The sequence below is a fragment of the Bactrocera tryoni genome, chromosome 5 (genome assembly GCF_016617805.1).
Source record: "Bactrocera tryoni isolate S06 chromosome 5, CSIRO_BtryS06_freeze2, whole genome shotgun sequence".
In the NCBI taxonomy this organism is placed as follows: Eukaryota; Metazoa; Arthropoda; class Insecta; order Diptera; family Tephritidae; genus Bactrocera; species Bactrocera tryoni.
This window is the reverse complement of record NC_052503.1, coordinates 65,353,586-65,497,764: the sequence shown is the minus strand read 5'-3', so window position 1 is coordinate 65,497,764 and position 144,179 is coordinate 65,353,586. Positions and strand designations below refer to the sequence as shown.

The 144,179-nt window shown below is 34.6% G+C and overlaps 15 protein-coding genes across 19 annotated transcripts in view; 5 read left to right on the top strand and 10 right to left on the bottom strand.

The window, feature by feature from the left end:
• LOC120777362 (phosphatase Herzog) overlaps positions 1 to 26,838 on the top strand; it is an 89,815-nt gene extending 62,977 nt beyond the window's left edge. Inside the window, exons 3-7 of the mRNA XM_040108631.1 lie at positions 24,582 to 24,817; positions 24,954 to 25,135; positions 25,210 to 25,363; positions 25,539 to 25,681; positions 26,493 to 26,838. Of these exons, the coding sequence (XP_039964565.1) occupies positions 24,582 to 24,817; positions 24,954 to 25,135; positions 25,210 to 25,363; positions 25,539 to 25,681; positions 26,493 to 26,805 (1,028 nt within the window). The 3' untranslated portion in view covers positions 26,806 to 26,838. The remainder of the gene's footprint in view (positions 1 to 24,581; positions 24,818 to 24,953; positions 25,136 to 25,209; positions 25,364 to 25,538; positions 25,682 to 26,492) is intronic.
• Positions 26,839 to 31,157: 4,319 nt separating this feature from the next.
• Positions 31,158 to 34,848, top strand: LOC120777991 (palmitoyltransferase Hip14). Of its 4 annotated transcripts, none has more exons than XM_040109641.1 (4): positions 31,158 to 31,463; positions 31,596 to 32,200; positions 32,262 to 32,936; positions 33,085 to 34,848. In XM_040109641.1, exons 2-4 carry the CDS (start codon positions 31,637 to 31,639, stop codon positions 33,787 to 33,789), a joined length of 1,944 nt encoding a protein of 647 aa, XP_039965575.1. In that variant the 5' UTR covers positions 31,158 to 31,463; positions 31,596 to 31,636; the 3' UTR covers positions 33,790 to 34,848. The 4 variants fall into 4 exon arrangements, with proteins under 4 accessions (XP_039965575.1, XP_039965573.1, XP_039965574.1 ...); XM_040109639.1 differs by having other exon boundaries at positions 31,590 to 32,200; XM_040109640.1 differs by having other exon boundaries at positions 31,158 to 31,496.
• Positions 34,849 to 38,243: 3,395 nt separating this feature from the next.
• LOC120778517 (ADP-ribosylation factor-like protein 1) lies at positions 38,244 to 39,894 on the top strand. The gene is made up of 4 exons (XM_040110352.1): positions 38,244 to 38,440; positions 38,599 to 38,815; positions 38,874 to 38,985; positions 39,059 to 39,894. Exons 1-4 carry the CDS (start codon positions 38,437 to 38,439, stop codon positions 39,266 to 39,268), a joined length of 543 nt encoding a protein of 180 aa, XP_039966286.1. The 5' UTR covers positions 38,244 to 38,436; the 3' UTR covers positions 39,269 to 39,894.
• A 763-nt stretch (positions 39,895 to 40,657) lies between these two features.
• Positions 40,658 to 44,519, bottom strand: LOC120777074 (DNA polymerase delta catalytic subunit). The gene is made up of 5 exons (XM_040108202.1): positions 44,318 to 44,519; positions 42,313 to 44,230; positions 41,795 to 42,248; positions 41,272 to 41,733; positions 40,658 to 41,207 (listed from the first exon to the last, which is right to left on the bottom strand). Exons 1-5 carry the CDS (start codon positions 44,407 to 44,409, stop codon positions 40,837 to 40,839), a joined length of 3,297 nt encoding a protein of 1,098 aa, XP_039964136.1. The 5' UTR covers positions 44,410 to 44,519; the 3' UTR covers positions 40,658 to 40,836.
• A 558-nt stretch (positions 44,520 to 45,077) lies between these two features.
• LOC120777073 (ATP-dependent helicase brm) lies at positions 45,078 to 65,839 on the top strand. Its single transcript, XM_040108200.1, has 5 exons — positions 45,078 to 46,049; positions 46,112 to 46,194; positions 59,455 to 61,581; positions 61,645 to 63,241; positions 64,386 to 65,839. Exons 1-5 carry the CDS (start codon positions 45,380 to 45,382, stop codon positions 65,264 to 65,266), a joined length of 5,358 nt encoding a protein of 1,785 aa, XP_039964134.1. The 5' UTR covers positions 45,078 to 45,379; the 3' UTR covers positions 65,267 to 65,839.
• On the bottom strand, positions 46,194 to 48,421 carry LOC120777075 (inositol monophosphatase 2-like). The gene is made up of 3 exons (XM_040108203.1): positions 47,575 to 48,421; positions 46,606 to 46,709; positions 46,194 to 46,546 (listed from the first exon to the last, which is right to left on the bottom strand). The coding sequence occupies exons 1-3, from the start codon at positions 48,292 to 48,294 to the stop codon at positions 46,279 to 46,281; spliced, it is 1,092 nt and encodes a 363-aa protein (XP_039964137.1). The 5' UTR covers positions 48,295 to 48,421; the 3' UTR covers positions 46,194 to 46,278.
• Positions 50,506 to 52,299, bottom strand: LOC120777077 (inositol monophosphatase 2). Its single transcript, XM_040108206.1, has 3 exons — positions 51,467 to 52,299; positions 51,114 to 51,217; positions 50,506 to 51,050 (listed from the first exon to the last, which is right to left on the bottom strand). Exons 1-3 carry the CDS (start codon positions 51,944 to 51,946, stop codon positions 50,783 to 50,785), a joined length of 852 nt encoding a protein of 283 aa, XP_039964140.1. The 5' UTR covers positions 51,947 to 52,299; the 3' UTR covers positions 50,506 to 50,782.
• Positions 52,545 to 56,370, bottom strand: LOC120777076 (inositol monophosphatase 1). 2 transcript variants are annotated; one of them, XM_040108205.1, is made up of 4 exons: positions 56,205 to 56,370; positions 55,605 to 56,093; positions 55,423 to 55,526; positions 52,545 to 52,899 (listed from the first exon to the last, which is right to left on the bottom strand). In XM_040108205.1, exons 2-4 carry the CDS (start codon positions 56,088 to 56,090, stop codon positions 52,623 to 52,625), a joined length of 867 nt encoding a protein of 288 aa, XP_039964139.1. In that variant the 5' UTR covers positions 56,091 to 56,093; positions 56,205 to 56,370; the 3' UTR covers positions 52,545 to 52,622. The 2 variants fall into 2 exon arrangements, with proteins under 2 accessions (XP_039964139.1, XP_039964138.1); XM_040108204.1 differs by having other exon boundaries at positions 55,605 to 56,370.
• Positions 65,840 to 67,771: 1,932 nt separating the features above from the next.
• On the bottom strand, positions 67,772 to 77,678 carry LOC120777918 (SPRY domain-containing SOCS box protein 3). The gene is made up of 3 exons (XM_040109502.1): positions 76,763 to 77,678; positions 70,264 to 70,819; positions 67,772 to 68,751 (listed from the first exon to the last, which is right to left on the bottom strand). Exons 1-3 carry the CDS (start codon positions 77,180 to 77,182, stop codon positions 68,624 to 68,626), a joined length of 1,104 nt encoding a protein of 367 aa, XP_039965436.1. The 5' UTR covers positions 77,183 to 77,678; the 3' UTR covers positions 67,772 to 68,623.
• A 1,655-nt stretch (positions 77,679 to 79,333) lies between these two features.
• LOC120778401 lies at positions 79,334 to 80,493 on the bottom strand. The gene is made up of 2 exons (XM_040110185.1): positions 80,488 to 80,493; positions 79,334 to 80,416 (listed from the first exon to the last, which is right to left on the bottom strand). Exons 1-2 carry the CDS (start codon positions 80,491 to 80,493, stop codon positions 79,334 to 79,336), a joined length of 1,089 nt encoding a protein of 362 aa, XP_039966119.1.
• Positions 80,494 to 94,296: 13,803 nt separating this feature from the next.
• On the bottom strand, positions 94,297 to 95,265 carry LOC120778624 (enhancer of split malpha protein). Its single transcript, XM_040110508.1, has one exon. It carries the CDS (start codon positions 95,248 to 95,250, stop codon positions 94,672 to 94,674), a length of 579 nt encoding a protein of 192 aa, XP_039966442.1. The 5' UTR covers positions 95,251 to 95,265; the 3' UTR covers positions 94,297 to 94,671.
• A 7,875-nt stretch (positions 95,266 to 103,140) lies between these two features.
• On the top strand, positions 103,141 to 103,531 carry LOC120779158. Its single transcript, XM_040111380.1, has one exon. It carries the CDS (start codon positions 103,141 to 103,143, stop codon positions 103,519 to 103,521), a length of 381 nt encoding a protein of 126 aa, XP_039967314.1. The 3' UTR covers positions 103,522 to 103,531.
• An 8,095-nt stretch (positions 103,532 to 111,626) lies between these two features.
• LOC120778399 lies at positions 111,627 to 112,001 on the bottom strand. Its single transcript, XM_040110183.1, has one exon. The coding sequence runs from the start codon at positions 111,999 to 112,001 to the stop codon at positions 111,627 to 111,629; it is 375 nt and encodes a 124-aa protein (XP_039966117.1).
• A 4,119-nt stretch (positions 112,002 to 116,120) lies between these two features.
• LOC120778398 lies at positions 116,121 to 116,441 on the bottom strand. Its single transcript, XM_040110182.1, has one exon. It carries the CDS (start codon positions 116,439 to 116,441, stop codon positions 116,121 to 116,123), a length of 321 nt encoding a protein of 106 aa, XP_039966116.1.
• Positions 116,442 to 136,646: 20,205 nt separating this feature from the next.
• LOC120778887 (enhancer of split malpha protein) lies at positions 136,647 to 137,186 on the bottom strand. Its single transcript, XM_040110933.1, has one exon. The coding sequence runs from the start codon at positions 137,121 to 137,123 to the stop codon at positions 136,647 to 136,649; it is 477 nt and encodes a 158-aa protein (XP_039966867.1). The 5' UTR covers positions 137,124 to 137,186.
• Between the last annotated feature and the right edge of the window lie 6,993 nt (positions 137,187 to 144,179).

Here is a 144,179-nt window from a genome sequence, read left to right as displayed (position 1 = left end):
AGTTTCATCATGATATCTCAATTTTTACTCAAGTTACAGCTTGCACGGACAGACGGACAGACAGACATCGGGACTTCAACTCTACTCGTCACCCTGCTCACTTTGGTATATATAACCCTATATCTGACTCTTTTAGTTTTAGGATTTACAAACAACCGTTATGTGAACAAAACTATAATACTCTCCTTAGCAACTTTGTTGCGAGAGTATAAAAATTAGCGAATAAGTCAAGACTACGTCGTTTTTTTTTTTGATTTTTTCTTTGAAAACCTGCCCAATGGTTCTGCTTGCTATTTTTTTAATATTTTTAATGCTTTCCATTTCTAAGTCGACTGACAGCTGAGTATCGTTAAAGTATCAACCGTAAAACTACCACCGCGTGTGGTTTTTGATTGTTCCTTTGTATTTGAGGGTGATAAAATAATACATGTTCAGGGTCTTCTATATACTCTGTACACGTCGGACACTTCGGACTACTGTCGTTGTGGAATCTGTAAAGGTAGCTTCTAAAGCACTCATATCCAATAAGTATTTGAGTCAAATGGAAATCCAGATTCCCATATCGTCTGTCTATACACGAGAGGATTTCCAGCATTAAGCTGTGGGACCAGCGCCTTTTGAATGAGGAATGCCACCGCTGCTGCCACCTTTTGGTGCTCTTGTTCCTCTCCTCTGTCTTTGCCGATATTATTTTTTGTGCTGATAGCAAATAATGGGTTGTCAAAAAAGTCTTGCGGTATTTTTATTGAATTTTTTTTTTTATTGAAATTGAAATGAATTTTTGATAACTCATGCCCAGCTCTTGACCGATGCTACGGCTGCTACTATGCCGTTCTCTTTCGACCAATTCAGCGATTTTATCGCAATTTTCGACGATAGGCCTTCCGGAGCGTGGCGCATCTGCGATCACCTCTACACCAGAACGAAAACGTTGAAACCATCGTTGTGCGGTGGAAATGGAAGCTGTATCGGGTCCATAAACTGCACAAATTTTATTGGCGGCTTGAGATGCATTTTTGCCTTTATCGTAGTAGTATTGTAAAATATGCCGTAATTTCTCTTTATTTTGCTCCATGTTTGCGACGCTATAACTCACGAACGACTTAAAAGAAACAACAATCAATCAAACATGTGTTAGCGCGTGAAATGAGCTTTCCAAAAAGGCATAGCATGACCCGACGAATAAAACTAGAACTACGCTCTTTCAGCGCCAACTAGCGAAAATACCGCAAGACTTTTTTGACAACCTATTATAATCGCTCGAGTTCGTCTCATATACAGTCAGTCGATGTAGCTATGTTCTATTGTTTGGAAAACATTTTATGTGTCAAGATGTCTTCAATTTGGCATATATTACTGTCGAAGGCAAGTCTATATTCCGAACTGTTTTTGTAAAGTGTCCACCAACAAGAATAACATAATCTTAAAATTAAATAAAACACTCAAATTTGGTCCAGATTTTGTTTTTTTGTTATGCAGATCATTTTTCGTAATTTATGATTTCAACATAATGCCAACCAAATGGCCATCACTGCTCCGTTTGCATATCTCCACCCATTAACGGAAATTTTCGATCACGATGCAGCATTTCGGCTTATGTGCGCTGAGTGATGCCTGCGAGCTCCTCGAGCATTGCTGGTTGATTGGCATAAATCTTTGATTTAACATATCGCCAGAGAAAATAATGTACAGACGTTAAATCGCATGAACTTGGTGGCTTTGACTGGGCAATTTCTCGAAATTAACGAGTGGCCAAACTTTGCACATAATGTGTCCATGTTTAGATGTGAAAAATGGGGAGACACTTCGACTTGTTCGAAATTGAGATCGTCCTCGTCGATTTCATCAAATTCCAGTTGCGCCATCACCGAATTTAATGCTCGCTATTTCTGGCCTTTCCTGTTTCATTCCGAAAGAAATAAGGTCCGATGATGCCGCCATGCCATAATTCGCAGCAAATGGTCAACTTTTAGGGATGCAATTGCGTTTCCTGAACTACGTGAGAATTTTGTTTGTTAACGAAGCCATTAAGACAGAAATATGCCTCATCTAAGAAGACCTTGTTTTGCGGGAACGAGAAATTGCATAATAATATTGAATAGTTTCCAGGCGTTGTAAAACATGTCACGATGAAATGACAACCCTGAACACACTGCCACGTAGTTATATATAGTTATGGTTAAATTTTAACCGTAAGATAAAGTGACTGTTAAAATTTTCTACTTTAATTCTTTGAAAAACAAAAACGTATTTAATTCAGTAGCACACGATGGCTTTTACTTAATATATCAATCAACCCTTACTTTTCAAAATCACAAACCAAATATAGCCAAAGTCAAATATATGTAACCACATTTGAGTTCGTAAATAGAAATTGTCCCGCATACTAAATTTTATTCCATAATGTTATGCATAAATTTATATATATTTGTACATTATGACTATATTTATGCTTGTCTAAAAATAGTCAATTCGAAATAAGCCTCAAATTGTCGCTTGATCTTTCAAAATAGTTATACGACCTTGAAACTATTTCCTTCCTTCCTTCCTTCCTTCCTCTTCCAACCACATTTATCATAACACGCCATTTTGTCGACCATCAACAGTAAATCCGTAAACTTTCGACTGAGTCATACGACTGAGTCGAAGCCTTTCTATAGATATTTCTTAAACACTAAACGAAATGCCAAACAAGGCCAAGAGGGTAGCCACGCAACGAACTGAGCGTTTAAATGCCGTTGCTACTGTCTGCTTGCTGTCGGCCACATGTGTACACATATACACACATAGACTTGTTTAAATATGTACATAAGTATGTATGTATGAACGTCGTCTGGCAATGTCAATGTTTCCTTTTTGGCAACGTATAACCTTCATTGTAGCAATTTCATATGAAAAGAACACACCCATTGCCAGTATTATGTGTGGCTTCAATCTTCTATTATATTTTAAACTTTTTTATTTGCTTCCTTTTTATTATTTTCGTACTTTCTTATATTTTTCTACACTTTCTTATTCATACTGTATGCTATGGTGTCTTTTACCCATTTTTATTTCTTAGCCTTTACTTTCTTTTTTGTTTGTTTCAATTCCCCTTTAGTTGATATTTTACATGCAAAGTCCCTTAACGTATTATTACTTATCTTATCTCTTTAAGTAAATGTTTCATGGTGGATTCGTTGCAATATGACAGAATGGTACAACAACAACTTAAAGTGGTAAAATTAACAAAAAAAAACCGAAAGCCCACAATGTCAATTACTACAACAATAACAGTGCTTTGTTTACATTGATATTTGTTATCTTTATTACTTAATAATATAAACATAAATGCATGTGTGGAAGCACATACCTTTTTTGTTGCTACAAAATGTCCATTAGTTAATTAGCTTAACTGTTTTTGTTTGCCTAATTTTGAAGTGTTTACCATGAGATTTTTTTAACATTAATTTTCGGCTCCAGCTAAAATACTTAAAATTCATAAATTAGTACTTAAAACTTTATTAATTAATTTCGTAGGCTCGAACTTTGAATATATTTGATAATGTGTATGAAAATCCAAGTTTTTTAGTTCCTGAAAATGCAGTTGTGGCGATGGTACCTCTCCGGTCAGAACAGTTTTCACTTTCTTCTGGCCAGTTTCGGCGAAATCCTTTCTTTCGATTGTTTCTTCGCCGTCGGTGGCACTTACATATATACAATGTCTGTCGCAAAAGAAACAGAACTTTTTAAATATAACTGTTTCTGGTGGCGCCACCTATTGGTGAGTATATGAAATAAAAAATTTGATCTCTTGTTGACATTTCGTAAAAATTTTAAGACAATTGGATAACTACAATCAATGTTATCGATCAAAAAGTGACAGCAGCTTTTAGTCATCGGTCGTAAAATGCATTTTGAACAAAGAGCAAATATTAAATTTTGTTTTAAACTTGGGAAAACGTTTACTGAAAAGTAGTACCTGTTGGGATCCTGCGTTGGATTTCCAACATGATGAAAAATACTGGTTTAAATAGTGATCAGTGGCTATCCCGTAGTAATGTGTATGAGTGGTTTAAGCGATTCCAAGAAGGTCGTGAGGACCTCAGTGATGATCAGAAGTCGGTCGTCTTCAGAAGTCAAAAATAAAGACAATGCTGATTTGTTTTTACGATTCCGAGGGTATTGTACACCGAGAGTTCATCCCACCTGGCCAAACGATTAATGCTGTGTTTTACCTTGGTGTTATGAAGCGTCTTTTGTCACGCATTCGTCGTGCTCGACCACAATACCGTGAGGCAGGGTCCTGGCGCCTGTTGCACGATAGTGCGCCGTGTCATCGGTCGACGCTTGTCACTGATTTTTTGACAAAAAACTCCATATTAACCATTAATCACTCACCCTACTCACCTGATCTGGCACCCTGTGATTTTTACCTATTTGGAAAACTTCATTTGCCCATGAAAGGACACTGGTTTCAGGACATTTCAGCTATCCAAAAGGCGACGACCGATATTCTCAAGAGCATTCCGAAAAATGACCTTAAACACTCATTTGAAATGCTAATTGACCGGGCTAAACGCTGTATCGAAGCACAAGGAAACTACTTTGAATAAAAAAATATAACTTTTGAAAAATATTAATTTTTTGTTGTTTTTTTAACAGTCCTGTTTCTTTTGCGTCAGACCTTTTATATATATATTCCTTCAAATTGCGCTTAAACAACGTCAACGTCGTCTCAAAGTTATACTTATTGGCTGAAGTGTATAAACGTGACAGCCATCGCGACAAAAGCTTTCTCAAGTCCAAAATGTCATATGGATTTTAACGTGATTTTACCTATTTGGAAAACTTCATTTGCCCATGAAAGGACACTGGTTTCAGGACATTTCAGCTATCCAAAAGGCGACGACCGATATTCTCAAGAGCATTCCGAAAAATGACCTTAAACACTCATTTGAAATGCTAATTGACCGGGCTAAACGCTGTATCGAAGCACAAGGAAACTACTTTGAATAAAAAAATATAACTTTTGAAAAATATTAATTTTTTGTTGTTTTTTTAACAGTCCTGTTTCTTTTGCGTCAGACCTTTTATATATATATTCCTTCCAATTGCGCTTAAACAACGTCAACGTCGTCTCAAAGTTTTACTTATTGGCTGAAGTGTATATACGTGACAGCCATCGCGACAAAAGCTTTCTCAAGTCCAATATGTTATATGTATTTTAACGTACGCAGTATTTTGCGATACCTAATGTGTCAGCCATCTTGTGCATCTTCAATCGCCAGATCAGTCAATAAGAGATCGTGGACCCTCTGGTAGCTGTTTAAGTGATGCTTGTTGAAAGCAACGTTATACGATTGCCATCGAAGGAATATAGTTACCTTGTACAACATCCAAGTGACTTTTTATATCACAACACGACTTGCCTTCTAAGTATAAGAAACGGATTACCAATCAACATTACTATTTTTCATCCTCTAAAATCCGCTCTCTTGCTTCCACACTCGGTCAAAATGAGACTAGGAACCCGATTTCTCTGAATTTGTTGCAGTAACTCTCTACGAGAATAGTATTGTAAATTGCTGTGATGTTAGGGCTATGTACTTTTTAGGTCAGACTTCTCTGCGACTAATTGAACTATTAATTTTTGATTCACTCATCAAAACCGAATCCCAATAAAGTGATGGTTTCAGGAGCCGTGTGGCTTCTTCCACATTTCTGATTGATATCACCTTAGGAAGTAAATACTCGCGAATCATTTGCCAAGAGTACGTACCAATGCATGTAACGTTTGGAATCATTTTCAGGCTAGCAAGTGAAAGTGCAAACGTCTGTTTGTTTCTATCATTTAGTTAAGGTCTTTCCGGTGAAAATATTCTTTCGATACGCAAAATTCGTCAAGGATGCCAATCGGAATGCAATTATTATCAGAGAAAAGCGTTCCTACTGAAAAATATTTTAAGAAATCCGCAGCAGCCGCTTTCTGTCAACTAGTTGCCCCAAGCTGCGACATTGTTAATATTTGCTTTAAATGGTCTTCTATTTGCTGCATAAGAGAATGTAAATTTATCTAAAACTCTTGAACGTGATGCTACCAAAAAAAAAAAACAAAAAACAACAACAAAAATACCAGATCAGTCTAACAAAATATATATTTATATTCAAAAAGTCGAAAAATTTGTTTATAGAGTTGCCAGATAGTCAAAAAAGTACAAATTTATGAAACGTGTTCACAAAACTGCAAGCGCACTGCAATAACAACAATTCACATATTATAAAACCGTGAAAGCCAAGACCTATTTTTCAGGTTTTGCAGCGTGACGCTAGTGACCCGCTTACATCCAATCTTTGGGGTCGTCGCTAGTTTTTGTTGTTTGCACTAGTTGTCATATTTCATGGCCTTATTGTTATGCACATATCAGCATAGGCTTTGTGTTTGCTTTGTTTTGTTTGCAAATATGAGGATGCTGTTTGTCGCATACTCACACACACATACACATGAATGATAGCAACAACAATTGCAGACGTTATGGCGACTGAACTCCCAACACAACTCAAAGTAGTGACTACTGGTGGGTCACCTACACACAACCAACTAAAATACACACACTCACTCGTACGTAAATACAGACATACTTATGCGCAATACATTCGTAAAGCACACCGCTTGCGGCTATAACCGAGCGTACACATAAGGCACGTATACTCAACGCGCTTTTGTGTGTGTGTGTGTATGTGGAGTGGTTGCCGCTATATTTTAGGCTCGTCACAATGTCTACTTGTTGCTTCATGCAAAAGCAAAAAGCAAAAACGAAAAGCGTAAGGAAAAAAATCAAAAAATGTAGCATACAAATAGGCGTCGAAACGTGTGGGCTTTTATTTACACAACTCAATGCTGTGCTAACTGCATGTAAATGTACAAATAAAGAAAAGTTAGATCCATTTGTGGTTTTTGCGTCGTCCTTTCTGCTTATACGTAAATGCTTTGTGGTTACGCTATGCTTTTGCGTGGGAATTTATAATTTTCTGTGTAATTACTTATAACCAAAACTAATTAACGGACAACACTCACTCGATAGGACATTGTGGTAGGTTAGCTGCTACGCTGGTTCATTGGTCAGAAGTTCATGGGATTTTGGCAAATTAAAACTTTTTGGAAAGGCACACACATTCGTTGAAGTTGTCCTTGCCTCATATTTGTTAGTGTAATTAGTATTTATTACAAGTCTTAATGAGCCACGTTCATTTGTCACAAGTTATGCACATACGAAATTACTGTTTATGCAAGGATGTCTCGACGCAATGATTTAATCCTCAAAATTTTATGTTATAAAATACGGATTCTGAAAATACGAGCAGACAATTTTTAAGTCCGTATTTTTTTGGTTTATATATTTCGTCAAAATGATTTTCTAAAAATTCTTTGAATCAAATATTAAAATTGCAGGATTTTCTGTTTTTCTGTAAATCCCAAAAAAAAACAAGAAAAAAACGTTAACTTCGGCTACACCGAAGCTAATATACCCTTCACAGGTGCATTTCTTTTAGTAACTATGTGTTCAGTTTGTATGGAAGCTATATGCTATAGTAATCCGATCTGAACAATTTCTTCGGAGATTACATTGTTGCCTTAGAAAATAATCTATACCAAATTTGGTGAAGATACATTGTCAAATGTGAAAGTTTTCCATACAAGAACTTGATTCCGATCGTTCAGTTTGTATGGAAGCTATATGCTATAGTAATCCGATCTGAACAATTTCTTCGGAGATTACATTGTTGCCTTAGAAAATAATCTATACCAAATTTGGTGAAGATACATTGTCAAATGTGAAAGTTTTCCATACAAGAACTTGATTCCGATCGTTCAGTTTATATGGCAGCTATATGTTATAGTGGTCCGATATCGGCCGTTCCGTCAAATGAGCAGCTTCTTGAAGCGAAAATGACTTTACTTTGCAAAATTTCAAAAGGATATCTTAAAAACTGAGGGACTAGTTCGTATATATACGGACGGACGGACAGACAGACGGACATGGTTAAATCGACTCAGCTCAACATACTGATCATTTATATATATACTTTATAGGGTCTCTGACGCTTCTTTCTGGGTGTTACAAACATCGTGACAAACTTAATATACCCTGTTCAAGGTGTAAAAATAATGGTGTTCCTCAAAGTCTTTCAAAATAAGCTAGTTTTTCAGTGTTGATCTATTCATTCAATGTAAATGTCAACGCCTATTACATATATTCAATTTAAAGCTCAACTCAAATTATATTCTTCAATTTTTGAAATTAGTTGGCTCTTTATATGCTGATGCTGGTACTAAGTTTTACTACAATTTTCCCTCCAAAAGTTTCTTAAACTATAAAAGATTCGTGCTCATCTCAAAATAATGTTTCCAATTAAATTTCTGGCATTTCCAAGTGAATCAAAAGGAATGATACCGATTATACAACAACTCAAACATGACCTCTCAACTTTTTTGTACTAAATTTTTCCCAAGCAGTTCAATGTTTTAAGCGATCCGTGGCTTATGATTTGTTTGGTCTGCCCGTATAATATATACATACATATGTCCCATGGCGATAAACTTCCAATTTAATTTAGATTAATACTAAACATAATGAGTACTTTAATTATTTGTTTGAACTATATACGATTTCGAACAAATTTTCCACCTAAGTAAGTAAGTAAGTTTTTGTTTCTTTTTCTCTTACGAATTAAATTGGCCCAGGAAATATATATTAAAATATTTTAAAAATATCTCTCATGTTACAGATTTCATTCTTATATTTCGTAGAAGATCGAGTATTTTCATATTAGTTTGAAATTTATATGCAGATCTTCCTGGGTCTGTAGCACTCAATAATATTTTGTATTGAATCTAACTAATTTCACAGTTTTCATGAGAACGAAATAAACACCTGCTCAGGAAAAGTACTCTTGTATCATATATACGAACTTAATTTTCTCTACATACATACATACATCACAAAAGTGATGTCATTACATAAGCCCACAACTATACAAATTCAAAATGAAGCCAGGCTCATGTTTCAAAGATCCTATAAATATTATATGCTCAAGTTTAAAAGTCGACACCGATATCCGATCTTTTATACCCTAAAAAGGTTATATTAAGTTTGCTACAATGTTTTTAATATCCAGAATGGGACATCGAGGACGCTAGAAGATAGATAAGGAAAATAATTGTGGTTTTGGACTGCAACCTGAGGTCCTCTCCTATATCACATATAGTCACAAAGGTCCAATACCCTGAAAATGCCAGGAGCTTGCTGGGCCGTGCGGAGCAACTCCTTTATGGTATGGGGCTCCACCGCAACGCATAGTTCTGGCTCCATCATCCTGTAATCCGGCGCAGAATAGGCTAGTTCATCGGCCAGCTCATTAGCAGCTACCCCTTCATTCCCCGACACCCTTATCAGGTGTACGCGGTTATAAACTGACAGGCTGTTCAGCATTCCTATACACTCCACTAAATCGAGGACCCTATATATAATATACATACATATATATACATTATTAATGTGATGAGCTCAGTTGATTTAGTCATGTCTGTCCGTCCGTCCCTTTATTGGTATATACGCGAAATAGTTTCTCAGTTTGATATAGATATCTGAAATTTCGAATCCGCCCTTTTCATACCAAGAAGTTGCTGTCATATTTTGGAACCGCCTATATATACATATATATCTTCACGAGATTTGAAGTATACTGTGTTATGTCCGGAAGGTAATAGGACTGAGTCAATTTAACAAAATTTATAGCACCAATCGTTAGAATTCTTTAAAAACTTTCTAAATATGCTGTCGATACAGCGCTGCCCGCGAGATTTCCAAGCATTGAAAGCGTCAGGGTAGGCATTCTTCGGAATAGCCTTGAGAGCCGAGGTGCATGCTGCTTGGATCCTCTTTTATCGGCCTTTTCAGGCAAGGAAACAAAAAAGTCATTTGCTCATTCTTCCCATTTTTGAGCGAGGGCCATTCAAAAAGGCCTGGTGCCACCGAAACACACCACTTCTTGCCAAAGCAACATCTGGGTAAGCCAGCTGGATCATATCAAACGTCTCTGTCACAGATTTACCGATTTTCACACAGAATTTAATCGCATACCTCTGCTCGAACGAGAGCTGCATTTTCGGCTTGCACCACTCACAGAATAACGTCGCGCGAAAATGTTTGTCCTGACTCTCCAGGTGCTCGGGGGAGACAACTGACCAGCCGCTCGTACGTTAGCTAGGAACGCCTGCTACCGAAATCCAGTTGGTAGGTGCACGCTCCGAAGAGCAATCGGGACGGAAGAAAATCAGTCCTATTACTTTCTGGACAAACCCTGTATGACCGACCAAGAACATACATATTTTTCGGATCGAATTGCTATAGCATATAGCTGCCATACCAACTAACAGATCAAAATCAAAATAAAGATCTTGCTATACAATTTTATGATATAAGAAATGGCCTGTGAAGGGTATTATAGCTTCGGTTCAACCAAAGTTAACATTTGTCAATTACGCAATCATGTACAAGTCTACTTAGTTATTGCTAATTGACTAAATTAAGAGCTGATGCTGCTATGCAGTACTGCTTAATTGAATAATTTGGTGTAATTTTTTTTAAGCAAGCAGTGAGTAAATTGCATTCGTACTTAAAGAGTTGCCTCACTTAGAATTACCTCGGTCCGTATACCCTTACTGTCATAAAATGTTAATGCGATTTCCTTTGTTAATTTACTCTTACACTTTCTTTTTGAACCGCGCGAGTATTTACTTTCACATTTCGCATAGCCCTAAGCTTTAATATTTTGTAATTTTCATCGCATATTAAATGTTTATGTTTTCTCTAACAACCCAAGCAATTAGCCACAAACACGCTTGCTCTGTGTATTCTCTACGCAGCTTCTCATTATTTCGCCTCAGCCTCCGTGTCGCCCTTGCCACTTTTTATGTCACTCTAGCAATTTTCCAGCCACACTTTTATTCACGGCAGCTATGTAGTACCGTAAATATTCCGAAAAAACATGAAAAAATAAAGTAAACTGCACGAAAACCACGCTGTCGTCAGTAAAGCGCCGCTTTGCGTCAAACGCATTAAACCCAAAAGACGTTCACAACCACACATACTCTCGCACAGTTATTTACACCGCTTCCTTTTTTCATTTCTCCAGCAAATTTTATCGCAAACACTTGCCGCTAATGTTGTCGACAGTCGCCATATAGTAAACTGTTCACTGTTTTCATAAGTAAGTGCGTCTTCGCTTTGAAGAAAAAAATTTGATATGTAAATGCAGCCAAAAATTTTTAAATCATAAAATTGCGCAGAAAATTGTTGACTGTCGTTAGACGCTTAATTAATGTTTGTTGCTGCCTGCTGCGCTGTCAATTTGTTTTGTTGTATTTTTGCTCGCTTCCTTTTGCTTGAACGCTCGTTATTGTCTTTGCGCATTAATACTTCTTCGCATCCATATTCGCCCACAAATTTTTCGCCTTTTATCCGCAGCCGTCAATCTAGTCTTTTCAGTTGCAAAGCAATTATTTTTAAATTTGCTATGAAAATAGTACAGAAAATTGCATTTTTGTTATTTTTTTTTTTGCATAAGACATACATACAAACATATTTGTATTGAATTTATATGTACTGCGGATGTTTTTCAGAGCTTCTATTGATTTTTGATTAGAGATGGGAACAATAGAATATTATCTTTGATAGAGATCGGCCCATTTATTTAGTAAAGAGACAAAAGAAACAAATTGCCAACTCCCATAAAATTATACGCGATTTGAAATTTGGCGCGCTGTCAATACTTATACTTATACAAATTTGTTGTGATGTCAATTTAATAATTATGACTTCGGAGACCAAATTCGACCCGATGCCAGTATTAAATTGGAAACAAAATTTGACTCGATTGTTAATACGAGGGCTGTCTGATAAATAACCGACCTAACCATGATGCACGCGACTTTTTCAAAAATTTTTTTTTTTTCCACATAGTCTCCTTGTAACTCCACACACTTCTCCCAGCGATGCTCCCATCTCTGCAACCCTTCCAAATAGAGCGCTGGAAATGTTCATGCGCGCACGTTTGTGGTCTAGTGTAAGCAAAGGCGGCACCCAACGCGCGGACAGCTTTCTCATGCCCAAATCTTGGTTTAATATGTATGTGACAAACACGTTCTTTTGACATCTTCACAATCTCAGCTATTTCCCTAACTTTAATCCGGCGGTCGTCTAGTACCAATTGATGAACTTTAGCGATGTCATCGTTAGTGATTACAGTTTTTGGACGCCCAGGACGTTCATCATCTTCCAAGCTCCTGCGACCACGTTTAAATTCAGTTACCCAAAATTTTACGGTGGTAAACGATGGTGCAGAGTCACCATACACAGAGTCCAACTCATCTTTGATTTGTGAAGGCGTATTGCCTTTCAAAAATAAAAATTTAATTACAGCTCGATATTCAATTTTTTCCATTTTGGGGAAATCACCGAAACAAAACACGACTGTCAACAGATAATTGCGCAAGATAAATTTCTGAAATTTTGGCGAGTTGCTATTATAATATGCACAATTTGAAGTAGAAACTTTTTTTTTCAGATGTGCCGCTAGCTTCACGTTGAGGTCGGTTATTTATCAGACGGCCCTCGTATAGTCATTATAACTTCAGACACTAAAGAAGAATATGGTAATTATGACTTCAGAGACCAAAATTTGGTTCTATATTGCTTATCTGTTGTAAATAGATAGTTTTCCTAATTTTAAAAGTGTCTGGAACCAGATTAAATCGGATGACTGAGTTAGACTAATGTAGATCTTATCTCATTTTCTCATTCTGAAATGAATTTTTCGTATGATTATTCTCCTGATTCTATGAAATAGTTATTTAGATTCTCAAATTGCTGTCCTCAAGAAGTTACACACTTTAACGTCTTTAAGGATAAACCAAGTCGAATATTTTAAAAATTTGTATATGTACTTTTACGAAAAAGAGCTGTACAGGCCTCACTAAAGAAATGATTATCATGTACAATAGTATCTTTTTTAGGATTATTGTCTTAGGCTTAAACTTTATGGATCCTCATGGGATATATAAAGTCTTCGAAACAAACTTAAGTCTGCGATTATTCCTGGACTTATTATAAATATATATGTATTTATATTGTTTTAGTACTTATTTATGCTTAAAATCAAAACAGTTAAATTTTTTCTTATCTACTGAAATTTTACAAAAACCTAGCACAATACTCCAGAAGATAGTTTCTTCTGAACAATAACAAAAAACATTTATGTCGAATGAAAATCAGCCTATTATAAATGTTTAATTATATAAGTTTAAGTTATTATCTCGTAAATCAATCCCAAAACGGGTTTTAAACTCACCAATGATTTATGAAGAATTCATCTATTTAGATAAATTTTCTTGTTCGCAATATTTTGAATAATTCTGTGTGGTTAAAAAGTTTAAAGCTCAATAAATTTCCATTTCTAATAAGTGAACAGTAATTCTAAGCGCTATTCTTAAGTCGTATCGAAAACGTATAGTATGTATACCCATCTCTAACTGCTACAATATTGCCATATATTATAATATGTATGTCTATACTTTTATTGGCCCCCAGTTTTGCCTTTGACGATGCAGTGCATACATACGATATACATTTATTGCTGTATTTCATAGACATCTTTGAATTTTGCAAATTTTTGTGTTTTTTGTTTTTGTTTCTTTGGCACAAGTTCAAGTTCAAAATTATGTTTTATTATTTTCTAAATTGCCTTAAAGTTCAATAAAGACATTTAAAATTATCTGCCAATATAAAATAGATAAAATATACAAAAGGACAACACATAAAAGCTAAAGCATAAAGCTTCAATGCCGTTAGTCTTTTAATTATAGTTTATTGCTGTCCGTTTTTAATGTGATGTCAATAAATACATCATACATTATACATTGCAAATTCAGTATGCAATGAATTTCTGTACATTCGCATGCGTTTGTCGCCAGCGACCTTAGTCGAGTGGGTGTTTGTAAACCCGCATGTTATTCGTGTTATGCGTCGTGGGCTGAAGTATGTTACATAGTGAAAATGATTATCTTAATAGCCAATGTCGAACCTCTAAATTTAAAAAAAACATCTATTAGTTCATACTTATTCTATCATAGCTCCTAAGATTCTACATTTCTAAAATAATATTAAAACAATAATCTTTAAAAGAACAATCGACAAATCCTTCTTAATTGATTCAATTAAGTGGCTGTCTAAGTCTCCTATTGGGAGAGACACATTTGCTTTTATAGTAGCTTTTTAAAATAAAATTATAATTGAGAAAACAGTTTTTGCCTTTCGCACAAGTGGCTACTCGATTTATGATCAACTGTTAACTTGCTTATGTTCTTCATTTTGTATTTTTTCTAATGATTAACATTCATCAGCTGATTTATTTTATTTATCAATGCATACAACCAAATTTTCAGCCGGTGCAACAACCCGCCGAATTAAACACAGCCACATTTACAGTGTGGACAAGAACCCGCAGAGTTGCATTGCAGTTTTAACTCGAATAAAAATTTATGTAGTAAAATAAGATTTTTATATTGTATCGTAAAGCGATATAAATTAGTTTTTAATCCCCAACGCTTGAGAACGACGTGTGAGACACTGATTTGGGTCTTCCTCATGCGCCAGCGGCAGCAATATTCTCTACACTACGGACACTTCTTTGTCTCATTGCCACGGAAACATTTTGTACTGTGCCTGTGGATACAAATTTTTCCACTAGACGCTCAATTGTTGATCTGACAGGACGATTATGACGAGCATAAATTGGACGTAGCGCTCTTAAAGTTGAGACCACTGACTCCGAATTTCGGTAGTAAATTTTAATAATTTCGACTCGTTGTTGGATCGTATATTTTTCCATGATGAAATGGTTTACTGAAGAGAAATGTCAAAAGAGTGGGAGAAAATATGGCGTCCTTTGCTGTCCCTATGGGTCTACTTTTGTAACGTGCCTATTGAAAAACTCGTTATAAATAGAATATTTTATTGTTATACCATGTTTTTTAAGACTAAACAGATTTCAATTATTTTTTGTGTATTCTGACTTAAAGATAATTTTTCTGGTAAAAAAACGGAAACATATCAACTAATTTTACTCTGAAATGATTAGATCTGGACAGATATTCCCTTAGAGGATTCGATAGCTATGACATAAATAATGGGTTGTCAAAAAATCTTGCGGTATTTTTATTGAATTTTTTTTTTTTTATTGATATTGAAAGGAATTTTTGTTGACTCATGCTCAGCTCTTGACCGATTCTACGGCTGCTACTATGCCGGTCTCTTTCGACCAATTCAGCGATTTTATCGCAATTTTCGACGACAGGCCTTCCGGAGCGTGGCGCATCTGCGACCACCTCTACACCAGAACGAAAACGTTGAAACCATCGTTGTGCGGTGGAAATGGAAACTGTATCGGGTCCATTAACTGCACAAATTTTATTGGCGGCTTGAGATGCATTTTTGCCTTTATCATAGTAGTACTGTAAAATATGCCGTATTTTCTCTTTATTTTGCTCCATGTTTACGACGTTATAACTCACGAACGACTTAAAAGAAACGACAATCAATCAAACACGTGTTAGCGCGTGAAGCTTTCCAAAAAGGTATAGCATGACCCGATGCGACGAATAAAACTACGTGCTTTCAGCGCCAACTAGCGAAAATACCGCAAGACTTTTTTGACAACCTAATATTTATTTGTTGTTGAGAAGGCGCAACTAGAGGTCAGCCATAGTCATGTGCATCAGAACTTCACAAAAATTCACGCCAAATTAGCCTTACTAAAGAATTTCAGTGTGAAGTTGCGCGCTATTCGTAGAAGCAATACTTAATGTGTATCCTAAGGAATTGTTACATATTGTTGAGTTGTTTAGTCGAAGAGACCGAAACCCATGTCGTCGTCTTCCTCGGACTCCGACTCCTCCTTTTTGGCTTCTTCCTTCTTTTCGGCAGCAGCGCCAGCACCAGCAGCTGGAGCAGAGGCAGCAGCAGCAGCAACAAACTTGCTGGGGTCCTTGATGAACTCCTTGATGGATCAATTTTCGAGCGAAAATAAAAAAATCATAGAAACTCGTCATTTTGTCTTAGTTTTCATACTAATTGTACATGTCTGAGTTACATTTTTGAAATAAAATAATAAAAAACAGTAAATTGTTATTGATTAAAAAAACCATAGCTTTTGCATTAAAAAAAATATTTTTTTTTTTACCTACACATAGTTATTTTCCTTAATTAAGCATAAGCTCCTTATAATTATCCTTGATTTCGTTCGCCTACATTTGTTTCAATTTCTGCACGCCTCTCTGTTAATTATTGCAAATGCCATTTGCTAAATGTGACTTTACGCTAACAAGAGTGTTAACAGCGTTGACATCGCTTTCGACATCAATTAAACGCGTAAAACTTTCAATTTCATAATTTTAATGCGTACGTGTGTGTGCGTGCGTGCGAGAAATGTACTTAATTCATCGTTCATTGTATATATACATGGAGCCTATATTGCAGTTATATGCGCATAAGCCCTTGCTATGTATGCATATTGAGTATTTCACATATTACATGCACTTGCTAGTGCAGCAACAACAACCAACCAGACAAATTGCAAATTTCATTTTGCAACACAGACACATGAACATTATGCACCCAACTTTATGCATACATTATATGTATGTGTGTGTATGTGAAAGTGCACTTACTCGCGCATATGTATTATGTGAATGTGTGTGCGCATAGAAAAAAATATATACATATGTATGTGTTTGTAAGTGCGCGACGTATGTATGCATGAATGCATTTATTGGGGCATATGTACTTATTAATAATATTAAATGCATTTGCATGTCGAATTCGACTGCCTTACCCAGCAGAGCAAAAACATTTATATATTACACATATACATATGAAAAATATGTTTTTTTTCATCACATATTTGTCTGTCCATATGTGTCTGGTGTGCATTTTTGCCTTTCTATTTTATAGTTCCTCTGTTGCAATCTCAAATCTCAACCGCAGCCACTGGTGTACACGGCGTATGAGTGATGCAAAGTGCATGCATATGATTGTGTGTAAGTGCATGTGCGGTTCATATGTATTAATTAATAAACGCGTATCCGCAATGTAGGTCGCATTGGTGCGCACAATGTATGTACAAAAGTTACTCCGTTTTTTAGCAATAGATGTGTGTGTGTGTGTTTGTGTGCTGTGCACTCGTGTAGAAGAATACATATGTACATAGATACAGACATTTATATGTTATATAATACTGTATATACATAAGTATATATGTATTTATATTTTTATATTTATTTCTTTATGTTGCACCTGATATTTATGTCGATATATTTGTATATACAGTGTGTCAAATTTCATGTGGACAAAATTCTATTCCAGCACAAATTTTCATTCAATACATGATTTGATTAAAAATTTTACAAAAAAAAAAATAAAAATTTCTAAAAATTAAATTTTTGAAAATATGTAGATCAAAATATAATTGTTATCTTTAATATTAATATTTATTAAAAAATCAATAACAAAAGTAGTAAGTTCAGCGTTAAAACTGATGTTATTTCTAAACCTAACCTCAAATGAATTGTGTTTCAATTTCAAATTATCAGGTTATAATAAAAAGATAATAAAAATATGAATTAAGAAAGAAACAACTTGCGTCACTTTAAACCCTTTTTATATAAATCTAAAACAAAAAACATAACCGCAAATTTTTGGATAATTTCGAAAACAAGCATTTTCATCGTGCAATAGTATTTTGTTGTCGCATTAATGCTATTTATAAACTTCTTCTTCTTAATTGGCGTAGGCACCGCTTACGCGATTATAGCCGAGTTAACAACAACGCACCAGTCGTTTCTTCTTTTTGCTACGTGGCGCCAATTGTGGGAGTGGAGGGTTCCTCTTACTCTGCTTCCCCCGGCGGGTACGGCGTTGAATACTTTCAGAGCTGGAGTGTTTTCGTCCATTCGGACAACAACAAGTCCTTCTCCACTTGGTCCTTCCAACGGAGTGGAGGTCTTCCTCTTACTCTGCTTCCCCCGGCGGGTACGGCGTTGAATACTTTCAGAGCTGGAGTGTTTTCGTCCATTCGGACAACATGACCTAGCCAGCGTAGCCGCTGTCTTTTAATTCGCTGAACTATGTCAATGTCGTCATACATATATCTCGTACAGCTCATCGTTCCATCGAATGCGATATTCGCCGTGGCCAACGCACAAAGGACCGTAAATCTTTTGCAGAATTTTTCTCTCGAAAACTCGCAACGTCAACTCATCAGTTGTTGTCATCGTCCAAGCCTTTGTACCATATAGCAGAACGGGAATTATGAGTGACTTATAGAGTTTGGTTTTTTGTTCGTCGAGAGAGAGGACTTTACTTCTCAATTGCCTACTCAGTTCGAAGTAGCACCTGTTGGCAAGAGTTATCCTGCGTTGGATTTCCAGGCTGACGTTGTTGCTGGTGTTTACATTGGTTCCCAAATATACGAAACTATCTACAACTTCAAAGTTATGACTGTCAACAGTGACGTGAGCGCCAAGTCGCGAGTGCGATGACTGTTTGTTTGATGACAGGAGATATTTCGTCTTGCTCTCGTTCACTGCCAGACCCAATTGCTTTGCTTCCTTGTCCAGTCTGGAGAAAGCAGAACTAACGGCGCGGGTGTTGAGGCCGATGATATCAATATCATCATAAACTTATATAACCCAAAAAAAAAACGGACTATAAAAATTATTATTATAGGCCCTTACTGCTGTATGGAATATAAAAAAAGTATATAGAAAAAATTTGTTAGTTATCCGATCCTACAAATCACTGTAAAAAAATCAAAAAATGCTGTTACGAGTAAATCACGTTTAAAGATGAACTCACTAAACCGTTTAAACCGAGCGGTTACATTTTGGAAGTTGTATCTCAATAACTATTCGAGAAAGGGATATAAAATTTTAGTATATAATTTTAGTTTTAATATCGTTTTTTTTTAATTTCACGCCAGAAATGGTTTTTTTCTTAGTTTTAATAGTATTTTTTCTCGATTTTTGACTTTTGAATGCCATACACAATTAAAAATTTGAAAATACAATATTATGTTACGTCATATCATCACCCTGTATAATGGCAACTGTTGCTCTTGCAACACAATTCGACTTATTTATAACGTATGTATGTCCCTCAATACTCTTATTTACTTACGCATATGTACATCGATTCACATAAAATGCATATATATACAATTGCAACAACTGTTTTTGTTGTTATATGCATTTGTTTGAATTACTCGGGTCACAGACGAATTTGGGTCAACCAGTCGACTTGCTTGTATTCTTGCTAATTTTACGAGTTCGCTATTCTGCATACTTTTTTATTACTTAACAATATTTTCGTGCGAGTCGAGTCACCTATACATGTTTGTGTGTATGTATATACGTACATGGCTAGCTATTGCTCTTTCAGGTCGTTTATCCAACAGGAAATTAATTTTGCCTGAGCGCTTAAAGGGTATTAATATATATAAGCGTTTATATAAATACATTAATACAAATGTGTATAAATACATACCTTTTATACATACATACATAATAACTATAAATAAATAATATGTTGATAGCAATGTTTGCATAGCTTGCCAAAAAATATATGTACATATGTATGTCAAATGAGGATATGTTCTATATTGAATAGTTGTCAAAGTTTTGCTAGGTAACGGTATCTATTTGTTTCTCATTTGGTTAGTAGCCAGCTAAACTTTTGCTTTCCAAGAAAAAGTGTGGTAAACGTTGGTATTTTGGTGGGTTGAGTTTACTAACCTCTGGTCAATTGAACGATTTGACCTAAATTTTTTGTGCGTCGTGACGAAAGCACTTTGTTTCGACAGCAACAAGTGTTTGTTTGTCTACGAGCTTTGTAAAAACCACAGTTACTAGTGCTGGTTAGGTTCATATACTTAGTTAGCAGAAAATTACAGTTATATTGGGTTCGCTTTTAAACTTTAAAAGAATAAATTGCTATTTTTTCAAATATTAATGATTTTTTTTTTTTTGAACAAATATTCCCTGAAACTAGTATCGGGTGATTTTTTAAGAGCTTGATAACTTTTTAAAAAAAAAAAAACGCATAAAATTTGCAAAATCTCATCGGTTCTTTATTTGAAACGTTAGATTGGTTCATGACATTTACTTTTTGAAGATAATTTCATTTTAAATGTTGACCGCAGCTGCGTCTTAGGTGGTCCATTCGGAAAGTCAATTTTGGGCAACTTTTTCGAGCATTTCGGCCGGAATAGCCCGAATTTCTTCGGAAATGTTGTCTTCAAAGCTGGAATAGTTGCTGGCTTATTTCTGTAGACTTTAGACTTGACGTAGCCCCACAAAAAATAGTCTAAAGGCGTTAAATCGCATGATCTTGGTGGCCAACTGCCCATGCATCCCGAAAAATGCACTGTTTGGTGTGGTTTGTACGCTGGTGGAATCATTGGACCGTATTTTTCAAAGATGCTGTTGGACGCAACGTTACGGTGAATGGCGATCGCTATCGTTCGATGCTAACAAACTTTTTGTTGCCAAAAATGGAAGAACTGAACTTGGTTGACATGTGGTTTCAACAAGATGGCGCTACATGCCACACAGCTCGCGATTCTATGGCCATTTTGAGGGAAAACTTCGGAGAACAATTCATCTCAAGAAATGGACCCGTAAGTTGGCCATCAAGATCAAGATCATGCGATTTAACGCCTTTAGACTATTTTTTGTGGGGCTACGTCAAGTCTAAAGTCTACAGAAATAAGCCAGCAACTATTCCAGCTTTGGAAGACAACATTTCCGAAGAAATTCGGGCTATTCCGGCCGAAATGCTCGAAAAAGTTGCCCAAAATTGGACTTTCCGAATGGACCACCTAAGACTGCAGCCGCGGTCAACATTTAAATGAAATTATCTTCAAAAAAAGTAAATGTCATGAACCAATCTAACGTTTCAAATAAAGAACCGATGAGATTTTGCAAATTTTATGCGTTTTTTTTTTAAAAAAAAGTTATCAAGCTCTTAAAAAATCACCCGATATATACAAATATCCATGCAGTTCAATGAGGGTTGCCAGACAAAATTTCTTCTTGAAAATAGTTCTGAAAACCGTTATGGGTAGTTTTAGTCTTGAGAAACTCATAGTTCTACCTTAATAATCGGAGATTAATTCTTACAAATTTTGGGTTCCTTTGAAGACTATTTTAACCATTAAAAGCATTCCAAGTACTTCCATGGATACTCCATCAATTTCTTAATATACAAGGTCTGTCGCAAAAGAAACAGGACTGTTAAAAAAAACAACAAAAAATTAATATTTTTCAAAAGTTATATTTTTTTTGATTCAAAGTAGTTTCCTTGTGCCCCGATACAGCGTTTAGCCCGGTCAATTAGCATTTCAAATGAGTGTTTAAGGTCATTTTTCGGAATGCTCTTGAGAATATCGGTCGTCGCCTTTTGGATAGCTGAAATGTCCAGTGTCCTTTCATGGGCAAATGAAGTTTTCCAAATAGGTAAAAATCACAGGGTGCCAGATCAGATGAGTAGGGTGAGTGATTAATGGTTAATATGGACTTTTTGTCAAAAAAACAGTGACAAGCGTCGACCGATGACACGGCGCATTATCGTGCAGCAGGCGCCAGGACCCTGTCTCACGGTATTTTGGTCGAGCACGACGAATGCGTGACAAAAGACGCTTCATAACACCAAAGTAAAATACAGCATTAATCGTTTGGCCAGGTGGGATGAACTCTCGGTGTACAATACCCTCGGAATCGTAAAAACAAATCAGCATTGTCTTTATTTTTGACTTCTAAAGACGACCGACTTCTGATCGTCACAGAGGTCCTCACGGCCTTCTTGGAATCGCTTAAACCACTCATGCACATTACTACGGAATAGGCACTGATCACCACAAACTTTTCTCATCATTTGAAATGTTTCAGTAAACGTTTTCCCAAGTTTAAAACAAAATTTAATATTTGCTCTTTGCATTTTACGACCGATGACCAAAAGCTGCTGTCACTTTTTGATCGATAACACCGATTGTAGTTATCCAATTGTCTTAAAATTTTTACGAAATGTCAACAAGAGATCAAACTTTTTATTTCATATACCCACCAATAGGTGGCGCCACCAGAAACAGTTATATTTAAAAAGTTCCGTTTCTTTTGCGACAGACCTTGTATATAGTTTTTTAAACGATATGACCGCAGTAAATGCATAAAAAACTTTCTATTACCGTTACAGACGAAATATTTTATTTTTGCAAAATGAAAATACTCATTTTAAAATTAATTATGTTGCAAAGCTATGAAAAATTAGTTTTTTTTAATTATGTACATATGTATATTCTATGTACAATTATTGTTTTCAAAAAATATTGCTCTATAAAATTAATGGATAAATATTAGTACTAATAAAATAATGTACATGGTACCTAAAATATGTAAATAAAAATAGAATACAGAATATATGGAATTTTTTTACAATTTTTTTGTAAAATATTTTAAATAATTTATTATAAATTCTGCAACAAATTCTTAAGATACTAATATTTTTATTCATTTCTAATACTTATTTGCCTCCATTTTTAACGTAATCTACTAGTTCTGCACTATTCCGCAAACATATTTCCAGCAAGACGGAATTATTCACCTCACCGTGTCATTGCCACCCGTACGCATCGACCAACTTGTGAATATATTCTTACATACATACGTACATACATACATATGTATATACCTAAAGACAAAACATTTTAGCATACGACAAACAGTTATTTTTTCGCTCTTTCAACTACATAATAATGCAAATTCAGCGAAAGCGAAAGTTTACATTGAAGAATGGGTGCGGCGACTTGTGCCCTCACCGTCCGCCGACAGGTCATTGACAATTAAAGCAATTAAGACTGTTCGCTCGGTTTGTTTTTCGCAGCGGCGAAGCGAGACGCGGACAGGAAGTGCAAATTCTTGCAACTAGCATAAAAAACGAATCGAAAACAGCAAAAAAGATGTAAAGTTATGCAGAGAATTTTACGCGAAAGTCAAGCTCAAGTGGCTGCCAATGCTGAAGAGTATGATTCGTGCTAAAAACTATGTTAAAATGGTCGCTTTTTAAGATTATGAAGTTATTGTTTGAGAGTACAACTTGCAACTAGTTTAAGAGTATGTATAGGTTATGGTTAGGTCGTCGTTGTAACGAGGGGTCGTGTGCTAAACAATTTTGTTGGAGATTTCAAATAATGTTTTTGACATGTTTTGAAGTTTATTTTTTGAATTTCTTGTGATTTTAACATTTTTTAAATGAAGGTAGTATCTAGCTGTCAAGATTATTAATTACATTCATTACACAAAATGAAATTATTTCATTTGCAGATTTTATTACTGAAAATAATAATAAAAGTATTAAATTTTTTTAATCTTTAATTGTTAAAAATAAGAAGAAAATTAGCTTTTAACTCGAAATTTATGAAAACTTTACAAAAAGAATAATGTTTTATAAACAAAAGTGAGGTTATATTCCTCTAAAAGCTTTGATTATATGATAAGATTTTGAAATTTGAGCAATATATGATATGAGGTCGCTTTCAGATTTTTTCAATTAGAAATATAATAAAATAAGTGAGGTTATGCTTTTCTGAAACCAAATATTACTATATGTGATCAAATATTATTTTGAATCGAAGAAATTTTCCAAAAAAATATTTTATACTCAAAAGTGAGCTTATGTTCCCCTGAAAAGTTGGTTATGTGATAGGCTTATGATTAGAAAAATAAGTCAATTTATATTTTTCTGTAACCAAAAATTCGGTTATGTGATGAAATATTATTTTGAATTTGAGAAATTTTTCATAAAAAAAAATTTTGTACACAAAAGTGAGATTATATTCATCTGAAAAATTTGGTTATGTGATAGGCTTATGATTTAAAAAATGTCAATCTTATTTGGCTTTGAAGCTGGATCACACAATTCTTTTTTAGGAAAATTAAACAAGGTTATATTTGAGAAAATTTTCTAAAAATATATTTTATACACAAAAGGGAGCTAATATTCATCTGGAAAATTTGGTTATATGATAGCTATGGGATTTTAGAAATGTCAGCAAATAATATTTCAGAAATTTTTCGAAAAAAATGTTTTTTACACAAAAGTGAGGTTATGTTCCTCTGAAAAATTTGGTTATGTTATAGGCTTATGATTTAAAAATATCAATAATATTTAATTTTGAAATCGGTTCACACAATTCTTTTTTAGGAAAATTAAGTAAAGTTATTAATTTGAATCCAAATAGATTGAAATGCAATGAATATCATTCAGGGGGTTAATTTCATTATTTTATATTTATATGTTATGGTTACTTTTGTGAAAACAGTAATAATTAATTAAATATAAGTTACAAAAATTAATTTATTTTCGTATATTCTTAAATATACATTAAACATAACATGCGTAACTAATACCGCGTCTTCTTAAATATTTTAGATGATGTCGAGCGTTTGAAACCACCAAAACGCGGCTTCTTTCAATCGTTTCTATGCTGCTGGCGACGTAATCGTACGAAAACTAATCAAAATGGCACATCAATCGATGGTTCCACAACACCGCCACCATTACCGGACCAACAAAGGTACCTACTACCTCAGGTTAGGCACTCGGATATGCATAAAAAATGCATGGTCATCGATTTGGATGAGACATTAGTGCACAGTAGTTTTAAGGTAAGGGTAAATACAAGCATATTATTCAATGCTGCATACTTAAAAGTATAAAATTATATTTTACGACCTACAAATTACCGTTTTTGTTATTATTATAATTAATTTTCACTATTTAATTGCACACTTTCAATTACAGCCGATTCCAAATGCTGATTTTATTGTACCAGTGGAAATTGATGGCACCATACATCAAGTTTATGTACTCAAACGGCCCTATGTCGATGAGTTCCTGCGAAAAATGGGCGAATTGTACGAGTGTGTTTTATTTACAGCATCACTAGCCAAATACGCGGATCCCGTTGCCGATCTGTTAGACAAGTATGTGTGATTTAATAGACTTTTTCTACCCTCATACAATTGAATTAAATAATTAATTGCATTTTTATCTTTAGATGGGATGTGTTTCGCGCAAGACTGTTTAGGGAATCGTGCGTTTATTACAGGGGAAATTATATTAAGGATTTAAATCGTCTTGGGCGTGATTTACAAAAAATTGTCATTGTTGATAATTCACCAGCGAGTTATATATTTCATCCAGATAATGCGGTAAGTAGGCAATATTTGCAACATATTGAAGAAAATGGCATAAAGCTGTTAAACAAATAATATTTAGTGCTTTTTATTACTTTTTGTATACAAAAACTTAATTTTGCATTGTGAATACAAATACAAACATATGTTTTATCTGTTTAATTTCATTAATATTTCATTACCATTGCAGGTTCCTGTAAAGTCATGGTTTGATGACACGAACGATTCGGAGTTGCTTGAGCTCATACCGTTGTTTGAAAAACTCAGCAAAGTTGATTCTGTATATAGCGTTCTGTGCAATTCCAATAATCCGCTGAATAATGTTGCGAAAATGTAAGTGAAAACGCGATTATTTTTTATATTTTAAATTATTTACTCGAGGAAGTTCTTATTTTAAACGGAAAAAGAATAATGCTTTTGAATAGCAGGGTAATAATCGAAGGACTAGTTCAATTTTTATTTTTTTTTTATCAAAGTAAAAATCTGGTGAGGAAGCGTTCGGCTTCATCAATAGGGAGAAGATCGCTCAAGATGATATTTATTGCCTATCAATAATTTTTAAGTAACCCGGAGTTAGTTTAGCTCTCATTCAATTCTCAAAACTATATAGTATACTATCGAGCGTATAGTATAGGTAGATTGAGCATTCGCTTTTCAAATATTACTTCAAATTTTATTAAGTAACAAATCGTCCAAAATGTGATTAAAAATTGAATTTGTAATAAGAAATGAGATTTGAAAACTTAAAATTTAGTTTTTAATCCCAAAATCAGAATTAAGGAAGAGCTAAATCCATGTATATTTCATACTCTTGCAACTTGCAAGGATTAAAGCCAGGCAAGTACCTTAGGTACATAAGGTCTGCTAATTATGTGGGGTCTAGGAAAATTTTTGTCCGATTTTATTCATTCTAAGCTCAAATATGCACCGTTATAAGAAAAATACGTTATTTCAATTTTATTGAAATAACTCACATGTTGCCATCGAAATGCAACAAATAGTATAATTAACAGAATATAAAATAAAATATAAAAATAAAAACCACAAACTGCTCTGAAAATAACTATTTGAAATAAAATTCTTATAAAGTTCGTTCGTTGTATTTATAGACACTAATTTTGCGCTTCTCTTTCCCTCGAAATAGCAACAACACGAATCAACAGCAAATGTCCATGCCGCAGTCGCAGTTGCATCAAACTATGCAACAACAACAACAATTGCAAATACAAACGACACATCCACAGAATCAGCAGCAGGGAGGAGTGCAGCAAACGATTACCGCAACAACGGTAATTACGCAAGCGACAACAATATCAGTACCGACATTGCTAACGACACAGCATCCACATCAGTTGCAACAGCAGCAACAACAACAGCATCAACTGCAAACAAACCAGCAGCAGCAGCAGCTGGAAGGTAGTCCGCCAAATCCGCCCGATTTAAGTAATAAAACGTAACATCAGTGGGAATTGATGTTTATTAATATATAATTTGCGTTTTTTGCTTTTAAATAAACTAGCGTACACACATACATACATATATACAAGAAATATGTATATAATATTAATATTATATATGTAGATATATACATACATACATATATATTTATATGTAAACAAGAAATTATACAATACACAAACAAACAAATTAACGCGCTACCTATCCCCCCGCGAAATACTTTCCTATAACAATTGCTGCAATTTTTTTATTAAGAAAAATAGAAAAAAAAATGAAATTGAATTAATACTACTTATATATATACATATATGCACATGCAAATGTGTTGAAACAAATCGAAGATTAAATATGTTGTAACAAACATGTATTTATAAATAATACACACACACACACATCTAGGCTAAGGATGTAGCAAAGAATTGCAATACACACACATAAAAGTAGTATATACAACCTACTTATATACAACAAATTAACAGAAGATGCTGAACAAGTTTATAATTATTATTAAGCGCAGCTGTAAAGCATTACATACAACATAACTACATACATACATACAGTTAATAAGTCAGGCAAATGCATACAAATGTAACCCACAACCACCAAACAAAAGTAGTAGCAGAAGCAGCAAATAGTAAAAGTAATAGATAGTATTGCAAAGTAGAATGAGCAGCGTGTAATGTAATGATTATCTGTAGGTGTGAAATGTGTGAAACGAACTCTTTGAAAAGTGCAAACGTGTGCGTGTAAATGAAAAAATCGAAACGAAAGACGAATGCAAACAAAAAAATTAAAATAAAAAGTAATAAAAAGCTAAAAAAAAGATAATCAGCGACATTGTATGAGCAATGATTGGCAAACGAAGTGTTAAGCATATGTATACAGACGAACAAAAACACAAAATATGCACACATACATACATATGTATTTATGCGTCAATGCCTGTAAATTCGAGCGCATCTATATTTTTTATTAAAATATAACTAGCATACACCGACATCTGCGTAATTTAAAAAAAAAAACACAGAAGATATGCGAAAATCTACGAAAATATGCAAAAATAAAGCAACACTAAAAACAAGAGCGAACAAAAAAAAAACAGTAATGTTAAATAAGGGTACACTTTAACTACATAATATAGTAGCGCTCTCCTGCCGCACATAACATACAAACATAGACCAACAACAAGCAAATAGTAATGAACTTGCATACATAGCAATGCGTATTCATCATGTTTGTATGCAACACAGCTTTTTACATACATTTTTTTGCTATGCTCGCGCTCACCGTGTCTTACACACCGTACAACCAATCAGTTTATCCTTACTCACATTTATATTCTATATTAGCTAATAGTTGAAAGTAAAGAAAAGTGTATTTTAACTGTTGTTATTGTTTAATTTTAACTTTTCTTTTTCTTTCACAAGTTTTGTTTGTTTTAATTTTATAATATATTTACTTATATATAAAGTACATTAAAGTACCGATTTTTACATAATTAATTTTAAGTTTATTTTGACACCATATCCCTGCAAACTCTTAACTCTACACACTACAAAAAAAAAACAAATTGTAACAATAATTTTTACGTAAACCAATTTAATTTAATTTTAAATAATTTATATTGTATTTTACAACAAACCAGCGAAAAAAAGTAATTGTTTTTAATTTATGCAATAAAAAATTAACTTAAATAAACAAAAAACACTCTTGGTTTTTATTTTGTATTCATTATATTTAATTAAAAGAAATTAAATAACAAGTTGTACACAAATAATTTTTAATTACATACACTTTGAACATTTAATAATACTTTGTATATTCTTTTCGATTTGTACTGTTGTTCATGTTTTATTTTTCGAACAGTTACAATTGCAATATGACAGAAAAACGCAAAATTTATACTCAACAATTAATTCGGGAAGTTATAAATATTATATGTACATACATATATGCTGTTATTATACTATATAATAAATACGGACGAAATCTTAAGATGCATAAGAATATTTTGCGTTGGCACTACAATCACAGGTAAACGATTAAATTCATATGTATTTCTCTTATTTTAGTTTTAATTTTAACATTTTTATGTTTTTACAGTCAACATATTTTCGTCACTACCAGGATTTAAATAACACACTTTCTGCGGCAGATTGCCTAAACACAATTTGGATTTTTATTCAAGAAGCATTCCACGCACTAATAAGCTGTATATTTCTCTCATATCTTAAGTAAGATTAGCGAAAGCGGCTTACACACTTTCCATCACATATCAACACCACAAACCTTTTATAAACTAATTAATAATTTGCTGCATACATCGCAATATAATATTGCTTCTTATTAGCCCATTTTAGTCTGCTTTTTTCTAGTGAAACTATGAAAATACTCGGTAATTATTCCTGTAATTAATTCTCCTACTGATGTGTTTCCGTTTCCGTTAATTATCTATGACAGCATTCAGCGAACTATCGATCAAAGTCGATTAACAAGAGTGTGTTGGCAGTTGAAAATTATGAAAATTTAATAAAATTGTTTATTAAGAATATTATTTACGGCAATTGAGCGCAGCTTGTCAGTTTCGGGAACCAACCAGCATTGTAATAAAATAAGTATAAGTACATATATCTGTAACTGCTAAAATTTTTGAGCTTTATAAATGTTAGAAATATATTAAAAACACACACACACATACAAATTTGCAAATAGTATATCAATGTGTAAAATAGAAATATTGCCACTATCAAATAAAAGAATATTGCGTAATATCACAACACTGCTCTGACAGAAGTTACATGGTCAACACAGTATATATACATACATAATAGTAAGAAACTGCAAATGCTGAATAAATTTAAGCGCAAGCAAATATGCATCGGCCCACCTAAACTCGTAAAAATAATATTTAATACTAAATACAAACATATATTCATCAAAGCTCTTAGCTGCGCTCACTACCTCCATCTCCCTATATCCTTGTACAATAAACATACCAATGATTTTTACTCTTGAATAATATATTAGATGTATTTCAAAAAACTAAAAACTGCATATTTGTAACTAAACTACTATATTTTCTGCATTGCTATTTACATTTTTATTTAACAAAAATACACAATTTAACGCACTTGCAAACCGTTAATTTTACACTAACAAATCTTTTGCATGTACACATTTCCTGCGCCAACATTTTTGATCGGTTAACATGGCGACAAATTAAGGAATTTAACATAAAAGTAAAACTCAAAAGTCTAAATGTAAAACAAAAACACAACAAATCAATAAAAACACTTATCCAGCCCAAAACAGTAGAAAGAAATATATACAAAAACTAGAAAAGAAACCCTAAAGCAAATATTAAAAAATAAACTTGCATAATTATAAGTGAAAAACGCATTTTTGTAAAATATAGAAACTAATAAAAAAAAAGCGTATAAACGTTGTAAACGTTATTTTTTATATTATACATTATATATCCCAAGGCATAATACTAATAAATAAATATATATCATAGGCTTAAAAAACTAAGCAACATCATTGATCATTAATGATCTGCAAAAATAAAATAAACTTTAATAAAAAAATATTGACAGTCACACATTTTATATGAAAAGTGACAGAAACAAAATATGTGTGCAATACTGTAAGAGAATAGTGGGAGCATTTAATTGAAAAAGACCTTTATGTAGCGAAAAAATGTGTGATAGTAAAAAGTTATAGTTTTTAGAAACTATTTCAGATAAATTTCCAATCCAATTAATTACAAATAATAATCGGTAAACTTTGTTTTACGCTGTATGATTAGTTTAGCGCCCACTGTTCCTTTGCAGTGTTGTAACAGGCAAAGCAACACATACACATACATATATGTATGTATGTATTTCTTAAAACATAAGAAAAAACTATAATGTATATTTTTTAATTTTATCATCATAGCATAATTAAGTGTAAAACTATTTAACTTTATGATATGGTCAAATAAAATGAATAAAACACGAAGAAGTCAGCAAAATAAAATATGATGAGGGGAAATATTCGTTTTATTTCATACATTATTAACAAATGGTAGGTTTTCTTAATAGTTCAAATTATTTCAGAATGTTTCTGCCGCTACGATAGCAACAACAGTTTGGAGCAGATGTCATGACGTCATAGTTGAATTCCACTGCTTTAATACATATAATTCGCTGTGTCTAAAGGGTATAACATTTTATTTGTTTGCGATGGCATCATCGCTAATTGGTTCGTTTCTTTTGTCGCCACTTTCGTACCATTGCACATGACAATATACACACAAACACATATCTTTAGGAAAAATGTCACCCCCACTGACAACAGCAGCGAATTGTCACTTGAAATGTCAAAAGTGGTCAAATTTTTGAGTGTAATCTACTTTTTCCGAGTTGCGTGATAAAATTTGGCTTTTTCTTTTAACTAGCGTGAAAAAAAGTATTTATCTATTGAAAAAGTCAAATTGCGTAGTTAAATGGCGCGTTCATAAAACGCAGTGTATATTTACCAAGTGTTTTTGTATAAGCTGCTTAAAATTGCCCCTAATGCTGGATTGAGTGCTCCAACACTCATACCAACGCATAAGTGCGTTTTATGATAGCAGCAACGGCTGCAGGCTGATTCATTTTTAAGGACCCCACTGGTTAGTGTTAAGAAAAAAGTTGCAATTGAATAGGTAAGCGACAAAGTATATTTATACATCGCTGCTTTGACTTGTAAATATAGATTTAGAAATAAAAAAAAGTAATTAAATACTTACTTATTATAGTTGAAGCAAGTCTATTCCTATCACGGTTACATCAATATCCCAGTACCATGTATCAGACCGCTTGCAATGTCGCTACGACTGGCTCATGTGTGCCTGGTACGGAAAATGATCGCGATGCTGAACGTCAAGCTGCACTTATGGCACAGCAGCCACCCACCGCACCGGTGGAACCAGATTACAGCGGATTCGATATAGTCAAAGCGACACAGTATGGCGCTATAGCACGTGTACGTGAACTTATTGAATCAGGTTGGGATGTTAATCAACCGGATAGTGAGACTGTAACTTTGCTACATTGGGCAGCCATTAATAATAGGCGTGATATAATACGTTATTTCCTGGAGAAAGGCGCCATTGTAGATGCCGTAGGTGGTGAATTGAATGCTACACCCTTACATTGGGCAACAAGGCAAGGGCATCTCGGTTCTGTTGTGCTGCTGATGAATGCTAGTGCTGATCCGCGCATACGTGATGCCGAGGGTTGTTCCTGCATACACATTGCAGCACAGTTTGCGCACACAGCTTTGGTTGCCTATTTCATAGCAAAAGGTGTTGATCCAGATTTGCAAGATCGTGGCGGGATGACTGCGCTCATGTGGGCCGCTTGGAAGGTAAATTTTAAAATTATAAATTTGCATGTGGTCATTAAAATATACAATAACTTGTTGTTAGGTCTGTGCACTGGATCCCGTACGTTTATTGCTCACGCTTGGCGCAAATCCAGCTATGGTCGATTACACGCACGGCAACACTGCATTACATTGGGCCATACTGGCACGCAACGCTACTGCGATTTCTACATTGGTTCTAAAATCACGCGCCTCCCTCGACGTTCCTAATTTGCGTGGCGAAACGCCTTTAACAATGCTGGAATCACAGGCAGGCGCAATTTGGATTGGTTCCAAAGTATTAGATCGCGTACGTGAGGCTTCACAAAAAACCCAAACACAACGGTCATTAATATCACGCTTGCGTCATGACAAACGTCTACGTTGGTGGGCAATGGTTGCCTGTCCATTCACGGCGTTTTATTTAGCTGGCGTCGTATTTACACTAAATACACTGTATATAATTAAATTCTTCCTTCTTGGATGCTTGTATGGCATCTTCCATACGCTTGGTAAGGCATTATTCGATGAGCATTTGCTGGCATTATTACCGTTAAGCGTGTATCTGGCGACGAAAGCGTGGTTCTACGTCACGTGGATTGTATATATTGTGGATGCGGTTTCGTTTGCGGAAACCATAGTGTTTTTGGCTTGCTCTGCAGCACTTTGGGTATGTTTTATGAAATCATGGAAAGGTGATCCAGGTATTATACGACCGACGCAGGAGCAACGTTTTAAAGTAAGAATTCCTTTGATAGATTGCGTGCTAAGACAGTTTTTTATGAACTAAATGTGCACATATGCCTCTTATAAACTTTATTTTAGTTCTTCCGCTACACATATCTTATTATTTGATTAATTCACAATACAAAAATTTTATATTACAGACGATTGTCGAATTGTCAGAACGCGGAGGTATTGGGTTTGAACCCTCTTCTTTCTGCTCCGGCTGTCTGGTACGGCGTCCGATACGTTCAAAGCATTGCAGCGTTTGCGATCGTTGCGTTGCGCGTTTCGATCATCACTGCCCCTGGGTGGGCAATTGTATTGGTCTCAAGAACCACGCTTACTTTATGGGTTTCCTCTGGATGTTACTCATCATGTGCGGTTGGATGTTATATGGTGGCGCCTGTTATTATATCTATCAATGTAATGTCTACTTTACGCTCGTACCGCTGGCGGATTTCCAAAAAGCAATTATGGACATAGCCAATTGTAATGCCTGGGTGGGTTGGGTGATGGCGAATGCATTGTTACATCTCTCCTGGGTTGTGCTGCTAACAATTTGCCAGACATATCAAGTCGTCTGCTTGGGTATGACTACCAATGAGCGCATGAATCGTGGACGCTACCGCCACTTTCAGGCGAAAGGTGGACATAGTCCTTTCACACGTGGACCATTCAACAACTTGGTCGATTTTTTGGAATGCAAATGTTTTGGCTTAGTGCAACCGCGTCACGTCGATTGGATGAATTACTACGATATGGATATGCAGGTGGGCCGTACAACGGTGGAACAAGAACCGCTATTGCGTGGCAACGCCGATGGTGAAGGTGGTGGCACTGAGTTGGCGCACTATCAGTACGTGTAGGATAAGTCGAATCGGGATGCGGAGACGCGCAATGCACCCATAGCAAATGTTTAGGCAAATACGCAGGCATGTCACGATCGTAAAGGTAAACAAACAATGGCATTTTTTCAAGTGCTTTAAGTAACGGGGTGTGTAGAGGTGGTTCAAAAATGAAATGGTTTGTGTTAGCAATGCAACGTTGTTGTAGCAGTGCTTATGAAAATTGCACATCTTTTAATATATTTACAAATTTATTAAAATAATTTTGCGTTATTTTTATACAATGTTACAAGTTCTTATTTATATAAAAATTTGCCACTGCTACAACCACTTTGTATGTATGTAATGTGAATAGTCAAGCCGTAGGGAGCATTTGCTAAGCGTATTAAACTGTATTATATGTAAACCTAATTATTATAGTTTATAATATTTATTATGCTTGGGTGAAATATGCGTGAACAAAGCATAAGTAAGTTTTATTTCGTTGATGCGCCTATTTAATTATATACTTAATACAAATGTAATTATTAATACTAAGTAATTTTTTTTTTTTGTAGTTCGATACTTCTTAAAAGTTTTAGATAGCAGTTTATAAGCAAAATAGCTTTGCCAGTTTAGGTTAGGAATTTTTATTATTTCAGACTAATCACTCGCTGTGCAAACTTAGTTAAATAATTTTTAGTAAATACTTACTAGCAAGTATTAGCAAGAACAAAAGGTTATATGTGTAGGACATTGTAGTGCATTTGCAGTTTGGGCAGCCGTATGTGTGTGGTCAACGTAAACCGATTCAAAATAGTATGAAAAATATTGTGCATAATAAGTAAAATGCAAACGAAATGACATTAGGTATATGGAGAACAATTTGTTACATATAAGAAAAATGTATTGCTTACTTCAAATTCTTGATGTAAAACAAGCTATAAAGATAAGCAAAGTGGTATCTGGCGTTGGAAAGTTTTAAAGTCATTTCTAGCTTGAGATTTATATTTTCGACTTAGCCGAAAAGGCATTGTTTATTAAGTTAAATTATATAATATATTTCAAAATATATAAAGAAACATATTTAAAAATATAATTCAATTCAAAATTATAAAATTTACATTGTCCGTATTAAAAGAATATGCTTTTTTTGTTTCTGTTAAAAATTTTAAATAATTTTTTTTTTTTTAATTTCGATTTCGTTTCCATTTTGATAATATATGTACGTTTTCAATTTCAATATTTTTACCGATTAATCAATACTTTAAATAATTTCAAAATAAAATCTTTGTTAAACAAGTTTTTTTTTACTAAACTATTTCGATTTCACTTCGAAGTAATACATTTTTATTTTGATTTCATAATCCTATTTTTATTTTTTAATGCTATTTTATTATTTATTTATTTTTTTCTAATTATATTATTACTTTTTAATTATATTTTTAAATCAATACCAACAAAAACACTACTTTGAATCGACAAGAAAAGACAAAATCATATAATACTAATATCTTTGTGCATGAATTAATAATATTTATTCTAAAAATCCCAAAAAAAGCTTAAAACAATGTAAAACTGAAGAACAATTTGACCTGCTTAATAGACATAAATTAATACATTTAAGGAAGAAGCAAAAACCATTTTACATATTGCTTAATTTATACAAATAAATCAAATTTTTCTTTTTAGAAAATATTTTTTTAGAGGCCTTAATATTAAACGTTAGCCAACTACTCTTTCGCAATTCGAAATTTGGCTAGCAAGTATGTATGTGTATTTACTTTATATTAACGTAATTGATTTTGCGTCATAAAACAAACGTTCAATGCACGTGACATTTGCTTTTTACAAAATCTATACTTGGCATTTATACTTAATAATAAAATATAAAGCGCAGTTATTAATAATTACAACAAAGAAAATTTTAATACGCACATTTATTTTGTTACTTCTAAGTAATACAACAAACTTGCAATACAAGGTGTAGTTACAGGAGGAAACGTCAGTTTTATACCGAAAAAATCATCAAATTGAAAACCGACTTACTTAAAACGTAACTATGCGCCTACATATACACATATACATATGACCCACCAAAAACACACACAATTAAGATCTAAAAATTAAGCATGCAGAAATCATAAAATAAGCTTGAAGGTAGTTGTAAAGTATCACAAATGGCCATACAAAATTCTAAAAAATGCACAATTTTTAGAACATTTTATGCAGCATTTAGCACTTGCCCCTCTTAATTTTTTCTGCGCTAAAATATCTGATAGTTGCTCCCACCAGAACAAATGTAAATAAGTAGATACAGTTACGAACATAAATACAAAGTCAGTGAGCAAAACAATATAGAGAACATTTGTTTAGTGTTTTAAAATTATTATTAACAAATAAAACTAAATCTGAAGATGAAATAATTTTGCGTATATTGTTAGCCGCAAATTATTTATTTTGCTTATTTGAAAGCGTCAAAAATTAAATTGTTTACATATGTATAAACGAACAAGCAAATTTACGATTGAAAGTTAAGCTATATATAATAAACAAACGAGAACAAAACACCAAATATTTTTGTTAATACGAAAAATAATATTAAAAATATAAATTGATGTCTTTTTTTAATTTGTTAATGTAAAATAAAAGTAGCTACATAAACAAAACAAAAAGCTAGTTAACCTAAACATGTAATGGAAATCGATAACATTCGTGAAAACGTTTCAATCATCGATAACTATAAATTTGAGCGTTAAGATAAAAAATAATATTAAATTCAACAAAAAATAATAATATAATTGCAAAATATATGTATATGTCAACAAAATTACGCAAGTATACGTATTGCGCGTATAAGAACTGTACATTTCAAACCATTCTATCTTATACCATCAAATAAAAATATTTAATAAAAAATATAAAAAAGTTTAACTAAAAAGCTAACAATTTGCACCAAACATTCTAGTCAGCCAAACATGCTAAAAATACGTTCACATTACCATTTAACTTACACATAGATAAAATATTTTTAACAGCTCTTTAATAAATTGAAATATACACTAAATAAAGCTACGAGTATGTATAATTAATAAAATTGTATGGAATGACATTTTAATTTTTAAAACATAGAAAGTGAAGGAAAATTATTAATTAGCTTATTATTTCAATACCTATATACATATATGAGTAAAAGTGGCAATCACGTGGATATGTATATATATATTTCATAGAAAGTCTCACCTAAAATTGATTATATTTATTTGTTACTACAATTTAGTTAATTTAAAAAGTTTATGTTTTTACAGCAGTTAGTTTTTACAAGCGTTTTTTTTTCTTTTGATTTATTGATATGAAACTTTCTCAATAACAAATAACAAACTTCAAAGCACTTGAAGAAAATGAGAAAATAAAATTTATAAGTAATATGAAAGATACAATTTCTACAAATGTTCGTTAACTTAATATCTAATAAGGGAATTGAATAACAGTGTTTTGAACATTTCCGACTGATATTTTCTAGCACATCGTTTTACTAAGACACATTTTTACTAGGTGTATTAACTCCAGTACATTTTCTAATGCAATAAAATAAAAAACAAAAAAGCTTAATTAAACTAAGAGAAACATTGTCTTTGTTTTTTGAGAATTATTTTTAAAACTCTACAATATTCATAGCTATATATCTGTGTGTGCTTTATATATATATACATGTATATTTATAAATTCAAGTATAAAATGAAGTATTACAAAAATGTACTATATAGTAAACTTTTGCTTTACATAAGTTGTAAACAATAAAAAACAAACAATGCTAAAATAATGTATATTTAATAAGACGTTAAACACAAAAGGGAATATGTATGTAATGGTATTAAAAAAGGCTCTTTACTGTATGTACATGTAATAATATTAATTTTTTATTTAGCAATCGCATTAAAACCCAACAACAGCAACATGAACGCAAAAAAATATGAATTTCAAAAGATTCATACATACATATGCATAAAAACTTGCATCCGTGTGCTTGAGGTTATGACGAGAATTATAATGAAATCAATATCAAAGCATACAATAGTTTGTGTAATCATTTAAATAATATTTAGCAATCAATAAACTTTAAATTGTAGTTCTTAAGAAATATTGAAATAAATATTAAATACGAAAGAGAAGGAAATAAATAAGTTAATTTAAAACAATTTATATTTTATTTGTATTTAAATTTTATACGTAAATGATATTCAGCTGAATGATTTCCGTTGGTATTAATATATAGTTTGCTGGTCATTTACTGCTAATTGACTACTGATATATAGCAGCGTCTTTATTTACATAATTATTCTTTGTAAAAATAACTTTTTATTATTAAACAAAGAAAATTAAAAACAAAGGTATACGCATTTTATTTTAACCGTTTCACTTGTAATGCAACACTGTGTTCTCTTTACACAGACACGTCATAACCGCTACGCATGACAAACAATTTTTGACATAAATCAAACCGTTCTCATCGTCTGCCTATAAAAAAAGTGAAAATACGGACTATTTTCACATATGTATTTATTATAATTAAACCAAATGTGCGTGCATTAACTTTTATAGGGAAAACAACTAAATCAAGCTATATACCAACAATATAAATAATAAGTATATTAATACCAGCCACCAACGTATTGTAGTGATAATAAAATGGGTAAGTTCTACGTGTGGCAGCAATGACAGATTGGCTAAGTTGGAAATAGAACCTTTATGCCAATTGTATGTCTGCCGGTGTTGTGAATAAACTCTTCAAAAAAAAATTGACAACAAAAATTACTTTTTAGTAGCTAAAACAGTTTGTATTATTCTTAGGTGGTGTATTAAGTTACTTTCGTGGTCTGCTCGGTTCACGCGAAATGCGCATACTGATATTGGGGCTGGATGGCGCTGGCAAAACGACCATTCTTTATCGTCTGCAAGTTGGTGAAGTGGTCACAACAATTCCGACTATTGGCTTCAATGTCGAACAGGTTACGTACAAGAATTTAAAATTCCAGGTATGGGATTTGGGTGGTCAGACAAGTATAAGGTTTGTAAATTAAATAACTTATAAGAAAAAACTTTATTTAATTTTCTTTGGCATTTAGACCGTATTGGCGTTGTTACTATAGTAACACAGATGCTATAATTTATGTAGTGGATTCTGCAGATCGAGATCGGATAGGCATATCTAAAGATGAACTGCTGTACATGTTGCGAGTGCGTATTTTTTAAATACTATATATATTAAGTTCTTAAGGAATATTGTTTTTTTTTTTTTTTTTACTTATAGGAAGAAGAACTTGCCGGCGCCATACTTGTTGTGCTCGCCAACAAACAGGATATGGAGGGTTGTATGACCGTGGCGGAAGTGCATCATGCGCTGGGTTTGGAAAATTTAAAAAATCGAACTTTTCAAATATTCAAAACATCAGCGACCAAAGGTGAAGGCTTAGATCAAGCGATGGATTGGCTTTCCAATACGTTGCAAAGTCGTAAATAGTGCAACTAGAAATATAGAAAAAACTCCTTGTCCCATAACAACTTTACCCAAAAAAAGTTCTTTAAACTATTTTATTTGTTCTTAATTTTAAGTAATTACTATATGCATTTTATATACTTACATATAAAAAAACACGTATGTGAAATCAAGTAAATTGTTGGTAGACAGCACATAAGGCAATTGCAAGTGTATATTAATAAGAAAACGTATTGATAAAAACGAAACACTACTATGATGTGACTTCACAACGGCGCTCCCTAACAAATAATCTACAATATTACGGGCTTAAAAATATCAAAACGTAATTTCTGAAGCAAGCTATTGCTCAACTAAAGTGTTTAAAGTCATGTCTTAATTGACTGTGACATAAACAAATGTAAAGTCGAATCGTTAATCCGTTTCCTTTAGTCGTGTTTACAAAAATTATCAATTTCCAATAATTAGTTTGCCAAATTTAAAAACTTGATTAACACCAAACATCATAAAAATAGGGTAGCGCTGTGCTTTTCACTACCAACGCGCATTGTAGGTTTTTTTTAGTTTATAGTCAACGATTGGCGCGGTATCTTTGTAAAAACAAAAAACAAAAAAAAACGATATAGCATTAATAAAAAAGATAAAAATAAGTTGTGGTATTATCTATAAAACACCACGCAAAGTTTAATTAAGTGGAAAAATGTCAAGAACGCGTGTTAAATTTCTATTTTATACCCTGTACAGGGTTTATTAAGTTTGCTACAAAGTTGAAACACTCAACGAAAACGTCGTAGACCCTATAAAAAATATATATACATATGTTATATATAGAATTCAAAAGCGTCGATATTGACAGGGCCCTCTTCCGTCTGTATATACGCAAACTAGTTCCCAATACATTAAAATACCGCTGTGAAATTTTGAACACGTCCTTTTCTCTCTAATAATCTGATCATTGTTGTTGTTGTCGGCCGGATAAGAGTCCGGGTCCGTTCCGGTTATGAAAACGGTGGAATCTCCGAAGAAATTGTTTAGATCGGATCATTATGCAAAGGACTGCTATACAAACTGAATGAACAAAATCAAGTTCTCGCAAGGAAAACTTTTTTATTTCACTAGATTATTTAACGAAATTTTCACAGTCTCTTAACAGATTGTTAAGTACTATAGTGTTTCGAACTATATGTTATTATTATTATTTATTTGTAAAGGGTATTATAGCTCCGGTGCAATCCAAATTAATGTATTTTCTTGTTTTATTATGCAGTTGATCGTATCATAGATTAGATAAGGCATTTTCTATGTAGTTCAAAGTTAAAAGACTCCATTATTCTCAGGAAAACCTCATTAGAGCGAAGTTTTTCAGGCTGCACTATCCTCAGAATTTCATCCGCATAACCATGACATTTTACACACTGTTTCTCAACATTTTAATTTATTGTACTCAGACAAACCAAATTTGGATAGAGCATTTCAAGTTCCGTTATTTAGAGGTAAAACAAATAAAATATAAATATAGTATTCTTAGCAACCGATTCGCAATCAGACACAAAACACTTATAAACTATTCATGCAATATAAACGGTAATGCGTCACCAATCCGGCGCACCGAAGCGCTGTACGCGCTTTTCCTGTGTATCCAAATCCATGCGTATCTTTTGACGCATGTAAAAGATCGGACAATCTCGATTCGAACACAACACCTCTTCATGGAGGGAACCCTGACAACGTTGACACTCTGTCCACAAGCGATCGAAAGTCTCTTCCAGCGAGCGTTTTGCCACGATTTCGCGTTGATAAAGTTCACTCATGCGAGGCTCACAATGTGGACATAACGCTGCCTTTTCATAACCATTCGGCATGAGTGCACGACAGCCAAGACATGACGATTTCTTAGTCATAAAGCCAGCCAGACCACCAACCTTTGAGGTTACCACAGAACGCGTTCGTGTGTGTTCACCCTCTGTGTGCAGAAGAAGTTTTTGTTGAAAAATACAAATCTAAGCTAATAAATTCTGATAACTTACTCAACAGTATAGATTCGGCGCGATCTCCGAGCAGTGGTTCGAATATGCGTAACAATGGTTTCGATAGTTGTTGCTCCAAATAGTAATTAGCGTCAATGGGCACACAATTCTCGAGGACATACAGTGGATCCTCAGCCTTCATGTAGGCGGGCGTATTCTTTGCTGCAGCGCAAATCACGTAAGGTACCCGATCACCCAATTTAGGTGCTGTGCCAGGATCACGTTTCTTCATTTTGTTCGCTAATTCTACATGCGCCTGCTTAGCAGCATAATCAGTCTTTGCCAATTCTTTAGTAATCACCAGCTGTGAGATGTCGACGCGGTTGCAGAGCAAATCGGCTATGACGCGTTTCGCATATTCTACGGCGCCATCGGGATTGCGTTCGATAAGCAATTTTTGCAAGCAAGTGTTCATGAGATTGGCAACCAGTGGTGAATTATCGCGACGCACGGTTTCAATGCCTGGAATGGAAACTCATTAAATATTGAGTAAAAAAGTAAAGAAAAAAATAAACGCACACACCTTTGCAGTCCATTTTGTCATATGTTTCAGGACGCGTGAAATACAAACCAGCATAACGTTTCTTATTGATTAGCAAATAAGGGTAGTAAACCTTTTCGAATTCCAACTTAATGGGTCGCACAAACTTGGCGCTAACTATTTCGGCCGCTTCACGGCCGAGTTCCATTGCGCGTTCCAATGTTTTTACACCAAAGTTCACCATCACCGAATCTGTGTCACCGTAAATGACGACTGCATCATTTTCGTAATTATTAGCGATTTTGTAATGTGTCTCCACCTCATTTTTTGTCAACTCGATCATTGTACGCCCGTAAGCGGTGACACTGCCCGATATTTCCAAACAAGGTAATTTACCGACCTGTGCACCTGTGAAACCATACACTGAATTGGCGGATATTTTCAAAGCCAATTGTCGACCATCGAGCACCTTACGCCGGAAGGGATCTTTTTCAACCTAAAAAAAAAAGTAAAATTATTGAAAAAAAAAAAAAAATTCAAAGCATATTTGTAGCATTTACCTTCAAATCATTTTTGGCACGCTTACGCGCAGCCAGTAGAGATTGCAGAATTTCTGGTAGCAGTCCGTTACGCACTTCCGATCGTACAAATGTATTGTTGGCTGGCGTACGTTCTACTTGGGAATCTGTTAGACCTAGACGCTCTTTCATACCCGGCTGCACTAGTGTGGTATAGCAAAGATTATGTGCAATCATAATACTAGGATATAGAGAAGCAAAATCAAGTGTCGCTATGGGATCGGCATAATAACCACGTTTTGGTTCTATAACTGTAGCGCCCTCATATTGCTCTTCAGACGCCTTCGACTGGTGGGCGGGCATTATAAAACCCTTGGTACGCGCGGCACGTAACAATTGACTTAGCACTTTAATCTGTTGACCACGTGTTAATAAAGATTCCAACGGCACACCCGTGACCCTCGCCATTTCCATGTAATTGACAATAGACATAAGTTTGTCTAGCAAACGCAAGGGTAAGTAAGCATCCTTAAGACAATACATAGCCAAACGACGACGTGTTTGCTCATCACCATTTTGTAGATCTGTGATGATGCTGTGATGCACATCTTCTTTCTGCTCTTGTAAAAAGTGATAGCTCACTGCATTTAATGTGTATGAGCGCAGCTTATAGTCGCGCAACAGCACGAAGAGCAAATCGAAGGGAACACGCCCCTCAAAGTTTACATACTTGTTCTCTCGTCTACCCATTTGCTTTGATTGTAACACTTGTTCTTTAATGACTGAACGGATATTTCTTATGCGTCCGAGATATTCGAAATTCTTCACCTTCAAGTGTGCAGCACGGTTAAGAAGGTAGGGTATATCAAAATTATTTATATTATAGCCGGTTAAAATATCCGGATCGACTTCGCGCACAAAACTCGACCAGGCATCTAAAAGTTCCGTCTCTTTGGGAAAACAACGTACTTCGGAACCAACAATAGGCGCGCAGTTGTTCAAAGTAAAAACGTTTCTTATGAAAGGTTCGGGATCGCCTTGACGTATAACCATGTTGGCGATCTGTATGACCGGATCCATTTTAGCTTCAGGAAAAATACCTTTACGTCCAGCACATTCAATATCGAATGATAGTATACGAAAAGGCGCTACCTTAGACCACTCTCCTTCGGGTTCATGTGATATAAATTTGTCATAGGCCACATCTACTTCGATTTGACAACGTGATTCTGGTTGCGGTTTAGTATTTTTATTGCGTATACGCCATGTACCCGCTGGCAATTCTATCCAATTACAACCCACTACATGTGTATCAACCATGAAACGTATATCGAAGTCAATATTGCTTTCAAAGGCACGACAGTCTTGAAAATCGAAATCCGACAATATTATTTGATTGGAAAGTAATCGCACTGCTGCTGCAACCAATTTAGGCACTGTTACTGTTATTTTTATATAGCGTTGCTTATCATCGCCTTGATAACCGTAAATATTAAGGCGTTCCACAAGCTGTACTTCTAACACAGCTTCTTGTACATTATTCTTGTTGCTGCGCATATCTGCTAATACCTTTTTGTCCAAAGCTTCGCGCAAGGCATTGCAGTGATTCCGTTCGAAACTACGTGGCGCTGCTATATAGAAATAAGGGCAGAAACCATGCACATGACAACAAACCGAGTTTCCTTCCATTGTAATACCAAACATGCGTATTATTGGTACCGGTCCAATCTGTGGACCTGGCATTCCAGGCATAGGTTCGCCCAAGTAATTTTCTATATCTATTTGTTGAAATGTTAATTCGTCAACAGAAGGATCTAAATTGGGGGGATCAACTCTAGACCATTTCACAGAGGTTTGTTGGTTCTCCGGACCTTCTCCTAGTAGCACATCTTTATCATCACCCCCTTCTCCACCCATATCAAAATCCATTCCATCAAAGTCATCATCTTCCTCATCGTTCCTTTGTGAGATTATGAAAACAAGTAAATATATAAATTTTTCATAAAATCATCACCAGTTTGTAATCATAATTTCGCCATTAACAAACCATTTCTTTTGTTGCTTTCCAGAGGCGGTATCTCCATTTTTGTTTGCATTGCCGTTTTCCGGAAACTTTCTTTTGCTTGAAAATCCACTCATTTTATTAAAATATTCCTTGAAATTCGCTCAAATGCAAATTTTCCTTGCAGATTCTGACTTCATTAGTCTTTCAAATGTGCTGTATGGTATTTCGCGCCTTGCTTCGTAGGGATTGTTGATAATGTATCGATATGGTATTTGGGTTGAAGCAAAATTTATAAATCGATTATCCCATAATTAAATTCTTGATATCGTTTTTCATTAAATTTTTATGAAAATCGTTTTATAACGATAATTTCTTTAAAAATTTAATAACGCTTTTTTGCCAAGTCTAATGATTCCACATACATAAGCTTTACAGTAAATTGGGTAATGCAATACGAAAATTACAAAACTTTTCGTTCTGATGTTGAAGTAAAATCATATGGTTAGCAAAATTACCTTTATACTCATCAGTATATTAGTTTATTAATAGAGCATGTTTTCGGAAAAGCCGCTATGCTGAACATTTACCTTTTAATATATTATTAACAATGATAATAATTTAGATAGATTTTAGTGCTTTTAGTGTAAATATATATATATAATCAAATATTTGACTTAAATTTTTATAATTACAACTTTCGATAACGTCGCCACATATTTGACAGCCGGTATGCAGTATTACCAACATGAATTTGACGTTTACATATACTTCATGGCAGCCATTGAAATTTCTCGTCGCGTCGTCTTTGCAAAACAAAAACTGTGTGTGTGATCTAAAAAGTCGCAAAACTTACTAATTTAAAGTAAAAAATAGACACAAAAATGTTCAAACGCAAACTGTGAATCCATATTCGCGTAAACGTGTTTATATAAGTGTAAAATTTGTATTATTCGCAGCAAAAATAAAGTTTGAATAGTAGATTCACATAACAAATTTTGCATTTGTGTTCGTATAGATACTTGCCTAATTCCTCACACTATTTCGCTGGGAGGCTCCTATTTTGCTGTTTTCTGTGCTAAAATTATTTAAATTTGTTGGGTGAATATGACATCACCCTCGCCCGCTAACAGTCCAATGCCTCCTCCCCAGGCGCCACCAGCACAAAGCCCATCACCTTCGCCGCACAGTCCTTATCCACATCAACAAATGTCGCAGGGGCCGCCAGTGCAGCAAGGGCCTTCTGGTGCAGGCCCATCAGGTCCACCACATGGACCGCCACAACAACCGCATATGCAAGGACCGCCACCACATAGTCAACACGGTCCAATTCCACCCGGCGGTCATCACGGCCCCCCGCCTCCTCCTGGTCATCCTGGTGGTCCATATACACATCCTATGCAGCATGCACCACCTCATGGCTCTCCGCATGGACCACCACAACATCAACAACACGGTGCAATGCCGCCAGGACAACATGGTGTAGGTCAGCATGGTCCACCACCACCACATGGGCAAGGTCCTCCAGGTCAGCATGGACCACCACCGCCAGGCAGTGGTGGTGCACCGGGTAGTGGCCCGCCAATGTCACATGCCCCACCACCGCATGGCGTACCGCCACCACACGGACCACCTGGACCGCAACAGCAACCGGGTGTACAAGGAGCGCCCCCACCGCATATGAATGGTCCACCAGGTCAAGGACCACCTGGTCCGCCAGGTCCACCCGGACCGCCACCACAAGGACATCACATGCCACCGCATCATCAAAGCATGGGTTCGTATTTGCATATATAATAAATTTTTTTCGTACATTTAATTGCATAATATATTTTACAGGCCCGCATATGGGAATGCAAATGGCGCCTCAAGGTCCGAATATGCCACCAATGGGTTATCAAACACATGGAATGCCGCCAAATGTAAGTTCTTTTTATAATTTTTATTTTTAAAACACTCTATACAAAAGTTTCGCAAAAATTAGAACCAGTTTTATAACAAAGAAATTATTTAAATGTGAAAGCCAGTGCATCAGCCTCTTCAATTAAACCGACCATGATTTTTACTAGTTCGGGCGAGGTTGCGGCTGTCAAATCGGGTTTCATAATATTAAATTCCCCTCCTTTGCTATGATACAGCAAACCACCGGCTTCACGTAATATCACTGCGCCAGCAGCTATATCCCAAGGCATTAAATCTTCAACATGGTAGCAATCAAAGCAGCCGCTTGCAACGTAGCAGAGTGTCAATGCGGCACTGCCCATGCAACGTGTGCTGTAAAGGTGAACGATTTTTTGTGAATTACTTTATAATTATACAAATTATATGCATACCCTGCGCTATGAGCCGCGAGTTTAGAGAGGCGCTTCACATACTTATCACGAACTGATGCGGCGTGAATAATTGAAACTTCAAAAGCTAGAACTGCATCGTTCATCTGAAATGTACAAATAGTGAAAGAAAAAAAATAATATTAATATTTAAAAATTAAAATTTTTTTTCTAAAGTGCATTTTAGTTCGTTTATCTTCTTATTGCAAATAAATTGTTTGCTTATACCTAGAGAAAGGTTATAAAGATATTTATTACTATCACGAAACGAAATCGCATATTAATATGCAATATGCACAATGCAAACAATTATTTGCACATTAACGTAGAATCTAATTATTTGCGCTTATGTTGAACGGTTACTATTAAAAATTAAAGGTTTTTTCGGGTTCTTTTCTAAACATATCGCATTACCGAACTTTACACGGACTGCATTAGCACAAACATTGTCATCTCTGCTCTGCTTTAATAAACGATTTAAGGCATTTTTATACCCATGAATATCAATGAAAGGATTGCGAGTTTAAAAAAAGGTTATTATAGAATTTTGAAAAAAATAATTATTTGATTAATTAAAATAATTTATGTAAATTAGTGAGTAAAATATTAGAATTTTCGTAGTGTCATATGTATGTTTTGCATTGATTATCAAGTTCTTGTATAATCTTTATATGGAAACTTTTTAACTTGACGATATATCTTCACGAAATTTGGTGTGGTTTGTTGCCCAGAGTAACGGTACAATCTCCTAATAAATTGTCCAGATCGGACTACTATAGCATATAAAAGCCATACAAACTGGCTTTTCTTTGTTTATGTTTTTGTCGTTTTCGTTAATCGTAGTTTATCGTTTTCTAATACTTTAAGAAAACCTCCTTAAAGATAACAAATTATCTATACTAACATTTTCAGTTTAAATTATGTTATACACCCAAATACATATTTGTGAACATTCAATTGAATAATACTCACTTCGGTACATTTTCTCACATGAATACGTTGACCATTCAAATATGCGCCGTGACCCTTCCATGCCGAATACATTTCATTTGCAATGGGATTATATACAATACCCACCACCAATTCCCGATTTATGGCCAAACCCACTGATATGCACCAATGTGGTATGCGGTGTATGAAATTGGTGGTGCCATCTATGGGATCAATAATCCATGTGGGTGCATCAGTCAACTCAGGTAGTTTGCCGCTCTCCGACGCACTCTCTTCGCCGATAAATTTAGATTCTGGAAAAGCTGTTTGCAAACCATCAACCAGTATATCCTCTACTTTTTTATCATATACAGTTACTAAGTCGTAAGCAGCTGTTTTTTGTTTATAATCTGCATCAGCAACGCCGTAACCTTCACGTAGTAGTGGACCACATTTCATAACAATTTCCAATGCAACATTATAGTAGTTATGTATTTTTATATCATCACTTGTATTTGACATTTTTGTCGTTGTTTGTATTGTGCGTAGCTTTGATGGGAAGTAATTTTTGAAGGACAATAACGTCGTAGTATTGTTGGCGGTAGCGACGTGCGTATGTCTTCTTATTACACTATACTCGTTTGGCTTGATGTTTGTTACAGCTCGTATTGTAGCTACTACACCCGCTGTGCCCTTATTGAGCAAGAACTCTTTACACTGATGTATCGCCAACAACTGACTACTTAGCGTCAGCATTTTCATATAAATTTGCGATTATTTGTTTTAAAACTTAAGATGAGCGTACTAGAAGAGCGCGAGAACGACGAAAAAATGATAAAAATGGGTTGTGCGCACATCGGCACATAAAGCAGTGGCGAAAACTAACTACTGGCTGCAATTTATTTTCATGGAGTGATACTGAATTTTGTGTTGTTTTTTTGTGTTTATAAATGTGTGAGAGCAAGTTTTATCACGTTCTCTTTAAGTGACTTGCATAAAAATAAATAAGGTAGAAGATTTTTGTTGTGTACATCCATATCAAAGCATTTAAGTATTATTTTTTTTTTTCATTTTTCTACATTTATTCGGTCAAAAGTTTTTATTTTGTGTTATTAAAGTTATAAACACCACTTTAACACAAAAATAAATTTTAGTAAATAATAAAATGCATAACCAAAATAAACAAGAAAAAAAAACGTGAAATTCTTTTGCATCGCAGCCATAATACCCTTTACAAATAAAAAAAGGTATTTTGTATAAGAATTTGATTTTGTTCACTAATTTGTATGGACGCAATCTATATGTTATAGTGGTTCGGTCGGAACACTTTGTTCAGACATTGCACCATTGCCCATTGCGAAATAATCCATGCTAAACTTCGTGTATCTTTTCAAATAAAAGAGTTCTAAATACAAGAATTTGATTTCGATCGTCCAGTTTGTATGTCAGCTATATGCTATAGTGGTCCGATATTGGAGGTTCTGACAAATGATTAGCGCTTTGGCGAGAAGAGGACTTGTGCAAAATTCGATATCTCCCAAAGGAACTGGTTTGCATATATGTATACAGATAGGTGGATATGGCTAAATGTTGTAGCCGCAGAATTCTGCCGAGTTGAGAGTTTTTGGCCGGATAAAAACCCGAGTCCATTCCGTGGACGCTACTATCTTGTGAACGGCTGCGACATGGCTAAATCGACTCAGCTCCTGACGCTGTTTATTTATAATTTATATTTTATAGGATTTCCGATGCTTTTTTCTGGGTCTTACAAACTTCGTGGTCAACTTAATGCACTCTGTTCAGGCTATAAATATTACTCACATGCATTGTCTTAGCGCTCTCATCGTCTTTTTATCTTATCTTTTTTGCCATAAATCTGAATTAGATATGGGCAACTTGGTTTTTTATTTGTTTAGCAATTTGCATAGAGACTTAAGCTGAAGCTGAATGAGAATATGCAATAAAATTATAAACTACCTGCATATATAATAAGTAGATCGAACACACATGCATACAATATATGTACATATGTATATGTATGTACATATGTATGTACAGCTGCGAGTAATGAAATAGTAGTGTGTACCAACACTAAATCTTTTTCAATTGTTAACAATGGCTCTGGTTGCATTGCAAATGTAAAGCTATAAATAAAAAGAATTTAGTTCATACAGACAGTATACGTTTTATTAGTCAAAACGTTATGTCACATGAAAATTAAGTGGAGCTAAAGCAGTAGTGCATAGAAAAAGTTATCTTAAATGATCGTTGACAGATATACTTGAAGTACTCTCTCTATCTATACTTAGTACTTGGTAATATGACTTTTATTTTTAGTTACAACTATTCAACTAGAACATGGACATAGCATTATACTGGAGCCACTATGTTTTAAAGCTTTTGTGCTTCCCCATATACTCTCGAGGCACTTTCCCGTCATAAAGTATAATTTTCGGCTCTTCAGTCCAAGTATCTTCACAATATGAATTAATTCGTCCCGGATATCTGCAACAGATACTATTGGTCGGGTTTTGACATACATACCTGACAGTAATTCAGTCGCCAAAGTTATTGTATTGGAGATCATTACCCTTCTGCACTTTTTTTTTAAGTTTTGCTGCTTATATAAGGTTACTAATCAATTTTCCTTCTTGAGAATTACAAACATCGCAATACTATCTGTTCATTTTCAAATTGAGTGCAATAGGTTCTTTCCATATTACAGAATGTTATTCTAAAATTGATTTCAATTTCCTATGTGATTCGAAATATATGTATATGTATAAAAATTTAGGTATTTAAAGTATGTCCAGTATTATTTCATTGCTCGCAGCTGTATTTATATATATGTATTCCATTTTTTAATTGGAAAAATTCGCACAGTATATCAACATATTTACAATGAAACTTGAGAACTTTTTGTAAATATTACAATAACCATTTTTTTTATATATATATACAGATAGATACATATATGTTTGCATGCATGTATTCAACACGAAATTGAACATTTTTACATTGTGTACGAATTTCGCAAGCTTCATTCCATTTATTTAATACATATCAATACTGATTTTAAATTTTCTACAATTTCGTTTTTCCATATTTGATATTAATTCCACAATTCATTTTATTTCCAACCTTTAACTAACCTCTAACCTTTATCACTTATTAGCCACTATTTTTACCTTATTTTGTTTTTTTCAAATCACAATTTATAGGATATTTTTTTAAGTTTTCAGATATCATCTCACAATTGATATTCTGTTATTTGATCAGCTTCATTGATCAAACCAATAACATCTTGCGCCAGTTCAGGTGTCGCTGCTGCGATGCAATCCGGTTTCATAATCGAAAATTCGCCACCTTTTGAATGGCACACTACGCCTCCTGCTTCGCGTATTATTAACGCGCCGCCTGCTATATCCCAAGGCTGTAGATCCTCAACAGCGAAACAATCAATGCTGCCGCGCGCCACATAGCAGAGAGATGCAGCAGCGCTACCAATGCCACGGCAACTAAATGTGCAGGGAAGGATTGAAAGTTTTTAAAGTAAATAATTATATATTCCATTCCATTACCCGATGGAATTGGCAGTCAGTGTACACACCCGTTTCATGTGCTTATCACGTATAGCTGGTCTTTGTATAAGTGACAGTTCGGTTCCAAAAATACCAGTTTTCATCTGGGAATGATGGAAAATAATGGAGAAAAATTAATATATTAAAAGTTACTTATTAATTAATTTCAGTTATTGAAACATCAAACAAAAAAAATATTTTTATAAAAAAACTTAACTTCGAAATAAATTATCCTCAAATTATTTACACGTACTAGTTCTAATAATATTTAATTATTCTTATCTACTGATAATTCACAAAACTTGATATCAAGTTCTTTACTCTCTATAATACTCCTCACCTATGTTACTCACTTTCGTACACTTGCTCACGCTAATGGGTTTTCCATTGAGATATGCACCATGTCCTTTATATGCTGAGTACATCTCATTCACCACTGGAATATACACTATACCAACCACCAACTCCTTATTAATGGCCAAACCCACCGATATGCACCAATTCGGAAAACGGCGTATAAAATTGGTAGTGCCATCTATGGGATCAATGATCCATGTGGGTGCATCTGTTAATACCGGCTCACTATTGTTTTCCGCTGTAGCTTCCTCACCGATAAATTTCGTTTCGGGGAATGCTTTCTGCAATCCTGCGATGAGTAGATCCTCTACCTTCTTATCATATACAGTTACTAGATCATAGAATGCCGATTTCGTTTTGTAATTAGCATCAGCTTGTGCATAACCTTCACAAGCGACCGGGCCACTTTTCATAACCAATTCCAAGGCGACATTATAGTAGTTACGTATTGCTTCTGCTTCAACGCTGTCGGACATTTTTAGTTTATATAAATAATATAAAAAGGGTTACGAACTAATTTTCTATTCGTTTTGGTTTATAATTTTTATTTCCGTGTTTCTGAAATATTTTTAGGTATTTGCTCTTCGCACAGCAACTTTTTCGAGCGATGTATCGCTTCCAACTGATTGCTGAGTATTTATGTTACAAAGCAGTACCGCATTGACTAGGCTCTCCAAGCAGAGAGACTCAATTTGAGGAGCAGCGTTCGGGGAAATTTATTAGTGTGAGAGCGTTTGCACTTTAATTCTTTTCTCAAATACAATAAACATTAAAAATACAACAAACAAAAACAGAAATAAATAATTGATAAAAAATCGCTACTCATCAGAGCCGTCTTGCCTTAACAACTGTCATTGATTAGTCTGTTTTTGTTCACCATTCGCATGACGTTTTGTCACTTCCGCTCTAACAGCTGATTGCTGCCGTAGCGTAAATTTTCTATGCTATTTACATTTTTTATTTCTACTAATTTTAATAAATATAAACTAATGCAAAACAATTTAATATAATTCAAAATGTAACATTTTATTCAACAATTTTTATTTAATTATATTAAGAAAAAAAAAATATTTAAAGAAATTTGATATTACAAAATTTAAGTACATAACAATAAGAAACCTGCTAGCCCAAATTTCAACTTTCAACCAAACTTTATAGCTCCTCGCCGCCCACAGATTTCTCTTGATCGGCTTTCCTTATGAGCTCTTCCATATCTTTGCGCAACGACTCGGTGCCAGCGCATATTAAATCTGGTTTCATAATTTCAAATGGTCCGCCATAGGGATGTGTTACCACGCCACCGGCTTCGCGTATAAGCAAATAACCAGCAGCACAATCCCATGGGTACATGTCTTCGATGTGAAATGCATCCAAGTTTCCGGCAGCTACCATGCATAAGGAATCCACGACACATGCATAGGCGAGTAATCTGAAAGTGGCAGAAAAATAATTTCGAGTGTGGAGCGTAATTGAATGCAAAGAGATGTACTCTTTAACTTTGTAAAGAGCTCAAAGAGCGCGATTTGGCTTTGTGTTTCTTGTTTTATTTCTTCTTGATTTGTTTTTGTTTTTTCTCTTGTGATTTTGGTATTGTTCCTTTTGCTTTTGCAAACTTTTTATTTTTCAAATTTTTTATCATTATATTGATCTGAAATTATTGTGAAGCGACAATAAAAAATGAAGGCTTTAATTTTACTTACGTATTATATTGTCGCTTCATAATAATTTCAGATCAATAAAAATCAGTTGTAAATACTGTGTTTGTTTGTTCGTTGTTTGTTAAGTCGGAGAGTGTCAAAGAACTTAATTATATTGTATTTTTTTACATGCTCTGAGCAGATCTCGTGCAGATTGGTTTTTAGGGGGCTACAGATGTTGAAATTATCCCACCATCTACATACATATTTTAAGTTTATATTTTAAACTTTTTTATGTTCAGCCAAAAACAGCAAATTATTATATATTTTTTTTGTTAAGGCTTCATATAACCAATTCAATAACTTCCATCTTCTTTCTTGTTTTAATGGAAAAAATAATATTCAATTAGGAAAATAATAGGTACGTGTTAATAAATATAATAACAGGATGAAGTATGATAAAAAATATACAATATTAAAAAAAATTAAGGGAAACAATTAACTGATTTTATTAAAAAATAAATGCTAAGAAAAACGGAAGTATAATATACGAGTATAATATACATAAATAAAATAATTACAGAAAAAAATTTTAAAATTTAAATAATTTAACTTACTTTAAGATAAAAAAAAATATTTTTTTCAAAACTCGATTCAATGGTTTTCGTTCTCCTTCTTGACTTGATTGAATATAACATATAAACAAAAACAAGTAAAAAGGAATAATTTACGACAACAATTAAATGAAAAATTATTCATAACAGAAAAATAATGATTAAAACAAGTAATATTAAATATAAAAGCAGACCAAAGTATGATATATATAAAATAAAAACATGGAAAAAATTTTTAAGTGAAAAAAAATTAATTAATTTAAATTAAAAACAGAAATGTTGAATAAAATGTAAGCATAATATCATACAAACAAAATATATAGACAAAACTTAAAATTGAAAAAATATAATACATTAACTTCATTTGAAATTAAAAAAAGATGATATTAATAAAAATAATAAAATGAATAGTAATTTAAGAAATAATATTAATTTCAAAATAATAATGATTATTAAAATAATAGCAATTTAATTTTTTTCGCTCTAACTTAAACAATATTAAAAATTAAATTATCTTTATCCGCAAATGATTTTATTGCCTAATTTGAGAATCACGAGTGAATTACGTAAATCCCTTTGCACTTATCTTAAGCTTGTTTAATATATTAGGTTGCTCTTTTTGATGCTATAAAAAGAAAACTGTTGACCTTAAAATTTTCTTAAATTGAATAAATATGCATAAGATCCCCTTAAAAATTAATCTGTTTCCTTATTGCACAAATGACTTACATGCGAAGAGATTCATTATACAAATGGTAAATGTTGCATTAAGGTCTTATCAGATCTCAGTTTATGGACATATATATACTACTGTGGCAAAAAATAGTAAGACTTTTTAATTTTAATTTCGCGCGAAAACCCATTCGTCGAAATTACTTTTTTTCTATGACTATCAGTGACATCAAAATAATCATTAGTGTTTAGCATACTTTTGTATTTCGGAAGTACATAAAGTGTATTCGGCGATTTTTACATTGAATGGAATTATTCAACAAACACGTTCTATTAAATTTTGTGTGGGGAATAAAATTTTTGGTGGTCCGCTCCGGGGAAACAGTTTTCGAGCCAATTGAAGACATTAAACGTGAATCGCTCGGCGTTGGCACAAGTGTATCGAGGCCAATGGGGATTATTTTGAGGGGACGGAATAGATTTTGAAGAATAAATTTAGAATTTTAAAATAATGAACAAAGTCTTACTATATTTTGCTTATAGTAGTACAACCAAGGACTGTCAACTCGGCACCATGCCTCGAAATTACTTCAGGAATGTTTTCTGCCGCTACAACCACAACAACACGTACATAACTTTTTCGCACGAGACTTGAGTTTCGTCATTATGTTTTAACTATTTTGTTTAGTATACAATTTTGCTGGAAATCTGTCAATAGGTATAGAACGTCTATGTCAAAAACATGTCTAAATTTTGAATTTGGTTTGACAGCTATTTCTACAGCATATTCTATACCCCTAAAAAACCACCCTGTATATGTAAAATAAATGAATTTTGTTAAGATCTCTTTTCCAGAAAAAGGCTGAATGTTGTGGGTAAATATTTATTGAAGGCTTTCCGATCTGCGACATACACAGCTAAAAGCTCCTATTCTCTACTTAAAATTAAATATATGTAAATAATATGACTAGGCACATACGATGTTTGTTATGTAAATTTACTACCAATGTCTAAAACTTTATCTCTTACCTTCTAGCAGACGCGCCGATATGATATATCCGTTTTATATGCTTGTTACGTATTTTATGAGCGTGTAGCAACGACACCTCGTATGCCACATTCGCTTCGCTGATCTGTGAATTTTATGAAAATTTATTGCACGCATACACAGTAAATGCCTGACATTAATTACGCCATTTCAAGTGACTTACTTTAGCAATACTGCTAACGTGTATAGGCTGCCCATTGCAAAAGGCGCCGCCACCCAGTTTTGTTGTGTACATTTTCTGCTGCACTGGATTGTTGATGATGCCCAAAACGATTTGTTTATTCACCGCCAAACCGATTGAGACGCATACGTGCGGTATCTGTTTGATAAAATTCGATGTGCCATCGATGGGATCAATGATCCAAGTCGGTGCATCCGTTAGCGCTTTTGTTACATGATTATTTTTGGCTGTATCCTCTTCGCCGATGAACTTATGCTCCGGATAGCGTGCCAATATTTGTTCAATTAGAAATTCTTCGATTTTATTATCGTAATCAGTGACCACATCGTAGAATGCTGTCTTGATGCTGATCTGCTTGCCGACCTCCGCATAACCCTCGAGCAATAACTCGCCAGCGCGCTGCGCAAGCGGATACATAAAATCGAAAAATTCGTCGATCAGCTGTGGGCTGGCCATACCTGTTTGCATTGGCTATTTGGTTTTTAAAATAATAATTGTTCGTTAAATTGAAATTGATTTTAATTTCTTGATTTCTTGTCGCGCTTTATTAAGTGTCTCGATTTGTATGTATGTTTTTACTACCTATATTTTACTTTTCCCTCACAAAGCTATCGATGTGGACGCAAAAAATAACGTTTACAAGCTTCACCAAAGTTCAGCACTCAACTGAATGGAATATATGCTTTTGCAGCTGATTCCACTCGCTCAAACGCTACTGATTCATAACGATTGTTGTATCTCCTTTATTTCCACTTTTTACTCTGCGTTTGCCCGGTTCGTTATTTGTTTTTTCTTCAAATTTTAATTACGATTAAATAAAAATTCTCACCGTTCGTCGGCAACAGAAGCAGCTCTGGGTTTGCCATCGTATATATTAAAATGTTGTTTGAGAGCGTAAATCATCGAGTCATTACTTTGATAAATGAAAGTCAGAATTGCAGAAAAATATTGATGTTATTTAACAAGTGGGTGCATTTATCAGTGTTTGAGCACTGACGCTATTAGTTTGCTATCAATATTTGCTTGTGAAAATGCTGTCATAAATTTTGAAAGAAACTGTATTGGTTATAACAGTTGCCATAGAAAATGAAGCGAAATTCATTTGTCAGCCAAATCTGTCGCATATATAACTTCTTTTGACGTTTTCCTGTTCTTCAAACCCTTTAATCAGCTCGTGCTTGAAGTTTTAAGTTTTGTTGTCTTCTAGAACATATCCTTACCTCAAGCCATTTACACAGAAAGTGCTATTTACAGTATGAAACGAATACCCACCTCAAGATATTTCACCGAAAGGTTCACTTATTGTTTACAACCACTACTGAAAATCTTGGAAATATTGCAAACATGATATGCTCTCACTTAGCTTAAGTCGAGTTAAGGGTTTAAAGCGATTTATTGAATTTAAAAAAATGATATTTTTGCACATATATCGAATGGACATATTTGAAATTGAACTGACAAATAGTTTCGGAATTCAACACGTAATCGGCTTCCAACACGAAACCCGTTTTTCTCAACACGCTGTCGATTTGGTTTTTAGATTTGAGATAATTTTAAGCAAACAAAACATTCTTGCCTACTGACAACATTTTTCTCACGTTTTGTCATGATTTTTCTTGATTTTGTTTCACGTGTCTCCCCGTTACTAACGAAAATGGCTAAAAACTCTAAAAATAATTGAAATGCCAATTTAAAACGAGTATTTGTTGGTTTAAAATACTTCAAATCGAAAAATTGTGCGTTTTTTGGTATAGTTTTTTTAGTAACGAGCGCACCTTCGTAAAACACCAATATTGCTTAACCATTTGTCTTTGAGTTTCCGCTATAAAAAACTTTGCAAAAGTTATACTAACGATATTTTCGATTATATCATAAAGGTTGAATACTGCATTGGAAACTTTCAAAGTGTTATTACTATATATGTACATATATATGTAATTGTTTGCATTTGTATGCATGTTTTTCGGTTGGTTTAGACTGTTTAATTCTCTTGTAAACTTAGTTATCTTATGTTATGAGAGATTGTTTGAGCAGTTTAGAGAGATTTATCAAACTTATTACTAGATGAAAATAAATTGTTCAAAATTATAAAAAGTTTCGGTCGAAACCTAGAATCTTAAATATTTGTGAAAACAAAAGTTTGTTGAGTGTCGCAGGCATAAGAATGCTCAAGAGTAACCAACTAACTACACATGGAATAGCAACTATCTGACTCTATTATTTTTTTTCTTGTTTGCTGTATACATTTTTGTATTCATTTAAAAATTGATGGACCTTTTAAACAGCAGTTATATTAACAAAACTATAATACCCCGTGTGCAGCATGTAAACTCGGGTGTAAAGATGTACCATATATGTAATAGGAAGTCGTGATTTGTTGCTGTCATTTTTTCATATTTTCCAGCGTTCATTGTAGGTTAAACGCTACTACAGTTATCTGTAAGAAGCAATTCTTATCAAAGTTGTAGCACTGGAAAATATACAAGTTTTTGTTTTTACTACAAACCATATAAAAATAATATACAGTGTGTAATAAAAGTGGCGTGTCACATTGCAACAACGAAAACGACAATTAAAGGATCATCAACACAATGTATTGTGAAAGAGATTTGGTAAGATTCACTTCTTAAACATAAAATTTCTATATCAGTCAAGTCTTTTTCAAATATATCGAGCCAAATATAAGTGGATAATCGATAAACGGTTATCGTAGAAACGGTTTTATTAATAAAGCGTATTGACTAAATCTTTAGAGAACTGAAAACGGGTTTAACTCATAAACTTTATGTCAAAAGTTCCGGAAAAAGTTACAAAATATGCTGTGTTTAAGAGTTCAATTTTCGTTTTAAAATTTGTTTTTTTTTTCCTTCAAGGAAGCGAAATCCTGTAAGGCGGTATTTCAACAAAACTGTAATATATTTCAAACGAAAGTCTAAATTTGTGATGGTGGCATTTAAGCTTGTCAATGCTTTATATCGATAATCTAATTTAATTTTCGGTCTCTATGCGACATGCTTTCTAATCGAATCTTAGGGTTGACAAAATATATATATATATATATATATGTGACCTGGTCTACGGAAAGGGGGCTCAGGTGTCAAAAAAATCAATTTTCACTTTTTAGTTGATTTAGCTGACGAAACGAGTTGTTTATTTTTAACAGCTGTTTCCCAGAAAACTAGTTTTCGCACGTTAGCTCCCTTTTCGTAGACCAGGTCACATATATTGATTACCGCTTGTTGGCACGAAACCATGCGTTATCATGACAGTCTAAGGAACCGGAACGGAGCAGGACTGTCAACTCGGGACTATTCCTTGAAATTGCTTCAGGAATGTTTTATGCCGTTACAACAACAACAATATTTTGATTAGGCGTATTTGATCTCCTACTTTTCTGCTCGCTATAATTTATACTATCACTTCTTTGTTCGATTCGGGACCTTCCAAAGTTTGGCATAAACAAACAATATTCCCATGCACGTAATTTGCTTCACACAGTATCTCGTCTACTTCGATTTCTTATCACAATTTTAATTTAACAGCAATGATTTCCTTATTTCTCTAAATTAAGAATGGCTTGTGACTTTTGCAACTTAGTATCTCAGTATGACTCATGAGCAACAAATAAATCGAAATATAGCGGATAAAATATGGTATCATGTGGGTGAAAATTATGCAGATATGATAAAGTAAAATTAATATTTCTTTGGTAGATTTTGAGCAATAAACTCACCCAATACCTTTTTAGAATAATCGAATAAATATATAATATGCATTGTAATATCTATATTGTTCCCATCTTAATTTCGTGTATTAATTTTTCCAATTTAAGGGTCCACCGGCTCCCGGTCAGGGCCCACCACCCGGCGATCGTCCTGTACAGGAAAGTCTTACCGCACTACAACGCGCCATTGATACGATGGAGGAAAAGGGACTGCAAGAGGATCCACGCTACTCACAGTTACTCGCTATACGCGCCACCTCGAAGCATCAACATCTCACTGGCAATCAGGTGAATATGCTGCGCGCACAAATCACCGCCTACCGCTTGTTGGCGCGCAACAAACCGATTTCCATGCAAATGCAGCAACAATTAGCACCACCACAACCACAACAGCAACAGCAGCAGCAACAACAGCAGCAGGGTGGCGTACCGCCTGGACCACCCGGACCGCCGGGACAACACCCTGGCGTGCCAGTGCAACAGCAACAGCCGCAACCCGGACCAAGTGGTGCACCACTACCAGGCGCTGCCGGCAGCGCGGGCACACCACCGCAATGTCCAACACCGCCGGCAATTCCATACACGCAACAGCAGGTACCCGGTGGACCAAAGTTACAGCCACCACAACCACAACATGTGCAGCAACCAGTAATGCCACCAGGCGCTGGCGCACCACCAATGCCACCGCAACCAGATATGTCACATCAATTGCCGAATGGTGCTGGTGGCAAACCGAATGCCGGTCCACCGCCACCAATGATGGGTGGCAGTCAGCCACCGATTTCTTCGCCTATGCCAGCAACGATGGCGCAAGGTGTGCGTCCGGGCATGCCACAGGTGCCACCTGGCATGCCGCCACAAGTAACGCCCGGCATGCAAGCGCCCAAACCCGGCGCACCGCCACCACAGCAACCTATGCCGAAGCCCAATCGCATAACCACAGTCGCCAAGCCAGTTGGTTTGGATCCGATTACGCTGCTGCAAGAACGTGAAAACCGCATAGCATCGCGCATTTCGTTGCGCATGCAAGAGCTGCAGCGACTGCCGGCTACCATGCCGGAAGATTTGCGCCTACAAGCGGCCATAGAGTTGCGTGCGCTGCGTGTGCTTAATTTCCAGCGGCAACTGCGTGCCGAAATTGTACAGTGTACGCGACGCGATACCACGCTCGAGACCGCGGTCAACATTAAAGCGTACAAGCGCACAAAGCGTCAGGGTCTACGTGAGGCGCGCGCCACCGAGAAATTGGAGAAACAACAAAAATTGGAAGCGGAGCGTAAACGACGCCAGAAACATCAAGAATTCTTGGCAGCAGTGCTACAGCATGGCAAGGACTTTAAGGAGTACCATCGCAATAATAAAGCGCAGCTGGCTCGCGTCAACAAGGCGATTATGAATCATCATGCCAATGCGGAGCGCGAACAGAAGAAGGAGCAAGAGCGTATCGAGAAGGAACGTATGCGTCGTTTGATGGCCGAGGATGAAGAGGGCTATCGTAAACTTATCGATCAGAAGAAAGATAAACGTTTGGCGTTCCTGTTGTCGCAGACCGACGAATATATCAGCAATCTCACACAGATGGTGAAGCAGCACAAGGATGATCAGAAGAAGAAGAAGGAGGAGGAGAGCAAGCGCTTGGTGCAATACAAGAAAGAGCTACTAATGAGCGGCGAATACATGAATATCGATGAAAGCTGCATTGCAGCGGATATGCGCGTCACTGTTGTTGAGCAAGCAACAGGAGCGCGTCTCTCCGGTGAGGAAGCGCCCATGTTGAAGAACTTGCACAACTGGTTAGAGCGTCATCCTGGCTGGGATTGGATTGAATCCGATTCAGATGATGAAGGTGATGCTGAAATGCGTGCAGCAGACACCAAGGAGCACAACAAATCAAAGGAGGAGCAGGAAGAGAAGAAGGCCGAAGAGGCAGACAGCAAAGAAGCAACCAATATGGAGGATGCTAAAGACTTTATCAAGAAGGTTAAGGTGGAAGATGATGAGTATCGTACTGAGGAGCAAACCTACTACAGTATTGCGCATACCGTACACGAAAAGGTGACCGAACAGGCAAGCATTATGGTTAACGGACAATTGAAGGAGTATCAGTTGAAGGGTTTGGAATGGTTAGTATCGTTGTACAATAACAATTTGAATGGTATTCTGGCCGATGAGATGGGTTTGGGCAAGACTATACAGACTATTTCGCTGGTTACCTATCTAATGGATCGCAAAAAGGTGAGTGTAAATTGTGTTGTTTTTGTTGTTTATACTTAATTTTCATCTCTCTCTTTCCAAAAGGTCATGGGTCCTTATTTGATTATTGTGCCGCTCTCCACACTACCCAATTGGGTGTTGGAGTTCGAAAAGTGGGCGCCTTCCGTCGGCGTCGTCAGCTACAAAGGCAGTCCACAGGGTCGTCGCTTGCTGCAGAATCAAATGCGCGCCACTAAATTTAATGTGCTACTCACCACCTACGAGTACGTCATCAAAGACAAAGCAGTGCTTGCTAAAATCCAATGGAAATACATGATAATCGATGAGGGTCATCGTATGAAGAATCATCACTGTAAGCTTACACAGGTCTTGAATACACACTATATAGCGCCCTATCGCCTGTTGCTCACCGGTACACCGCTACAAAATAAATTGCCCGAATTGTGGGCTCTTCTAAATTTCTTGCTACCATCCATCTTTAAGTCCTGCTCCACTTTTGAGCAGTGGTTTAATGCACCATTCGCCACCACAGGCGAGAAAGTCGAACTGAATGAGGAAGAAACCATTTTGATTATTCGTCGTTTGCATAAAGTGTTGCGTCCCTTCTTGTTGCGTCGTCTCAAGAAGGAGGTGGAACATCAATTGCCCGACAAGGTTGAGTATATTATCAAATGTGACATGTCTGGTTTGCAGCGTGTGCTCTACAAGCATATGCAGAGCAAGGGTGTGCTACTTACCGACGGTTCGGAGAAGGGTAAACAGGGCAAGGGTGGCGCTAAGGCTTTAATGAACACTATTGTGCAGTTGCGTAAGCTTTGTAATCATCCATTCATGTTCCAACATATCGAGGAGAAGTATTGCGATCATACTGGCGCACACAGCGTTGCATCCGGTCCGGATCTGTATCGTGTATCGGGCAAATTCGAATTACTCGATCGTATTCTACCGAAGTTGAAGGCGAGCAATCATCGTGTATTGCTCTTCTGTCAGATGACACAGTGCATGACTATTATTGAGGATTATTTGAGTTGGCGTCAGTTTGGGTACTTGCGTTTGGATGGTACCACCAAAGCCGAGGATCGTGGTGAATTGTTGCGTAAATTCAATGCAAAGGACTCGGATTATTTCGTGTTCTTGCTGTCGACACGCGCCGGTGGTTTGGGTCTGAATTTGCAGACCGCCGATACGGTTATAATCTTTGATTCGGATTGGAATCCACATCAGGACTTACAGGCGCAAGATCGTGCGCATCGTATTGGTCAGCGCAATGAGGTGCGCGTTTTACGTTTGATGACAGTAAATTCGGTGGAGGAGCGTATCTTAGCAGCAGCGCGTTATAAGTTGAATATGGACGAGAAAGTTATTCAGGCCGGTATGTTCGATCAGAAATCGACGGGTAGTGAACGTCAACAATTCTTGCAAACGATTTTGCATCAGGATGACAATGAGGAGGAGGAGGAAAATGAGGTGCCCGATGATGAGGTTATTAATATGATGATAGCACGTAGTGAAGATGAGATAGAATTATTCAAGAAAATGGATATTGATCGCAAGAAGGAGGATGAGGAATTGCATCCAGGAAGAGAGCGTTTAATTGATGAATCTGAGTTACCCGATTGGTTGACGAAGGATGACGATGAAGTCGAGCGTTGGCATCAATACGACGAGGACACCATTTTAGGTGAGTTTCGCATATCAATTCGTATATAAACTGATTAAAATCGGACGAAGTTAAGGAGGTTCAATTGGCTTTAAGTAATTTTTGATGCTATAAGCGAAATATGTGTTAATTTCGAAAGCAATTCAGTTTAGGATTGAATTTTGACATAATTTCGCTTCAAAATTAATTTCGAACTTAAAATCGAATACAATTTATATGCGTACTTGATGTAGATTTCGGAGATAAATTTGAATAAAATATTTAAATTCGCACTTAATTATAAATTCCAACATATTGTCGATATCGAATTTAATTTCGAATTAAAATTTCTTTAAAATTCTACTTTAAACTTAAATTATGAAAATTTCGCATTTGAATTAAATTTACTACTTAAAGTCGAATTCGAATTTAAGTGAAATTTTGGAATTAAATGTCGAACTTGAATTAAAATTCGCACTTAATGACAAATTCGAATTTAAGTGGTACAAAAACATCGCAATTAAGTATAAATCCACACTTACAGCCAGTCTCGAACATATTATCGAAATCGAATTTGAATTTCGAATTAGAGTTTCATTAAAATTCTACTTTAAACTTAAATTCTGAAAATTTCGAATCAAATCTCGAATCTGAATTAAAATTCGTACTTAACGTCGAATTCGAATTTAAGTGGTACAAAATATCGAAATAAAGTCTAAATTTGCACGTAGTGTCAGTCTCGATCATATTATCGAAGTCGAATTTGAGTTTTATTAACTTAATTTTCTGTTATATTGCCATATTGATAAAAAACGAAAATCAATTTGGTATTGAATTTTTTGACAATTTAATTTCATATTTTATTTCGAACTTTATATGAAAAACTAATTAAATATCGATCTTTAATTTAAATTTGTACTTAATGCCGAATTCGAGTATAAGTTGATATACAATATCGAAATTAAGTCTAAGTTCGCACTTAATACTGAATTCGAACATATTTTAAAATTAGAATTTAATTTGAAATTAGAATTTCATTTTATTTCTACATTCAACTTAAATACGGTTAAAATTTTTAAAATTCAATTATGAATTCGAATTTTCTTAATCTTCCAATATAAATTTCAATTCTCTTTCGAATGTTTTTCGAGAATTTTTTATTCAATATATTATTTCCTTTTTACAGGTCGTGGCTCCCGTCAACGCAAAGAAGTTGACTACACGGACAGTCTCACAGAAAAAGAATGGCTCAAAGCCATTGATGATGGCGCTGAATTCGAAGAGGAGGAGGATGAAGACGATGCTAAGCGTAAGCGTCGTAAACGTAAAAATCGCAAAGATGAATCCGATGAAGATGAGTTAATTATGAAGCGACGTCGGCGTCAAAATATCGATAAGCGCCTCAAAAAGCAAATGAATAAGATAATGTCAGCCGTTATTAAGTACACGAACGACGATGGTCGTGTTCTCTCTGAACCATTTATGAAGCTACCATCACGTCAGCGTCTACCCGACTATTATGAAATCATTAAAAGACCTGTGGATATTAAGAAGATCTTACAACGTATTGAAGATTGCAAATACGGTGACATCAATGAGCTGGAGAAGGACTTTGTACAGCTATGTCAGAATGCACAAATCTACAATGAGGAAGCTTCGCTCATCTACCTAGATTCCATTGAACTACAGAAGGTATTCGTAAGTGCACGTGCACGTGTAACGGCTGCAGCAGCAGCAGCGGCGTCAGCAGCCGCCGCAGCTGGAAATGAGTCTGCAAGTGGTGGCGGCGGTGGCGGTGGCACTGCAGCCGGCTCAGAGGCTTCGGACAATGAAGAGGAGGAAGTTGGCGATGATGCTTCGGAAGATGAGGAAATTGCCACCACATCCACAGCGTCGGTGAAAATGAAATTGAAACTAAACAAATCATTGGCTACCGCACCGTCCACGCCAATACAGGCAGCACCAGTGAGCACTGCTGCGGCTACCACCTCCAAAAAGCAAACGCGCCGCAAACGTTCACAAAAGAAGTATACAATTTTCGATGATGATGACGACGACATTGATTAGCTGCCATTGGGCGTGGTTTTTGCGCTCAGCGCACAACAGGATTGTGTGGGCGGGGGAGGTGGTGTGAAGGCAAAGGCGAAGGCGGCGAATTCGAAAGCTAGAAGAGTACATAAGAATTTGGCGCAAGATGAATATGATGGTGACGTCGATAATGACGAGTAAGCAGCATTAAAGTTGAAATCTCTCGCTTGTAATTCGTACAATTTGGCTTTCAATACAATTTTCTTCTCATAAACATTTCGTAATGGCTTCAAAGGCTAATAAACATAATAATTATTTAATAAATAGTCTTATACCACGTAAGTTATTTAGCGGAAAACGGGATTTTATTAATGTGCCGCCTTATGCGTTTTTTGAGTTATCATAATAAATTAAGTTATTATGCTATTCTCCTTCAATTACTTACTTTGCAGATTATCGATATTGTAGTTTTTACGCAGCACAATTTTTAATACATATATTTAACAATTTTTTTCTGCTATCTTAAACATAAACATGTATTGCAAATGCATAAGTACTATGATTGAGTGCGCCAGCGCAATGGAATTATAAATAAAATTAATAACAAATCAACATTGAGTTGTTTAATTTTGAGACTGAAGTATGAGTGTTAGCCCCAACTCAAAACAAAACAACAAAAAAGTTAACTTTTGTTGCTACGAAGCTATAATATCCAAGATATTTATCTTGATTTGGAACGGTTAGGTTGTATAACGATCTCAAAAATTCGTTAAATTTTTTTGGGCGATTGTAGCGTTGCTTTGAACAATAATATGTGCCAAATTTCGTAAAGATAACTGTCAAATAAGAAAGCTTTTCACATAAGGACATGGTTTTGATCGCTGTTGTTGTTGTTGTAGCGGCAGAAAACATTTCTGAAGTAATTTCGAGGTATGGTGCGGAGTTGGCAGTACTTGGCCAGATAAAAATACGGGTCCGTTCCGGCTACTGAGACCCAACTCTTGTGGGAACGATAGTTTGTATAGCATAGTGGCTGAGTTTCTGAGACATTCATCTGATATTTGCGTACATACTGATGGACATGCCTATAGTAAATCGACTTAGGGGTCTCAATCACAGCGGTAGTATATATGGGGAGTGAGCGGGGCTATACCCCGATTTCATCCATTTCCTCGAAGTTCTTATAAAATTTGTACTCAGCTGATTTGGTTGTTGTAGCTTAAGTGGTTTAGGAGATATGTACAACAAACTTGTTAGAGGGCGAGGCCACGCTCACTTTTTTCCCCCAAGTGCCCCTTGCTACTGCGATCCTCTGTACCAAATTACAGCTTTATATCTTAATCTAGTGCCTAGTTATGACACTTTATATGTTTTCAATTAATGGCGATTTGTTAGCGTGGCAGTGGTCCGATTATTTGTACTAAGGAACCCACATACCAAGTTTCATCCAGATATCTCAACTTTTACTCAAGTTACAGTACGGACGGACGGACAGACAGACAGTCAACCGGATTTCAACTTTTCGTCATCCTGATCATTTATATACACATATATATAACCGTATATTTATATCGATTAATTTCAGGTGATACGTACAGCCGTTAGGTGAACAAAACTATAATACTATGTAGCAACTGGTTGCAAGAGTATAAAAAGAGGCCCTTTTTGTGGAGCCATAATTTTCTACAAGACTATGAACTTTGAAACATCTTAGAAGGCTCTATCAATCAATTTTTCCGAGTATGAAGTGAAAACTAAAAAAATTGCATACATATTTTCTAAACTATTAGAATATTTTATACTTAAGGGGCGCATCTAGTGTCAAACGAACCGAAAACGACCGAACTTTTGGGTAAAATACAACTTTTCTTCAAATAGTTTTAACTGTGTACTCACACAATAATACAATTTTAAATTTTTTAAAACATTCGTCCGTTGTTTTTTTAATTCCCATAAATTTTTTTTTTCGGCTGTCACACTATGTGTGTCCCTTAAAGCATGATACCGGCTAAAACTGTTGACGGAATAGAATTTTTGGAATTATCTGAAACGTGTTAGAAAGGCCTTCTTATGTTTGTCTTATAAACGTAGTCGTAAAATGTTATACATAATTGAAATAAGCGGAAAACGAGGATGATTCCTATGTTTTTATTTTTCTTGTAACTTACATATTATATTTAATAATAATTTCAATATGCTCAATTTCGAAATTCGAAATAAAAATTTTCAGCTTTGGAGGTTAGGTTATGACTCAACTGGCAAATCTGGCTTATTCAAATGATCAGAATTAAAGTCGTTTTTGTTGCATAGTGTAATTTATATTTACTCTGAACTTATTGAATTGGAAAATTTGCTTTCATTAATCCCAGCGCGATGACTAAAGTTAAGTGAATGTAACAATTAAGCAGTTCCCATTCGTTCATAGCAAAATATATCATTTGCAAACATTTCACAATTGCAGCTGTTTTGTCATTCTTTAAAAAAAGTGTCAAAAAAGAAAAAAATCCAGGAATAAAAACATATTTTTTAACATCGTAATAAAAGTAACTTTTTGTAGCATTTATTGTTTAATTCTTGCTTGTGTGCAGGGTATAAAAACTATTTTAATAAATTTATTTATTTATAAAGAGCACTTAAAATATCGCTAATTAATAAACGAAAGTAAACAAATTAGTGTTCTAATTGTGCATTAGCTGAGATTAGCAAAATTCTATTGAACACAGTCGATAATTAAACTCACAATAGAGTTATATGTATACAAACAATTAGTGCATCTCTCACAGAAATGCAGTTACTATATATACAATTTTACAACTATTTCTTATATATACACATATTTAAGTATTTAACATGTACTTAAGTCAAGCGCAAACAATGCGACAAGTGTTTTAGCACGGTTTTGTTTATAAATCAATTGAACACGCAGCGAACAAAAACAAAAGAGTCCAAGAAAAGTAATAAAGCGACTTAGAAATGTCAGTAAAGTATGATGCTAGAATGTATTAAATTGGCTCAAATGCTATGCGCGTAAAGAGTTAAGTGTTATTAAATTAAGTCGGAGGATTTATCTAACTAGAAATGCTTGTAAACAGTTGTAAATCACTAAGTTAAATAAAATAAATGCCATGTGACGGTTTGATGGTAACACATTGTTCATAATTTTAGTACACAAATTAATTCTACAAAAATATGGCAATGGAAAATTTTAAGCACGAATGTACAACTGTTATTTCGCACTAAAAAGCTTATAATTAAATTTACAAATTCTAATTGCACTACAAATTTCATAACCATAAATGTTTGTAAAAGCTTAAATGGGTACACGGAAATTTACAATAGGCATTTGTTAATTGTTTTTCTTAGCGAAAATTAGTCTTTTACAGTTTGACTGGACGCTTAAAATAGGAAATGAAAGTATTCATCGAAAAATTCGCTCGGATGCAAATCATCGTCCTTTTCTGGGCTGCAACGCATTGCTATTTTGTGCGCATTTGAGTAGAGATCATCTATGTCAAAGTCATCATCTGTAAAACAAAGGAAAAAGAACAGCTAAAATAATGAATAAATTATTAAAATGGAATTTAAAGTATTTATAGTAACCGCGACCTTAGATTTATTGTGCCCTCTCTAAAATAACAAAGACTCACCTCGCCCCAGCATAATGATAAAGACCATTATACCGCTAGGTGCTAGTCAGGCGATGTGACCACTGTTTGGAAACATGGATCCTAGGGTCTTTATCCTGCGTCTGCAGACTGCTAAGCAGTCAATTAGCAGGTGTTCTGCAGTTGCAAACTCCCTGTCCCTTTATAGTAATATATTCATAAGTTAAATTAACTCTTAGAATATTAAAAATATCTACAATATATGCACTTTTATAGATGTTCCTGTTGTTGTAATCAAGAATTGTGTTTCAATAGAAGCTACGGTGACAGTTTTTGACAGGAACTGAATTCAATAAAATACGCTTAAGGAAACCTGAGTGTCTATTGGTGGAAATTTCCACTTGCCATAATATTTATACCCTGAACAGGCTATATTAAACTTGTCACTATGTTTGTAGTACCAAGAAGGAAACGTCGAAGTTCCCATAAAGTATATATATAAATGATTAGCGTGACAATCTGAGTCGTTTTAGCCCTGATTGTGTGTCTCTTTGTATATACGCGAACTAGTCCCTCAGTTTTTGAGATATCGTTTTGAAATTTTTCACAAGTTTTTTTCGCCTTAAGGAGCTGCTCATTTGTTTGAACCGCCGATATCGGAGCTCTATAGCATCCAAACGACGTTAGGTCGATTAACATTCGCGACGACGCAGCTTCGTTCTGGATACTGTAGCAGGTTAAACTTCTATTTATCCAGAATCGATCCCGACATATCAAATATATGTTCAGCATGCAACGAGCCATGACACTAACCACCTCTTTGCATGCCCAGTTAACCCTACACATCTGACACCCCTCACCCTTGGTCCGACCTGTTTCGACGAGCCTACCCTTGGATGACCTCGATGTCAACTTATCTGAACTTTACCACCCAAACGGGCCGTTACAACTATTGTATAGAAAACTTTTTTATTTGTCGAGATATCTTCACTTAATTTGGAGTTAATGATTGTCTCAGACAATACTATAATACATATACATACGTAAATATTGTTCAGTTCGGACTACTATAGTAGATAGCTGCCGAACAAACTGACCAAACGAAATAATGAAAAAATCACTTTATTACCCTTTTACACTATACAAAAATGCAACTGTGAAGGGTATTATTGCTGCGGCGTAGCCGAGGTTGAATGTTTTTCTTGTTTTAACATAAATACAAGTATATAAAGTTCATATCCACCCAGTTGACAAGGTTGGTCACATCCCTCAATTGTGGCAAATGTATACTTTGAATAAGCAAACTAAAAGATAACCCTATAAAAGTGTTTTTTTTACAAAACTTGTCATTGGAGTCGTTGGGGAATTGCTGATCTCGACTTATATTTGCCGAAAAAATAATAATAATATCAAAATTGTATGCCAACGAACCTTTATATTTCTGCTTTCTGCTCAGTCTCGATTTCGATAGCACCGCCTCATCGGCAATATCCAATTCGCTAGCGGCATTGCGACGTGAATAACGCACAGGCGGCGTTAGGAACCAATAATCATTCAATATACCACGAAAACCGGGCATCTGACGTAGTAACTGCAAATCTTTCGGCTGTTTGGAGAGCGCTTTAAAAGCGCGCAATTGCAGACAATCCGCTTGCGAGGTGGAATTAATTAAACGCACCACTGACTTGGCGGCTGTCGAACAGACCATAGCGTAGAGTTTGACCTCCGGATCCAACGGTATATTCGTATAGGCCACGCCCAATGAGCGACGATTCAAATAGAATTCCAATGTGCCACGCGCACGATCCAGACAAATGCCCACAATACAACCCTGGGAGAATTTGAGGCCATACGGCAATTGTACGCCGTTATGTTGTATTTTGCCATTGTAGGAAAAACCCCAGGATTGTGCATTTGTGCCGAGCGCCGAAACGAAATGATACTGGAATTGATTGAGCTCAACTTTATCGGTGCCAATACCGAACATCTGGAAGGAGTGGAGGAGAAGACAAAAACAAATATTAATTAATTTTTATTTGTTAATGAACATAAATTAATGTGTTGCAGATAAGCAGCAAGAAATATATTTTTTTTTATTTGTTATGTATGTATGTATGTACATATATAATAATTACTTTTTACATGTGTAAATCAATAAGTGAGCTTAGTAACTAAAGAAAATCGTGTAATTTCAATATATTTGCTATTTTTTGACCTTTTTTGTACAAGTTCAGCGCGTGGCTTATCAGCCTCTGTGCATTGCGCGGGCAAACAGAAGCTTACAATGCACAAATATTCTAACAAAAAATAACTACTGTGAATGAATAGTATGCTAAATAATAAAAATTTGAATAATCATAGTGTATACTATATAATATATAGTATATGTATGTATATGTAAATATATATACATATGTATATAATAAAATTGGTACGTGCCAGTGCTCCGCGTCTGCACCTATAGTTTATCTTTCATACTTTAAATTTCATCCAAGCTAATTAGTTGCAGTTGCTGATAAGATAATGTAAAGTATAAGTGCAAATAATTTTAAATCCATTGGAATTATACCGACACAAGATGCTACTCTATCTAATGTACCGCCTTTAAGTTCCAAAAAACAAAACGCAATTGAATGCAATACATAAACTTGACATTCATATATATGCAACTTTAAATGTTATATTTACACAGTTATCTAAATATATTTATGACAATGTTTATTAAAACAAGAAAAAACCTTAACTTCGGCTGCACCGAAGCTAATATGCCCTTTACAGGTGCAGTTCTTTTAGTAACTATGTTCAGTTTATATGGAAGCTATATGTTATAGTAATCCGATCGGAGCAATTTTTTCGGAGATTATGTTATTACCTTAAGCAGTAATCCATGCCAAATTTCGTAAAGATAACACGTCAAATGCAAAAGTTTTCGATACAAGAACTTGATTCCGATCGTTCAGTTTGTATGGCAGCTATATGCTATAGTAATCCGATCTGAACAATTTCTTCGGAGATTACATTGTTGCTTTAGAAAATAATCTATACCAAATTTTGTGAATATATCTTGTCAAATACAAAAGTTTTCCATACAAGAATTTTTTCCGATCGTTCAGTTTGTATGGCAGCTATATGTTATAGTAGTCGGATATCGGGAGTTCCGACAAATGAGCAGCTTCTTGAAGAGAAAATGACGTTTGCAAAATTTCAAAACGATATCTTAAAAACTGAGGGACTAGTTCGTATATATACAGACAGACGGACATGGCTAAATCGACTCAGCTCAACATACTGACCATTTATACTTGTATATATATGTACTTTATAGGGTCTCCGACGCTTCCTTCTGGGTGTTACAAACTTCGTGACAAACTTAATATACCCTGTTGAGGGTATAAATATGATACATTAATTCTATATTGGGGTACTCACAACCCGTCATAAAGCATCGTAACATCATAAAATTATAAATTTTTGCACTGGTTTAAAAAAAACTGTTGTTGGATTTCATACAAAAATGAGTTTACACATTTACAATTCTCAATGCTATGTTTTCGGATCGTTATAACTTATAACTTTATGAGACTATGTGAAACCCCTATATAAGTATAACCATATTAACATTTTGTGCCTATCTGGTCCAATATGATAAGCTTCACAATGTTGTGTGTTTTTTACAACAAAAATATATATGTACATATGTAATGTTAAAAAATAAACTATACCATAACCTAAAAATCAGCGTTGGTAATTTTTAATTAAAAAAGAATAAAAAGTTCAATATTTAATTGTAAAATTGGAACTAAAAATTAATAATTTCATTTAAAAATCTCAATATTAAAATGAAAAACTAAATAAATAATAAATAAATAAATAAATAAAATTGCGGAGATCGTTTGAATGTGTAAGTTTGCCGATCATTGTTGCAGAATATTGAAAATGAAAAGAACGCACTAGCGAAAAATTGTAAATTCAAAAACATTTTATTTGTTTCACTCTCAATTATAAATGTGGCATTAACATACCATTTTGTCAATCCGGTACTTGGGATCACAACTTTTTCATTTTTCAATTGGATTAAACTTACAGCGTTGAGAACTTGTGCACTTGTGTCCCACTTTTATTCTCACTCAAATCTTTAAAAGCGTTTTTCTCGAAACTGTGTTTTGAAGTCGGTTGGCAAGATTTCTCGAGAACTACTCAACCGATCTTCATGAAATTTTACATAGGTCTTTGAGATACAATTCTTAAAGACTTGGACGAAGGATTTTTTTTTCGATTACAACTATTTGGAAAAAAATGTCGCGAAATCTTCACTGAAACTTTCATTTTTTAGTAAAAATTTCTGTCAAAAACGCAATTTTGAGTTTTTTTCCTTCGTTCAAGTTCCAAGTTAAGGTTTTAACTAAAACACGTAGTTTTTCAGTTTAGATGATCTCTTGTGTATCTTTTTTCCGAGAAGTCACCGGAAATGGCGCCGAATTAAATTTTTTTTTTCAAAAATTTCAGAATTTCTTTGATTGATGCAATAATTATTTACTGCTTAATTATTTTTAATTAAAATGTTCGGGACTATAAAATAAAAAAAAATTAAATGTTAACATAATAATGCACCAAGCATTTATTTGCAAGCTTGCTCAAAATGTAGTTTTTGTTTTTCCGAAACCAAAATAGTATTAAAAATACATACATATATGCATGCACTTATATAAATAGCAGTTAACGTTAAAATACATTGACATTTTAAGCAGTTTGGGCACGTTGCAGCACAAATTTGTGTGTACCTCTTTAGTATGCAAGACAAGAGCACTTGAACCAGGCAGCTATTGTAATGACGCAAATTTAACTGACGCTTGAATTAAAGCCGTAGTTAGCAGAAACAATACGTAGTCCAATTAATTAGCAAATAATATCGACAAATCTAACTAACTAACGAGGATTTGTTACTACTTTAGTTATGTTTGTATGTACATATGGATTCATTTATTTATGTATTTACGTATTGAAATAGTGAGTTTTACTTTCGGAATTCAGGATTAATATAGAATCTTCTATGTATATTTTAACAAATAGACAATATAAAAAGCAACAGCTAATTTCTTTCTTATATACTTATATATACGACTAAATTTCCTAATATTTTCAGGTTCAATCAAAGTATAATATACATACATACATACATATGTATATAAATTACATTTGTATGTATATAAAGCCATTGCGCTATTCTTCTTTAATTAACATTCAAATAAACTCCAACTGCGCCAATTTTTACAAATTAGACCATTGAAATATAAATTGTCACATGCAGCCGATCTTCGCTGTTGTTGTTGTTGTTGTTAAAGCCGACGTTCTGGCAGACCTTTATAGTGGCTTTAGGACCATATTTCACATTTCGCCTAACATATTTAATCATACGTCACAATTCTTTAAATTAAAAGCAATTGACTGTCTTCAATCAATTGCCAACAACAATGTATGCTTGAGTGCATTTGTAAATATTTCAAACTCAAGTTTAGGTAAATAACCAACCACATGATTGAATTGTGATAGAAATCAAAGTGGAGCGAAACAAATAAATACATACATACACATGTACATCTTACAAATACGTATATAGGGAACATTCTTATGAAATTTGAAGGCGATCTGCCAAATAATTGGGAGATATGAGGGTATTTGTAAGAATTTTAACTAGTGTAATCGGTTTTAAAACTTTAAACGCATTATTTTTTCGAAACACTGTTGATAGAGTCAGTCAGAAAGATTTCTCCGAATCGGCTGGATCGAACGACGTGAAATTCTACTCAAAGAAATATTTTTTTGACAATAATATCGATGTTTATGCCACTACTAAGTGTAAGTTTTCTCAAGTTTGGTCAAAAATCAAAATTTTGTAGTCCTTCGATCATTATTTGTTTTCATCGTAAAAATTATATAGTTTTTTTTTGGTTTTGGATTTTCGATAATTTTTAGTGGAAAAGTCTTCCTTCTTCACTACCAGGATAATGATTTTTCGAATGTCTTCCTGGAGATCAGCTACGGAATCAAGGGAGTATTTTTAAAATGAATTACTGATTTCTAAACTACATAAAATTCCATAAAATTACATTATTTCTATTCATTAAATACAACGCCTTTTAAAAAATCTTCACAAAAGCAAGATGGATATAACCCTTAAAATAACAATTTAATTAAAAGTAATTTTTTGCTTTTATAAGAAATTTTTGTGTCTTAGCTTATATGTATGTCATATGTTTTTGTATGCAGGATATCAGAAAAACTACAATACGTACATGACATACTATATATTTAATTGAACTATATTACATATACATATATCTCAAATTTTTCCTAAATGTCTCGCTTATTGTTAATCTCTTAGTTGTTGTTGTTACACTATTAGTCATAGAAGTTAGACTTATTCTCTTTTCCAAAAGAATATACATATTTACATATGTATATGAATATTTCATAGCCATTGAAAAAGCTTGTAATTCGAATAAATGAATTTGTTGTTGTTTTTGTGAGAATATTAGTCACAAAAGTTAGACTTATTCTTCTCTTCCATTTACTTTACTAATGCTTTTAGCCTTAGCGAGTTTTCTATAGCAATGTTTGAATAAATGTTCGCTAAATTTAGACACGAGTGCAGTGAGTATTAAGCGCAGCAATAAAACTCTAATTTGAGAACGCAAGATACAAAAACATCTACAACAAAATTTCATTACTGCATTTGTTGCAATGCAAGCTTGGCTAGAAAGGAAATGAGACGCTGCATATGGAGACATTATGCACTTTGTATGAGGTTATTAGGTGTCATCTTAAGCTTAAACACAAAAAGGTAAAGTACTCTGTTGGCCTTATAAATATGTATGTATTATACATAAGTATGTAGGTGTGTGCATTTGACTTTAAACATAAACAATCTATGAAACATATTTTGAATAACAAATAAAAAATAAAATTAATTATTGTTTCAATTGATAACGGTTTAGCATTTAATCACCAGCAGACAGTTGACACAATAAAAGCAGACATACATATATACCTATGTACATATGTATATATACATAAATATGCTCACAACTTGTATTAATGCCGGCATAACGACGATTATAAAAAATAAATAAAAATTATGAGTATATAATTATGAACAAAACAACGTATATGAATACATATTTATGAATAATATATAAAGGTATCATTCTTTTAAAAATATATAATACACATATAAAGTATAAAGGTGTATGAACTAAGGTTTGTTTTTTACGATAATAAATCATAAAAAATAATAATTTTAACAAAGGCTTCGATAATAAATACGAATGTGCATAAGCAACTGAGAAATAGTAGGTGCATACATACACATGATCATACAAATATATGTACATATTTTTTAAGAACTGCAAGTGAGTAGTGCGACAGGTATGTACATACGTCTACAAAAAAAAAAAAAACTAAAAGCGTTCAAGAAGTTACAACGAATCAAACTTGTTGTTAAGGAAAATATTTTAAGGCGGTTTGTTTAAAATTTGTTGATAATTGAAAATAGATTGTGATATATTAAAATTAAATAGCCTGCCAATTTGACCTACTGTTCTACTTTAAATGACTAAATGATGAACTGAGAGATAAGTTTGAGACTTGAGCAGCAAATCGTGTGCCATTTGGGCTATGATTTTAAAAATAAAATCAGAATTAATAAAATATTTAAATATTAACGCTATAATCCGAAAGCAGCCACATTTTTTTATTATAATTAAAATATGTCTTATTATTAAAGTATAAAAAAAAAATGTTGCTTATAGAGTAAGCTGAAAATGTCAAATAATTTCATTTTATTTTTTGCTGCCTTAGAAATAATTAAAAAATAATAATAACAAATCTCTTGAAAACAAAACTCAAGTAATTAATTTGCACTCAAACTTACCACATCGGTGCCGGATAGTGGCGTTATGATGCGCATCTCCCAGAAATGCACCATGCCCGTCTTAAGAGGCCGTTCACTGCGCACAATTGCAGTACCCTGACTATAGGTAGGGTGAAAAGTGATGTCAGCACCTTTGATCAAGGTGTCAGTTGTTTCATTCTGTTCCCAACTCCATTGCAAACCATTCGGTTGACACACAATTTCCTCCGGCGCTTTCTCCAGATTAGAATCTTTTGTGACAGTACGTTCTAAATTTTCATTTTTATTTTCCACAACACGTTCACCACAACGACAATTCACTAAATCTGGTAGATATCCTTTATAAGTGGCCAGCAAGACACTTTTCGGAAATGTACAATCACAAAAGGGTTCAACGGGTCGCTGTGTAGCGTTTATGTATAGTTGGCGACGATGAGACATTTTCTAATTCTGGAAAGTTCGAAATGTTTGCGGTTGTTGTAAGCGTGATCTATGAATGGACAAATGTTGGCCAAGAGTTGTAGATATAAAATACACACAAGACGTTTGCATGCACGCAGCGAGTGTTCATTTATGTATGCGTGGAAAATTCCACAAGCAACACTTTGCCGGAGTTATGCGTATAGCGCCTACACACAGTAAACTTGTTAGATATTTGTAATGTAGTGTTTTCCCAATTTATCTGGCTAGCTAGCTTGCGCTCTTCACGAGTTCCGTTGAGCGACTGTGCCAATGCCGGTGATTTGACTTCGGGTATAACTTTGCGTCTCTTAATATTGATTACACATCTATGTATATATATTATCTATGCTTACACTTTGTAAATTGTAAACAGTTTATGTATGCTATTGTTTAAACAAGACGCCAGCTGTTGATACAGGAATAATTCCTGTGTTGATAGTTGTTCCGAAAGTTTTATGTGCGAAGAATGAGGGGTGTGGTAAACGCGCTTGCTGTGGAGAATGAAATGTTTATAAACAGCTGTTGGTTATCGATAAGCATATTAATTGCGCGCAAATACAGAGAGGTTAGCGCTTAGCGGTGGCGAGAATTATCGATAATTTCTTTGTATTATTTATATTAAATTATTATTTCAACATAAGATTGTATGCCAAATTTTAAATTATTATTTTTTGCTTGCTATGAATATGTTTTTTATATAAAGTAAATTCTGAATAAAGTAACCAATTGTATTTTCATATTCGATAGCGTGCTACATCGATAACTGTAATTTGAGTTTCCTTATCCTCACTCGTTTGACAGTTAGTTTTTACGATCCTTCAGCTTCCTCCGATATGTTGAATTGTGATTAATTAAATTTTTAAAATATTTGGCAATAACTAACGAATTAAAATATATAATATCCCTTTTGCACGGTTCGGTGAACTAATTATAGTGAGTTTGATGGTTTTTTTTATAACATAACGTGTTTTAAAGAAATAAAGTGGAGAAGTTATTGGCTGGGCATATCATAAATTGTCCACGCAATGTTCGAGAAATTGTATGTATATTTTTGTATGAGTGGTAGTGATATTTTTGGAAAGGATGAGTCTATTTACTTTGGAATGCCAAAAATCGACATTTCATTGGGAAATATCATATGAATGTAAGTTTCACTTTTCTTTTTGTCTGTGGCATGTTAACTTGTTTGGTATTTGTGGAGAATATTGTGTTTTACACTTAGCGTTGCGAATTTATTAATTAAAAATATTTGGAAAAATCAGATATCTATTTCTGATTATACAAAAATTAAATTTTTAATTCTGTTTGGAATTTGGGATTAAAATAAAATTTGAAATTCTTATTTTGGGATTAGATAAACTGATATTTTAATTTTATTTTTTAAATTAAATAATAAAAATTGTATTTTTTTGCTTTCTTAATAAAAATTGAAGTTCAAGACGTTTGGGAATAAAAAATGAGAAAATATTATATCGAGTTATAAATTTATTTTAAAATAAAATATTGTGTATATTTAAAGCTGTAATGGAAAGAAATTCAAAGATTTACATATTTCTAATTGAAGCAATATAATTAAAAAGTATTAAATACAAATAATTTAATAATTTATTTAATATAATTTAATTTATTTAATATAATTTATTTAATATAATTTTCCTTTTCACAAAATAATCAAAATGGTAGAATACGAAATACACAATTATTCAATTTAATACTTATAATTAATTAAATATTTTTTTCTTATTTTCAACCCATTATTTAATTTTTTAACCTGATTTTTTAGCTTTTTTAATTATAGTTAGAGGTTTCACATAGTCTCATAAAGTTATAAGTTATAACGATCCGAAAACATAGCGTTCAGAGTTGTATTTGCGTAAGCTTATTTCAGTATGCCATGCAACAACAAATTTTTCAAACTAGTATAAACATTTATGATTTTATGATTTTACGATGCTTTATGACACGTTGTGAATACCCCAAATATAAAAAAAAATAATTCAAATGTTGTGATTCAGAACGATACAATTTGAAGGAATAATTTATTATAATTTTCCATTACTTTTGCATAAAGACCGTTTATGATTTGCAAATTTCTTTTTTTCCTTTTTATTTCTCTACCTATCATAAATATTAAGCATAAATAAACCCTGGATTAAACAAAATATTTTCCAACAAATTATCAGAACTAATTTTATTAAATAACGCATGCTTCGATTTATGGTCGGAAATTTTATTAGATGTTCTAGGCATCTCACTATAAACTGGACTCTTGCGCTCCATTATATTATTTTCATGAGAGCTTTGAATTTCGATACCATTTCCTTCCAAGACTGCCGGGATCGGCTTTTTATCAGACTCAATTAAAGCTAAAGCTGATATGTCATTGCTAGCTGCAATGCCACTACTTGTTTCTAGATCGTAATTTTCACTGACCAACTTTGTTCTAAAACAACTTTCACTGTTTGAGCTTTTCAAGCCTACACTTTCGCTATTGCAAAAGTCTTTAAATAAACTTTTCACTTTGCCTTTCGAATTTTTGGCCAAGCCCACTTTTCCATTAAGGTACTTTGATTTCAACCGTTTCGTTATTTTTGTGTAATTTTTTGTTTTGAATAACTTGTCCTCGTTTATAGATCTCTGATAAACGGTGGGTTTTCGCAAATTTTGTATCGTTTTATTTTTGCTTGGTATTATATCGGTTGCTTTTTTCGAGCTAACAATTTTCGTTATTTGCTTAAACTTTTGATTTTTAAATTGTTTATCTTCATCTATGGATCTATAATAGATTTCTATTTCAGCGCCATCTTTTGTGTTAATAACGCGTTTCAGTTTTCTTTTTTGTAGACCCTCTCTCACCTCGTTTGAGTTCTCTATTTCATTTGCTTTTCGTGCTTGTATATATTCATTGTACTCTATGCCGTTTAGTGGGTCTTCGACTCTCCTCAAATTCTGTACTTCAAGTTCTTTTATATTATCCACTCTCTTATTTATAATAGAATTTTTCGCCACATTTATGAAACAGTCTACTGGTTGTAATGTTGTTTTATAATTATATCTATACTCATTTTCATGTTGTATAACAAGTTGACCAGGTATTATTTTGGTAATAGTCTTATGTGGATCGAAGATGCATTTAAAACTCAGCGATCCCATGTCGTTCATGCTTGTGACTAAGGCTAAGACGCAGCTGATTGAAAATATCACTCTGATAAACTGGAAATGTGGGTGAGAGATGGTTGGAAAAAATTAGTTGTCTTCGCAAATTTAAATAATTTTTTACATACCTTCATTGAAGCGGGAGTATTGATTTTCGTTGTTTTATATATTACTATTAGTTAAACACTGAATTGCAAAATGCAAACAATTATGGTAGTAAACGAAGTCATAAAAATTTGCGTAAAATTTCAATTTCAACGATCTTGAACTAGAAATGAGAGAGAGTACATAGTATTATGTGAAAAAATAGTAGACAATTTTATACACAATATAATTGGTAGTACAATGAGTATTATAATAATAACCGCAATATTTGCAGTATTAAAGATTAAAAATGTTTCTTGGCCATAAAATTTTAGCAAAAACATGTTTCTTATATTTACTTTAGTTTTTTTAGTCTCTAAGGATATTCAGCTACACTCCATAATAATATATTTACTTGTTTATAAATCACATTTTGCTTTGGTTCCTTACAAATGTTATAACTATTCGCTGAATAACTAATTTCCATTAAATTATAAATTTTTGAAAATTATAACGAATATAAAGTACAATGCAGTAAATTCAGCTCAGCTGAATATGCATATGAATGATTAAAATTCCTTATTTTATATAAATTTATTGAAAGCTCTTTTTTAAATTAAAATCATACAACTTTAAGTGCGCTGAATTAGTGAAATCTATTATAAGAGCTCAAAAATGTCCAGTACATAATTAAAATTAAAAACATTACAATAATTTTGATTACTTTAGAGTCATAAACTATAACCTTAATGTTTTAGAATTCATTATTTTTGCCGCTTGTATAACACTTTGTCTATTCAGCTCCGTATAAAGTAGCTGAATTGAATAAAAAAAAATTCTTTATTTAAAATCTTAATTTTCCATTATGCGAATAGCTAAATTTTAGTACGATACGCCAGAGATTGAGAGAAAAATAATAGCGTTCTACTCTTAATTTTTTATTAAACAAAATCTTCTTCTTATTCTTTACTGGCGTAGATACCAAGCGAATCTTCTCCACCTGGTCTTTCCAACAGCTGAAAAATTTTTTGTTTATTTTTTATTATTTTTTTTAGTTTGATATTTAGCTAGCTGAATAGCTTTGGAATGAGCTGAAAAGCTGCAAAATCTTTAGTTTATTTTTTATTATTTTTTCAGTTTGATATTTAGCCAGCTGAATAGCTTTGGAATGTATCTTTTCAACAAATTAAGTTTATATTCAGTTTTTTCGTTGGCTTAATTAATATTTCTATTAGCTGAATTGTGTAAATATATTTGAATGCGGCATTCAATTACATTTAGGCTGTTGTTACTGCTTTGTTGAATTTATAAATCTGAATAATTATAAGTTTGAACAATAATTGTTTTAAATAAAGTCTTCATTTGGCAAGTTAAAAATGTTTGATAATATATAGTTTAGCTGAATATTATTTTTATTGCTGTATTGTTTTAAAATAATATAAAATAATATTTTGTTGCGCTTAAAATGGTTATAACTATAACTTATTGTGTGCATTTAGTTTGCTGAATTGCTGACTATAGGTTAAAAATGTACATTTTGAAAACACGAATATAAAAATTGATAAAAGTGTTACTGTTCAAGCGAAAATTATAATACATGAATAATTACTAATTTTTAATTAATTTTTTAGCTGAATTGCATTGTATTGTAGCTGAATTAAGTTTTCTTGCGGTATATTATATTTAAAGTAGTTTTAACTTTAATTTATTGTATGCATTTAGTTTGCTGAATAGCTTACTATAGTTTAAAAATGTACATTTTCAAAATAGAAATTTTAAGATTGGTAAAATTTGTAATACTCAAGCGAATATTTTCATTATATGAATAATTACTTTTTGGTAACTTATTTTTTTAGCTGAATTGCATAGTATTGCAGCTGAATTAAGTTTTATTGCGGCATAATATATTTAAAATAGTTATAACTTTAATTTGTTGTATGCATTTAGTTTGCTGAATAGCTTACTATAGTTTAAAAATGTACATTTTCAAAATACATATTTTAAGATTGATAAAATTTGTAATATTCAAGCGAATATTTTCATTACATGAATAATTACTTTTTGGTAAAGTATTTTCTTAGCTGAATTGCATAGTATTGCAGCTGAATTAAGTTTTATTGCGGCATAATATATTTAAAATAGTTATAACTAAAAGTTATTGTGTGCATTGTGATTGCTGAATAGCTTGATAAAATTTCATTAATAGCATAATTACTTTTTGTTAATTAATTTTTTTTAGCTGAATTGCATTGTATTGCAGCTGAATTAAGTTTCCTTGCGGTATAATATATTTAAAAAAGTCATAGCTATAAATTATTGTATGCATTTAGTTTGCTGAATAGCTTACTATAGTTTAAAAATATACATTTTGCAAACACTAATTTTAAAATTGAAGAAATTGGTTATGCTCAAGCGAATATTTTCATTGAATGAATAATTACTTTTTGTTAATTAATTTTTTTTAGCTGAATTGCATTTTTATGCAGCTAAACTAAGTTTTATTGCAGCTGAGTTGCTTTTTCTATAACTGAATTGCATTTTTTTGCAGCTGAATTGCATTTAAATGCCCAAAGGAGGTGTTGTGTTACACCACTCCAATGTACGTATGCTCAACAAGAGAGTTAAATAACTTGAAATGCACTTTTACCGAATTGCATTGCTTAGACTACATATCAAAGTGACTTCGGTAAGTTATACATACATAAACACAAATAGAATTGCTGTCAGGCAGCGAGGAGACTAGAACCGGGCTCAAATTCTGTTTGTAATATACACATATATTTTTATTTTTATGTACATACATATGTACATATATGCAATACATTTTTGTGCATGCATGTGTATATGCATTTGTAAGCCCCCATAGAGCTATATACCCCCCTGTGTTGTTGACTTCTGGCAAGCGCTTACACTTCCCCACTCATGGCACAGCTAATATGCATAGAATGTACATAATATAAGTATGTAGGTATGTACCTAAGACATATGTAAGTGTGCCAGTATGGGTGCATGCACGCTGTATAAGTTTCTATACGTCAATACATAAGTATATATTTAAGTCGTTGGCATTGCGGCCCCACGAACGAATGAGGCATATGAAAGGGTCCACTACTGAAAGCCGAGTTTTATCTCAGTATACTCGCATATGTACAAGTTTATGTATAGTATATACTATGTATTTTTGTTGCTTTTATTTGTTTGTACTTTCATACAGCATCGTCATCATTTTTGACGAGGAGCCGTTGTGTGATGTTCTTTTATGTTGTTGTTTAAGTTTTTTTATTTTATCGCTAGCTGATAAACACACTCATGTGCACCCTGTATATGTGTATGCAACATACATACATATGAAACGTTCGCGCTTGCTAGACCGGCAGTTAAACGACAAGGCAGTCAATCCTATTGCTTTCTTCAGAATTCTTATTCGTTTGTTTGAAGTGATTCTCGCGTGTTCGCGGGAATGCGTGTGTTATCATCATATTTGTTTTTGTTTTTGTTTGTGCCTTTTTGTATTTTTTTTTATGAAATGTTGTTCGTGTTGTTGTTGTGTGTTTTTAATGATTGCTCCTCCGCTGAAGTTGGCGGCGGTGTTGGTGTTTGGTGAGGGCTTTGATTGCTGTTTTATGTGCCTGCACACCCTCATACATACACATATACCGCCTATATGCATTCTCTTTATGTGTTTGCGTGTTTATTTATCATTTATTTATTCATGCATACATACATTACTCCCATGTATGCACACTCACATGGACCGGGTCCGCGCATTTTATCGCATTCCGAAAACCATTTAAATTTCGCTGCCACGCACACGACGCGATCAGTACGAAATGAACAACGCGAGTTGACGCGACCTCAGACGTGCCGCGTTCGCTGACCAGCGCGCTCCAATAGTGTGGTGTGAGCGCGCGCCTGCGCCCCCACTCAGCGCCAGCGGTGTGCGCTGTGGACTGTGGAATTTTTGGCGGCCAAATTCACACATATATGTGTGTATGTGTATACCGCAAGGACATCCATGTAGCTGCTGCCGTTTTCGTACTCAACACTGGTGCAAAGCTTTAAAGCTCATGGAGCATTTGTGTAGCAAGCTTTAACGACTCCTCGAGTGTTTAGTTGTAGCAAGCAGTAAAAAGGATTAAGCAGCTTATATAACAAGAACAACAACAAATAACTTAAAAACATGGAAAAGTGAGCGCAAGCGCATGAGAGTCCTGGGAGTGCGAAGTATACTACTGCAAACTCCTAGCGCTTTTGCAAAACATCAGCAAGCTTGCAGGATTCGTGGCTTTCCGTGCCTTCTTGAGCGCGTGTCTACAGCAAAACTGAAAAATGCCGCGCTTCTGCCGCTCGTGCTGTCTTATATCCTGTGGATCAGTGCAATATTATACAATTAATTTGTTTTTGTTTTCGATTTGTTTGCATGTTTGTGTGAGTATGTTGAATAATAATTTTAATGTGAATTAAAAAATATATTTTCTTCATATTAAAATGTGTGCTTGTGTTTTTTGTATTTGTGTGCGTTCTAAAGCTTTAAATAATTTAAGAAAAAATCTTGTGCTTTAATATTTTTAGTTTACTTAGCTTTAAGTTATTCTTGAAAATAATTTTTTTTCTTAACCGCATTTCAACACAAACTTTATGTATAACAACAAAATCTTCGCAAGTCTTCCATTATGTTGTGCATAAATTTGTGTTAAAAACTTATTTTAATTCTTAAGCGTAAATAATTACTGTAATGCTTAGTTTAAAATAAAGAAACAAAATTAAAAAAACATAAAAAAATAAAAATTTGTATGAATATTTAAATTTATATAAAAACTTTGTAATGAAATTGAAAAAAATAAAATAAAATGAAAGTTTAACAAAAAAATGTTGGTATTACTTTAGCATTTGTGAGCTTTTAGCACTCAACTTCCACTTATTCAGGTCTTAAGCGCTGCTAAAACATATTTTGTAAATCATATAACTTTGAAGTTTCTTCACCAATCCTAGAACAGCTGAATCCTTGATCCTTACATCGTTTAAAAACTTCTAAAACCACTGCTTAATGAAATGTTAGCTTTATCTTTCTAGTTACTCTGCAACATTGTACCATTTGTGGGTTTTAAAATCCGAATAAATTTTTCTGACGAGCAGTTGATCATCACCAGTCATGCTTTTCAATGAACGCTTAAGAACATTTATTATACGAGTTGTGTTAAAAAATGAAAAAACGTTAACTTCGGTTGCACCGAAGCTAAATACCCTTGACAGGTGCATTTCTGTTAGTAACTATGTGTTCAGTTTGTATGGCAGCTATATGCTATAGTCAACCGATCTGATCAATTTCTTCGGAGATTACATTGTTGCCTTAGAAAATAATGTGTACCAAATTTCGTGAATGTATCTTGTCAAATGCGAAAGTTTTCCATACAAGAACTTGATTCCGATCGTTCAGTTTGTATGGCAGCTATATGCTATAGTCAACCGATCTGATCAATTTCTTCGGAGATTACATTGTTGCCTTAGAAAATAATGTGTACCAAATTTCGTGAATGTATCTTGTCAAATGTAAAAGTTTTCCATACAAGAACTTGATTCTGATCGTTCAGTTTGTATGGCAGCTATATGTTATAGTGGTCTGATATCGGCCGTTCCGACAAATGAGCAGCTTCTTGAAGAGAAAATGACGTTTGCAAAATTTCAAAACGATATCATAAAAACTGAGGGACTAGTTCGTATATATACAGGCAGATAGACAGACGGACATGGCTAAATCGACTTAGCTCAACATACTGATCATTTATATATATACTTTATAGGGTCTCCGACGATTTCTTCTGGGTGTTACAAACTTCGTGACAAACTTAATATACCCTGTTCAGGGTATAAAAATAACAAGAATTGCAAAATTAATCTTTTGCGTGTTTGGAGAGTCCATTTTTTTATTTTGTTGATGTACATGTCTCTGAAATACGACACAACTTTCAGCTGTATACACTGCTTACCTCGTCTCGAAGCCACCGTTAAGGTTAGAAATGTTTCTATAAGCTTGGCGATTTTCGTTGGTTCGTTGACTCGTTGCTTGTTCGTGAAGCCAAAACCAATACTTTAACGATACCCCAGTCTACATAGTGGTAAAGGCAATGGGATGCGGCAAAAAAAGGAAGATGGTCGTATGGGCTCATTAAGAACGTACCAGCCTGGATTAGGAGACAGCACGGGGAGACAGATTTTTATCTGACGCAATTCTTGACGTGCCATGGCTGTTTAGGGTATACTTCCACATATTCGGCCACGATGACGACACAAACTATTTATTCTACAGCAGTGCTGATGAAAACGCGGAGCATATTTTTTTCTCCTGCTCGATATATGTAGGGGCGAAATGAAAGAGTGGGCCGCAATAGCGATCCATGAACTCAGGATAAAAGAACGTCAGCGGAGAAGCGTAAGACCAGCTGAATAGTTTCGCAGGGAGTTTGTGAATAGAAAGAAAACCTCAAAGGGCTGTCGTTTTACAAGCATAGGTGACATAAATAGCGTATCGCCGAAAGCACTAATGGCTATCTCGAGTTTGAGAAGTGTTTCTCCGATGGGAAGGAGCGCAGGCAGAGTGCATAATATCGAATGGATACTATTTTGAAGGCGTATGAATAAATATTAAAAAAAACTCCCGTTATTTTTTGAACACACCTCGTCTAAGCACTCGAAGCATTCGTACCGTGATAATTTTTTTGTTTTGTATAAATGTTGAGACCACTGAAGAGACGTGATCTTTTGTAACACCGGACGGCTGTGGAAAGCGTTGGAATGCCGGCCTTGGTTAGGCAGCTGCTCACAAGAAAGGCGGTGTGAGCCGGGGCGTTGTCGTGGTGCAGCTTCCAATCGGCTGCGATGTCTTGTCCCCGACCCGATTGAACCTTCGCTTGAGTCTCTTGAGGACTTCCACGTAAAACTTGGCGTTGACGGTTTGTCCAGTGGGAAGAAATTCATGATGGACGATGTTTATCCTGACTATCCATGTGTTCGGAGACAACTGACCAGCCGCTCGTTCGTTAGCTAGGAACGCCCTCTACCGAATCCAGGCGGTGCGCCCACATTCCGAAGTAAAGTCGGGGCGGAAGAAAATCAATCAGTCCTATTTGTCCCGACATTGTAACCATATTGATTGACCGTGAAATATGTTTTCTAATGAAAAACACCTGAATGCGGTGTATATTAATTTGAAAATTAATAAATTAACAGCTGATTTCAATTCTGTTAAAAATATTGTCCATATGCAAAATAAATAGCAATGTTTCAAAAACTAAAAAAAAATGTTTCTCTCTGAAAACTTCATATTTTTTTCATTTATATGAAATATTCTAATATTATTACACATAAAAATAATGATTTTATTGCATGAATTCATGACTCAGAGTCATATTAATTACTGTTGTCATAATATTTTCCGTTATAACCACACATAAGTGTACAATTCTTATAATTTTTTTCACTGAAATTGCTTCTTCATTGTACTCGTATTCATTAATGAAACTCGATATCAAATTAAATTGTTGAGCTTCGGCCGCAAGTATAGCTCCTGTTCATACGTACTCGGACATACATATGAACATATAACTATATATTTGTATCCATAAATATATCTAACTAAGCATTTATGGCAAGCTTTAAAATTTTGCACTCATACATATATACATGTGTGCATGAGTAATAGTAGACTCAAAAAAAAGGCTACTGCAAATGAAGTCATAAAAATTTGAATTTTCCATAGCGAAACTCATTGGAGCCGGTCATAAAAAAATCGCGCTAAAGTGAGGCGGCATGGAATTTCATTGCAAAGCATATGTGGCTGCAGAAGATATTTATGTTTAGTTGTGCAGAAAGCCCTTTAGCAAATAAAGTCGAATTTTGAGTAATTGAATTCCTATTATTAATTTTTTAATGAAAATATATTTCTAATATTCCTATTATTAATTTTTTAATGAAAATATATTTCTAAAGAAAACTTGCTTATGGTTAGCAAGTTTTAGTTATTAAATTCTTTTGACTAATGCTGTTGCACTTGATAGAAATAATATGAATTTTATTTCTTCAATATTTTTTTTATTATAGTTTTTATTAAAATGTATTAAATAATTATTATTTTTTTGTTAAAATATACTAAATATTTTATTTGTTATGCAATATAAATTATTTAAAATGTTGTCAATTTTAAATGTTTTTGCTTTTAATAATGTATAATTGTTCAAAAATTAAATTAAAAAAATTAATTTTGTTCAGTCCTCGCTTAAAATTGTTCGTAATTAAAACAAGTAAGGAAGGGCTAAGTTCGGGTGTCACCGAACATTTTATACTCTCGCATGATAAAGTGATAATCGAGATTTCATTATCCCTCATTTACATATTTTTCAAATACCGTATTTGTGTAAAGTTTTATTCCGCTATCATCATTGGTTCCTAATGTATACTTATATTATACAGAGAAGGCATCAGATGGAATTCAAAATAGCGTTATATTGGAAGAAAGCGTGGTTGTGAACCGATTTCACCCATATTTCGTACATGTCATCAGGGTGTTAAGAACCGTTATACCGAATTTCATCGGTCTAGTTGTTCCTGAGATATGGTTTTTGGTCCACAAGTGGGCGACGCCACACCCATTTTCAATTTTTAAAAAAAGCCTGGATGCAGCTTCCTTCTGCAATTTTTTCCGTAAAATTTAGTGTTTCTGACGTTTTTTGTTAGTCGGTTAACGCACTTTTAGTGATTTTCAACATAACCTTTGTATGGAAGGTGGGCGTGGTTATTATCCGATTTCTTCCATTTTTGAACTGTATATGAAAATGCCTGAAGGAAACGACTCTACAGAGTTTGGTTGACATAGCTATAGTAGTTTCCGAGATATGTACAAAAAACTTAGTAGGGGGCGAGGCCACGCCCACTTTTCCAAAAAACTTACGTCTAAATATGCCCCTCCTTAATGCGATCCTTTGTGCCAAATTTCACATTAATATCTTTATTTATGGCCTAGTTATGACACTTTATAGGTTTTTAGTTTCCGCCATTTTGTGGGCGTGGCAGTGGGCCGATTTTGCCCATCTTCGAACTTAACCTTCTTATGGAAAGAAGCCAAGAAATACGTGTACCAAGTTTCATCATGATATCTCAATTTTTACTCAAGTTACAGCTTGTACGGACGGACGGACAGACGGACAGACGGACGGACGGACAGACAGACATCCGGATTTCAACTCTACTCGTCACCCTGATCACTTTGGTATATATAACCCTATATCTGACTCTTTTAGTTTTAGGACTTACAAACAACCGTTATGTGAACAAAACTATAATACTCTCCTTAGCAACTTTGTTGGCAGAGTATAAAAATGTTAAGTAAAAAAACTTGAGAACAATAAAAAAAAAACCTTAAGGGCTTAGTAGGGTAATCTGGCCTGTTTTTGACATTTTTTTGCCATTTTTTTTTCAAAGAAATTTTTATTCTACAATAGAACTTTATTCGCATATCATGAGGTATATCGTGGAGTGTCTAAACAAATTTTTTTCGGAAGTTTTTGATGACATCTGTCGGAGAAGTGGCTGGATGAAAGAGATGTGTTTTTTCACTGGCGGGCACGATTTCTCATGTTTGGATCATCTGAAACATAAAAACCCAATTTATTTTTAAAAAGTACGTGAATGGTTATCGTCCCTACTAGAAACTTGAAAAAATGTTGATAAATAAAAAATTTATTAACATTTTTTTTTTTTAATTTTTCCTTATGTTTTTTTACATAAATTTTGTCATAACATTGTCAATAAATTATAAAAAATTATGAATCTAGTAAGGACGATAGCCAGGCGTTTTGTGAAAGTTAAAAAAAAATAAGCAAATCTGTTCAGAAGTTCGACCAGAATCATGTCCGCCAGTTTAAAAAAAAGTGTGTTTTGAGAAAAACGCGTTTAAAGTTTGAGATACTGAAAGGTGCGCACTCCGAACGTCGAGCGATATTATTATGTTTGGGCTTTTTTCGAAACCTTCCAATGGTAAAGTGGGTTTCTACATTAATTGTAAGAGTATAAGGGAACAGAAAATGCAAAAAAAGATTGTTTTGGGAAAAAGATTACCTTATCGACCCCTTAAATATTAATTTTATGAAAATATTAATTAAAACAAGTAAGGAAGGGCTAAGTTCGGGTGTCACCAAACATTTTATACTCTCGCATGATAAAGTGATAATCGAGATTTCATTATACGTCGTTTACATATTTTTCAAATACCGTATTTTTGTAAAGTTTTATTCCGCTATCATCATTGGTTCCAAATGTATACATATGTATATTATACAGAGAAGGCATCAAATGGAATTCAAAATAGCGTTATGTTGGAAGAAGGCGTGGTTGTGAACCGATTTCACCCATATTTCGTACATGTCATCAGGGTGTTAAGAAAATATTATATACCGAATTTCATTGAAATCGGTCTAGTAGTTCCTGAGATATGGTTTTTAGTCCATAAGTAGGCGGCGCCACGCCCATTTTCAATTTAAAAAAAAGGCTGGGTACAGCTTCCTTCTGCCACTTCTTCCGTAAAATTTAGTGTTTCTGACGTTTTTTGTTAGTCGGTTAACGCACTTTTAGTGATTTTCAACATAACCTTTGTATGGGAGGTGGGCGTGGTTATTATCCGATTTCTTCTATTTTTGAACTGTATATGAAAATGCCTGAAGGAAACGACTCTATAGAGTTTGGTTAACATAGCTATAGTAGTTTCCGAGATATGTACAAAAAACTTAGTAAGGAACGCGGCCACGGCCACTTTTCCAAAAAATTACGTCCTCATATGCACCTCCTTAATGCGATCCTTTGTGTCAAATTTCACTTTAATATCTTTATTTATGACTTAGTTATGACACTTTATAGGTTTCGGTTTACGCAATTTTGTGGGCGTGGCAGTTGACCGATTTTACCCATCTTCGAACTTAACCTTCTTATGAAGCCAAGAAATTGGTGTACCAAGTTTCATCATGATATCTCAATTTTTACTCAAGTTACAGCTTGCACGGACGGACGGTCGGATGGACAGACAGACATCCGGATTTCAATTCTACTCGTCACCCTGATCATTTTGGTATATATAACCCTATATCTGACTCTTTTAGTTTTAGGACTTACAAACAACCGTTATGTGAACAAAACTATAATACTCTCCTTAGCAACTTTGTTGGCAGAGTATAAAAATGTTAAATAAAAAAACTTGAGAACAACAAAAAAACCTTAAGGTCTTAGTAGGTTAATCTGGACTGTTTTTTTGAAATTTTTTTGACATTTTTTTTCAAAGAAATTTTTATTCTACAATAGAACTTTATTCGCATATCATGAGGTATATCGTGGAGTGTCTAAACAAATTTTTTCGGAATTTTTTGATGACATCTGTCGGAGAAGTGGCTGGATGAAAGAGATGTGTTTTTTCACTGGCGGGCACGATTTCTCATGTTTGGATCATCTGAAACATAAAAACCCAATTTATTTTTAAAAAGTACGTGAATGGTTATCGTCCCTACTAGAAACATGAAAAAATGTTGATAAATAAAAAATTTATTAACGTTTTTTTTTATGTTTTCCTTATGTTTTTTTACATACATTTTGTCATGACATTGTCAATAAATTATAAAAAATTATGAATCTAGTAAGGACGATAGCCAGGCGTTTTGTGAACATTAAAAAAAAATTAAGCAAATCGGTTCAGTAGTTCGACCGGAATCATGTCCGCCAGTTTAAAAAAGTGTGTTTTGAGAAAAATGCGTTTAAAGTTTGAGGTACGGAAAGGTGTGCACTACGAACGCTCCGAACGTCGAGCGATATTATTATTTTTGGGCTTTTTTTCGAAACCTTCCAATGGTAAAGTGGGTTTCTACATTAATTGTAAGGGTATAAGGGAACAGAAATTGCAAAAAAAAAAATATTTTTTTTAAAGATTACCCTACTGACCCTTTAAATATTAATTTTATGAAAATATTAATTAACCTCAACTGATTTATTGTAATAAATTATCATTACTAAGCTTTATTTATTACAATTAATAATTTTAATATTTGATAAATAGCTTTACTGTTTAGTTTTTTTGATACTTAACTTTTAGTATAAGCTGATTTTATTTTTAAGCTGAACACATGTATTAAGGAAACCATCATGAAGAAATTTTTGAGTAAAAAATTTTGTTTTTAGTATTTTCCAAAATATTTTTATTTATTGCTAAGCGTTTCTTTTCTGTTATTATTTATGCCAGTTTAATTCATTTTACTTTATTTTACTTTACTTCATTTTATTTAATAAAAATTTTATTTTAATGTTTTTTTTATACCCTGAGTGGGGTATATTAAGTTTGCCACGAAGTTTGTAACACCCAGAAGGAAACGTCAGAGACCCAATCAAAAAAATATATATGTAAATGAACAACATGATGAGCTACGTTGACTTAGCCATGTTCGTCTGTCCGAACCTGAGGGTCTAGAGGTTTTAGGATATCTCGTTGAAAGTTTGTACACTTGCTTTTCTCATCAAGAAGCTGTCCATTTGATGAAACCGCCGCTATCGCACCTCTATATTATATAGTTGCCATACAAACTAAACGATCAGAATTATTTTCTTATAAGGGAACCATTTTTATTTCATGATATCTTCTCGAAATTTGGTATGGACAATTGTTCAAAGCATTACTAAAATCTCCGAAGTTTATGTTAAGATCGAGTAACTATAGCATAAAGTTGTCACACACAGAACGTTCGGAATTAAATCCTTATATAGGAAACTATTTCATTTGATGTGGTATCTTTACGAAATTTGATACGGCTTATTGTTTGAAGCAACGGTATAACCTCTGAAGATTGTTTAAATCGGACTACTATAGCATACAGCTGCCATACAAAAAGAACGATCGTTCCTTGCATGAAAAACTTTTTTATTTGCGAAGTTATCGTCACGAAATTTGGGTTGGAATATTTTCCAAAATAAGGCAGCAATCTCTAAAGGAATTGTTCAGATCGGACCACTATAGCATATAGCTGACCTACAAACTGAACGATCAAAATCGTTTACCTGTATGAAGAAATGTTTTATGTTTTATGTCTTCATGAAATTTGGCATGTTCAGATCGGACCATTTCTATAAAAACTGACCAATAAAAAAGCAAGTGCTTTTGCAGAATATATTGTCTGTGTATGATATCATAACTTCGGTCGAATCAATTTGTGTTTAACGTTTTTTCTTGTTTTTTGCTCAAAAAATAGTTGTCATACATATTTTAGAATTCTGTTTTGAATATTATTACCAAAATTGAGTTGAACTACACGTTTAAGAAAATTCTTTTTCATAAACTCTAATTATTCCAATATGTAATTAAAGAAAAGCGAGTAAATTAGAGTTTTTTATATTTTTTTATTAATTTCTTTTAAATTGCATAATTTTTGAAAAGTAAATTTAATATTTTTATTATTTTTTGCCATAAAAATATAAATATTTTTCAATTTTTTTTGCCATAAAAATATTTTTTTTCCATAAAAATAGAAATATGCTTGAAAAATAAATTTAATATTTTTTTATTTTTTGCCATAAAAATACAAATATTTTTCAATTTTTTTTTCCATAAAAATAGAAATATGCTTGAAAAATAAATTTAATTTTTTTTTATTTTTTGCCATAAAAATACAAATATTTTTCAATTTTTTTTTGTCATAAAATATTTTTTTTCCATAAAAATTCAAATATGTTTCAATTACTTGATATTCTCCTTTAGCCTTTATTTTGTACAAAAACAGGAGCTCCTCTAGTCATATATGTACATACAACTTTTAATAATTTTTTTCCTTAACAAAAAAATTTACAAAATTGCTTCTGTTAATTTCCTAACAAATGTATGCAGAGAATAGCACACTACTTTTCTTGCGAAAAGTAACGGTATTTCTCAGCAGCATTTTTACAATTTCTCTGTGCCTACTCTTGCGCCCTACTCGCTGCACCAGCGTTTACTGACACCCAGTTGACGTCCAAATTTCCCGTCTATTTCTGCTTTCCACAAGGTCGCAGTGACCAAACCTTGCTTTTTGCAGCGAACGCACTTGTGCCGCCTGGCAGACGCCGGTAGCCGTTGAAAATCCCTTTTCTATATTAAACCCGAACGTAATTTCAATACCCTACAACTTCAGCGTATCAGCTTAAATTATTACAACATCAACGGAGTCAGCGGTCTATGCTTGCCCCCAACGATCCATAAAGTTCCATTGAATATTATACGGTTCAATGGTCTGACGTTGCAGCGAAGTCCAGAAGAACGTGCCGGCATTGGTGCGCGCGAAATGCACGGGCACATAGAATTCATCCTTCTCCACCGTCTGCAGGCGATGCGTGCCGTCTGCATTGTATACAACGATAGCCGCGCCATCCTCGCACATGTGCATCTCCTCGACAAGCCGCTGCTCAAGATCTTCATTGGCGCGATTGTCCATCTCGTTGGCGAGCCACTCGAAGTCAGCATCGCGTTCGCCATTCGGCGAGGCAGCGAGGTAAGAGTTGCGTTTTTGTTGGCTTTTCGTGCGTGACTTGAAGACGCGTCCCAATAGCGGTTTCAGCAGGTTCTTAATGCGGCGTGAGGGTGATACTTTGGATTTCTGCTGTATGGTGGACCAGTGTTGCAGGAGTGAGGTGTGTTGTAAGCTGCTCTGCTGCAGCAGTGTTTGATTTGTTGCGGCAATGTAACTGTTGTTATGCTTATTGCTGTTGTTGTTGCAGTCATATTGCATTGACATATTGTTGATTGCGGCAGACATCTTGTTTGTTGTATTAGTTGTTGTTGTTGTCGTAATAATAAAAATATCACTTCAATAAATCACAATTTATTTATTTCTTGGTTTCTTGCTTTCAACTTTGCTTTGCTTGCTTTGCTACTACTTCTTCGTTTGCTTGTAAGAATATTGCTACTAGTTGTTGCCACTTGCGTTGCTCAAACGTGAATGTCTGCTCTGCACGCTCTTGCACCGCTTCTTATAGTTTCTTTTCGGCTGCACTGAGGTGTAAGCAATGAGAGCGCCTGTGCGTAAGCGCAGCATCTCGGCCAATCAGCGCGCCCGTACGAGCGGCAGGTGCGCGCCAAGAAAAATTCCCAAGCATCAAATAACACTGTACACGTAGCAGTTGTGTTGGCGTTGTTGTTGCTGCTGCTGCTGCTGCTGCTGCTGTTGTCAGTGCAATGGGATACTTTAACAATCAGCGTCTCAGCGCACACGTGTGCTCTCACAAGGATCAGCAAATAAGAAAAATTAAGGATCGTTAGTGTTTTGTAAGATACCTGCAGGCAGGTCCTTTGCGAAAACACGTTGGACACGGAGCGTGAGAAACTATTCGCAGATAAACAAAAATAATAAAAGGTTTTCTTATTTTGCTGATTTTTTTTTTAAATTTCTGTTTTTCTATTTTGTACACCTCGTCCTGACCGTTGCGAACGTGTCCTACTTGCTGACACGCCAACGTATTTTAACGTATTTTACGTGACTTGCCACTATTATTATCCTGCTGCTGGGAAAAAGTGAGGCTGCTGCTCCTGCTGCCGTGCTTGATGATGAGTCAGTTGTGTCTTCTCAGCACTGTTCAGGTTCTTTCGTAGCGTGGGAACGTCTTTTTCTCGCTATTAAATCAAATTGCTTGTGCCTTTTGTTGTGGTCCTTCTTAATTTGATCCTTTAGTGCTGCTGCTGCGGTACAGCTATGCGCGATCCTTGCTGCGCTCTGCTCTGCTTCTCAATCGTGTTGTGTCTACTTATTTGTTTATTTTTAGCGATCTGCTGTTGGAGTCGCAGTTGTTGTTGTTTAGCTTTATGTTTTGTTATACTTCTTTTGCACTTTTTGTTGTGTAAATTAATATCTCTGCCATATGTTGCCGTTTAGCTGCCTTTACCCATCATTGCAGCACAAGTGTTTCTTCATGGAATTTTCGTTGTAGTTGTTGTTTATTTAATATTTATTTTAATTTCTGGTTTAATTTGGTTTTTGGAGGAGTTTTGGACGTTGCACTAACTGATTGGCGTACACTGAGAAGAAATAAATGATACTTGTGCTAATAAAGGCCTTCGGAGCAGCACTTTATTTTCTTCTAGGTGGAATTAATTTGAAATATGTAATGCTGAGTACATTAACTAACGGTTTTTTCAAAGGCTTGCAACTATTTTCAAATTCAATTCGTGGATCCCTCCTTTTTTTTTAAGAAAAAAACACAGAAATTTCAAATTTAATGGTGAATGTTTATTATCATTTAAACATATTTTGTCATAGATTTTTTTTAAATTATCTCTTTCAAATGTTGGCCGCGGCTACGTCTGAGATGATCAATCCATTGAGTTCAATTTTCGATGACTCGTTCGAGCATTTCGACTGGTAACTGGTGAATGACACGCGTGATGTTTTGCTCCAAGGTCTGAATCGAAGCGGAATGGTCCGCATAGACTTTAGACTTTACATGTGTCCAAGGGAAAAAGTAGAATTTATCTGCTCACCTAAGTGTTTTCTCAATAAATTCATTGTTTGATCCGATGTGTGGGAAGTGGTGCCTCGTTGAAACCAAATGTCGCTGAGATCACCAGTTTCAATTTCAGGCATCAGATTTGAAGAAATATGGAGGGATGATTCTCCCGTCCTATCGAACCGTTATTTTTTCTGGATGAAATGGCAGCTCTTGAATCTCTTCAGGTTGCTATTCAACACGAATGCGGTAATTTTGCTGTTTTACAAATCCATTGAGATAGAAATGGGTCTCATCGCTGAACGAAATTTGGCTCAAAAACTTCGGATCTACTGGGAACATTTCAAAAGCTCAAAGAGTGAAGCGATGTCGAAGCGTCTTCACTTCTTTCACAATATGTAATTTGTATATAAAATGCACCATGTCGTCTAATACTTCATTCCAAGTTGCTGCGAATGGCGTCGAATCGATTCTCCACAGTCTTTGTGTCCACTCTTAGCTACGGCTGCTATATTTTCTTCACTGGGTGCTGAACGTGGCTAGGTCTCAAGATGGGTTATGGTGTTGCGAATAGTACGCTCAGTAGGCCGATTATGTTGACCATAAGTTGAGCGAAGCGCTCGAAACACATTATTTATAGAACTTGAATTTTCGTAATAAATTTGAGCGAATTGCAAACGTTGTTAAAGCGTAAGTCTTTCCATGAAAAAATGCCAAACAATACTGAGCAAAAATGACATAACAGCTTGGCACGACTCCCTTGGATCACCTGTTATATATTTGTCCACAAGAACTTTTAGGGTACCTCAATATATATTTTCAAAATCATTCTTTCGAAATTATTTTCAGTAATATCTATAACTTACAGTGGAGTTCTCAAAAAATTTAACTTATGGAACCATTCGACAAATATATTTTACATTTTTTGCCGAAGAAGCAAAACTAATACTTTCAGAGATCATTTTGTTTAAGCCTACGATAGTCAACTGATCGACTTATTAAACACCGCTCGTCGATTTAGAACTGACATCAATCTACCTTTACTTACTTTTATCCGGTAGTTATTCATTATTATTGTAGGTAACGTTTTTTGATTATACCACTACAGCCAGGATTACAGGGAAGACCACAAAAAATCTTCTAGATAGGTCTTTAGTCCCAATGTTGATCGTATTTCCACGTAGCAGGTTATTCGATATTAGATCATGTCGATGTTGTTGGAAATAATGAAACAAACGCGATTTACCATCTGCGAATTTATCTAACTACTGTCGAATAGTTTAAAAAAACTTCACCGATTGCCATAATTGGGTCAGGCATTGTTGAAAGCTAAACCCGACTGCTTCTCGGTCAAAATGAAGGGTGTACATTTCTCAAGATTTGATTTTCAGGTATTTTTAAAGCTTTGTTTCATATAAACTTTTAGGAGGGGATGTAAGACAGTTACAGAAGAATCATGGCTGCACTTAAAGCTACTAAATGCATTACTGGCTACTACTTTCCAGCTTGTATTTCTCATTCTGTTCTTCTTCTTAGTGGCATCGAAAAAATATCGAGCTAAATATCGATTAGGCCGTACCTAACCTTACTTTTTTAACTTCTGTTTTTACTTTCTTTTTACTGCAATGGTATTATTTCGCCTAAACGCTTAGACTAATTGTATATTTCTGCCAATGAAGCTAACCTTACTTGCTTTCTTTGCAACTATTTCACCTAACTTAACTATATTTTTTCTTTAACAATTTCAAATGTCAATATTAAGATTAGTATCAGAGTATCATTTAACTATAGTTTCATGAAATTCCGTTAAAGTTAGTTAGACCTTCTAACTGTATGTAACCCCTTAATAATTCCCTCTGTCCTTCGTAATTTAAAAATTTTACTTATTTTTTCTCTCAGTGTATTAGTATGCTGTCCGTCATATCAAATTGCCCGCAAATCAGGCTAACCCATTAAGCTTCATTGCCATTTCTTATGCTCTTAACCTACCTACACATGTACAGTCATACACACCACAAGGCAATATTGCAGAAATTTCTGTGTTTATGTTTTTGTTGTATTGAAATTCACTTTTTCTACCTATTGTACGAGTATGCCTTGCTGAATGTCAAACCTGTTTCGAAATTAAGTGAAATTTATGTATGTGGCCGACCAGAAAAAGGATTCGCTGTGAGGAAGCCTTGCAAAGGTAAAGGCATAGCAGGAGAGAAATCGGCGATAGGCACGTAAATGACATAAAATTGAAGCGAGGCAAAAAAACCGAAACTAAAAATAAACAAAAACAAGTGAAACACAACACGTAACTGAAAAAAAAACACAAAAAATGCGTAGCAGAGCATTGAAAGCAAGAAATCAAAATAACAGGTTACGTATTGTGTGAGCACGTTCGAAAATAAAGGGGAAGCAGTGTGGGAAAGGAAGGCAGCGAGCGCGGGGTTGAGCGTGATCTACACGGAACGCTCTTAACGATGTACAGTTTTTTTGAAGCTGTGTTGTCCGCGAAGAAGCCCCAACTCAGTGTTCTTGTTAGTTTCTTTAAATTAAAATTAATTTCTAGCTTCTTTCGCTCTCTGTTTTTTACATGTCACTAACAAATTAGGGGTTGTTGCATGCTTATATTTTGGTTGAAGGCATAAATAACGCACGATTTATGCTCGAAATACTTGTATAATTTCTTTTAACGTGAAAAGGGTTCATTTTAAATTTTTTGTGGATTTTCAACACATTTTGGCTTTGTCAGCCTTAATGACTTTAGGCGGAGTCTGAATAGGACGAATCGACAATTAGCTGCTTTTCAACGCTAATGTTCCATAATCGTGACTTTTGTCAAGTTTGTTATGGTAATATTTGCAACTTTAACTCATCTTTGTTGAATTTATTTGTACAGGTTTATTAATGTTACCCCTCCTGACTCTTCGTTGTATAATAATATGCATATATTTGTATATACTCAACATATCTTATTATAGTTTTAAAAATAGTTTTTAAGTTCGCTGTTGGGTTCATAAAAACATGTTGATTCACCACTAATTACGCGCTTCTTTTATTAGAAAATAACCTCACCCTTTGCACCAAAAATTATAGTTTTGAATATGACATATAACTTCCTAATGTTAGAATAATGGATTGTAAATATTCCATTCTTTAGTTTTGTGTGATATCTGAAGTTGTGAAACGTGGTACTACACATTTCAATGCTCATTTTGGAGTTAATATCGGCACCAACTACGAACAACTACCTTAGCTATTGTGATCGAATTGTAGTGCTTGGAGTAATGTTAATTATACCCAATTGGTACTTTGTTTAACTCCCACGTGAGACCTAAATAATGTAGGGATCATACTAGAGAGCTGTAGATTTGATTGGTCTTAATTAGATACAGTCTGGGTACAGTAAATTTGAGACTATCATTTTGTTAAGGTGTTCTTACCCTTAAGGGGGGAGCCTGCCTTAGAAGCTTCAAAAATCTATTATTTTTTTTTGCTTAAATCTCTTTAAAAATAATATAAGAATATGTCCCCAAAGTTTTAGATGGGAATTCAAAATATTTTCGGAGCTAGAAGGGAAATAGTGACCGAGCGTCTAGCAGATATATGAGCGATTGGGCAAAAAGCGAAAACTTTGACGCGCGATTTCTCGGCTTTTCATTTTTATGATTTTTCTTAATTGGCGGGAAGAATATCGAATGTATAATAATAAAAAAAATTGAGAAGACTCCTCAAGTACATAAGAATAAATCCTAAAAGTTTCATTTCAATCAGACATTTCTTTCCTTTCCAAAAAAATACTTGAAAATATAGATTTTTTGAAGCCTCTAAAGCAGGCTCCCCCCTTAATAAATATTTCACTTTAACGGTTAAGCGGGAACTGTCAGTTTATACTATAGTCTTTAGGGGGTTACATGGGTTTCAGAAAATATATGTTTTATATGTTTTTATTTTAAATCTTTAATATCTTTAGAATATTGTCCTAAATGTTTAAGTTTCTCCGAGTAATAGTTTTGAAGTTGCAGTCTTGAAGTTTGCGCACTCGAGTTCAGCTTAATAAAACTCGTCGATCTTAATGAAATTTTAAACAGGCCTTTGAGTTATAATCGATATGGTTTTGAACGAGAGATTTTTTTCTAATAGCAGTCATTTAAAAAAACTTGTCAAATTTTCCATTTTTTATTTTAATTTTTTAGTAAAAGCGCCTGCCAAAAATACATTTTTCTATTTTTCGTTTTTCCTTCGTCCAATACCTAGTTAATTAGAGCATGCATTTTTTCTTTTTACTTCGCATGAACCTGTAAGAAGTTCTGCTATCCACGCGGAGACACCTTTTTTCGAGGGACTGCTGGAAATGACGTAGTAATGGCGCAGTTTTAAATATTCTTCTTGGAAACTTTCACATAATCTTTATAAAATATGCACTATCTTTGAAATAATTAAAAGTCTGAATAAAATATTTAAATATAAATAAATATTGCAAATAAGCCGTTTTGTGCTCGAGAAAACCTTTGTAACATTAAAATAGACTTACTTTTGAACTCAACATTATTATCTGATATTACTTGTAAAGGTTAAGGATTTCCGATGTGATTCGATGTGACTATACGCATGTGATATGAAGAATATATTGCAATGGCATTTATGAATTTCATACCTAAGTCAATTTAATTTTAGTGGAATTCCGAACAATTGATTATTGATATATAATTTTGTACCATTGTGTAACTAATCTTTATGCCATAGATATCAGTGATGTTAACAAGCTATGTGATATCGTATCATTATTTACTTCTTGATGAACATAAGTACATGACTTGTATAGGAAATGTTATTTGAACTCAAGCGACTAAATTCTTTTTGTTTTTAAGTATTTTCATGTCATACTTGGATGAGAAAGAGATATTTCTATCCATCAAAAAGTGATTTGAGTAGCAATTGTGTATCTAACTCAAAAATGTATATGTAGTAATTATTTGGTTAAATTCTGTAAACAAATATTTATATTACTTAAAATTAATGCTGTGATTTGATACGTTTCCAAGTGATTATATATATGCCTACATAATGATATAATAACGATGTGGTATGTTATATGATTGTATATCTCATATAACGTAATGTCGTATGATATCAGATGAAGCACTATCAGCCAAGTCTTTCCAAGAAAAAACTATATCAAGATACGTAACATCGTATAATAAAATAAAATTTGCTTAATATTGTATGACATCATGTGATGTTTTATAGTATGATTTTTTTCACCGAATATCACATGTTATCATATGATGTAATATCGTATGATTTAATATCATGTGGAGTAACATGTGCAGTAATATCGTATAAAGATCGACTATATATATGTATATATGATATCGAATTTATATTGATAGCAGTGACTATTTAGGAATGAGAAAATCTAATAAAAAAATATCATATAATTTAGTTTTCTAAAAAAAAATTTAAAAAATCTTATTATCACTGTAATATTATTATAAATCCTTGTGAAGATTTCACAGTACTTCATTTTTGAGTGCATTAATCTGTATTATTATTTTAAAAAGGTTTTTTTTCGAAATAGTTTCTCTGCTGTCAAAAATCTTATTTTGTTTTTTTGATGAACATTAAGAAGTCACAAAATTTCTTGAGTTTTGTTAGATAAGTGCATACACATATACAAGTACATATGTGCACTGTTATCTGCCAGGCGATAATAATGCATAAGTGCCATAGGAAAGCAAATATCTGTATGTAAGTAGAAGGTCCTCATATCTTTGCAAATAATGATCACAATGTAAACATTGGTAATCAGAAAAACAAAAAAAAATAGTATTATTTGTGCTAACCATTCTAAATATGTGCATAGATATTCAATAGCAGCAAGTGATAAGCGTGTTGTCCTCAAGAGCAACGTATAGCGAGAAGCAAAACAAGCAATATGCCATATTTATTTTGTGAAATTCTCAAATTACACAAACAAAGCGGTGCAGAAAATTACCCTTACACTCATTGGTCTTCAAAACGATGTTGTCTTCAACAAGGGTTGTTCTACGCTTGCGCAGAGGTATAAATAGTCAGCGTGGCAAGGAGCAGAACATCATTCGTAGCCTTGCACACGAGCGAGCAACTTAACTCCAAAGTCAAACAACGTATTAACATCAACGAAGTAAAATTCATTACTAAAAAACGTAAAACCTTAAACAACGCAACAACAAAAAATGTCTTACGCTAAACTCAAGAATACTTGCAACGCCAGCACTTTGGCCGAGCAAAGTAACAAAAAACCGAATTACACACCAGGCAAGGCGTTGAAGCAGACATTCAAGTTAATTAAAAGCGTCTTCAAGTCAACAACAGTCAGCAAAGCAGACGACAACAACAATGTGAAGCAACAAATCACAGTCACAAAACCACAAGCAGTAACTGAGATGCCGCAAGCAGCAATCGAGCCACTGCAACTTCAACACGAAGTCGAAGCGTCCGAACTCAACTCTAGCATACTAACCACTTGCTCAACACTCAGCGCTGAGGAGTACGAGAACGAATTGAATGAGGTAGCTGAGTTGGTGACCGCAAACAAATCGATCATTGTTGAGTAAACTGTTGACGAACGCTACGATACTTCACTGATGTTCGTGGATGTTGATGAATCTTATTGGCAAGCCGTTGGTGCCTTCTAGGACCTGGTTCGTCCTTAAACCGCACCGTTTACAATACCACAACAAACGCTTTATATTCTCGAAGCTTTAATAGTTTATATATAGCTATGCGTATATACATATGTACATATATGTGTGTGTGATGCAGTCGAACTGCCAAGCTTTGTTCTCGATGTGCCCTCGCCCTTATACGTTCTACATACTCACTCCATCTTTGAGAGTGCGCATGTAGACTGGCAATTAACATAATATCGATGAACCTCTGAAAGCTTTAATTGTAGTATATCATTTGTCTTCCAAATAGTTGTAAGTCAGTATAAGAGGAAATGTATGTATTTTAGTTGAAAAGTTTTGATATAAAATTCAATTGTAAAACTGAAATTTGTTGATTGTTTTATTGCTTTTGGTATAATGGTTGCTTTGAGTCATTTGTGTCGTCCATAGTTGGTAAAAATAAATCTAACACTTCGTTTCACCGAAAAAGTTGACATTGGAGGTTTTTAGTTTAAAGCAGTTTCAGGTTTGTGGGTAGAAAATGTTATTGAAATTCGTAGATGTTTATTTAGACGTGTTAAAGAGCTGCATTTTTATTCAATTTCTAACTATTCTCGCTATTCACAGACAAAAGTGTTTGAAATCTTCTACTGATATAGGTTTTATTGAGCAATAACAACGTAGAGATCATATTAAAACATTTGTGTGCCAATTCGAAACTATATCTCAGAACGCGCTAAAACAAAGGCATCGTAAAATGGTATATGAAGAAAATACATCAGCATTAAAATTATGATGTTAATACAAAAGGCAATATCAAATTCCATCACACAGCTTGTAATGCATTTTATAATGGCATAAGATTACAACAATATGTTTTACATAAAAGTACGCAAATCACTATGCTCCAATTTTCGCTATACTTGGATGATATTCTTATTTTATTTTTCTATAAAATAAATATAGAACTCAATCCGAGATGTCAATACTTTACAAAATTTCATCTGAAATCGTGGTAGAACTCCAAACATTATACTTACAGCGGTTTGCGATAAGGTTTGTTGGTTGTTAATTTATGTTATATATTCATTCAATTCAATTTTCAGATCGAATTTATAATTGTGAATGAATGACTTAAAGAGTGTAAAGCTTACTCTTTTAGTATGTCATAAGAAAAGTTCTGAAGAAAAGCATTTCTTAGAGTATGATAGATTGAGCTCATAGAATCAAATTTTTGGTTTTGGTTTTGATTGCTTGACATATAGAAGTGAAGAATTATAGGAGATGCAACCCTTAAATTTCAAAAAAAAATGTATTCAAAATGTCGCTTCAGCAAAAATCACACATAAAGGCATTACGCCTTCTTTTATATGCCATTTTCCATGAGATTACCAGTAAATCTGACAGCGTGTTTTTATGACTATCGTATACATTAAATATTATTCCAAGAAAATGTTTAAAAAAAGACATAAACTATTCTATCATTTAAATGGAATCAAACTGAACACAGTGTGCTAAATTTTACTAAAATCGGTTCAGTAGTTTAGGATTTTACCCCGGACAAACAGTTAAGTTTTGTTATACCACAATTTATGTGACGTCCCACGGAAAGCGATAAAAAGTAACCTATGTGATTCTATGTAATCTTTCACCAATTTTCAGTCAAATTGGTTAAGCTTTTCTTATATTATAAATTGTGTAACTAACACGACTTTCTTTAAAATATGTATAACTAGCTTAGTTCTTACATAGGAAGAACTTATAAGTCGGCGAAAGGTTGGCTTTTAAGTATTTTTTCGTTTGACGGTAAAAAATTGTTACCAATTACTTTCAGTATTTTTAAAAAAAGAAAACATTGAAGTGTACTTCGTTACTAATACTTGTGTGTCTTCTTAGCAAAGTAAACTGATTCCAAACCTTAGTACTAACCGAATTTCATCAATCATTCTGAAGAGAAAAATAAAACAATTTCTATATAGTACATCGTGTTGAGCTTTGATCTTAGTAGTTGTACTACCGAAATATTTTTTTCTAGGTGTGCCATATGTCACATCAATATAATTTTAGTGTTGAGTATATGGTTGCCTTTCTGAAGTGCATAAACTGCATTCGGCGATTTTTACGATGATTGAAATTATTCAACAAAGAAGTACATTTAAATGTCTAGTGCTGAAACCTTCAGAATGTCGGAAGAGACCTTCGGTGACAATTTTTTGTCGCAAGCGAGTGTTTTGGATTGGTACGAATTATTCAAGGAGGGTCAATAATGCGTTGACGACGCATGGCCATCAATCTCAATAAAATAAAAAAAGGAGGTGCTTGAGAATCGACGACTAACAGTCAGATATCTTACTGGCATTGCTGGAATATCGAAAGGATCAGCAAAAACCATTTTGAAAGATCATTTGGGTCTAAATAAAGTGAAAGCACGATTGGTTCCAAAACCACACAATTTCTTTTTAAAATAGCGTCGCGTTAACGTCTATGAAACAATGCTTTCCGATTACCACTACTGACTACTAGGATGTCATTAAGCGTATTATTACGGGCTGTAAGTCTTGGATCTATGCTTATGACCTGGAAATAGACGATCAGTCGGGCGAATATCGTGGCAAATGACAATGAAAGTTTTCTTCGATTACCGAGGTGTGGCGCAATCTGAATTCCCGCACGGCCAAACTGTCAACAAGGAATACTACTTGAGTGTTATGCATCGTTTTCGAGAAGCTTTTCGTAGAAGATGCGGGAATTATGGGCTGACAACTCTTGGATTTTGCAACACGATAATGTACCATCGCATACTGCATTCATCTTACGAGAGCTTTTAGCCAAGTTTTCGTGCCGCAACAACCGTATTTGCCTGACTTAGTTCCGTGTGACTTCCGGCTACTCAGCAAACTCAAACGACCGCTCCGGGGAAACCGTTTGAGTCAATTGAAGATATTAAACGTGAATCGCTACGAGCATTGAAGGCTATTCCGGAAATTGACTTTAACAACTTTTTCGAGGATTGGAAAAAGCGTTGGCACAAGTGTATTGGTGGCAAGGTGGATTACTTTGAGGGGAACGATATAGTTTTTGAAGAATATATTAAGAACTTATGAACAAAGCCTTTACGTCTGCTTTCAAATGAGAAGAGGTTAATATGAGATATGTAATTAAAATGTTACAAGACGCCCTCAATTGTACAGTTATAAAAATCAAGAAAAAGTAAGAAAATTATCTCATGTACTATACCAAAAATGTCTGCCTAATATACTTATACATATACATACATATATATACCAACCAAATATTCCTTGCTCAATAAAATCTCAAAAACTCTTAACTGCAAAAATATTATTTGAAACAAACAATTTTTTTTTATAAAAAATTAAATTTTATTATGTTCTTAAAGTAGTTAAAAACTATTTGGAAGACAATTGATTCTTAAACTAAAATAAAAGTAAAGCATTTATACATCGTCGACAATTTCGAAAATGCCAGTCCACGGCGTGTTACGCCTAAAACGAAGCGATGACGCACGCGCGCAGAGCAATTACGGGCGGGATGTCGTCGACGATGAAGCTGTTGGCAGTTCCACTGCATCACACATGTATACTTGTATATAAACTATTAAAGCTCTTTCTCTTAATGAAATGTAGGCGGTGTGGTTTAAGGATATACCAGGTCCTAGAAGGCACTAGCGGCTTGCCAGTGAGATGCTTTATGCGAAACATTCAAAGATATCAAAAGGCAGCATAGTCGTTTTTAATAGAATCCTCAGAAGCGACCAATTTGCTTGATCTCCTCTCAGCGCTGAGTGTAGAGCAAGTTGTTAGTGTGCCAGCGTTGAGTAGTTACTGCCTCAAACATTATTGTTATCAGTTATTGTTTGTGTACCTCGTTGTGTTATTGTTGTTATCTAGCATACTAATTGCTCTGGACTTGAACATCCGTTTGAATAAAAAGTAAGCCCTCTTTAGCGCATTGCCTGCTGTGTAGTTAGGTTTGTTGACGTTTTGCTCAGCCCAAGTGCTGGCGTTGCAAGCGTTCATGATCGCGCCGTAAGACATTCTTGTCGTTCAGTTGTTTTCGATGTAAGGATTTTACAAAACTGTGTAACTTCGTTGATGATTATGTTAGACTTGATTTTACAGTTAAGTTATTCGCTCGATTGCAAGGCTACGAATGACACTCTGTTCTTTGCTATGCTGGCTATTTATACCTTTGCGCATGCGCAAAACAACCCCTGTGTTTTTGCCCAAGTGTGCGAATTAAAGTAAGCAAGGATATTTTCTATACATATTTAAGTATATATTTTGTTATTTTTGCATTTTAGGAACTGAGCTATTGTTTGTATAATTCTTTTGGGTGTTTGCTGCACTTGCGGGTAACACACTTTTCTATTGTGCTGTGTAGGTATGCATTAAAATATGTATGTTTAAAATATGGTGTGTTTGTTGTTTCTTAAATTCGTATTAGAGTAATTTGAAAATATTTTTGAAGAATAACAAGTGCTTTTGAAATTCTGTAGTTAAAGTTTACTTTAATAACTTTCCTTATTTTAACTTGACTTATTTTTAAGTATTTGCTTTCAAATCATTATTGTTATACATACATAAAGCTGCGATTTATTTGTACGTGGGTTTATAATAAAGACTTATTATTTTTTTCACCAAAAAAATATTAAACACCGCCTTATTTAACCAATTTAATTCATCTCTCCTCAAGCAAAATCACCTATGCTCTCTTCGTATGCTCATATTTATTGTTGTCTCTTTAGAACGTCAACTATTACCCGGAATACTTTAGATTGCAGCAGAAATCTGATTTGAAACCCCTAGCACCTACAATATTTTGAAATACGTAAGAGTCTTCTGCATTGCTTTCAAAACTAGATCGCATACTGAATGCTTTTTTATGGAGTAACTACTTGTAAATGCTAGCGACGTGCTTGAGGATCTTAAGGGTAGCATATTAAATAAACTCATATAGATTTTTAGAGTGTTTAAAACACTTGTGTACACCATCGAAACTCTCCTAGCCCTTTGAAACATAATACAACATAAAAAATGTCATAAGAATATTACGTGGTCATACATAGAAATTTTGATATTCAAACAAAAGACAACATCAAATCTGATCACGCAGATAGTGCTGTATTATGTAAGACCATTACTAGATTACAGACCACTTCTTTTTACGAAACAGGAACAAATTTAATCATTATGCATTCATTCTCGATGTCTATAGAAAAAATATTTCTTTTATTTACTAAGAGTACTATTTTGAAACAGCACGTGAAAGAAGATATTAATACTTTACTTTACATCATCGAAATCCATCCCAAATTGCGATTATGCTCCACATTTGATATAATATATATTGGTTGTCAAAAAATTCTTGCGGTATTTTCGCTAGTTGGCGCTGAAAGCGCGTAGTTCTAGTTTTATTCGTCGCATCGGGTCATGCTATATCTTTTTGGAAAGCTCATTTCACGCGCTAACATGTGTTTGATTGATTGTCGTTTCTTTCAAGTCGTTCGTGAGTTATAGCGCCGCAAACATGGAGCAAAATAAAGAGAAAATACGGCATATTTTACAGTACTACTACGATAAAGGCAAAAATGCATCTCAAGCCGCCAATAAAATTTGTGCAGTTTATGGATCCGATACAGCTTCCATTTCCACCGCACAACCATGGTTTCAACGTTTCGTTCTGGTGCAGAGGTGGTCGAAGATGCGCCACGCTCCGGAAGGCCTATCGTCGAAAATTGCGATAAAATCGCTGAATTGGTCGAAAGAGACCGGCATAATAGCAGCCGTAGCATCGGTCAAGAGCTGGGCATGAGTCGTCAAAAATTCATTTCAATTTCAATAAAAAAAAAATTTCAAAAAAATACCGCAAGACTTTTTTGACAACCTATTTTATTGTACATATATACATACAAGTATATTTGAATAATATAGGAATTTATTGTAAAACAAGAAAAATGGTGATCGGTTGGTAACCAAATTTTATTATGGTTATAGAAACTGTACAGTGAAATCAAAGAGCTCTTGACAGCTATTATACACATTGGGACAAAAAAACACCAAATGTAATACACTCATGACAACGATTTTTCAAGTCCTCGAAGCACTCTTTATAAGCATTTTTTGGGATGGCCTTCAGGTCCTTCAGCGTGTTCATTGTTTTATCACTGCGAACGGCTGAAAACGGGTTTCACGGAGCGGCAATTTCAGTTTGGGGAACAAGAAAAAAGCACACACAGCCAAATCTGGTAAATACGGTGGTTGTTCGATGGTATGCATTGCGTTTTTGGATTTAAATTCGGTCACAAACGTGGCTCGATGAAAATGCGTTGTTTTCTTCAATTCGGACCGTTTTCAAAGGATGTTTTCAATACGCCTCAATACTTCTAAATAGAATTCATTTTTGGCCCTCTGACAAATTCATGGTGCACCAAACTACGAATACCGGAAAAAACAATGAGTATCACATTCATTTTTGAGCGGCTTTTGAGCGGCTTTTGAGTGTTTTTTAAGTTTTGACCTTTTGCCTCCATTCCGATAATTGTTGACTTGTTTGCATGCCAAACTCATAAAGCCATGTCCCATCGGTTCTCCATGATTGTGGGGTCGGAATTCGCACGATGCTTACAGTACTCTTTTTGAAAAAAATTCAGCTTTATTGCGATGAGTCGAGCAAGAACGCATTTCATACTAATAGCTCATACTCGAGCTCTTGCCATCTCTCTAACATTTGCTTGATGACTTTTAGGCATCATATCCTTCACTTTTTTAATATTTTCATCAGTAGAAGAGGTCCAATGTCGTCTATAACGAGGCATGTCTTCAACGATCTCTCGACCGTCCTTGAAGGCTTTGTGTTTTTAAATCACCGTAAGCTTTTTCCAACAATCATAATGATTTCGCTCACGAAATTGGGTTATAAATATAAAATTTGAGAGAAATTCTTTGTTTGATATTCTAAAAAACACAACGCACTACTGAGGTGTACCGATTTAAGCAGATGCTGTAAACAAACTAGTCACAGACCAGTGGTCTGGTGACAGATCGCGCTCATATTTTGCACAGTAATTAAGGACACTCCTTCGAACTTATCGCAATAAACTTTTTTGAAATTTCATTTACCTGTTGAAATTCATTACCATTTCCGGGTGCTTTTTTGTTACAAGTTTGATGATGGTTTCCCATAAATAGTGACCATATAACTTTGTTTCAACGAGTTTCAATGTTCGCAAATTCGTTTTTGATCGGCCCTAACCGGGGGCAGTAGGAATGATTGTCATGAGAGATATCAGTCGTCGCTACGATCAAGACTACAAATTGCCGCCTCATTTATTTTTCTCCAGATTTTTGTCTACAAATTTGAAAAAAAAATGCCCGTGTTCAGAAATTTGAGTTCAATGAGTACATAAACGTACCTGCGGGAACATACTTTGCAGACCTGAGGTAAAACATACTTTTCAGAAGCTTTAAAAAACTTGAGGATCAAATAGGAGTGGAAGTTTATGTAAATTTTCCCAATATATCCAAATTATAGCGAAAATCTCCAATGTTTACAAACTGAAAACAATGCTATGTCATTTGAAAAATTTCCAAGCTAAAAAATATAATTCAATACAGATTTCTTTTTTACAAAAATATATTTTATTACATGAGCAAAACATATAAAAAATCGTACTTAAAAACTATTTGGAAGACAAATGATTCTTAAACTAAATATGTAAAAATTAAAGCCGTTTCACATCGTCGACAATTTCAAAACTGCCAGTCCACGTGGTCTTACGCCCGAAAAGAAGCCATGAAACACGCACGCAGAATAATTAGTGGCGGGGTAGCGTCGACGATGGAGCAATTTCACAGTTCGACTGCATCACACACGTACATATAAACTATTAAAGCTCTTTTTTCTTATTGAAAAGTAAGCGGTGTGGTTTAAGGACGTACCAAGTCCTAGAAGGCACCAGCGGCTTGCCAGTAGGACACTTTATGCTTAGCATCCCTGTATGTCAATTACGATATGCTGCGACCATCAACGGATTACTCCAACGATTTGCTTTTTGTCGCCAACTCAGCTAACTCGTTCAGTTCATTCTCGTACTCCTCAGCGCTGAGTGTTGAGCAAGTGGTTAGTATGCTAGCGTTGAATTTGGATGCTTCGACTTCGCGCTGATGTTGCTGTGACTCGGCTGCTGCTTTCGGCATCTCAGTTACTGCTTGTGGTTTTATGACTGTGATTTGCTGCTCTATGTTGTTGTTGGTATCTACCTTATTAGCTGTTGTTGATTTGAAGACGCGCTTCAATAACTTGAAAGCCGTCTTCAGCGCCTTGCCTGGTGTGTAGTTCGGTTTGTTGATGGCTTGCTCAGCCAAGGTGCTGGCGTTGCAAGTGTTCACGAGTTTAGCGTAAGACATTATTGCTGTTGCGTTTTTTTCGGTTTTAGAATTTTCACAATAGAATTTAACTACGTCGATAATGACTCTGCAGCTAAGTTATTCGCTCGATCGCAAGGCTACGAATGACATTTTGCTCCTCGCCACGCTGGCTATTTATACCTTTGCGCATGCGTAAAACAACCCCTATGTTTTTGAGTTGGAAGGAGCAAAAGTGTGCGGACCAATGAGCGCACATATTTTTTCTATAGGTTCTCACATTTTATTGTTATTGCATTTTGTGAACGAAGGTATTATATTTTGTTTTTCTTTTTTAAGAGGTAATGCATTTTTCGATCGTCGTTCTATACACAGGTATGTGATTGGCTGTACACACATACAACTTGTTTGTTCCTAATATTGTTAACAATTTTGTATAATACATATTATTTAAATATATTTTAGTATTTTTTCTTTATTTGAACGCTCGAAAATTAAACTTAACCAGAAGAAAAGTCAATCGACAAAATTGCCTTCAATGGCAATCATTTCATGGTAGATCAGTCTTTAAAATTTCCTAGAAACTTGCTGTTAACGAAGAAATCCTAACTTCAGGCAGAAAATGTATATTATTAGAGTTGATCAAAGTCATTGTCTAAAGCAACGCGCATTAGTCAATCGATTAAGGGGGTATTCTAGTCTAGAAATCAAATTTTGGGCAGTTTTTTGAATTTTATGTAAAAAAAAACCAAAAAATATTTTTAGTATCCATTTTTTATGGTGTTTTTATTGATATCTTAAGAATACATACACAAAATTTCAAGTAAATCGGTTGTATAGAACTTGAGATAATGCCGGTACCGTGTGGAAAAAAATAGTTTCGAGAAAAACGCGTTTAAAAACCGAACCGGCCGAACCGGACTAGGTACTGCCTCACCAAAGTAACTGTAGCTCTTAAACTAATTTTAATTTTTAAAAATCCTTTGTAGGATATGTTCTTAAGGGTATAAACTTTAAATATATGAAAAAATCGAATTTTTCAAAATTCTAGAGCAGAAAACCCCATTAAAAATAATTCGGTTTTAAAGCAGAGTTATTATGACTGACATAAAAGTATTTCCTGCATAGATTATATAACATAATAAAATCCGAAATTCAACCCATTGCTTATGTAATCCAAATCAAAACCTTCCAATGTCTATTCAAATTTGAAATATATTCAAAGAGCATCGGAAGGCGATTTTTAAACTGAATCTCTCATTATGTAAGCATGGATACTAAGGAACGAAAGTGACCTCTCCCCACTTTAGAGGTATTTTTACGTACAAAAAGACTCTAAATAAGCTATGTTAATTATATTGTAATCTTATCTGACAAATTCATCTGAATAATTTTAGATATTTCATTAAAAACTAGACTGGTTTTAGTATTACTAGTTCCACTATCCTTTCTTACGTTTCTTTCCTTATCAATTCAAACTACTACCACTAATAATACTATTTTCTCTCCTGATGTCGGTATGCAAACTTATTATTGCTTTCAAGTGAGCAGCTCTGAAATCTTTAATAAAGTAGAGTATAGTAAGTCATACTTTTCTAACCTTCGGGTTAATACCAAACTTAAAGGACTACATAAAATAAGTTTACAAAGTTCGATAGCAGTTCTTATGCTTTATTTTGAAAAGGATGAGTTTTATAACTTTCAGATATCAGAGTTTTGAGAGTATAACTTCATTCTTGCATTCCAGATATTATGATATTGAGCCGCAACAACAGTTTTCAACAATCTATCGGATTGGCTTGCTTTTCACAGCGATTAGTTTGTTTCCTATAAACAATACAATATAAAGTGTGACCGATTTCGAGGTTCCCTATTTTTTTTAAGAAAAAACACAGAAACTTCAAACTTAATGGGATATGTTTATTATCATACTAAAGAGCATACTCTGGCATTTATTTTTTAAAGATTATCTCTATCAAATGTTGGCTGCGGCTACGTTTCATATGCTCTATACATTGGCTCCAATTTTAGATTACTCTTTACAGCATTTCGACTGGTAAATGACACGAGTGATGTTTTGCTTCAAGGCCTGAATCGAAGTGGGTTTCTCCGCATAGACTTAGAAAAAGACTAAAGGTGTGATATCTATCTTGGTGGCCTATCGAGCGGCCAAAACGTGAAATTATCTGCTCACCGAAGTGTTCTCTCAATAAATCCATTGATTGATGCGATGTGTGCGTAGTGGCATCGTCGTTTTGAAACCAAATGTCGCCGCGATCACGAGCTTCAATTTCAGTCATCAAAAAGTTGATTATCATGTTATGTTCTCATCGGCTTCATTTTTGAAGAATTATGAACCGATGATTCCACCGGCCCACAAAACACACCAAACCGTTATTTTTTCTGGATAAAATGACAGTTATTGAATTTCTTTAAGTTGTTCTTCGTCCCAAATGCGGTAATTTTGCTGTCTTACAAATCCATTGAGTCAGAAATGGGCCTCTGTGCTGCACAAAATTTTCCTCGAAAACGTCGGATCTTCTTTTAACTTTTCAAGAGTACATAGAGCGAAACAGTGTTGCTTGGGAAGGTCGAGCGGCTTCAGCTGAAAAGCTTGTAAGCTTTCAATTTAAGATCTCGACGTGAAATGTCTCAAGTCATTCCATATATCAGTCTGAGTTGTCGCGAACGGCGCCGAATCGACTCTGTACGGTTTTCGTATACACTCTCAGCTTCGGCTGCTAGATTTTCATCACTGCGTGCTGGACGTGGTCTATTGGGCCAAATATTATACAATGATTAATGCCGGGTCTCAAGATGGGTGATGGTATTGCGTATAGTATGCTCAGTAGGCCGATTATGTTTACCATAAGTTGAACGAAGCGCGCGAAACACATTCCTTACAGAACGTGAATTTTCATAATAAAGTTGAACGATTTGTAAACGCTGTTCAGGTGCAAGTCCTTCCATGATGAAATGCCAAACAATACGGGACAAAAGGAACATGACAGCTTGACACGACTGGTCTGGCAAAAAAGGGCTATGGAAAAAGTACTTTTACTTGGACCACCCGTCATGAAAACTTTAGTAAGCTTTCAGATATGAACAAGTAAGAATACCGAGTTACTCGTTGTCTTGGTCATCTTAACTCGCTGATATATGTAAGTATGTATGTTGCGTAGTACGGAAAGTACATTGTACTTGTTGTACTACATAGTAAGCTGGTAGAAGGTTAAGTTAAGTTATTTTGGCTGGCTATCATTCCTACAGGTCAGATGTTTCAGTTCAGTTCATTTTAATACGAGCCGAAGTTTTCTCATACAGGACGTCTATGTTTTTTATGAAGTTTAATAGAGACTCTGACACTTCATATAGTCCATTGAACTACGAAGTTCTAAATATCTAGGAGTGAATCAAAAATAACTACATGAGTTAAAGAAAAGGCTGAACAGAACAAGAGTTTAATGGTGAAATTACTAAAATCCAGTGAGTTAAATGCCTCCGTTTCTGAAGTAGATAGTATTGGCAAGGTTTTAAAAGAACTGAAAAAACACTTACTAATTGCCAACTTGTAAGAAGGCAAAAGTCCAAAACTCTCCATTGAAAAGAGAAAAGATATGTCAATTTGAAAATCAAATTTAAAATAGGTAAAAGCACATGTACCTCTATATAACAGAAAAAAATTGTTACCGAAAACTGAAGAAAAATAAAATGTAGTTATGTGTTTTTGTTGGCATGACATTTTATTAAGCCTCTTTAATATACAAATCTAGTTACTTAACAGCTAAATGGAAGACATTACATCAATTTGGCACTTAAACTAGATGGAAGACATATGATCACAATGACAATTTTAAAATTAAAGCTGCACATCGCCAACGCTTACGCAGTAGGCCAGCCCACGCTGGATTCCCGCCCAATAGTGGATGAAATCCGCGCGCAGAACGATTAAGGGCTCAAAATTGCATCGACGATAATTTGCTGGCAGTTGAACTGCATCACAAACTATTAAAGCTCCGTTAATATTGTATAAAGCGTTGAAATGCAAGTGGCGCGGTTTAAGGACGGTCCAGGTCCTTCAAGGCACTAGCGGTTTGCCAGTCGGATGTGTCCAACATCCATTTTAAACAATAAGTCCATGTAGTCACCGTCGAAATAGCGTTACTCAGCAGTGAACGACTTGATGGCGGCTTCCAACTCGGCTAACTCATTCAGCTGATTCTCATACTCTTCGACGCTGAGTGCGGAGCAATTGGTGCGCATGCTGAGGTCGGTTTTGCGACACATCTCTGTTATTTTTGGCGACAGCTCTTCCTCGATTTGCTTCTCGGCGGTGATGATTACCTTGCCCGACGTGGAGGGGCGAAAAAAGCGGCGCAGCAGCTTGCAAGCCTTCCGCAGTGCCTTGCGCGGTGTATAGTGTGGCTTGGGGATGCTTTGCTCAGCCGCAAAGCAAGTGTTGACGAGTGTAGCATAAGACATTTTAAGTTTTCTAAAAATTTTCGTATTTTTCAAGTCTCAAGAATACAAATTGGTTTTGGAAATGGTCGCTGTTTTTCTACGCTTGTTTGCTGTGCTATGAATGATGTCCTGTCGATCTCCACGCCGACTATTTATACGTTTGCGCATACGCAGAACAACCCCTATTCGCGCTAAGAGCATAACGCCTGCGCTGACCAATCGGATGACGTGTTGACGCAGGTGCAACTTGTGCTCGACTTTGCTGGTGCTCTCTACCATACCTGCGCTCTACCTGCAGTGGGTTCTCCCGTATGCCGCGTTGCGCACAATTAGTGTATTTATTAAGGTGTCGCGTCGTCGTGCCTATCCCTGATCCCTGCCGCATTGCTTTATCTGTGTTGTTGCCTTTGTTTACTTGATTTTTTTGGGGGATTTTGGGAAAACTGTGCGATCCCTTGCACGTGTGCAAACGGTTTTCCCTGGTTGTTAGTGCTTGTGTGCGTCTCTCCCCCCTCTTTGCTCTACCTGCCATAGCCAAGTATAAATAATGCCCTTTAAATAGTGATTCATATCCTTTTTTTGCCTCAGCGTATCGGCTATTTACTATGCTGATCGTGGGAAAGTAAAATAAATTTTTGGATTCCTCGCATTTTCATAAATCTTTTGTTTGATTGTTTGCTACACTATTCGTATTTCACTTGAAGGTAATTTGAGTTGCGTTTTTCTGCATTCTCATTCAAAGTAAGCAGGCAAATATGAAAATGTAAATGCTGATCGCTGTCGATCGTCAGTGCAGATCGGCCGTTTGATCGCTATTTTTGGCGATGCTCGTGGTGGCACCCTTCGACAAACGGCCGTTATATTTTGTTGTTGCTATTTTTAAGCAAATCGTGTTCACTCATTGAAGTGCATTGAAATGCTGGGAAAACTGCGTGCAGTGATCGTGGCATTGATCAAGCGTACTACGAGAAAATACCTCTGTGAAAATTGTAGGCAGGACAAGTGTTATACCCTCGTTAAACATATGTTGCACTTTCTTATTTTGATGATTTTGGAGGTGATTTTTTATATTGGAAATTTTATTTTATTGCTCGTCTGCATTATTTGTGTTTGTATAGCTAGGTTGACTGAGGTTCGCTGTTCGCTGCGTGGCAATTGTAGATATTATTGTGGCTGAGTTGGTTTGGTGAATGCGCTGGAATTTAATTATGATTTTTTATTACTTTGTAATTAGAACTTCGTAGTGTGTATGTATGTGAATGACTCTTGCATATATTTATAATAAATTAAAAGAAAATGTACTTATAATAAAATTAAAATATGAGTTGTGGCTTGAGGGTTTCTTAGTAATATATTATGATAGTTATGTTCGATTAGCCACTTCTCTGCTCGTTATGTTTGAGCACTACTCTCTTGCCTAAAAAAATCCAGACTTTAATGGTAGAATGAAGTTATAGCGATTGGTATCTTAAGCTCAATGCAGACCTTTATATGTCTTATGTGGGAAGACAATTTTTAAATCAAGCGGAGTCCCCTGGTTGTGATAAGATCGTTAATCATCTGCAGTAAGATTCACATAATGTCTGAGTGGTCTTGAGAACTTTCTTGCTATAGTTAACTCAGAATTAATACAGAAGTTTTTAGTGGCCAATACAAATTTACATAGGCGTATAATTTCCATTCCCGCCTGTTCCGTGGGTTGTCTGTAGGTATGCGTTCCCAAGTGTTTAAGTCTTGACCTCCCAAACGCGGGACAGTCAAGAAGGAAGTGTTGAGTTGTTTCCACCTCATTTTCTTCTATATAGCTTCTGCAAATGGCACGTGGTAAGGTTTCCAACCATACAGCATGAACGTCAATAGGGCAATGGCCTGTTAAAAGCCACGAAACTAGGGAGAGGCTAACCTTACTGAAGGCAAAGGGACTAGATCTCTTGCGATCGATCTTGGGCCAAAAGCCTTTTGCGACAGCGCTTGTACCGATAGTGGCTCAGCGCTGGCCCAGCTTCGGCAAAGTCCAGCCATCAAGTAGTAGAACACAAGAGGATACGGGAGCACCGACCGGCGCCCATTCTACCGATAGGAGTTCTATTGTGCTTTTCCTTGCTAGCTTTGCAATTTCCAGCGATTCCGCTATGACCTGGCATCCATACCATTCGTATAACAAAGACACTCGATGCTATAGATAGCGAGGTTAGGCACTCCTCGACCAACCCTGGACGCATTGTATAAAAGTTAGCCGCTATGCTATCTGAGTGAATGGTCACTTCTCTGAAGGAGGCTGCACTACGGAACAGTAGATCCACTACCTCAATGGGTGAAACCTCGGCATGGAAGGCATTGCAATAGTTAAGAAGTCTGAAGCTGGGGTTGATAGAGAGCACCTGACAGTAAACCCCTCCACCAACCTTCCCCCAACTCTTTGACCCATGCGCAAAAAAGCTCACTGTCCCTCTCCTTCAACGGCGTATTTTCACCCACAACTCCCTTGTCGGTATATGGACGAGAAGGACCCACCAGAGTTCGGTTTGGCGACTCCATGATTCAAGTAATTCGGTATGAAGTCAAAGTGTGTGAGGATACCCGATTGTTTAGATAAGTGTTATTTTAAGAGTCCAGATTTTCTGAGTCTGATAGCAACTTAAGTAGCCATACACCTTCCGACGATGCCTTCGTGTACTGTGTGCAAGCAAATAAGAAAATCTCAGTTTTACTTGAGTTGAAAGCGAGACTTCCGACTGCCTAATTTGTTATGACGCTCAGATTCCTCTGAGTCGACTCCTATATGGTACTTAGGAACTTTCCTTTGACTATAAGTGATACATCGCCTGCATAGGCACCACGTAATGGGGTTCCCCTACTCACATATCATCGAGCCCGTGCGTTGCCCCATTCCGTTTCAATCATTCTGTCACACAGATGACTGATAATGAGGTGTTTGAGGTTTGATTCAACCCCAAGACCGCCCACAGCAGTAAAGAATGCTTCCGGCCGGACATTATTGAAAGCTCCCTCAATATCAAGGAAAGTGCCAAAAGCGAATTCCTTAACCCTAATGGATTCCTCAAATTATCAAAGTAAATTTCAGTAGCGATTGGCCTAATTAAAATCGCAAACGATCGGGAAGTAAGATTGTAATCCTTCTACCTTCGAGTATTCTCGGCGAAATGCTTTCATTTAATTTTTTCCACAGTTGCCGGGAGATATTATCATGAACTTTCAAAAAGGTCTTGGTAAACTGTTCCAGGTCCAGGTTCCAGGAACAGTTTAGAGGAATTTTAAGCTTTGATGACTAAAATGATACCATGAAAAATACACATTCGAGTAATGTGATGAATTACGCTTTTAATTAAATTATGCTTTAATAAATAAATAAGTTTAATGATGCAAACAACACACATTATCGCCAAAAGGATTTAATTCATTTTTCTGATTGCAGTGATCTACCATAAATGGTTACTCAACCTTATCAACTTATGTCTGCCATATCTCAAGGGTAAATAAAAACTATTGCGCCAATTCTAATAGTCAAAATAATAGCAAAACTCAAATGGCCTCCCTTCAAACACGCTTCTAACGCAAGCCTGTCGCCTGTATGCCCTCAGTACAGTACATATCTACATGTACGCGCATGATGCTGAGAAGCTTGGGAAAATACTTTCAATCACACCTGGCCTAAGAGGGCCACAAATGAATGAGATGAATGAATGAGTGTTGAATAAAAGAACAATTTGGTGACGAATTTATTTTGCTTCACTCTTACGAAATGTTGTGGCGGCCCAATTTTTCCCACACGTAAGAAAGCAAAAGATGCTTGGCGTGCACTTGGCACTGTTGGTACAACAATTGATAGAATTTTCCCAGCAGTTGAGTGATAGCGGCGTTAGAGCGACAAACAGACATTTGCACAAGGTGTTTATTTTTTAATGAAAAGTGTATTTGACAATTATTAGTGTTTACTGGACTGGTATAGTTACAAAGGAATGATTTTCAGCAGGCGAACAAAGGTTTCATAAAATTGGACTATTTTTCGTACAATAACTGTATCTTTATTACCTTAAAGATATTGACCTTACCTTAAGATATTGAATATAGCAAACCATAACTAGTATAAAGCTATGTAATTACAAACTTTAATTTGATGAATTTTAAACAGTGCCGAATAAAAACTGGTATAAATTCGATATATTTGCTAAATTAAATACAAGCTTTCTTCGAGTTACTAAATGATAATCTTATTATCTGTGAAACGCTATGCAATGGAGAGTAGCCAATATCACAAATAACTGGTATAAAACCGGTTATACTATTGTAATATTATAATAAACTGGTATAATCAAATAAATGCCATTTACTCAATTCTAATGAATATGACTAGATAATTTTGTTGGAGACTAGGGAATAGAGCAAATAACTTGGTATAAAAACCGTTATTGGGTAATGATAATATACTGTTACAATCATATAAAATCCACTTACTCGATTTTTTTGAACGCGATCAGTTAACTTAGTTTGAGGACAGCGAATAGAACAAATAACTGGTATAAAAACTGGTATAATATTATAATGTACTGTTATTGTCAAATAAAATCCAAAATTTAAATGAATGTGATCGGATAACTTAGTTTGAGGCCAGCGAATAAAACAAATAACTGGTATAAAACTGGTACAAAAACTGGTACAAAAACGGGTATAATATTAGAATATACGGTTATTATCAAATAAATTCCAAAATTTAAATGAATTTTATCGGATAACTTAGTTGGAGACCGGCGAATAGAACAAATAACTGGTATAAAAACTAGTATAATATTATATAATTCTGTTATTATCAAATAAAATCCAAAATTTAAATGAATTTAATCGGATAGCTTGGTTTAAAAACTGATAAAACATTATAATAATATACTGTTACAAACAAATAAAATCAAAAATTTTAATGAACTCGTTCGGGTAATTTTGTTGACGAACGAATAGAACAAATAATTGGTATAAAAACCGGTATAACACTATAATAATACACTGGCTTAATAAATAAAAGCTACATACACGGTTTTAATGAATTCGACTGGATAACTTTGTTGAAATCTAGTTAATACAAGAAAAATCTGGTATAAATACTGCTATAATAAACTGGAGCATTAAATATAAATATATTTATTCGATTATAATGAGTTCGACTGAAAAACTTTGTTTAATTCTAGTAAAAACAAGAAAAATCTGGTATAAATACTGGTATAAAACTATAAATAAACTGGGGTATTAAATATAAATACTATTACCCCAGTAGTCGATTAGATAACTTTGTTGAAGTCTAGTAAATACAAGCAAAATCTGGTATAAATACTGGTAGAATACTACAATAATAAACTGGTGCATTGGATATACATACATATTTTTACTAGGTTATAATGAATTCGTCTGGTTAACTTTGTTATGTGCTGGTGTATAAAAGAAATAATTGGCATAAATACTGGTATAATACTTAAAAGATATACTGGCATAGTAAAATAAAAATTTCTTACCCGATTTCACTGAATTCGATTGGATGACTTTGTTAGATATTAGCAAATTGAACAAATAAGTGGTACGAATATTGTACAATACAGGGTCCGGCACTCGAAGCACTGTAACCAACTTCAGACGGTTCACGCAGTTGTCACACTGGAATCAGCTGTTTATACATTTGCTGAACGACAGTTCGGAGTATTGTTTACAAGTGTACAAAAGCGTTTTGCCAAAAGAGAACGCAAAAAAAGTGATCAGCGATGGAATTCAAACGTAATAGTGTGGTTGCTTTATATTTAGCTGGAAAATCACAGCCAGCAATGGTTCGTGAGCTCAAACACCTTAGAGTGAATAAAGTTTTTGTTTATCGCACCATCACTTGTTACAATGATACTGGTAGCATCGTAAAACGCCATGGAGGTGGTCATCAAAAGACTGCAATGTCACGTGAGATGGTTTGGACAGTGAAGAAGCGACTTGAGCAAAATCCACGACGAAGTGCCGATCAAATGACTAAAGAACTGAAAATATCCGACCGCAGCATCCGACGCATATTGAAAAATGAGCTCAAGGTCAAGCCTTACAACAAGCAAGACTTGAGGGAGCGAAGCAGTTGCTTCGCTTGGCTGAAAGCGGTCAAATTCCGAACATTGTGTTTTCTGACGAAAAAATTTTTCCAATTTAGCAATTCGTAAACTCTCAAAACGATAGGGTTTACTTGACCGACCGTTCATACGAGAATCTAAATCATCGGTTGGCCACCAGGAGGCAGCACCCGCCACAAATAATGGCTTGGGCCGCTGTCACAGCAGATGGGCGCTCTCCAATTGTTTTCATCGAGCCTGGCGTCAAAGTAAATGCGACTTATTATCGGGTAAGTGTTCTGGAGGTTGCTTTGAAAGCGTGGGCAAACAAATATTTCGGTCACAAACCATGGACGTTTCAAAAAGACTCAGCACCGTCTCACAAAGCGCGTGTGAACCAAGAATAGCTGAAAAACAACGTTCTGAACTTCATTACGACCAAAAAATGGCTCTCGAATTCACCAGATGCGAATCCAATGGATTATTCTCTGTGGCCCATTTTGGAGAGCAAGGTCCGAAGTAAAAAATACACCAGTCTTGAGATGCTGAAGAAAGCCATTGTCCGTGAGTGGACCAAAATACCGGCAAGTCACATTCGGGCAACTTGTGATTCAGTTTTTGACCGTCTCAAGGCCATAGTTAAGACAAAAGATGGTCATATCGAGAAAAAGTGAATTGGTTCTGAATTTATGATTATTTTCACACATTTTTTACTTTAAAATAAATAAAAATAATTTTCCAAACCGAATGTATGGCTTTTTTAACTTGTTACACTTCAAGTGCCGGATCGGAGTGCAGTACTATGTTAATAAACAAGCACAATCAAATAAAAAAATTTACTTAATTTTAATTAATTCGGTTGGATCCTTTGATGTTGCTTTCATGTATAATGTTTTTAACAATATTTCGAGTTTCTAAGTGAGGAAGAAAGCGCATCGAAGACGCCTTATGTTAATCTATTTAAGCCTCAATTATAAGACCTCCATATAACTGAGAAATTAGATTGGTGGTCATTCAACTAGCTTTGCTAAAACATACAGGGTTTCTATAACGAAAGGAAACTTTTTTAAAATATATTTATATTGTCGTATATAGTACATATGTGTATCACTAGCTACTCAAGTTAATTATTAGTTAGTTTCTTAAGTAGTTTTTGAAACTCAATATCAATTCAGTTACTAGGTAAACAAAATCTTTAGGAAATAATTATGAATCGCATTACTACCGATATGACGCACGGTTCATTGGCACACATGTATGCTGGACTCTCACATATGGCACCCTAGCTGATAATACCGCGTGGACATTAGTTGGACCCACTGATAACCTTTTATTTTCCTTATCATTTAATGAGCATGTTTTGATTTGAAAATTATCGCATTTTCTAAGCATACTATGTTTACGTAATCGGATTAGTTTTACAAAATGAAAATTAAGTAAAATAAATTTTTTAAAGTAAGAGACTATTCTTATCTCACGATTTTCAATGATAAGAATTAAATACATATATGTATAAGCCATGCAGATTAAAATATTTTTTACAAAGGAGTATAAGCATTTTATTTTATTACCCTGGATGGTTGTTGTCACCAAATTTCAATAACGTAGTGATAATTCCTAAAAAATAATAATTTAACAACATGTAAACAAATATTTTTTTATGAGTTTATTACCATTATTTTTCACTCTGTGCTGATATTTCACGTTTTAGAACATACGATTCTAAAATTCACACATTTTTGCATATTTAGTATTTCTGGTGAAAATTGAGAATACATCTAAACAACTTAAAAGTGGTTTGAAAATACTTTCCTGGACCTCTAACGGCCCTTTATTGTAACTCCCAAATAAACAAAGTTGAAAACGTGCTCTGGTAAATAGTCTTGTATTACATAATGAGAGGAAAACCCAGATCTATGAGAAAAGTACACACCATCACAACAAGCAGCCAAATTTTTTAAGTTTGTTTGCAACCGACAGCTTTCATCAATTGAAGAATATGATTTAAAAAGCTTAAAGCATCCTTGGCGTATAATAAGTAAAATATTTGAGAATTATATGATAGAAGACATATCGTTTATAAATAACAAGAACAGAATCGGGCCTGAAGAGACATAAATTGAAGTTGAAAGAGTATTGTCAAAGAAGAAGATTCCCATTGCAGATATCTTGGTTGAAAGTTATAAAGATGAAGTTTATGTACGAGAGTCGAGAGATTTACTTTATCGAAAGCTTTACTAAAGTCAGTGTATATAATACTCGTATGATTGTGTTCCCTAAAAATCAATGATACATTGTTTACAAATTTAAGTAAATTTGTTATAGTAGATTTCCCTTTACGAAATCCATGCTGAGAAGAAGAAATTAACGGGGACATCGAAAAAGTTATACGGTCTACAATGATACTTTCAAAGAGTTTAGGTCTAACTAATTTATAAGCAAAAAAACTGTAATAATTCTTTGAGGCTGCTTCTAAAACTAAATATTTTTTTCGGTTCAGCTAATATTGTGTGGCGGATGGTACAAGGTTTCAAAGCATCTTCGAAAAAATGAAAGTATTGCAATATACAGTTGAACTTCCATAGCACGAACTTCGATAGCTCGATGTTCCACATAACTCGATTCCTGACGCGACTCCTGAATTGGCAATTGAAGTCAAATTCCATAAAAATTTCCTTCCATACATCGAGGTCTCTCTAACTCGAAGCTTTTTTTTTGCACATTACGGCGATTCGTGTTAGGTAAGTTCAACGTTATTTAAAAAAATACTACCCCCAGTTTGAAACTTTCTGTCATCTGTCGCATAAGCTTGACTAAAACATGTTTTTAATGTACATATTCTTACAATTTTTCTATTTTATTCATACCTTTATTTTTATACCCTGAGCAGGGTATATTAAGTTTGTCACGAAGTTTTTAACACCCAGAAGGAATGGTCGGAGGCCCTATAAAGTATATATACAAGTATAAATGATCAGTATGTCGAGCTGAGTCGATTTAGTCATGTCCGTCTGTCTGTATATATACGAACTAGTCCCTCAGCTTTTAAGATATCGTTTTGAAATTTTGCAAACGTCATTTTCTCTTCAAGAAGCTGCTCATTTGTCGGAACTGCCGATATCGGACCACTATCACAAATAGCTGCCATACAAACTGAACGATCGGAATCAAGTTCTTGTATGGAAAACTTTTACATTTGACAAGATATATTCACAAAATTTGGTACAGATTATTTTCTAAGGCAACAATGTAATCTCCAAAGAAATTGTTCAGATCGGTTAACTATAGCATATAGCTGCCATACAAACCGAACGATCGGAATCAAGGGCTTGTATGGAAAACTTTCGCATTTGACGTGGTATCTTCACGAAATTTGGCATGGATTACTGCTTAAGGTAATAATATACTCTCCGAAAAAATTGCTCGGATCGGATTACTATAGCATATAGTTTCCATATAAACTGAACACATAGTTACTAAAAGAAATGCAACTGTGAAGGGTATTTAGCTTCGGTGCAACCGAAGTTAACGTTTTTTCTTGTTGGAACTAAAATAATTAATTTTGATGTTTTAAGTGATATTGATTCTTTCATTTTTGCTGTATAGTGTTACTGAAAAGAAAGCTTTGGCTTGAGGAGCTTTCATCTTAAGATACATTTATGTTCATTAATAAACTTTCTGAAGAAGATTGAGCTTTCGAAAATTTTCGGAGCTTATTGGAAGCTTTTCAATCCTAAAAGATCACTGGATGTTTCAACATGGTCAGCCGATACGGTTATGCTTTAGCAAAACATTTGTTATATAATTAAAGTCTTTATAGAGTTATGCATGTGGCTTTGTCGAGTATTACAATTAACCTTAAGGGTTATTCGTTCAATATATTCAATATATTATATCTTTGTGTTTTTGGCGCTGATAAGTTGTTTTTTCATGGAATGTTAGCCGGCGAGGCCTTCTGCCTAAGGCAATGCATTTTCGTGGTCAGAGGCTTTTAATATTATTGTCAGAAGTTGTGTAAGGCCTCTTCTCATTATCACTAAGAGTATTTAGAGCAGTGGATTGGTTTTTCTAAGAGCTGAATTTATTTGTCACTTGAAAAAAAAAATACTTGTTAACAATACCTAAATCCATAAGCATTCTATCAGCCTATAAAGATTATATATATTGTATTACATATGTATTTCTATTATATTTAGAGAAACAATGGAAGAAGTAACGGAGTTCTTTAATATTTAAAAAGTAGTTAAGTCATTTGGTCAAATCAAGCCAGCATATGTGTGCAATATGCGAAATATTTCAATATCAATTCAATTAGTAGCATGCAACACATATGCCTTAACCTCACATGCAACCCTAAAACTTAACGTGGCCAACATATTGAGGTCGTATTTCGAAAAAAAATATTTTTTTCTAACTATTTGCATTCTCAATCGTCAATTCACACATATATCCTTTCAATTATCCACTCATTATAAGGTTGACTTGCGCACATGCACTCAGCACTCAAGTGGTTCCTATATGCATATGTTGAGAAATATGTATATGTATGTGTTTGTATAAATGAGCACATGTGATGGCAATTGATGGTATTTGATGGCATCGTCCTGCTGACAGCCTGTGGTGTTGCCGAGTGGCGCTATTTTTAGCCGCCCACTGCTGTTCGACAAATATTCGGTTGTAGTACTTCAGGCAATGATTTTCGATATTGACTGCCTTAATTCAAATCATGTGACCACATATGTATAGCATTCAATAACAAAAAAACCTAGGAATGTGTGATATTATTCATTGTTCTTATTGCATTCATCTACATATGTTACGCATGCGCCTAGCAAATGCCACACGCATGCGCCGTAACTTTAGCTGAGTTTTTGGTTAATTGTGTCTAAACTTAGTCATTTGAACATTTTTTTTGTAATATCTTACTTTAGGTAATATTTACATTAAAAATGTGGTATGATTAAGCAAGATCTCCGTGTACACGTTATTATTTATATAACGCTGTGGAATGTATATTGTCTCATTTGCTTGTTGGTTGGAGCAAAATCAGAAGCGGTAATAGGCGAGTTAACAACAGCGCGCCCGTCGTTTCTTCTTTTCGCAATTTGGCGCCATTTCGAGATACCAAGCGCAGACAGGTCCTTCTCCACCTGACCTCTCCAATGGAGTGGAGGTCTTCCTCTTCCTTTTCCTCTACTTCCCCCGGCGGGTACTGCGTCGAATACTTTCATAGCTGGAGTGTTTTCATCCATACGGGCGACATGACTTAGCCAGGGTGGCCTATAACTCATACAGCTCATCCTTCCATCGAATGCGATATTCGCCGTTGCCACTGCGCAAGGGACCACAAATCTTCCTTAGAATCTTTCAGAACCTTTCTCTTGAAAACTGGTAACGTCGAATCATCAGATGTTGTCATCGTACATGCCTCTGCACTATATAGCAGGACGGGAATGATGAAAGACTTGCAGATTTGGCCTATGTTTGTCGAGAGACGACTTTACTTCTCAATTGCCTACACAGTCCGTAAAAACACCTGTTGTTAATGCTGGTTCCAAGATAGACGAGATTGTCTATGACTTCGAAATTATGACTGTCAATAGCGACGTGGTAGCCTAGACGCGAGTGCGACGCCTGTTTGTTTGATGACAGGAGCTATTTCGTCTTGCCCTCGTTCACTGCCAGACCCATTTGCATCGCTTCCTTATCCAGTCTGGAGAAAGCAGAACTAAAAGACTGAAAGACCTGCAGATTTGGCCTATGTTTGTCGAGAGACGACTTTACTTCTCAATTGCCTACACAGTCCGTAAAAACACCTGTTGTTAATGCTGGTTCCAAGATAGACGAGATTGTCTATGACTTCGAAATTATGACTGTCAACAGCGACGTGGCAACCTAGTCGCGAGTGCGACGACTGTTTGTTTGATGACAGGAGCTATTTCGTCTTGCCTTCGTTCACTGTCAGACCCATTTGCATCACTTCCTTATCCAGTCTGAAGAAAGCAGAACTAACGGCATGGATGTTGAGGCCAATGATTCTCGATTAAGTTCTGCAGCTTAAATTATTCTTTCCAGCAGTAGATTGAAGAAATCGATAGGAAGTCGCCTTGACCGAAACCTCGTTTGGTGTCGAACGGCTCGGAGAGTTCCTTCCCGATTTTGGCGAAGCTTTTGGTATCGCTCAACGTCAGTTTATATAAGATATAACAACAACAAATCCATTATGTTTGCAATAAATGGCTTTACAAAACTGTATCTTGTATTACATAAATATGATCGGGTCAGAAAGAAAAGATTTCGTACAGTTTCTTGAGTTTGTTTGTTTCAATGTTGTTTGGGCATACGTCAAAGTTGGCCATATTTTATAGTTCTTTTTCAATAATGAGAAAACGCAAGCCAGGTGGCTGAAACTATGAATCGGACATCTTGCCAGAAGGTCCTTTTGGTTGCAAGACCCTTAATCATTCACATAAACATATAGCCCCAAAATACTCCAAACTATCTTCTTCATATTCACCTTTATGTAATTTTTATTCAGAAATATTCTCTCCCGTATAAGGAACGTGCTTATATGTATAGCATTATACACTGCCCATCTCCTTTTATCGTTAACTAAGTCCCTGAAAGTTGTTAACGAGTTTGTTGTTTTGAACGCATAGAACTCTATAACTACTGTATATCTTGGAAAGAAATACTTAATGAAAGAGCCGTCAAAATTCGCAAGGAAATATGTACACCACGTATTGAAGAGATCGAATACTGAAGAAGTGGACAATATATGTTTGTTCGAGATTTCGTACACTTAACTGTAGACGAAGAACAGATGTAGGACGAAGTTTTTGGCTGCTTCTTCATAAAAAGGAGAAGCGTTTTACAATTGTGGTGTACAGAGTGTGAATTATGGTCTTTTAAAATTGAAGAATTTCATCTTCCATAGTGTTTAGAAATAACACTATCCCTTTACAAAAGAAATATGTGACCTGGTCTACGAAAAGGGGGCTTAGGTGTCAAAAAAAAGGAGAACAATTAATGAGATAACGGGAAACTGACGATTATTTTTAACAGCTTTTCCCAGAAAACTAGTTTTCGCACGTTAGCCCCCTTTTGGTAGACCACACATATGATATTTGTGTGTAAGCATGATTAGCACCAAAGCTCAGTATTACTTTAGACAAGGAAAGAATTTACAGGAACTGAAAATTTAGTTTTCGATTAAATGACGCTGTGCCATTAGATATAGATGTTTACAAAATCTAAAAACTTAATTGCAATTAGAAGGTGCAAAGAGAAACTCAGAAAATAAGGTTTGCAGAAAATGATGTCAGTGATTAAGATGCAAGTCAGCGGAGTCATTTTATCGTAAAAGCAAAAAGTGCCGTAAAAAAGCAAAAATTGTGAAATCCATCATGCCATTAATATTACTAAAACAACAACAATTGAAATCGCTGTGCTAAAAACTGCATTATCGCTAAGCTTAACCTTTCTCCTTTCGAAATGCCTCTTCGTTTCTATCTTTGGCTTGCCAATCGATTTGTGTTCGCTTAGTTGGCCCTTCGCCTCGAGGTTAACTAGTGTTTTTTTGCCATGCCTCTAAGCGATTTTATGGCTTAACCACTAGCATATAAGTTTAAAAAGGTGACAAAGTGACTTTTACTGCAGCAGTGAAAATGTAAAACCTGTTCGCTGGCGTGAGGGTTATAAAAGCACAACAACAACAGCAGCATAACTGCAACAAAACTATTTATGCGCTCGGCTTGCCCTTAATGACATTTTTACAACAAAAAGTGGAGGCTAAGTTGAAAGCAATGGCATACAAGACAAGAGTCGTAATCATAATAATAACAACAACAGCAACTATTAGGGTAATATTAGCATCTTTACAGCTTCTTTTAATCACTGCACTTTGCTGATGACAAGATTTTTTATTACCAGCGACAATAATAGCGCGGTAGAAGTTTACAAACAGCAAAATAAATCAACTGCGGTGTCAACCATACTATTAAATTTTAAACCTCTTTCTAGTATTCTTCGATAAACTTCGGTTTTCTTGAATTTTAATGACTTTGAAATTGGTTTCAAAAATAGCTATGGTGTTGAAAATTTAATTTGCTAGCTGGAAAAAACTCATTTGAATGCAAGTAAATGGAATTTACATATACTAAATGCGTGAAATGAAAATCCCGAAATGTTGCTAAAGTGTAGTGTGATCCCGAAATTTCCGTATTGTCCTTAATGCTTAATTATGTACATTCGATATCAATGCATGTGAATGGAATTTAAATGCAAAGAAATGTGTTTAAATGAAAATCCCGAAATTTAGTTATATCGTAGTGTGGTCCCGAAAATTCGGGATTGACGCAAATGCTTAATTTTAACATTCTACAGTTAAATAATATGTGGAAATAATGAAAAGCATTGTATCGCTATAATATAAATGTTTAGTAAGGACTTTCAAAATAAAATTATTGATTTCTATGATGTCAAAAAAATTTAAGTATTATAATCCAAATATATTTGAAGCATATGAGCGAAGAAAATGTATTTTGGCCTATTCATGTTTTTTAATTCATTAAAATAAATTTCATTTAAATTCAATAAATATTTTTTTTATGCATACAACAGACTTGTGCTTTCATATTTTGACATTTTTATCATAGTCCCGGAAATTCGGTTTTTCAATTTCATCGAAAATCTGTAAAATTTGTGCAATAAATTGCGTATTATTTAAATTTAATGGCTTGTATGTAGTACTAATGACTTAAAAAGCAACAATGCTAGTTAAATAATGTAAAATTTTAATAATTTTGAGATTAGAATTAAATTAAAGAAAATTAAAAAAACTCAATAAAACTTAAATATATTATATATGTATCAAAATAAAAAATATATATATTTATTACAAATCATATATGTATATTATATGTATAAAAACACTAACTGTCATTAATAATAAAAATACAATAGCGTTTTTATTTCAATCCTATCAACTAATATTTGCTATTTTAGTAAGTATTCTAGGAAATAATAGTTTACTTATAGATGCGTTAGCATGTATATGGACATATATAATACTAAAGTCCAAATATTTTGATATTTCATAAAATCCCGAAATTTCGGGATTGCATATTTTGTTAAAAATCTCTTTGCAAAGTATTTTGATGAAAAGTAATACAAGTTCTTAGCCATACTGAACTATTTTCGCGCATATGTATGTATGTATCTACATGTTTATGCCGTTGTCCATAATACCGAATTCCCAATACTTGGATATTGACTTTACCACAAATTTCCGTAACTACGCATTTTGTTAAAACATATATTTCTTACCCATTTTTATCAATATTTTCAGTTTTCAAAATTTTCGAGGAATTTTAAGGAATCCCGAAATTTTGGGATTGCACATTTTGTTAAAAATATTTTCATATTTTATCTTTTCTTTTAAGATATTAAGTTTTTCATAGAATTCGAGGACATATTTAACCAGAAATTCCGCAACTGTTAACTAGGATGTGCATAAATATTGAATATCTTATAGACTAAGAAATTCCAGAACCTTGAATTTTGTTAAAAATTTAAAATTTTGAGTTTTAAAAAATATCGATGGTTTTTAAGTCATACCGAAATTTTAGGATTGCCTTGAAAATATTCTTTTTCCGCTTTTTTATTCAGTTTTTCAATGATTTCGAACAGACTGATATCTACGATGTGCATAAATACCGAGTTTCCAAAACTGAATAAATATTTAATTTGTATTAGATTTATTGATGAGAAATGCACCGCGAACTTAGATCTGTTGTGCCCTCTAATTTCCGGAACCGTTATTTTTTTAAATATTTTTTACTAATTTTTTTTATTAATTTTTTTTTATCAATATTTTTAGTTTTCGAAAATTTTAGAATTGCATACTTTTTTTAAATATTTTTATTTCCGCTTTTTTTTTTGCACTGATTTTGAGCGCATTTTTGATGGAATCCCGAAATTTCGGGATTGACGTTTATTATGTGTTTATTATTTTTTGCTGTATTTGTATATAATGCATTTATTTAAACACTCTGTTTTGCTTCCATATCAAATTTTCTTATTTTCTAATTTTCGGTACTCACATCTCTAAACATTGCACATGCATTACCTACTCGTATAAGTACTTGCATATGCATGCTAAGGCAATAAGCAGGAAAATCTATTTACAAATAAAAATTAACTGTCTGCGCATACAGGTTGTGCGATCATTATGGACGCATGCGCACAGTCTCTGCATAGGTAATACATACACACAAGTACATGCGCATATTCAAATTGATGTGTCTGCATAAATTTGAACATAATTGCCTCTGGTAAGTGCCGGTCACTTGTCTTGGCTTGGGTATGTCTCACTGCAACGCATTTAATGCGGGTAGAGAAGAAAATAGTTTTGGTGTCTATATGTAAGTATTTCCACATACATTTTTTTAACATATAAAATCTCATAATATATGCTTGTGCTTTTGTAATGAATGTGCATAAATTATATGTAGGATTAAAAAACTTTATGTTTGAGAAAAATTTAAATCAACTTTTTGACCAAAAGCGCATGTTAATTGGTATATTTCAAGTTTATTATTTACCGTTTTTGTTAGATTTTCTCGAAAAACTTGTTTTTATTGTTGTAATATAACAGGTTGATTTTTTCTTCATTTATGACTATTTTGTTTACATTTTATTTGTTTATTTTGTGATTATTATTATAACGATATGCAAATTAGCAAAAGGGTTACCATATTTTCAAATCATATTGCACGTGATGGGCTTGAATTGGTTATGTCTGCATAGGCTTATTTACATATACACATAAATAAAAATTATAAAGTCTTACCTTTTAAACTAATGCATAATGAGAAACAATATTGAGAGAATTAACAACAACAAAAGTTATTTTCGGCTGCACCGCAACAATATACCCTTCAAAGTACATACATTCCTTATAATAACAACTTTTATGTTTAACTGAATCTGAAAGCAATAGGTTTGCAGTTTCTGTCTAGCCACGAAGTTGAAATAAGCAATCGCCAAAAGATATTTTAGGAATACTGATCTGATAGATTCAGAATATTGGAAAAGGTGATAGTTGCTTGTCACGAGCAAGTGTTTTTGATTGGTACAAATTATTCAAAGAGGGACGAGAATGCGTTGACGACGAACCACGTCCAGGACCCCCATCAACATCAACTCATGATCAACACGTCTATAAAACAAAGATTCGGTACTTGAGAATCGAGGATTAGCAGTCAGAGATTTTACTTGCATCGTTGAAATATCCAAAGGATCAGTGAAAAACATTTTGAAACATCATTTGGGCCTAAGAAAGGTTAAAGCACAATTGGTTCAAAAATTACTAAATATTTTCGAAAAATAACGTCGCCTTAACGTGTATGAAACAATGCATTCCCACTACCAGAATATCATGAAGCTAGTATTACTGGCAATTAGTCTTGGATCTATGCCTACGACCCGGAAAAAGATCAAAAATCGTGGCAAAAGACGAAAAAACCGAATATCTCGAGAAGTATTAGTGATAGCGATTTTGACCTCGAACCTGTTTTGTAGCAAATAAAATTTCCTACAAGTTTGTCATGTACATTTTTTCCATATCTCTTGTCATTTACGAGATATGTGCAAGAAAACGCAAATTTCGTGGAAAAATCAGGTTTAGCGCCTCGTACTACCTCGGCGGTGTGAGTTTCGACTTTGTCGCAAAGAGCGCTTTTGAAGAGTGTTCAATTCTGAGAAATATGTGTCTAAAGTCAAAGCGGTGCCATAAAATGCCTCTGAGCTATAGAAATTTAAAGATAAAAAATCAAGATTGTCGTGTATTTTCAATGGAAAATTTTTACATGCCTTGGTCCAGTCCTTAATGTTAAAATTAAGGGCTCAAATTTTCAGTGAATTTTTGTTAGGGTATTTCCAAGGAAATTTCATGGTGGGATTGAGAAAATGAATAGTTAAAAAAAAAAAACAAAAAAACACCCTAAAATGGTATATACACTTTATAGCAATTTCGTCGTTTCTTTATGGTTATTACAAACTTCGTAGCAAACTTAATTTATACTGTTCAGGGTATAAATATGTATGCATATGTATGTGTTTGAATCACTGAAATGCTGTAATTTCATAGCTTATTCCGTTATTGGTCATATGCAGTTAAGTATCAGTGTTCAATACTAGTTTATAACTTTTTGCTGATTGATTCTTTACATTATACTTTTTAAAGTTACTCTTCAGGCGCCCTGCACTCTTGTCAAGCAGCTTTACTTCATGATCCAAGAGCTCTATTAGCCTGTCAGCTATTCGGTCTTTACTTTGTAGCGCTATTGAACTAAGGATCGGTAAACTTTACAAGAAAGAACTAGCTGTTAGAAATAGTTTTGATGAGTATAACCATATTCGTTTGCGTGTAAGTGGAGACTTCTTTTGAAAGTCAAATTTCAAACAGATTCACGTCCAGATTACCGTTTAGTCTCAAACCTCATAAATTACATAGGTCTTAATTAGCTTTAAAGGGCCGCTACTTTTATCATGTTAGGATTCCAAATCCAGACAGAACCAGTGAGCTTCGACATAAGTTGTCAAAAATTACTTAACCGTTCATTAGACCATGAAACCCTGACTTCTCCTCGAGAGATATGTTTGTAATTTGGTTGTATCGATAAGTCCGGATGTGCCTGCTGCACGGGGAGCGTGTATAAAAAGAAAGCACTTCATAAGAGACAGTATATCAAAAGCTTTCAGAAACTAATGTTATATAATTTGAGAAGCGTCAACGCTACCACTGTGCAGCTAACCAAAACCAGCGATTAGCTTAAGTACAGAAAATATGAAGGAACACTAAAATTTCATGCAAAGCTGAATAGTACCAAAACTTGTACTAAAAACAACTTTATTCTACGGTTTGATATATGCTTAGTCTAAGGACTCTAGCTAGTATGTTGCAGATCTTGGCTTAGCAAGCTCTGTATGTAACTTATTGTGGTTAAGTCATTTATGGGGCCTTTGATCTTGTTAAAGACTGCACAAATTCTGATCTTGTTAAAGACTGCACAAATTCTCTGCAGGTGGCGCTGTGGTTGAGAACCTTTCTCTCGTAACACCGACTCAACAGTTGTCATCGTCTATATAGCAGGGATGATAAGTGACTTGTAGAATTTGGTCTTTGTTCGTCGAGAGAGCATACAGAAACATGTACATTTTTATGAAAAACCTGAACTTGAATTGATTTCGCGTATTATCGGCTGTGGTAGTGTCATTCGTGATTCACTTTGTTCCACGGTCTTATTCTTCTTTTACACCAAATGGCTCCACCGGCATCTAATTTTTGGCTGAATATTGTATCATTCGACTGGAGTTCGATAACTTCCAGCAGTGTCCATACTGATCAAGTCTGGTGATTTATAACCAGTTATGTTATTGTAAAATATATTTTTTGTAAAAGTAAAGATTTGACATTTTTGTGCGGACGTAAAACGCTTTTTTAAAAGCTCTTTCAGGTCTGTAAGTTGAAAAAATTGTTTTCCTTGGCTAAAAGGTGTCTAAGTTGTTAGTAAGTAATGAAGAAAAATAATTTTTTATTTTTTTCGTTTTTTATTTTATTGAATGTTTGTTTACAATTTGTTCGCTTAAAACTATTTTTATTTTTCCCTACAAAGTTTTACATGGAAGACAATGAATGTAAAACGCTTATCACCTAGACTAATGCAAACCACTTAATTATGTAAAATCAGCTAAATTTAGGAAGACATATGATTTTTAAAGCTATAAACCTAAGTTGTTACAATATTACAAGTTACTAACACATTTAAACACGCTAAAATCACAATAAGACAAAATTATAAATTTGTCACTGTCGCTAGCAAATAGCTGCACACAATTGAATATCAATTATTTTACACAAAATTAAAAAATAAAACTGTAGCCAAGCGACTAAAAGCTAATATCACCGCAATTATTGAATTGTCCAAATTCAAACGCTTGAAAATAGGAAGCCAAAACCGCGCATGCGCATGAGCGCGGCGGTTCACGCGCAAATGTGCCGCTTCGCTTAAGCCGCAAAGTGGCCGTTGCACTTAAAGCTGCTACCATGTACCACCACACTGCTACTAGGCGCTTACGCTTGTCCCCAGCGATCGAGCTGTTGGCGCAATTGCAACTCCTGTTGGCGCGGCATGTCGTTGGTGGTCCAGAAGAATGTGCCATTGGCGGTGCGCGCAAAATGCACCGGTATGTAGTGTTGCTGCTGCACGGGCACCACTGCTTGGCTGCTGCCCTGGCGCACAATGATCGCTGCTTCGGGCGCGCTGCACTGCAATTGTTCATGCAGGCGCTGCTCCAACGCCTCATTGGCCAAATTGTCATCGTAGGCGTTGAGCGCGGCTGGATCTTTGCGCATATCCTCTAGCGATGAATTGTAGTCGTTTTGTTGCTTGACTTCGGCGAGCGTTTTCTGCAATAATTGTTTCTTCTTGATGATGCGCATTAGTGGGCGCAATAACTTCTTGACGCTGCGCATGGCCATTGTGCGCTGATCTTTAGCGGCTGCTAACTCCGACTCGTGGAAATTGTATTCACGCGTTAGAAAAGGCATTTTCACTTTTTGTATGTATATTTTTGTTTAAATAAATTTCTCCACAATAACAACTCTGTGCTTTTGATGTCTGTGCGACTTGTGCGCTTGCTCGTTAATGCTGTTGGTCTCAATTGGTAGCGCTATTTATACACAATGCGCTCGGCGCGCCGCCAGTGCGTTGGCAATGGGAAAATTGTTGCGCGCTCTCAGTTGCGCTCTCCGCTCCGGCATTGGTAGCCAATCGGCGCGCGCATAGCCGGCAGGTGTTTTTCTTTTGCTGCCAATTTGACTCACCACCACCACTATCAGCAACAACATCAACTAAGCATAAGAACCACCACCATCAACATCATTTCGGCACCGACTCAATTAATGCATTGCTGTACCTTGTGTTGTTGCTGTTTGTTATTGTTATTTTTATGCTGTGGCTGTACAGGATTTGGTAGTGATTTTTGCTTCTCGCTACCTGCGGCATTCCATTTAATGACTTTCGAGATAAATTTCGTTGTGCAGTGCAGCGAAATGTTGCCTCTGTTGCAAGATTGTGCGTACTGGTGTTTGTGGCGAGAAGTGGGATTTTTGCTTTGCATGGGGTTTTATAAGAATCAAGTGTTCTTTTTAAAGTAGTTTGCTAGGACATGCTCAAACATGAATTTTCTCGTGCGGGTTGTTGTTGGAAGTGGCAATTGAAGTGTCCTTAAAAATTCAAAACAAATATTTTCCACTTTTAGTAGAGTTTGTTGACATCGAGCGATATTAAAGGATATATAAAGGATACTTTTTGAGAACAAAACCATCATCTTAAACATTTTCTTGATAAAAGTAGAATGTATAACCGGTTTTTGATTGAAAAGAAAGGAAAGCAAAGATCTTATTTAATTTATAATTAGTAATAACTTTTAAAGTGAGGTTAAGTTGGCTAATGTTATTTATATTAGGTTAAGTTTGGATTTTTATAAGGTTTTGCTAGTTTAAATTTAATAATATTAAGCACAATTGGTTATGTTAGCTTAGAAAAAGTAAGGTTAGGTTATGCAAGATTACAGAAGACTAGAAAAATTGTTAGTTTTGTGCTCCAAAAGTCGAACTACTGATTTCGCTGCTAAAGTTGTTTAAGCAAGCAAATGGTTTTTAAGATTAAATTGAGGCTATGTTAGATTGAATGCATTGAAAGTTAAACATTTTTAGGTTATGTTAATTTCAAAAACTTAGTTAACTGTTACATAGGTTGGAGAGATTATAATATGCAGAGATCTTTTACAGTTTAAAGTTGAACTAGCTCAAAATGCAGCTCAGTTAAAAGATTGAGTGTTCAAAAATGTGAACGGTTGGAAAAAACTAGTCAAGGGACTATGTTTCAACTGCCTAGTAGAATATCTATATATCTTAGATATATGAAAAATTAAAAATTATAGTGTTGACTAAGTTGTTCCCACGACAGTCTGGTCTGCTTAACCGGAATAGAACTGGTCTTTTATGTGGCCGAGTACTTTGAATTCGGTAGCATTCAACCAAATTACTGCATAAGTAGGTCCTTTCTGCCGCTACAACAACAACCTGGTTGATTCCTAAGAGTTCTACTCGATAAACCACAGTCCTTTACAGACTCGACCTTATCACAACTTGATACAAAACAATCAACATCGAAAATTTTTTAATATTTTCAATCTATAGAAAAGTTTATTTAAAATTTTTTAGACGTGAGTTATAATGCTTTTTGGGTTCATTGACCGCTTATTGTCACCTAAAATGGAAAATAACGTAACTTCACTTTTCATAAGTTTATAGGTGAAGGAAACACGATATAATAGAAACCACACATATTGAAACAACATTTGAGTTGTGGTTATAAGACGGTTATATATTGACTATATATGACTGAACATTTTATGATCCATATATGAATATGGATACATTGTTTTTCTTTTTAGGTGACGATCTACTATGGAAAGCCGCTCTAACTGTAGAAATTACGAGACTAAATTTTGAGAAATTATGGCAAATTCATGACAAAATCCCAAGAAAATTTGTACAGAGTGCTCAAATCGAGTAATGGGGTGAATTTCATAGTATGCATTGAGGTTAGTTAGTCGACTGTAAACCCTGCGTCAAAGAAAAAATTAAGAAAAAAAACGGAGCAGCTTTCTTTCTTTGAAGAAGTGTCTGTCACGTGCTGGGAAACTGGCTTTGAACCAATACATCTAATATTGTTTACCGCTTTGCTCAATTACAAGTGGACGAAAGCAAAAAGAGCTTAATAGAAAATATGTATGTAAGGAGAGGCAAAACAATAGTATGAGTTTCTATTAAAAAAAGGCCAAGCTCTATAGTTTCTCACACATATTACTGAATGTCTTTCAGAGTTTTGATAGTTTACATTGTAACTCGTAAGTGATAGTTATAGAAAATCGAAAATAATATTTGCTTCTCGTCCAAAATGGCTCAAATCAAAATTTCTGGCTGTAATTATCCTTAAATCGTAACTCCTTGGTTACCATGAGCTTTGGAAGAAAATATTCGAACTCACTGCATTTTCCCAGATCTCGTGATTATTTAAAATCCAATATACAAGTTTTAACATTTTTAAAATTATTTAGTTATTCCCTCAAACATATCAGCTTCATTGGGCCAGGATCTAACTAGTAAATTCTGCACTCAGTCAAGCTAGCTGATTGAGCCTTTTGCAAAGCAAGTTATGTATAAACGCCTAATAAATACTATGGCCAAACATATTATTACAAATTTACTGCCGAATGTACATCAATCCCTCAAATATCCCTCTTGAACAGAAAATTTCCCCGTCTACTGCCACAAGCAGCAACACTCCGCTTAACAGTCCAATTTATCGCTGCTTCATTAAATCTTCGCGAGCCTTTACACAACTCTTACCAAAGAAATATTAAAAAATTCATACACAACAACAAAAACAATATTCTTTGGCCTATTCTCGAATTCTCAGAACAGGATTTACTGCTATGCGCAATACGACTTGCAGCCAACAACAACACCATTACTACCTGCCGACAGCACACTAAGCCTACGACAGCGTAAATTCCAAAAAAAGGTAAATAGTAGAATCGCCCTAAAGATGAAATGCAAAAACAAATATAAATTACGGAAATTTCAACTGAACAAGTTCGAACATGTCCGTGAAAAATTGCGATTCGCTACACAGGCCGGCTTAAATGTTGCACGTGCAACTAGACGGTATTTTGTGGAGCAAGGAAAAAGGATCGTGATGCAGCAACAAAAACGGTAATGAAAAGCTAACAACAACAATAATATATAGTTTTGTGTGTGTACGTATGTTGGCTTGTGCATAATTGCAGGTATTTGGAAAATGCAGAAATTTGGTAATTTTTGGCAAATTCTCGGCTAATCGGGAAATACGCGCAACACCAACTCAACACACCGACACAGTTTGACTTGACAATGCGTTGTCGGTGATTTTGTGATTTTCCAATGTTTTCTCAATGCGGAGGGTTTGTTTTGAGTGAACAATGCCATTGGATTTTCATGGAAATGCGGGTTTGTAGATTTAAATTTGAAGGTTTCGGATTTCCCCTTCCACTTCGGTTGCAGACACAGCAGGATGCGCTCAATTAGTTTGAAATTTTTGCATTTGCACAAGTGTTTAGGGCGTAGAGGCCGCACAGGTATGCTGTTTGAGCTGGATTTTCGGCGTTACCGCTTTTATGGTTCGCAGTTAGTTTTACTGGCAGCAAGGTATTTGTGTTTAGTGACTTGTGAAATTTGTCTGCTGAGTTTAGCGCAGTGAAAATTTGATGTTAGTTGATGGTTAGTTTGTCATTAGTTTTGACTAACACATTGCCTTATTGGAATTTACGTTTTAGTTACTATTTTTGGTTAGGTTTTTCCCAGTAGTGGTGGTGGTGCAGCATTTCCTAGACACATATGTGGATATTTGAAACATGTGGGATATTTGGGAAATTTATCTAGTTAGGTGTCAAAATTAGTATCGAACTAACATACTAAATTTTCGCCTACCTTTGACTTACAATTTTCAAACTGAAGACTTAAGCAACGAACTTGCTGCTTTTGTGGGTTTGTTCGGGTTTTACCGAAATGTGAGTAAAGACATATGTATGTATGTACATTAGGGTGATTCAAAAAAAAAATTTTTTTCAATTGGTACTCGCAAAAATAGGTTCCTAGACACCTCTAAGAAAGCCTCACCAAATATGAGTTTTTAATTGTAACGGGAAGGTCCTCCGCCTAACGGTTTTCTATTTTTTCTTATTATCAGATAGAAAAATTTATATCTCGCTTCCAACTACTTGAAAAAAATATCTTGTTCCTTAGGTTTTGTAGGAAATTGAATGCTCAAAAATATGGTCTCTTATGATTTTTTTCGTAAACCCAACCGTTTAAAAGATATTAACGGTTGAAATTTGACTATTTTTGGAAAAATTTTTATTTCTTATGAATTTTATAACTCAATGAAAAAAATTATTATGAATAGATTTTTGGAGAGGCTTTCTTAGAGGTGTCTAGGAACCTATTTTTCAGAGTACCAAACGAAAAAAAAAAAATTTTTTTTTTGATCCACCCTAATATGCATTGATGTTTGACGATGAATATCTCGTAAACGCTTAACTTAATCGAAAAATCATAGGAGACCATTTTTATAGAGCAGTAAATTTCCTACAAAACTGTGAGTTTCATCATTCATAATAATTTTTTTTCATTGAGTTATAAAATTCATAAGAAATAAAAAATTTTCCCAAAAATAGTCAAATTTCAACCGTTAATATCTTTTAAACGTTTGGGTTTACGAAAAAATCATAATAGACCTTATTTGTAGAGCATTCAATTTCCTACAAAATCTAAGGAACAAGATATTTTTTTAAGTAGTTGGAAGCGAGATATAAATTTTTCTATCTGATAATAAGAAAAAATAGAAAACTGTATGTAGGAGAACCTTCCCGTTACAATTAAAAACTCATATTTGGAGAGGCTTTCTTAGAGGTGTCTAGGAACCTATTTTTGCGAGTACCGATTGAAAAAAAAAATTTTTTTTGAATCACCCTAATGTATATATATGTGATGTATGTATATATATGTATGTACAGTTCAGTTAGATATGCAAAAATGATGATATAAATTTAGTTGACACACAAATTTGACAATGTAGTCTTTTTAGTAGCTACATAGGTATTAGGATAGAGCAGAGCTCAATTAAAATTGCTTGAATTTTTTAAAGACCTTTTGTAACAAAGAAAATATAGAAACAAAAACGTGCTAAGAAGTGTATTCTATTATACAAAAACATTTGTGAAGTATAATCATAATTATTTCTGTTCTTTTTTCAGTCTTAAAACCGCATACTTTTAGTTGATATCTCATTGTTCAGGAATTACTCGACCAATTTTAACCAAATTCGGCTCAAAACATTATCATGACATTTTTATACATATTTATTATAAAAATGGGTGGAATTGAAATAGTCGCGCCTACCTTAAATATAATAGAAACTTAAATCCTTTATGACTCCTTCACTTCACAATATGATAACTCCGGCCATAAGTTCTGTTACAATTTCAGGGCGTTATAAAAATGCAATTACAGTAGCTTTTTTAATAAAATTAATTATATTTAATTATGACTATATTATTTGAACAATGCAGAGAAGTATTTTTTTAAATGATCGCCTTTTGCTTTAACAGAAGCCCACAAACGAGTCGGCCATTGCTCAATAACAGCACGCAAAGTTTCCATTTATATTGACAATGCTGTTCGCGTCAAAGATTTTTTGAGACTCTGACTTCAACTCTGACTACAAACTCTAGTCCAAATAATTTAAATCTAGACCTTCAGACGGCCCATCATATGCAACTTGGAAGCCAGAAATGTTGCATTTAATTCACTGCTGGGTGGTTTTTGCCGTGTTTGCTGAGGCAGAATCGTTTGGAAGTTACAATGCTCTCCATCAAAGAGCGTAATGCTTAAAAGCTTTTCCTCGTCTTCTAACCCATCTTGCTGGTAACTTTTTGATCCAAGTTTAAGCTCGTTCTCCAGGAAGTGAGAAGTGTAATGTCCTTTACAGAAGACTACCCATGAAACCAATAGAGCAACTGGATGGCGATCATTTTGCACCATTGTAATAACAGTTTTTGCGTAGATTTGTTTAGTTTTACTTATTAAAAGGGTCTTCAACTGTAAAAACTATTTCATCTATACAAATAATAGCTTCCTCTTTCGTGCCACTAAAAAAACTGCCAGCATCTGTTGAAACTTATTTGCTTCAAGAGTGTTGTTGCATATGATGACCAACAAACGGTTGGCTTTTATGTGGAGATAATCGCGAATGAGATGATCTGGTCGATATATTCATTTCTATTGACATAATTTTCTGTGTTCGCGTGCAGTTTTTTCTTCCTGTCATCAAGTTTAGACATTTAGAAAAAAACATATCTACAAGTATAGTATATCTTAGCAAAAGTATATGCACGTATTTTTTTTTGTTTGCGGGTGAGGTTATGGAAAATGCCTTCCGCATCGTCAGAGCTGTCATCACAACAACGGTATGTGCTCCCTGCAAGGTTACTAAAAACCAGCCCGTCTAAGGAACCGACGCCCACCCTGGAACCGCGTTTGCATTGCTTCAGAGTGGCGTTCCATTTTTCTCTTCGAGAGATTTACATCTGCGCACCTGCGTTCAGGTCCCGCTTTTTCAGCGTAGCAAAATTGTTGCATGCTTCTGGATAATCCCACAGTTTTTATCTTGCTACAGAATGACACTAATTAAATTGTGCACATTTATAGGACCAATCAGGTCTTCTATAGCAGAGCAACTTCATTGCCATCGCACACATTTAAAGAAGCGAGCTGTAGGTTATGCGAGTCAAAGCAATGTTTGCGTCCAAATCATGACCTGATTCAGCTTTTTTCGGGCATGCTCTGTGTTTCGGGCTGTGATTACTAGCCCATTAAATATGATTCGTCTGGAATTTAATTTTTTAGTATTCCGTCATAACTAATGTTCAACAGGTCTAGGCCCAAATTGGAGCCTTGTGCTGCTTTTGAACATTGAGTTAATCGTGGATTATATAA

What these genes read in the sequence shown, in the direction of transcription:
- LOC120778624 (XM_040110508.1), bottom strand. Translation starts at nt 95,250, where the DNA reads ATGTCTGCCGCAATCAACAATATGTCAATGCAATATGACTGCAACAAC.
- LOC120779158 (XM_040111380.1), top strand. Translation starts at nt 103,141, where the DNA reads ATGTCTTACGCTAAACTCAAGAATACTTGCAACGCCAGCACTTTGGCC.
- LOC120777075 (XM_040108203.1), bottom strand. Translation starts at nt 48,294, where the DNA reads ATGAAAATGCTGACGCTAAGTAGTCAGTTGTTGGCGATACATCAGTGT. An exon ending in ATGTGAGAAAATGTACCGAA is followed by an intron (nt 46,710 to 47,574) that starts GTGAGTATTATT and finishes TGTACATTTCAG; the next exon opens with ATGAACGATGCAGTTCTAGC. An exon ending in CTCGCGGCTCATAGCGCAGG is followed by an intron (nt 46,547 to 46,605) that starts GTATGCATATAA and finishes TCACCTTTACAG; the next exon opens with CACACGTTGCATGGGCAGTG.
- LOC120778517 (XM_040110352.1), top strand. An exon ending in GGTGGTCAGACAAGTATAAG is followed by an intron (nt 38,816 to 38,873) that starts GTTTGTAAATTA and finishes TTTGGCATTTAG; the next exon opens with ACCGTATTGGCGTTGTTACT. An exon ending in AACTGCTGTACATGTTGCGA is followed by an intron (nt 38,986 to 39,058) that starts GTGCGTATTTTT and finishes TTTTACTTATAG; the next exon opens with GAAGAAGAACTTGCCGGCGC.
- LOC120778399 (XM_040110183.1), bottom strand. Translation starts at nt 112,001, where the DNA reads ATGTCTTACGCTAAACTCGTGAACACTTGCAACGCCAGCACCTTGGCT.
- LOC120777073 (XM_040108200.1), top strand. Translation starts at nt 45,380, where the DNA reads ATGACATCACCCTCGCCCGCTAACAGTCCAATGCCTCCTCCCCAGGCG. An exon ending in ACCGCATCATCAAAGCATGG is followed by an intron (nt 46,050 to 46,111) that starts GTTCGTATTTGC and finishes TATATTTTACAG; the next exon opens with GCCCGCATATGGGAATGCAA. An exon ending in CGACGAGGACACCATTTTAG is followed by an intron (nt 63,242 to 64,385) that starts GTGAGTTTCGCA and finishes TCCTTTTTACAG; the next exon opens with GTCGTGGCTCCCGTCAACGC.
- LOC120778398 (XM_040110182.1), bottom strand. Translation starts at nt 116,441, where the DNA reads ATGTCTTATGCTACACTCGTCAACACTTGCTTTGCGGCTGAGCAAAGC.
- LOC120778887 (XM_040110933.1), bottom strand. Translation starts at nt 137,123, where the DNA reads ATGCCTTTTCTAACGCGTGAATACAATTTCCACGAGTCGGAGTTAGCA.
- LOC120777074 (XM_040108202.1), bottom strand. Translation starts at nt 44,409, where the DNA reads ATGAGTGGATTTTCAAGCAAAAGAAAGTTTCCGGAAAACGGCAATGCA. An exon ending in TGACAAAATGGACTGCAAAG is followed by an intron (nt 41,734 to 41,794) that starts GTGTGTGCGTTT and finishes TTTCCATTCCAG; the next exon opens with GCATTGAAACCGTGCGTCGC. An exon ending in CGCCGAATCTATACTGTTGA is followed by an intron (nt 41,208 to 41,271) that starts GTAAGTTATCAG and finishes TTCTGCACACAG; the next exon opens with AGGGTGAACACACACGAACG.
- LOC120777077 (XM_040108206.1), bottom strand. Translation starts at nt 51,946, where the DNA reads ATGTCCGACAGCGTTGAAGCAGAAGCAATACGTAACTACTATAATGTC. An exon ending in GCGTGAGCAAGTGTACGAAA is followed by an intron (nt 51,218 to 51,466) that starts GTGAGTAACATA and finishes CATCATTCCCAG; the next exon opens with ATGAAAACTGGTATTTTTGG. An exon ending in CTGACTGCCAATTCCATCGG is followed by an intron (nt 51,051 to 51,113) that starts GTAATGGAATGG and finishes CTGCACATTTAG; the next exon opens with TTGCCGTGGCATTGGTAGCG.
- LOC120777076 (XM_040108204.1), bottom strand. Translation starts at nt 56,090, where the DNA reads ATGCAAACAGGTATGGCCAGCCCACAGCTGATCGACGAATTTTTCGAT. An exon ending in ACGTTAGCAGTATTGCTAAA is followed by an intron (nt 55,527 to 55,604) that starts GTAAGTCACTTG and finishes TAAAATTCACAG; the next exon opens with ATCAGCGAAGCGAATGTGGC. An exon ending in ATCGGCGCGTCTGCTAGAAG is followed by an intron (nt 52,900 to 55,422) that starts GTAAGAGATAAA and finishes TGCCACTTTCAG; the next exon opens with ATTACTCGCCTATGCATGTG.
- LOC120777991 (XM_040109641.1), top strand. Translation starts at nt 31,637, where the DNA reads ATGTATCAGACCGCTTGCAATGTCGCTACGACTGGCTCATGTGTGCCT. An exon ending in TCATGTGGGCCGCTTGGAAG is followed by an intron (nt 32,201 to 32,261) that starts GTAAATTTTAAA and finishes ACTTGTTGTTAG; the next exon opens with GTCTGTGCACTGGATCCCGT. An exon ending in CGCAGGAGCAACGTTTTAAA is followed by an intron (nt 32,937 to 33,084) that starts GTAAGAATTCCT and finishes TTTATATTACAG; the next exon opens with ACGATTGTCGAATTGTCAGA.
- LOC120777918 (XM_040109502.1), bottom strand. Translation starts at nt 77,182, where the DNA reads ATGTCTCATCGTCGCCAACTATACATAAACGCTACACAGCGACCCGTT. An exon ending in CACTATCCGGCACCGATGTG is followed by an intron (nt 70,820 to 76,762) that starts GTAAGTTTGAGT and finishes CACTCCTTCCAG; the next exon opens with ATGTTCGGTATTGGCACCGA. An exon ending in CAGAAAGCAGAAATATAAAG is followed by an intron (nt 68,752 to 70,263) that starts GTTCGTTGGCAT and finishes TTTGTTTTACAG; the next exon opens with ATGATGACTTTGACATAGAT.